Source organism: Pyrgilauda ruficollis, unplaced genomic scaffold (assembly GCF_017590135.1).
Source record: "Pyrgilauda ruficollis isolate IOZ18807 unplaced genomic scaffold, ASM1759013v1 scaffold65, whole genome shotgun sequence".
NCBI lineage: Eukaryota > Metazoa > Chordata > Aves > Passeriformes > Passeridae > Pyrgilauda > Pyrgilauda ruficollis.
The window spans coordinates 3,213,641-3,315,013 of NW_024528266.1; the positions used below are offsets into that span (position 1 = coordinate 3,213,641).

Consider the following 101,373-nt stretch of genomic DNA (forward strand, 5'->3'; position numbering starts at 1 on the left):
GAAAAGTAAAGGGCATTAAGGAAGGAGAAACTGATACCAACATTTTGAGATATAAAGGCCTCTGTTGAAGCAAATCCTAAGAAATCCACAGAATCAAACATCTAGATTTAACTTTTCAAGCAGCAGCAAAGTGAAATGCTTCAACATCTTGAGAGTAGCTCTTGTGGGCATTTGAGTGTCTCAGAACTGGCCTTCTGAAATTCTCAGCCTCAGCAAACAGGCAGGCTTGCTAAGCACTTGCTAAAATATTCAGAGGAGATAATGGCCTCACTGCTAGTGCCTAGGTACAGATTTTCCCTAATTCTAGTTTTGGAAGCCACTGTCTTCCTTTAAGAAATGCTACAGTTTATTCTTAATGCTATCATGGTTTTGGGTTTACTGGTAATATCATTGCTGGTACATAGATTTCAGCATTAAAAACAAATTCAAAATTTGCAATCTGAGGCACTTTCCCCACCCTTCATGGAGACCAGAATCTTCATTGCCTAAAGCAGCACCTTACAGCTATAGCTCCATCATGCACATTTTACACACATGTGCTGATACACATTAATCACTTTCACAGCATAATGTGCTTTCCCACCCCAAGATCTTCAGCTGTATGGTCTAAGGAAATTTAAAAAAAAAACCAAAACTTGAGAACCCAACATCTGTCTGAAAATTCAGTTCTCAGATTTGCCCAACTGCATGATTTCAGCTAGAGATATGACAGATGCTATTGCAGGCTAAATTTCTTGCAGTATCTCAAATACATTATGAATTTTGAGAGCTTTCCCAGGAAAAATGACAACTCAAAAAGTTACTTTGATCACCAGGATGTACCCAGACTTGCCTGTTGGTAAAGGGGGCTCTACCTCCAAGACCCAGAAACAAGATATAACTAATTATTTACATTCTGGAATTCAGTCCAAGAAATGTGATTTGCAGCAGCTTAAGGCAAAGAAAGACAAAAAAAAAAAAAACAAAAAAAAAAAAAAACCAACCCACAAAACCAGAAAAGACTAAGGCATGCAGCTGCAGCAAAATGCTGTCTTCAACAGGAATGTGAAGACTAACTTCTTTGGGAAAATGACTAATTCTGTAGCATGGAAAAATGTAAGCCTAAGGATTTTGTCTGTGGTATTCAAAGTTATTATTTCATGATCCCACAAATGCAAAAAACCACTTTTTTTCCATTCATATGCAATTCATACTTTTAAGATATCCCAGAAATAACTATATATGAACACATTTGTGTGCATGCAGATAGACATGTACATTAAATATTTGTGAAGATAGGTAGATAGATGCATATATTGAAAGTTATTTTATTAAATTCAATTAAATCTATAGCCAGTTTTACAGTTAAGGAACCACTGAATATACAGGGTCCTTCACACATAAACATACTAAACCATTTTGCTACCTTAGGGTACAGCCTGAACTCCTATACCAAGGAACCAAAAACTAAAAGCTACAGAGTTCATATTTTATCTGCCTCAACAAAAGACAGGCTTTAAAAGGACACAGCCCAAGCAGAAGATTGGTAGTGTTAATCTGGAGAAAGGAAGATCCAGATAAACACTACCAATAATGCTGTGGGCAATAACAAGGCAAGTCACTGCCTCAGAGTTGCAAATGCCTCTGAAGAGAGTTATCTGACAAATACGCTATTCATTTCCTAACTTCAATCAGAATTAAATCAGTCGTCACATGTGGCAAAAATTATTTCCTGACAGGGACAAAGCAAATGGAGTCAAAATAAAGAGCACCAAGGAAGCCCAAGCTCACTGAATTGCAGTACTGAGAAATGGCAGAAAGATTTAAGCAAAAAAGGTACTGAAAAATGGCAGAAAGATTTAAACATAAAAGGCCGTAAAAAAATCTCTGGAATTTCTTATTTAAATTCTGAAAGCTTAGTGATGTTGGTAAAGCACTGCAGTATTTTATCTGGCACTGAGGGATAGTAGGATTTTTCTCGGACTTTTAGGGGTTCTGGCTATTTGGTTCTAGCAAAATACAGGCAGTCAACAACAGATCACTCGTTCCCCATCGATTGTTGAATGACAGTATTTTATCTGGCACTGAGGGATAGTAGGATTTTTCTCGGACTTTTAGGGGTTTTGGCTATTTAGTTCTAGCAAAATACAGGCAGTTAAAACAGATCACTCGTTCCCCATCAATTGTTGAATGGGCATGCTCACGACCCCACAATCACAGACCAAAGTAACTTGCCTATACCACCTAAGAAGTATAAACATGATATTTCAAACCAGATTTTGCATAACTACTTTAAAACGTGATTTTCCTTGTATTGCAAGCTTATGGTTTAGGCATCACTCAGGGCTGAACACAGTGGCATTACCTAACAACAGCTTTGCTATTATAATTATTATCGCTCAGGTAGAATTCAAATGATTTCCACTGGTATTATCGTGTCTACAGTAGCTTTCACAAATTAGAAGTTACTTACAGAGCTTACTTTTAATTGCCTTAAATTAGAGAAATCAATGGAACCAGAGAAACAAATAGGGCATAATTATCCTAATGGAGGAGTATTATTTGTGCTATACTAAATAATATTTAAGTATAAAATACCTCATACTACTAAAATAAAACTCAGCATAGCAAACTCTGCTGCAGATGTATTTCCTACACTAGGTTCAGCCTAAAAACATTTATCTGCAAGTGCAGAAGTACTAAAAGTATACAATTAAAAATAAAGAGCACTGTGTAATTGTTTTGTACAGCTAACAACCCCCAAACAAGCCTTTACACAGGAACATGACTGTGTATTAGCACTTACTCATAAAGAGCACTGTGAATCAATAAGGGGGATTTTTACAATGTAGCTCACACACCTCTGATTTAATACGGAAAAACAGTAAAATTAGGAGATGATATCAGCCCACATGGGGAAGAATATACTTACAAGAAAGTTGGAAATATCTGCAGACAAACTTGATTTTTGGTGAATATTTTGACCCCTCTCATTTCACGGTACTTAAATTTGCTCAGGCAAGCTGAGCCCTCAACAGCCTTGAGGGGGAATACAAACTCTCCAGAACTCTCCTTCATCCTTTTCAACTTTTTGTCTCATTGCTGTTGTGAATAACTTCTGTGAGCACAATACCAGCAGAGGCCATCGGGCCAACAATTTAACCTAAATGTTTCATAATTAGTCTGACTTGACTCACCTGAACCCTACTGGGATTTAGTCAGATCCAGCTATGTGCCATCACTGAGGAACAGCAATCACCTACCCAAATTCTCCTACCCAAGACAGCTGCACACCTGAAGGCCAGTTAGGTGAGATTTACAGACAGAAGTCCAGATGGGAAACCACCTCCATAGTGAAGGGAAAGGCAAATATTAGCAAGGCCCCTACCAATTTCACCTGGAAGCAAAGTCCTTCCCAAGGCCAGACCTTATGACTAGGTTCAAAGAGATTCTAACCAGATAAAGTCATCTTAGAACAATTTTCCCCTTCAGTTGCTCTCCTATCTCTTCTTGAGGGTTGTAGAAAAAGCCATAACAAATACAAAACCCTAACAAGAAAACAAAACACAATACAACTGTCCAGTTAAATTTGAGAGCAAGGAGGAAGAAAATCCTTTTTGACTATGCAGGAAATTTCTTTCAGCTCTAAAGTGTGAGTCAAGCCTACACCTACCATAACTTCATGAGTTATGAATGCACCAAACATCATATGCCATCTTTACTGTCCCCAATACACATAGAAATACAGTCATTGAAAAAAGCCCCAGATTTTTAGGCCAGAAAGGGTTACTGTACTCTTGCAGCATAACACACAATGCATACAAACTCACATACAGACTTTTTTTTCTTCAGACAGATTTAAGCATTGTTTTTTGAAAGCTGGCATTAAAAAACAACTCATTTCTCAGCTTCCATTTTCCACGGTCAGCCACTCTTGCATTTAAATTGCACTCCGAAATAGAAAGGGTACCTGTCCCAGCATCTGGTGCAGTTGAGACAGCCACAATACACAGAGTATCACCATACAATTCCAGAAAGCTTCAACCCATAGAGAGTAACATCCCTTCAGATGGCTGCAAGCATCTACTCCTCCTGTTCTTCAGCCCAGCCTTTTATAGTATTCATCTTACATGCACTGCCCCTGTGTGCCCTCCGCTCCCTTTGGTGGGTGCTCAGTGCACCTGGGCACTCCATGGCTCATTGCTTTCACCTGCTTTTCACAGCTGTAGCCCACTGGGGATGAGGCTTGGCCACAGTCCCACTCCCAATTACCACAAACTGCGTGGTAATTTTTAAATTACCTTTTTCAGGTGCCTTTTTCAAATTTCAACTTACCAGAAAGGCTTAATCATGAATACTTACACAGCAGATATGGGAATATGAATGAGTTAGCATAGCAAAAACTAAGGTGTTCACTTCTCAATCAATAACTGCTTTTATCCCATGGACCATGTGAGGCAGTTTACCTTCAGTGAGAAGGTTGCCAGCCAGTTGCCAGTCATCCCTTGGGAGTACTCTTCCCTCTGCACACTTTTGTCTCCCCATTCACATACCACAGGAAGGTCTCAAGAAGTAGCTTGTCCTATTTTCCATATGCAAGCTCACAGATAGCCCTGCACTATTTTGACCTCTAGTTTTACAAAAACTGACATTTCTCCGGGTGCCAGGATTCAAAATGTTGCCTGTGCCTCTAACAGGGGTAAAGTGCTACCCACACTTTTGCTTTCTTTGCCCTTCATTACTGAACAAGCTGTGACAGCCCATACCCATCAGATGATGGGACTTCCACTAAATTACAGTAGCATATCATATTTCCTTATGTATTTGAGTATCCCAGCATGCTCCTGTTGCTCATGTAGCCTTCTAGCATCCATATAGAGGCAATTTAAAATATATTCCTTACATGTGCCTTTGTGCCAAATTAAATGGTATAATGTATTCGAGAAGATTTTCAAGGAGATGTGCTGAGAATTTGAAATTGGTACAAGATCTGAGAAAGAACATTCATGAAGTGGTAAGCACTGGAAGGTCACTTGGTCAAAGAAAATTTTCCATTTCCTTGCAGGACATCAGACACAGTCAATGTTTGGGAGTGCAGAGAAAGCATTCATTAATAACTTCCTAATTTCTGTAGTGTGCAACTCAATTTTCACAGCTGTGTTAGAAGTGCAGAAAGAAAAGCAGTGATAAGCTGTTCTAAAGGACATTTTTATGAACAAATTTTTCAGTCTTTCCCCCACTGCTGAAATTAAACAACTTCTGAAATCCACAGAAAACACTTGTACAGGCTCCTTCCCAATTTCTACTGCAAACCTCACCAGTAACCCAATACATTGTGTCTAGTTGCCCGTTTTTCTCAAAAACCTGGGTTTTAATTATTTATTTTCCTTCAGGAATACATCAGGAGTATCCTAATTTCATTGTTTTTAATGAGATATTCTAGCAGGTATCACTGGACCACACTTTGCAGGTGCTGATCACATTTTAAAAAGTCAGGACACTGATTTTGTGTATGATCTTCTATACATATGCTATCTAAGGGGCCCAAAACTCTTCTATATAGTCTTTTGGGGATGGACATTCCTCTCATGAGGATTCCTCTCCCTTTTGAACTATTCCATGTGTAACCACACATGCAGGACCTTGCATTCAACTTTAAGAATGGTACGACTTGGAGGATTTTTTTAACAACACCCCTTTTTCCTGTTGTAATCTTGTACCTAATTAAGGGATTGACAAAAATCGAGCCATCAGCGTGTTTAGAGCTTTCACTTTCTGTTCTAGAATTAATAAGTGTTCAGTCAAAAGAACAAAAGGTCTCCCTAGTTTTGCATGGTTCTTTTCGATCCACTGAAACTAATTAAAATCAAAGACATTCTATCGTCTCTTTCTGGAAGTGTTTTTGAAAGCACAATTCTTTAGAAGTTCACTGCCCTCAAAATCCTTTCTTGAAGCAGGCAATGGTCCTACCTTTCTGGGTCTTCCAAAGGTACACATGTGCATTTCAGTTAGGACAGATAAGTAAACTAGAGCAACTTGAGCATTTCACAGTTTCTCCAGTTTATCCTACATGGGATTTATCCCACAAGAAATAATATGTGGAATATATCTTCCATGACCCCTCAAAGACAGATCATTAAGAAGAGAATTTCACTGCTTTTTTTCCCCAGACAAGTGGAGGAGACATTTGGGATACAGTTATAAAGCCAAAGCAAAATTTATTGCTGAGTGAAAGAAATAAGGAGGTAAAAACATAGGACAAAGATGAATTTCAAACAAGATTTGAAAATAGAGGACAGCAGAATAAAAAAAACAGCTTTTCACCACTTTGACTCATTTAAGAATCCTGTGGTTTTTTAAAGTACTGAATTAGATAAACCCTGCAGTTAAAAAACCAACATGTTCTGGTTTGAATTTCCTGCAGTCTCAGTCAACGAAAACAGTAACAAAACTGGTTGTGTTGTCCAGCTTTATAAAACATACTAATTTTCAGCATCGGTAGATCATAAATTTACATATCTTCAGTGTCAAGTTCTGCATACTGGGACAGTGGTTAACCCTGCTGAAGTCAACTACAAAATTCCGCTGCGTCCTAAGGAAAGAGGTGGTGAATCATAGGGCTACAGCAAAGTAAATGGATAAACCCCAACGTGTTCAGTCTGGACTCTGCAGAAAGACTGATGAATTATTCTTTGCTTGTCACATCACACTGCCCTTTTACAGGCATGAAAGCTCCTGGGATGTGTTCCAGAGAGGAAATCCCTGGCAGCTGCTGACTGCTGGTGAGAGGGACTACTGGTGTCACTTGTGAAGCCACTGTGGGGGATGATTCAACTAAAACTTTTTTTTGCATCACTCATCAGAATTGTCCTTGGCCTATCCATTTCTACACCGCAAGCAAACCCCTCTTACCACGCTCTGTGGTCCTACTCTATTTAACCACACTTTAGGATTTACTCAGGTAATACCATGAATACAAAACCATGAGAAGATTTGGCAATGCCACAAAAGCTACTCAGTTCAGCATCTCCTTGCCCCTCAAATGCTTCCCACTGAAAATGCTATGAGAACTGTTACAGCGAACAGTTCCTTACTGTTCCTTACTTTACAGAACCCGAGGGCAGAAAGGAATCGGGACCACTGAACACAGACATTGGTTTTCTTGTTAAAAATGCCTTCTACACAGAACTACCTCGTGCCTTTCAGTTTCGGATGCAAAACCTATCATGTTGATTCAGCAAAATATGCAGCACTTGGACATCACCTGCCGCTTCCTCCGCTGATCCAAAAAAAAAAAAAAAAAAAACCCAAAAACAAAAAAAAAAAAAAAAAAACATTATTCATCCAGCATAATCCCCTCCTTCTTGGAAAACGCTCCTCCTTTGAGTCCGTATCATTAAACATGAACTTTAAAACGGCGAGCGCTGTGTTTAAACCACCCCACGTTCCTAGCGGACCGAGGAACACACAGCGCCGACGGAGCGGGGATGTGCGGGCTGCACCATGCGGCGCCCGCGCACCCTCCGTGCCCGGCGGGGCCGCACCCAGCCCCGGTAACAAAAGAGGCCCGAGGGGCGGCAGCCGCGCTGTGCCGGCCCCGCCCCGCCGCCGCCTCCTCCCCAGCCGGGGGCGCTGCCGCCGGCCCCGCGCCGCCTCCTCTCTCCCTGCGCGGCTCCCGCCCTTCCCCGGCGGCGGCGGCGGCTCGGTGCGGCCGGGCGGGCGGGCTGTCGGGCGGGGTGTCTCCCGGCCGTGCCCGGATGTGCTGCCCTGACTCATAGCCCGCCGCACGCAGGCTCCGCGCCGCGCCGCGCCCCGCTCCGCGCACACGCCTCCCGCGCCTCCCTCCGCGCCGGCGGAGAGGCGGCGGCTGCAGGAGCAGCAGCAGCAGGAGGCGGAGGAGGCCGCGGCGGCGCCATGGGTAAGTCGCCCCAGCCCCGCGCTGTGCAGCCCCTGCCGCCGCCCCTCTGCCCCCGAGGCCGCCGCCCTCTCGTCTCCGGCGGGCGGGAAGAGGTGGCCGGTGCAACTTTCGCATCGGCCTCCTCCCTCGCAGCGCCGGGGAGGAGGCTCGGGGCTCTGCCGAGCCCCCCCGGTTCCCCCGGCGCTGCCGCGGCCGCTGCCCGGCCCCTGCGGCGCAAAGTTTCCGCGGCTGCCGCTGCGCTGCCGCCGCCCGCCGGCTGCGCCCAGCCCGGGGAGCGCCCGCACGGCACTGGCGGAGCCGCGGCTGCGATCGCCCTTAGGGGAAAGATCAACTCCCCGGGTGCCGAGGGGGGCTCAGAGCAAGGAGTTATGTAAGGCACCCCCAGGACGCTTTCCCAGTTACTGTTTGCGTAATGGAGATAAGTTGGGGTAGTACGCTTAGAGTGTTTTATAATCTCTGCTCATTGTTTGAGGAAGACAAGGGTCCTCGTATTTCTCTGTCTTTTGGAACGTTAATCGTGGGTAAAAATGCAGCCATGTTACCTCTCCCTTTTTTGTCTTAAGATTATAAATTAAGTAGTTTCACGCTGATTGACACTTGTATGGAGTGCCCAACAAATGCCACACGAGACCAGGAAGCGTGGTATTTGGGTTTGTGTAACAGAGCTGCCGATGAATTTCTCTTGCTTTCTTCACCTCATCCTCTCGCACAAAGCTACATCACTCCCGGTATGAAACAGCTACTATAAAACAGATTTTCCAGAGATCTGGCTGTAATGTAGATCCTAGGGATGGGTAGGAGGTGCCCACGTTGAGCTGCCAAAGACCCAGCCAGTCTGCCAAACGTGATGGTGGGATCAAGGTTGCAGGTCCAGAGGGCGAGGAACTACGGTTCACAACCAGGCTAAGGAGGTGGCAGCTCCTGAACTCGGCTGGGGGATTTGACATCAGCACTTCCTGTGGCCTTAGGTATATCAGTAGTTTCTTTGCAGATCACATGCATCTTTCACTTTTAACTAGAAGTTTCCATGGAAGGAAGCTGTTGCTGTGCCTCAGTTTTTCTGGTTGCAAAACAAGGTTAAATACTTATTTAACTCCTGCAAAGCAGTAGAAAACCTTTGGAGAATCACTCAAACTAGAAGCTGCCGTGGTCAGACGCAAGGAATAACTGTCAGATTTCATCAGAGTTAGGTTAAACTCTAACTATGTAGTGAAAATTCCTTTTTCATGAGGGTTGAAAATACCAAAATTTAGTTTGCCAATGCTTCCAATCTCCATTCACAAAGTAAGACTACTAGTCTCATCATTCTGGTCCAAGTCTAGCTATTTTTGCTTCCAAAAATAGTAACTTCAGGGCATCAGCTAAAACCTGCTCAGAAAAGCTGGTACAGAATAAGCACATCACTCCTTTTTGGAGGAAACTACACTTCAGTTGCAGGGACGTTTGTAAACAGCTTGAGAATCTGCTACTAAATCTTGCTGCAAAAGTAAGAGTAGTTATAATTATTTTCAGGAAAACTGAAATAACTTGCCTGTAGACTCTGTCAGCACCTGTCCATAACTGCCCAGAGAGATTGCTTGTACATACAGAGGAAGGGTTTTTTGGGGCTTTTTCTATTCTTCACATATCAGGGTCTGATTCCACTGTCTCTAAAATCAAAGCAAACTGTAAGTAGCCTCTGCAGCAGCTCTTGTGAGCAGCAAAGATTGAAATCAGTTTCACCGTGGCTGACAACTGGAGTGACTTTAAATATCTAAGATCTATGTTTAAGCTTACACAGTCAATGCAGTAGATTCACTCCTTCAGGTTATAGCTTTCTTTTTGATAACACGTAGCATAAAAGCTAAAAATCCTTAGAATTACATCAAGGATGAATTTGTTCTTCCAATGGCTTTTATATCTTTCCAGAAATCATGCTCAACAAACAAGTGTTTGTGGCAAAGAGTGCAGTGATATCTTACATTTAAACATATAGTCTTTTCAGTATGTATGCAGGTTGGCATAGTATTAACTGGTTTCTATACTAAAATATCACATGGAAGCCCGAGCAGATATATTCTAAGTCAAATCAAAAGATTTCTGTAGTTAAAAATACTTATTATGCATGCATGGATCTGCCTTTACTGTGTAGAAATAAGTCTTCTGCTACACTGTTTCCACGTGTGTCTTCCTCTGAAGACATTACTATGGCAGATGTTTCCTCCTGGAGGGTTGCTCTTTCCTCTCAGTAACACAGGTTCTTTCCAAAATTGTAACTTCTGTTGCTTGCATTTATAGTTTGTAAAGCTGTGTGTGAGTAGAGTTTGAACACTATTCAACTTCTGACTTTGAGAGGTGGGTGGCCTCAAGTAGAGCTGGCAGTAGAGAACTTACAGTACTTTAGGTGACATGTGCTCCACCACTACTTTATTTCTGTTGTTACAAAAACACTTACAAGGCTTTGACTTTTCAGTTACTAATGTAATGCTGCAGTTTCACCATGAACGGTCCCTTTCCTCAGTCAGTTCTTGTTTTTAACCTCGAAAAACACAACTGGTGAACTTGTACAATCACACTGTATCCAAGAAAATCTGTCCATTTTTGAGCAGTGACCTATGGTGGTTATTGTAAGCAGGCTGCAATTATTCCTAGGATGTAAATTAATGAAATAAAAATTAGGAACTCTTTTACAATTTAACCACTCAGCAGTAATCCATTGAGCCCAAAAGATGGAAAAACACCACGGATGAGAGTTTGTATGCAGAATACAGGTACAGGATACAGTTGTTTTCATGTCACTTATCACTTTGTTTGAAGTGCCAGTTACAGTCTGTAATAGTGAAAGCTCATAAAAATATTCTTCCATTTTGAGGACCCTGGTCTTGTTAGCAGGAAATGGAAGGCAGCCTCTGCTCCGACATAGGTGTTCACTTGGGCAACAAACTGCAAAAGCAGCCTGCTAGGCTCTCTTTACAACAGCTAGCATTAAAAACTCAGTGACAAAATATGTAAGACTCCCAGTCTGTAATGCAGATGGATTTGTTTTAGTACTGTTCACTTAGTTGTCAGAACAAAGATTTATATTACTGCTGTCCTCCCAGATATACTCAATTTTCCCTCCCACTTTCCCTGAAGAATTAGCACGTGCAACCAGCCTTGTGGTCATGAACCACTAAATTGAAACTGAACCACAGAGCCGGGTGTAACAAACCATTGTCTGTCTTCAGGATGATGGTTCATGAAATAGAGGAGGCAGGAGGATGTAAAGCTCCAGCCGTGGCTGTGTCCAGTATTGCTTTTGGGAAGATAGAGTAGACCAACCTGCTTTTGATAAAAAAGTCATCAGTAGCTTCAGATGAGACAAATGAAAATTAATGGGAAAAAGTCTTCCATCTTGGGCTCTTTTGCTAGTTTTCTTTCATGAAATGCAAATCTGACAAGAGTTACGTCAATTGCACAAAAAGATAATTTTTAATTCTCTTAAAAGTTTTTGCTAACAATGAGACTTCTAACACCACCAGCATATTAGTTCTAGCCAGCCAGAATACACCTGTTTAAGCCAGTATAAAGCGTTGTTAGCATTTTTGAAAAAATGAGGCTGCTTTTGGTAAGAGTCTTCTCTTTAAAACATAAACAGAGAAGAAGCTGCCTTTAGACTGCGTCTTTGCTTCAGTTATGCTCCTTGAAGTGTGCTTTTAAAACAGCCAAAAGGTGAGGTTACTTCTGACTGACCTTCCTCAATGAATAACTGTTCCTGTGATCAGGCCAGTATTTGTGATCTTCTGTTACTATGTGAGACTGAAACCAACCAATTTTGTCTTTAGCTTTAGGTTAGAGGCTTCATTCACGAGTATGTTTCCTGAGAACAGAAGATTCAGAGTTAGTTTCAGAAGTCTGTGAGGAACGTCTGGCTTTCTGTAGCATCACACTGAAAGAGGAAAGGGCAGAAGAACAGCTGAAACCTGACAGAAACAAAAGCTGTAATAATGGAAATGAGAAAGCTACCAAGACAAGAATAGAAGAGAACAGAAGTCCCTTAAGGGAAATGCATGAAGGGAGAGAAATACTAGAACTAAAGATGGATGAATAGATCAACAGAGGACAGAAGTAGGAGGAAGAAAGAAGGAGGTCTACTCTATGTCCCTCCCCCCAATATAAAGACAATAGCTAGGATAATGTAAATAAAATCAGATAATTATTACTTTCTTTTTTTTATAGTACCAATTGTATGCTGCTGACAGTGCTTGAGAAGACTCATTGTAGTTTTCCATCTTTCTCAAGTAAAACTGAATTATTTCTGGAAGTTCTCGGAATTTAATTATATATAAATATGTAAAACAAAAAGAAGAGATCAGCATAAACAAGCATTTGTTCAAAAGAAAAGGAAAACAATGTCATTACTGTGTGACAGGAGAGAAGGCTATGGAGATTGTTCTGTGGCATCTGTCAAGGAGGTTGGTTGTTGTCCCTTCTTAACTGTCACAGGATGAAGTTCATATTTTAGGATAACCAAGGGACAGTAGATGGTGACCTAGTTACTTATGTAAGAGAAAGCCCACTTTTCACTGCTGACTGGTCCACCTGGGTCTGTTCGCATGCTGTGCTCGAGAAAATGAGCATTCCTGCTGTCTTGATACTGTTGAAGGCATTAAATTTTAGATGCTAACTTGTTTCCAGATTAAAATAGATTAGGAACTACATTTAAGCTTCTGGAAATTAGGTGTCTTAAAATGTTAATATGTGTTCTCCAGCTAATGGAGAAGTTTTTCTAATGGTGGTGTGAATTTTAATTAGACAAGGAGCTTTTCCTTCTAAAGGATTTTATAAGTAGCAGCTTTCACTGCAAGGACAATCTCCCAGGACCTCTTTTTTGTTAAATATGGTATAGAAATTTTTTTCTATTTACAGATTATATTATAATTGCAACCAAATGAAATTTGTTTTGGTAGAGTAAAATGGTAGTTAAAAGCCATTATTTCTGAATGCTGAAGTTCCTTTTAGTGCAGAAACATAGCTGATGTGTATTAGAATTTATGTGTGCTCCAGATATGCCTAATAGAATTTGTAAACCCTCTGGAACAAGTGGCTGTAGTTCAAGGAGCCTCAAAGCTGTGCACAGAGCCTGGCAACGTTTGTTCAGTCTGAGAACTGCACAGCTCTGCCTTAGGGAGCTTTGAAGTTGTGCAGAAACCCTGGTGATCTCATATGGTTCTTAAGCTATAGTTCAAGTAGATTACAAAGTTGGCAGATGCCCAGAAGAATTTGTCAAATCTATAAACCAGATAACTGCTGTTCATTTTATCTCCAGGTAGAGGACAGAATTTAATGCATGAAGCTTTGGGACTTGCAAATAACTACAGTGTGCCTTAACTGTACAAGTGTAAGTGTGCACAGGCAAGGCATGTATCTTAGAAATATCTCTGACCTGAAGCACTTTCAGATACAGCCCCACAAATTATGATAAGAAAGAAATGTCAGGAAAAAAAAGTGTTTATGTCTGAAGTAGTTAAAGTTAACAGTATGCATAAACTGACAGCATGTATGCATGTATAAATTGTGTTAAACTTTGCAGTTCAAAATAAATTAAATGCTTTAATGATTTCTATTTCCAGGTCAGAAAAATGTATTATAAAAATTACACTTATACATTTAGAAATCGGGAGAAATGAAATTTTTTAAAAATTGCACTCTTGCAAAGGAAATTTTTTTAGTGATCCACTGCAACAGTAGGTCTCATTTCCTTCACATTTAACAGCTTGTGCAAACTTACTGCCTCTTAGCTGTGTATTATAGGAACATCTGAGGCATTTGTCAGTTCTGAGTTTTTATCAAAACACTGAGCTATTCATTGTGTTAGCAATAACTCAGAGAGGTTCATGGAAGTTAATCAATGTTTGAATTCGTCAGTCAGTTCCATCCGCTGATACTTACCAGTCTGACGGACACAATGATTTTGAAGACATATACAAAATTTATGTATAATTTAAATTTCTTGTTGACCCTTCCTATCAGTTGACTTAGGTTTGACAAGTCTTTTCAGTATGTGATTAAATCCAGTTGATCAAGTACTTAAATTCACATGGTTAATAAGAGCATTTCTTTCAGTTTTCCTGTCTGTGCTCTGCAAATGTATTTAGGAGTAAGACTGGACAGAGACATGGAGACTGAGAAGACTGGGATTGAAGGAGGAAAGCAGCTAAGCATTATAAGATGGATGGTGTGATGAGGATGGAACAAAACCCTTTAGAAATTTGTCAGGGCTGCCAGTGAGCCTGTGGGAAACAGACCTGTGCTTGGGAGACCTGGGGAGGTGACAGCTCAGCATCTCGTGGTAGTCTTGAGTTCTTATTTCCACTGTCAGGTGCCTGTACATTTAAGGCCTTCATGATGTACTAGCATGGAGCATCAAGGCACAAAACCTGCAGTTGAAAACCCTGTCCTTATTGACTTCTTTATCTTTCAGTAATTGCCTTTACCTCTAGAAGACATCCATCCAGAAAGAACACCATGTACAGTGGAGTACTCACCTTTCTCTCATCCTGTCTTCTGTACATTAGAGAATTACTCTTGGAAGAGAGCTCTTACTCTCAGCACTGGACAAACTCTGTTCTACCCCTTTTGCCCTTAATTATACCTAGGCTGGGAACTAAAATTGTACCATATGGATTAATTCTGTGAATGGGAACTGAAAATGCTGCCAGCCTAGATCTTTTACATAAATATCAAAATCACGACACGAACATCTGCAAGCCTTTGTAATCTCTAGGGTAAGTGAAGTGTTTGGCCGGGGAGCTCTGCCTATTGCTGAGGGTGCCTTGCTCTCCAGCAGCTGGGAACTCCTCTTGGGAGCATATTTAGAAATGCTTCCTGTCTTTGATGTTGAATACAGCAGTCCAGTGACTTTAATTAGACTATTTTAACTTTCCTAGCCTTAAATGCAACCTTACAAGTACATGCCACTATTTACAGGACCAGTAGCTTACCTTCTCCTTGCTGAGTTCATTCCTGTATCCCTTTCCTGTGGAGAAATTCCATCATGTTCACTGTCAATAGCACCCAGTACCCTGCAGGCAAAGCTTGAGTTCAGTACTGCCAAATAGCTGCTTTTGCTACATGAAGGCTTTGGAATGATTCCTTAAATCAAAATGCTGCTTTATCTTGACAGCAGGAACAAAGCATGGGAAGAGAAAAGGGCTTTTAAACCAAAGCAGGATTGTACACATCTTTCTTATCTAAATCTTCCCTGTCCACAGAATGTTTAACTTACCCCTCCTGGGCCTTTGGAGGAGCTGACTGAAGTCAGTCTTCTGAGTCTGCTCTATTGGTGGTAGCATCTCCTGTATCTGACCACTTCCTTCTGCAGTCCTTCATGTGCACTCTGGGCATCACTGGATCGCTGGGCGTGGTAGAACTCTGTGGTTTAAATTCCTGAGACACCCTGCCTGGACTGCCTGAGCAAGTTAAGAGGAGATGCAGTGAGTGACTGTGACCCTCAAGAGGAGTGGCAGCAGCAGGGTAACAGCTATGAGGCACTTTCATACTTCCTGTTCTCTCTTTTTTTCCTTCTCCCTCAAGTGATTGGGAGCCATGATTTTTCCTCCTTCCTCTTCCTTGCTTGTGTTGAACGATTTTAGGATCAGGGTGTTGTTCTGTGGGAGGAAAAAAAGGATAACCAGAACAGAAAACCAGTCTGTGAACACATTTGTTGTAAAAATGTCTGGTACAATCAAATTAATTTAGAAATCCACTAATACACTTTATACAGATACAAATTTGCTCTCATCCTGCGAAGCTTGTCAGGTTTTCTTATCCGTTTCTCTGCAAAGCTCAGGGAGAACATATAGACATGCTGGCTCCTGCCATATGGAATTACAGGAAAAGCAGGGAAGCATTGGTGATTGAGAGAAAGAGGAAGGATGTGTATGTAAGGAGTTGCTGGCAGGAATCAAGCAGGTTTGGGGCAAGAGGGTTGGCTTTTTTTTTAAGCTTTTGCAATGAAAATCCCGTCACCCATTTACAACAAGATAGTGCCTCAGTTGAACCAAAGATAATAATCAATTTATGTGCAGTAGTGCCCAAAATACAGTGTACACTTTCCAGGCAGAGCCCACGTATCTCTATCTGATGTTACAATGTATTTATTCAATTCTTTCCTAGTTTGCCTAATACTCTTTTTTTCCTCTTTGTACTGTCTTTTCACAGCTTTCCTATTCCTTCAGACTTCTTTATTTTGTTGCCCAGTTTTCTGTATCGTCTGCTTCCAGTTACCTGTTCTTTTCCATCTTCCCTTCCATCTCACATTCTCTCCTCATCAGGTTCTTTCTTTTTTAGTTGAAAACATGACAGCTTCTTTTAACATATACCCTTTTCACCGTCTTTGTTAGGGAAAGAATTGAAAAACTGGTGCTCAGCTTTGTAATTTCAAGAGTTTTGAAGTGTTTTGGATTTTGGTTTTTTTTAATGTTCTTTTCTTTGGTTAAATATCAAGTTATTTACAACCAGCTTAAAATCATGCTTCAGTTCTGCCTAATGTACAATAGGTACATTATATAAAAGAATGTGTCTTGCAGGAAAGAAATTGTACAGAATTGAGCCCTATTTGTGTAAATGCTATTTATACAGCATTCTTGTACCCCCACTAAGCCCACACTGAGCACCACTGAAGTCATTGGGCTCCTGCTTTTTTCACTTGGCTGTGCTACAGCTTCAACTGTCCTGTTTTGGTGAAAGTATGTGAAATGGCATGGGTCACTCCACCCTTTCGTGGCATAGTAACATTGGCTCCCCAGCTGATGCAGCTGGGGGAGGAATGCAGACTTTGGACTTATTTTGACCATCAGAAGAACTTTTTTCTAGGAACTTTCTGTTCCTAGATTTGGTGCTATACTAATACACAGCCTCTAAGGAACTTGCTAAATGAAGAAAGAGCTGTATTTGATGATAGAGAAAACAATTTGGTAAACTTGATTTTTCTTTCAAATTGAGAAAATTATGTAGTTTATATAATTTGTTATATCAAAGAAGAAACCAATTTAATGTGGAGATCATTATGTTAGAACATCCTCCTGTAAAAGGAACAGTAAGCACGGTGCCATAAGCTATTAATTTACATACAGTGACCTTTGTTCTATCTTGTAGCAGCATAGAGAAAATACTGCACTTCCAGAATGAAAGTCACTTTGTAGCCATTAGGTGATGGCTTTTGATGTTTTCTGGTATTCCCAGAAAATGTTAGGAATTTCTCTTTGCAAGACTTCTACACGTTATGCTTCTAACCACACATACCTTAGTCTGGACACTTACTTACTGAAGGCAAGAATGGTGGAAACAAACAAAAAGCAATTCAGTAGATTTCTTTGGAATGCAGCTTTATCCCAGACATCATCTGAAGTGTCTGCTTACCTTTATGAAGGTCATAACTTCTCCCTTTACAAGGTATCACAGTTCTTTTTTCTGCTGTTGAGAACAAGGTAGAATTTGAGACTTGTCATACAGTCTTTGGAAGAAGCAGGTAGAGTTCTCTTGTGAACATAAAATTTGAGTTCAGCGCATGCACCCAGCTCAAAACAGATGGCTGGAGAGAGAAATGCCCTAGATTATGCAGCACTTCAGTTAAGCAAGGGGTGGCTTGTTTCAGGTTCTTGTTTTTTTCTTTAAATTGATATTAAATAGGCTTTTAAAAGCAACAGCTGTGGACTACTGGATTGGTTTTAGCCTACTTTTAGCTCTTCCACTTCTGAACAGTTTTCTGTACTTCAGTGATCACAACAGTGAGATATCTCTTGGAAGTGAGCATACCTAGCAACTACTTAAACTACTTTATTTCTAAAATCAGAAGTTGTTATCAACAAAACAGCATCTTTGGCTGTACACAAAGAACTTGCTGGATTTTTGAAAGCTGGTCAATAGGCACATTTAAAAAATTACTTAGTTTTGGCAGGTTTTTTGAAACACAGGGCTTTTCTGCTTGACCCTTTTTATTTTTAAAAAATATATAGATGAGCCTATTGGTTTTTTCCCATCACCAGAAGTTTGCTTTTTACAATCAAAAATAAGCTGAGGAGCCTGCTTCCAGATTAAGATTAGACTCTCTTTGGGTGGAGATGTAAATCTGAGTTCAAGGAGTAGATATCAAAATTGAAAACTCAGAAATTCTTGCAAGCCCCTGATTTTTTAATTTCTTTTAGCCCTCTGACTTCTGGCAAAAGCAGCTTTATAACATAAGGGCCTCTTCCGAGCTGGGTCACAATTTGGAATGAAAATATTTATGTTTTAACAATATTTTTTTTAACACTCGTTTGTCAGCATCTCCAAGAACAACCAGAATGGGGCCTTGATGTCCACTGTGGTGTTGTGTTTATGTAACAGATTCTGTACCGCTCAGGCTTTGAGCATGTAGCACGTGTTGGTGTTGGACTTTGGTTAAGTTCTAACTTTCCAAGGCTCTGTTCAAGTTCAGAATCCCTTTTCTGCTTGTTTAGGTGAGCATACTGTTCTGCTCTGTATCTGAGGAACTAATTTGTTCCCAGAATTCAGCATATCATCTGAATCTTTTCATTCTAGATGTTTCTGCTACTTCATCTAATGTAATCTAAGGGTGATGTAAAGCCATCAGACAGAAAAGTGTGGTTGCTTTGACAAGAAAGATCTGCATGCTCAACACAGCTTATCAAGAGGCATTGAGGCATTAATTTAATGAAAGTAAAACTTATATTCAGTGCTGAGACACGACTTCTTTAAATTGAAATCAAATGACAGGTTTACATGTGTGTTGTAGGCTTAAGTGACGCTGTATTGCAGTGCCTTAAATGACCTGGTTGCAGAGCATTTAGAAAAGGTAATCTGTTGAAAATAGCTTTGCTGCTGAAACCTCAGTGTAGTCAGATTATAGCCTCAGTTCCCCATTGCCCTGTATTATGCATAGAGACAGCAGATTTGATTTAAGATGGTATTTGGGCCCAAATTGTAGGTTTTGTATTCTGCCTGAGCATATATGACCATAGGATAATGGGTAATTAAGTGCTGCATAATAAAACTGTGTCCATAGTGCCTTCATACTTGAGATGACTTGTCAGTTTCATGTTTAAATACTCATAATGGTTTAGTAGAATTCATGACTTTATGATCTACAGACAGAGGGGTTCGGGGGGTTTTTTTGCAGTGACTCACATCTGTGGAAACCAGAAAAAGTTGGAGATGTTTAGTACGCTGGAGAATTTGTGGCACAGGGGAATTAGTTGTATTCTCAAATGACAAGACAGTTCATTGTATCGTGTCAGATAAAGATGAGAAAATCTGACTTCTTGTGTATTAGAGAGAAAATGTAGATATGCCACCAAAGGGTGACAAACAGTTGCTAAAAAGTTAAGAGAACTCAGCTCTGTCTTAAAAAAAAAAGTCCTCTGAAGAGGTATCTATAAACATTAATTCATCTAAATAACCTTTTAATTGCAAGAGTGTTTAATTGTGTCAAAAGTGAAGCAGGTAAATAAAACCAAGCTTAAATTTAGCCCACTGTCATCTGTTTCTTTAAAAAAGGGGAAACAACAAGACCAAGAGAGTGAATTGTAAAAAGTTGTCTTCCTTTCTACTCCCATTCTCATGCAGGATTTAAAGTTAACATATTGCATAAGGCTGTGATTGACCCAGATGGGGAAATAGAAATTAAGTGAAAATGAGATTTTTACCTTGAACTCTGAAATGTGAAAGTAAACAAGTAGCATAACAAATGAAAGGCAGGCCATGCAAAGAAGTATTGGTTGATACATGTGAAGACATTTGTTCCTAAAATGTGGTTTTCTAGTGGGACATTGCATCATTAATAGAGATTGCAAGGTGCAACATGTATTACAATGACAGCTAGAGGTTAACTCAGCATTTTCAAAGGCTTATGTTCAGACCAAAACTCCTTATTCACTTCAAAATATAATGTTTCTATGTATTATTTCATTACATATGCATCACCTCCTAACAGTTAATAAGCTGTGAGGTTCCTAACAGCTTGTTTTAATAGGAAAGTGCAGAGTTAATATTCTTTTGCAGCTCTACTAGTAAACAGTTCACAAAATAGCCTCTGTGGTACTCGTGTTCCATTTGTGTTGTGTATGCTGTCATGCCACAAATTCTGTGGGAATTTTTTAAAACCCAAATTCACATTTTTAATGCATTCTTTTTCTCTTCAAAGATATAAATAACTTATACTCTTTCCTCAATACTGAAATATTTTAACAGAAGTCAAGCCTCATTCAAACTGCTTTTATTTTGCCTTTACAACTGAAGACCACAGTAAAAGGGAGTCTGTCTTCCCTGTTCTTCAAAGTTGTGCATTCTGGAATAATATGAAGGACTTACCAAGTCAAGCTAATTTTACATCATAGTCACCAAGTTGCTTTTTCCTAGTAGTAAGACTTAGCTTGCATGGTGTTTCACAATCACAGTCTATCTTCATATATATAGGAGTTCAGGCAGTACCAAAACTGCATACGCTGTTGAGTAAATATCATAATAAATGAATCATGATAAAAATCTTATACTAAAAAATAGCGTATTGTTTGCAAGTGAAATGAAATAATTTTAGATGTAAAAGGAGTACTTTTTACTTGTGTTTGAGACCTTTTTTTTCATGAGCCCCAAACTGCTACCTGTTTTCTAGAGCAAAAGAGTACTTAACCTGTTTGGAAAGAAAAGGAAAATATTTGTTAAATTGAAGTTAGATAGCAGGAATAGTCAGATCAGGAATTTTCCCAATTGTGCTCCCCAGAGTGCTATTTTCTGTGCTCTGCTAACTTTTAGAAGGACCAAGCAGTTACATTTGTGACACAACAAGACTTGGGCATACCTGCGTGTCCTACTTGGAGACTCTGCAGTAGAAACAGTGAAAGTGTTTCGAGATGAAATTTGAAACAGGTTCATGGAAACATAGAACAAATACAGAACCATAATTTGGGAGAATTTTGAGGCAGTTGAACGAGGTCAGCTATGACTTTGTGCAGCTATTGCCTGAAACCTCTGTAGTTTCTGTAACATCCCTTCAGGTAGTTCCAGGTTTCCCCCTTAGCCTCCTCTTTGCCAGACTACAGAGGCTCCCAAGCTCTTACACATCATGAGTTGTGGGAACATGACCATTTTGATAGTTCTGCCCAGTCTTGCAGTGTCCTTGATCTGGGACATACGGACCCAGACACAGAATTGTGGGAGACACAAATCCTTGCAGGTGTCAAGCAGAGCCTCAATGTGCTGGTCACATTGCTCCTGATGTAACCAATGTACAGTTTACTTTGGGAACATGCTGCTGCCTCATGTTTTATTTGGCATCCCCTGTAACCCCTGGGTCTTTCCAGCAGTGTGTTCCCAGCCTGCCCTGGTGCTGGGGTTATTCTGTTGTAGAATTCTGCAGAACTTGACACTTACCGCTGCTGAACTTGAGGAGACTTCTGTTGATCCAGGCCCCAGGCTTCTGTACAGTGCCTCTGGACTCCTCTTCGGTGTGCCAGTTGTTTCTCCAAATTTAATGTTGTTTGCAAAGATTACAAATATGTATCTGCCTTTAGGCTATAGTGGTTCCAAGCACAAACTGCATACTCAAAATCTGCTGTTCAGCCAGCCTGAATAGAGCTGGCAGATTTATGTTTGACTTCTTGATAGTATGTAAAGCAATGATGAGCCCTTCATAACTGTGACTCCGGGAAAATTAAAGTTTATTTATTATCTATAAAATACAAATCCTATTTTTTTATTAAGAACAGTTAAAGTGTGTATACTTGAAAAATTGCTGAGGAGTGTTTGTTGTTTACTACAAGTAACTGTGCCTCATACTGACCACAGTTACAAGTAAACACAAGTTAATGCAAGTGGATAGAGGATGGCAAACCTTTGTCTGTACACACCTGACAGACTGAATTCTGCAAAATCACACTGGGGATGAAAGATGGAATATAAGGTGTAGCCTAAATAGGATTTCAGCTCTTTTGCGCTGCATTACTTATTTAGCTGGATGAGAAATGCATTCAGATTGACTTGCAGCAGCAGTTAATGGGAAACCAATGGGTCCAGATCTCCCAGTCATTCTCATGAAAGCTCTACTGAGCTCCCACCCTGTCTACATGTTGTTGATGTAATCTTTTTGGATTTTAATACAGCTTTCAGTGCTGTTTCTATGATTCTATGGCATGACCATGTACCCTTCCAGCTTAGCAGGGGAGAGTGCATACCTTTCATTCTCTGACATGAAAAATGATGATCCAGAACATATAAGCTCTCCTGAGTCCCACACTTCAGTCATAGCCACACTGGCTGTCATGGGCTGTATCTGTATTAATTAGAGAGGTAAAAGCCTCTACACAAATTAAGTTCATTAATCCCAACACATAGTGGTTTTACTTGTGAAATATGACTAATTTACTTTTTTAGCTTTGGTAATAAATTTTTGGCAACCTGGAGGAAAAGGAAGCTTTTCCAAGACAGATAAATCTATCCTTGCAAAGTTACTTGGTAGCATCTTCCAGTTTTTATCCTTCTAGAGCACCTATGGTGGTGATTGGAGAACAATCAGAAGTTCTGCTCAACTAGATCAGAGGATAGTTCCTTTTGACAGAGGCATTTAATACGTCTCTAGTGGGACATAACTGGATTGTTTTGCTAGAGATTATCACAGAAGACAAACTTCAGTCTAAAAGGGTGGTGTTGACCAGATGTGTTTCCTGGAATATTTTATATTTTTCAGCACTAGAAATTTTTAGTTCCCTGTCTCTGGGCTTTCTTGTACCCTTTTCTGTGGATGAGTCTGGCTCTGGTTACGTGTGACAGTGCTGATATAGAGTGGGAGAGTGCTTAGTCTGAGAAGGTCTGATACCTAGATAAGATGTCGAAGGAGCTAAGCGTGTCCTTGTGCTGGATTTGTAGCAGATTTTAAATTATCAACAGTAATCAAACTGCTATTAATTGTGCCCAGCTGCTTGGTTCAAAGGGACCTTAGGAAGGAGAAAGACTTTTTATATCTTGTTCTTATAGCTGAATTATCAACTTTCCTGATAAATGCTGCTTTAAGGATCAATTGCTTACCGTATGAATTAATAACATTCAATAACATTGCACATGATGCTTTTATGTGTTAATAAAATGAAAAGTAAGATTAGCATGTTTCACCTGCTAATGTTCTTTTAAATTTTTATTCTTATATGCAGCTTCTGGGAATAAATAGGATATGGCCAGCAACAAAGCTGCTTTGCTCTGCACCTGCTGATACAGAAAAATCCTTTTCCTTTATTAATTTCATTAAAATATCAGCATATCTACAGTAGTTAAAATTGACAACAGCTTTTGGTTTGTGCATAATCCACACATTATTCCCTAAAATGTCTCTAAGCTTTACCCCGTAAAGTGGACAACTTCTGAACTATTGTTTTCTCTACTTCCCCTTTCTTTCACTTTCAAAGGAATTATGATTGCGAACAAAAAGATGCAGGAGAAAGAAAACAACCACAAAACTTACTAGAAGAGGGATTCTTTTCCTAACTATGGTCCCTTTGTGGCTGGCATCTGTGGGAGTTATAGATGCTGAAGGAGAGGAATTTCCCTGGTGTAAACACTCTAAACAGAGGGTATAGAAAGGACTGTGCTGTTCCTTAATGTTGGTGCAAGATGCAAGTGGAGGATGGCCTAGGGCACATTGGTGAAGTTTTTCAGACTACTGACAGACCATTGCAAAGATTTTTAGTGCCTCTTGACTATTTACCAGTCCATAAATAAGTGCACTCAGTTATGCCAAAGGCTGCAACATCCTTGTTACATGCAGGAGCTGGTCAGGAATTGCCTCAAAAATCATGCTGGGTTTTGACTTCTGTTGTTTGTGTCTTCCTTCTGAAGTATCACTGCTTCTTTACTTCCTGTTGGCAAAAGGACTGGCAGCTGATCAGTAGCTCAGTCCTCCTAAGACTCTGTATGAAATAAATACCATGAATATCCTGGAATACTGCAGTGGCAGTTTCTCTATAGATGCCTGGTTAGGGGCAGACTGCATTTTGCATATGCTCTGAATTTTAGGTGCTGGTTTCCAATGTGGCATTCAGAAACCTGAGCCAAGAGTTCTGGCTGTGTAAATAAAAAGTGCTTGGAGAGTCCAGAATAGGATGAACTTCCAAGCTCAGCAGGAAATCACCCTTAATTAATATGCATGCCATTTTCTGATCAGCATGATTTCTGCCTTAAGCCCAGGGCTTGAAATTATTTCTTAGAGCTGGATGCCTGCATGTTTTCTAAGGAAGTTTGAAACCTTTTTCTTTTCAAATGCGAATGGAGAAAGAGGCACAAGTGGGTTACCAACTTTACCTTCCTTGGAACAGGCATATCTTTATGCAGGAAAGAGCTTTCTGCCTGAAACTGAAACTGTACCCTCAAACTGACCAGGATATAAGACCCAATCGTGATATGTGTTCATAGTGTGTTAGATGAGGCATATTTTTTTAAAGGTAAAGGGTTTTAGTTCCATCACTTTTTCCTGTGACTACTCATTTGTTTTATGCAATAGCTGTTTAATATAGAATCATAGAATTTGTGGGGTTGGAAGGGACATCAAAAGTCATAGTCCCAAGCCCTCTGCCATGGGCAGGGACACTTTTCACTAGAACAGGTTGATCAAGCCCCATCCAATATAAAATATGTCTCAACAGAAGAAGTGAGAAGTATTCAGTCCTCATGTGAAAAACAGAAAAATCTGATTTGAGTATATTTTGGAGAAATTTTTATTAAATCCCTTCAGGTAGAGGATAGCATTTGGTTTGTTTTCATGTTCACATTAATGTGCAAAAGGCACTTCCACATTGTTGCCACGTGCTTTGTGTTGGATTCTTTCTCCCAAGAATTCTTCTGTTGCCTGTGTTTACAGGATACATTAAAAGCAGGGCCTAGAAGAGCCATACCTTCAGAGATACCAATAAGAGTAATATATGAATTTGGTTAATAAGCTGCCTGAGAGTACTAAGAGAGTTCTGGATTTGGGCTTAAGCTATATGCATGTGGAACTTAAAAGGAAAAAAGGTAATATTTCTCCAGAATCTGGTGTCTGGTAAAAGAGTCCATGGGAGGTAGGCTTGCTACAGTCATCTCTGCATAGAAACTTGATTTTTTTTCCTCCCCTGTGATTCAAGGATCAGTCAAGATTTTCGTGGTTATCAAAGGGATAAACATCTCTGAGAGTACAGTGAGCATTCTTGATTTGGGGACATAGCGTGTCCAACTGTATTGAGTTGACACAGATGCTTGCATCCCTTGTGAAATACATCCCAAGGACTTGTTTGTACTTCCCATCTGCCCTTCATCCTTGAGACCTGCAGATTGTGTGCAGAACCTGACCCCTTTCAGTTTCTGTCAATGTGACTCTTTACCTAGTCTGAGAGATGGTTATTAAGCAGAGAAAGCAAAGCACTCCTCCACTTTGCACACAGTCAGATCCTGCTTGTGGGGGAAGCAAATGACTTGCAATTTAATCTAGTGAGTGGCATTTTGCAGAATTTTTTTGTCTTTAAAGATACATTTCTTTTTGAAAAGAAAAGAAATTTTGCTTGCCTTTTTTATTGAGCTTCCTGTAAATATGTATCTCTTGGGAGCATTTCACTTGTTTTTGGGATGTTGCCCAAACACACTTGATTGAATGGGGGATTAATAGTTTAATTAAGAGTCCTGAGATTTAAGACATAGGCAGTAGCCCTCTCTTTCGGAGATTTTTCCCCCTGATTTGTGCTGCCAGATTTTCTCTCTCCAAAACCATATTTTCAGTGCATACCTATTGCATCATCTCACTCATTCAAATATTCATCACAGTTTTTTGAAGCAATACTTGAGGACCGTAACAACTGGATTGTGATTTATCCAGCTGTGCCCATGTACCATAATGTGCTGCATCAGAACATCAGTGTCATGTTTACTGCCTTGTCACTCTTGTATGAATTGTACTAAATAAAGCTCTTAAAGGCTGGGCAGAGGTTAATGATCACTTCTAACTGCAGCAGTCATGCAGAATACTAGTGGGTTTTGTGAAAATTTTTGTTTAAAGCAGGGTTATATTGAGCAGTTTATGCACCATTTTAATTTTGCCGTCTGATTCTGCAGTTTTGTGTCAGCCTTACATGAAGACTCAGTTGAATCCTTTTCCTTTAGAGAGGATCTGAGCTGATCCCATCACTGCAGTGTTTTTATTGATGCTCTGTATCCTGTGCATTCCTAGGTGAAAATAAGTACCTGCATTAATAGTCAGTTATTTATCACTAGAGGGATTAACCACAGATGTCTGCTAATCTTAATAATACCAGGTTTAAAGCCATACATTACATATATAAAAGCAAACTAAAAACTCCAGAGTACATTTTGGCCCTAAAAGCTTATAGACGAATGATGCTGACAATGTAGCCTTCAATTTGTGATATGTGGGCACCACAATCTGCCTACAAAGTGCATATTGTTGATTTCAGGCCATTTTAGTAATTTTTACTAAATTGCTAAATTGGACGATTAGTGGCATTTCACCAGCCAAGAAGCAGGGATTTCCAAAACTGACTTAATTTCCTCTGTATCCTTCACTGACATTAGAGAATACTAAAAGCCTTTTTGTCCAAGGCATGAGAAGTCTGTCACACATCTGTTGGCCCTTATGTGGTCAAAGGGAATTTTTTAATTTCAGGCCTTAACAGTTGTGTGTTTAGGTGGAAAGACTAGCATTTTTATTTGCTAGTCTTTCTCTCAGATTTTCTCCTTGGGACAAAAATGCTTTGATGAAAGTAACTTTTGGTAGGATAATAAACAGGCAAACAAGTACTTGCAACCATAAGAGTGTTTGATTGTAAGACATTTGTAAATAAAAGGGTTTAGAGGCACTTATTAGATTTGTAACTAATCTGTTTCTAAGAAGCTTTCACTGAAAACCTAACAATAACACAAATGGCAGGTCACTTCCATTAGGAACTTACTTGTACACACTCATCAAATTTAAACAGTGTATTTTCAGAGTTAAAAGCTTTCATGCATGGTTTGTGATTATCATGCAGCTTGTAATTAAAAGTAGGGACTTTTTGGGTAATTTTGGGGAAAAAAAATTAAAACCAAATTAAACGCAAATTTTGAAGTCCTCTTGAGTATACCATAAATAACCATTAAGACTTTGTATCTAAGGAATATGTACCCTTCGGAACATCATTGTGAAGTCCCCCAGTCTGACAAGATGCAGAGGCTGCAATTCAGCCTTCTGCTGGGATAGAGAACTGGAGGAAAACTGTATGTTTCCATAAAAAGATAGCTGCGGGGATGAGTGTAGTAGATCAGCTGGTTTAGGATATGTATCTTGTCAAGAAGGAAAATGGAACTTGCATGTGTGTTGTTGCATAACAGAATGCCTTATGTCTTTTTAATTAGGAACTGCTAAGCTAATTTAATTGCTACCTTTTTAAATTTGTTTTATTTTATATTTCTATGTTGAATGTAAAAGAATAGATTACAAAATGACCTTTATAATTATATCAGGGTAAATATTTACTTACTTTCCTTGCTGAAATTTCATTGAAGTGTTGTGTGAGCCCCCAGGCTTTTCAATATCTGGTGTCTGTTCTGTGTCGGACGTCAGAGATGTTTCTCACAGAGCTGACCTGCAAAGGGGACTCTTTCAGCACCAGACACTGTGGTAGCAGCTGCCACAGAGAAACTCAAGTTGATAGCTGGACCAGGAGAAAATGCGTTGCTAGAGTGTTCTAATCAACCTTGAATTTAAAATGAGCTGCTTGAAGACCCAACAAACAAGACAGTTTCTTTGCCTGGAAAAGGACTGGGAAATTAAGTTATTAATTTATAAAAATGTAAGATCTCAGACCAAGAATACAAAAGCAGATTCCATAAATTATTTATTTCAATTACATCTTCATTTAAGGAGCCAAGATACCTTTAAAATATAGCACACGGAATATGTGTAGAAAGATCGTTATGTTCTGTTATTGGATCTATAATGGTCTTTCCTTAAATCTTCACAGCTTTTCCTAGGTTAGTCTCTATTTTCCACTGCTCAGATACATTTTATTTTCTCTCTTTGTTTTAGTCAAATGTTACAGCTTTGAATATTGGAGTTGCTAGTTTTAATTAAGTCCAAAGTAAAGAATTAAAAGAGAACGTCAAAGCCAAGATCTTTCTACTAAGATCCTTTCCAAAACTTCATTTGGTTGAATTGCCCACAATTTAATTAAAACAACAGTAAAAATACTCTATGTTTTTACAGGTTTATTCCCTTTATTACCTCACTGTATGTCAGGACCTTAGAGTGTATGCAGAAGTGTAAGACTACTCAGTTATCCATCTATAAATAGTGAGAGAATCAGACCCTTACCTGTATAATGAGTGCTTATCCTACAGAAATTTAAGATACAAATTGATTCCCTTAACTAACAGATTTTATACTTGATTCGGTTAAAAGAAGTGGAGGGATATGAATGAGGAGAAAGCATTACTAAACCACTTCAAGTGACAGAAATAGAATTCTTGTCTGACTGGATTTCTTGAATCCCAGACAACTGATCCTCAAGCTGAGAGCCTGGTGGACCATTCAGTGTTGTTTCACCTGTCCCTTTTGGCTCAGTATCACGCAGAAGTGGATGACCAGCATTACCCCTGCAAGACTTGTAACATATTGAATCCTCCCTGATAATTTGGCTATTATAATGATTGTTGGAGGCAATAGACCAGGCCCAGCAATTTCACTGTTACGTGTTAATGGTTTACACAGCCTCATCCCATGGACTAACAGATTCACACAAAAAATGAAGTCATTGATGGCATCACCTAATACAGCCTCCTGTGCCAAGCTGGCTAACTTTAAAGCTGGATCAGATCACTCAGAAATTTTATGTTTTTTTTTAATGGGGGGTGGGGTATTTTGGCAAACCAATTTTGATTTTCCAGTACAAATTTGAATATAAATTACAGTGTGAAATTATTTTTCTGTATTAAATACATAACTTTTATCATAGTGTCGAGAGAATAAATCTAGAACTGATTTTGGCACTAAAAGATACAAGAATAATATACACTGAGAATAGTCTCCATCTGCTGCTGAAATCTCTCTCATTGCCCAGAGTGGTTCTTGGGATTTCTTTCCCTTTGAAGATTTTTGTCAGTGAACATTTCTTTAACTTGCTGTCTACTGAGACTTCAGCTCCCTTTCCCCTACTCCCATTCTGTTGGCTCTGAGGAGGTTGAGCAGATTCTTACTATGTTTGCAGTTTTAGAAAAACCAGGCACCAAGTTTTCACTTTCACTTTGTATTTGCCTAATAAGGAACTTGGAGCAGCAGTAGACTGAACAATCCTAAATGTTAGAAAAAAACGTGTAACCCAAGCAACACCCCAAAGCAAAACCTCAGCAGTTTACTTTCAAGGTTAGTTTCAAGATTGCATACAAGTAAACTTGTTAGAACCTAGCCATCTGTATAGTATTAGGTGCATATTTGACAAAAAAAAAAAAAAAAGGTAAATAAAAAAGCTGTCAAATGACTCTTGAACATTCAAACAGCTTAAAAGCTCTTTGTGTGGTAATGTTGGCACAGTTCCTAAGTGACCAGATGGAATTTTATTAACAGCCAACAGGACAAGGGCTGAGATTTTGTTTCTTAACTTACTATTTTTGAAATGCTTGTAGAGGATGTGTCAGAAAGCTTGATGTACTTTCATACTGCGCAAAATTACACATACACCTTCCCTTAATGCAAAGATGAAGACTGCTTCAGAGGTTGTCATTCCTGTAAGGTAGATAAGAAGATAGTTATGAGAGGTATGGTAATTTAGGTATCACTACTTTTTAGTGAATTTCAGAAAGGTGTTTTTATATACACAGTTTGTGGTCATATTAAAAGCAGAGCTTAGAAACAAGCTTTCTAATAAATAAACTTAAAGGATGTATTTTATAAAAAAAGAACAAAAAATACCTAAATATTAAAGAGACTTGATTTCTGATATCAGTAACCACTGGTAATAGTGATGTCAGATTTCCATTTGAGGATTCTGGTAAACATTAAGACCACCATGCAAATTTATGTGACTTCTCCTTTTCTGGCATCATCATGGATTTATTTATTATCAGTAAGAAATACCTGCAAACTGAGAATCTCCGTTGTCTCCAGTAAATGACAGGATGACGATTAGCCCTACAGGGAGCAGCTGAGGGACCTGAGGTTGTTCAGTCTGGAGAAAAGAATGGTAAGAGGTGACCAGATCACTCTCTACAACTCCCCAAAAGAAGGTTGTAGCAAGATGGGCATTGGCCCTTTCCCCCAGATAACTGGGACAAGAGGAAATGACCTCAAGTTGTGCTGAAGAGGCTCAGGTCAGATATTAGGAAAAAATTCTTCACTGAAAGCAGGAAAAGGCTCCCCAGAGAAGTGATAAAGTCACCATCCCTGGAAGTGTTCAAGAAATGGGTGGATGTGGCACTTCTCAATATGTTTTAGGGAGCATAGTGGTGTTCAGTCAAAGGGTTTTAGAGCCAATGATCTTGGAGGTCTTCTCCAGCCTTAAAGAGCCCATGATTCTATGACCTTCAAACCAGACAGCCTAAAAGAAAAGAAACACAAAATCTGTAACACTCTGTGGACTCATGGTTCACCCTATTCCTTTCAGGTGCTTCCTTTCCATATTTAAGGTTTTCAGGGGACTCATGATAGCTAGAAAATAGCTGTCTAGTCAGAGATTAGTATTTCATAACATCTGACAGAGCACTGATGTGACATACAATTAGAGCTAGCAGTACCAATTTTGAACCTAGGTATCTTACCCAGACAAAAATTCTCACTGTTGCTGTTGAAAGATGTGCCTGAGGGCTTTATACAGAATGAAATCCTGTATTTGTTCAGTAACTCAAGCTGGTATAAGTATAATTATGACAGATATTGCACCATGTACTTGTACAGTCGATGTGGATTTGCAGAGGGTAGGTGAAAGACCAGAACAAGAGCTTGTTGAAGTCAAAGGGAATTTTACTTAGTTCTGGAACTTTGTATCCATTGCCTGGTTTTTATTTATTTATTTGGTTGATTGGTTCGGTTTTAGGCTCAGTAAGAGGAAAATGTAATTTTAACTTGTTTATCTAAAAAACTAACAGTAGAGTAAGCTGGTCAAATTGATTAGGAATGTATACTTCAAGTCTAAATTGTTGTCCTGCATTACAACATCCTACAGAAGTCCCCTCAGACTAACTTGTAGAATTCCATATGTGTTATTTTGTTGGTTAATAAGCCATATTTTGTATAGAACTTGCAAAATGTACAAGAGGATTGGCAGCCTCATTAAATTATGCCACAAACGAAATCAGTGTTCTAATATAGTAAGGGAAATAATTTAACAAAAAAATTAAAAAGCTCTTTAGGAAAGTGTTTTCCTCTTATTTGTTTGTGTAATGTCTAGGCTGGCATTTGTAATCAGCTAACTTGAGTCACATTAGGATCAAGACTTTTAGAGCAGGTACAGTCAGAAAAAGTTGGACACAGTAGTGTAGGCAAAGATCATCTCAAAGAAAAGATAAAGCTGAAAAAGCTTGATACGCTTAGTTTTAAATGTGCTGTTTCTAGATTGTACTGTTTCAGTAGTTTCATTTTCTTCTGTTTGTTTTCTAGCACCTGTTCTTGCTGTCGTGACTTGACAAAGTGACTCTTGCTTGCTAGATTAAAAGTGCTTCAGGCAGAAATCATCTGGAGGAGCAGAAAAGGAAGAGAAAGAAAACAAAATAACAGAATAAACCACCTAAAATAAATCAAAAAAGAGCCAATATAGAGATGCAAACCCTGCTCGCTGCATGTGCGTGTGCACAGACACATGCAGACATGCAGCTTGTCTCTTCTAGACTGCTCCATATGATTATATGTAGTACAGCATTGTAGGGAACGATAGATTTGATTGGCATTAAGGTTACTTCTTTTTTCCCACAATCCTGTTTCAGTCATTCACTGGCTGTTCAGGAAGAGCTATATTCTGTCCCAACTGTCTGCTTTAGGCTGCTCATTATAATTTGTTTCATGAGTTCTTGCATGAGCAAGAAACAGGTTTGGACTACTGTCTGAAGTAACAGTAGTCATTTAAGGTACTATTTTGGTCCTATTGTTTTTCTCCCACTAAATTTTTTTCATTCTGTGCATAGGGTGGGAAGCAATCTGGAATCATCTGGTGGAGACCTTCCCCTGCCTTTTATGTTGCAGTACTTTGAAGCTATGTCATAAACTAAGGAGGGGTGGGTATGTAGAGAGAAGCATTTACAGTTGGATGTTCCCACAAAGAGCAGGATTCCCTTTTGCCCCATGTGATTCCTGACGCTCTCTTGATACCTGCCCATGATGTGTTGTGTTCTGCTTTATAGAAGTGCTGGGTGTCATCTGTACCTGCATCTGAAGACTCCTGCAGAATCCAGAGTGTGCAGGAATTCTGGAACCTGAAAGTCTCATATTGAAAACCCCACTTCCCACACAGATACTTTTAACCCTAAATTTCCAGTCCTCCCATTGCTTCCCTCGTACTTTATAAATACCTTCTGAAAGCAAGCACATTCCTATCTTTGAAGCATGATGACATAATGTAATGATAGTAACTTTGTAATTGCCAGTGAGAAAGGAAATGATCCTTCATCTTTTAGTAGTACCTGGTAAATAAAAGGAGAACCACTTGCCAAGAAGGAGGATATGAAAAGACATTCAGCTGTTCTTTGACAGAACATTTGTCCTGAAAGAGAGAGGTGTCCCTTGGATAAAACAGTATTCTTCATGTGTACATCTTGGCATGCACTGTATTGCATGGTAAATATTTTACATGGTGAAATATATGTGGGTTGGTTTAATTTTGGAGCTTTCTGTGTTTAAAACTATTTTGATAATATGACTCAGTGGAGATCAGGCACGTGGAGAAAAAAAAAAGCTATATGAAAATAAAATATGCAAATACAAATGCAGTTTTGTCAATTAAATTGTAATTCTTTACAAATTGGTAGCCATCTTGATAGTTTTTTCAACTACTGCTAGTAATAAAGTATCAGAAAGGATCTTTCCATAAAGTGAGAACCAAATTATTTAGAATAATTTCTTTTTCTATCATTAGCTGATTTTTAAATAAAATTTATCCACTATAGCCTCCCTTTATCAAGCAGTTTTCTATTAAATGAAAAAAAATCTATTTCATTCTTCTTCTAGGACTAGTTTTAAGCAAAACCTTTTAAGGCTTTTTGTATAGCAGTAGAGTTATGTTGATTTCACTGAATTTTGATCAGTTTCTTTAGACTTTAAGATAATTCCAGATATGCAGTGTTTAATTATGGATAAAGATACCTAAATCTATACCATATTTTCCTAGGAAAGAGAACAAAAGTTTTCCAAGGTTCTGCAAAATCTTTTGAAATGTCATTCTTATAGCCTTTGCAAGTCATGATTTAAGTAATAGATGATCATTAACATGCACAACCCAATTACAGATCCATGTACCTTGGCATAGTGTAAATGTTTTTATGTTAGAATCTATTGTTTATCTGTGGCTACAGTAAAAATAATACATGAAATTATTTTCAAAGATTTCAAATGTCCTCCAAGGGGCAGAGGGGAAGCAAACAGAAAATTTGCATTGGCAAGAAATTCCAAGTGTACTGACTGCTGGTTGGTGCCACTTGTTTTAGGTTTCTCTCCTAATTTTGAATACAGATTGACTAAGTAGCTGGTTAGTGTGTATAAGCTGACCTGATAATTACAAAACCTAATTAGGTAGCTTAGTGCTCAGGTGGCAGTGAGTCATGGCGTGTCAGTATTTTCAGGTGATAAAAATGAAGCCCCATGTCAGAAGAAGAGATGCAGAAGCAAGAGGATAAATGAAGGAGTAACAAGTCTCCAAGACCAGATGGCATATATCTAAGATTCGAAAGTGTTTAAGAATGAAGCAGCTGAACTGCTGTCAAAAATAGACACTCTCATTAAAATTAGTTACTATGCTAGAAAAGTAGAGCAAATGTACCTAAGTAAAAAGCAGGTTGCAGAAGAAGCCCTGCAGTTAATGATCCATCATTATATCCCTGGAACTAGAAAATTTGTTGGGAAAAAAGCATTAACCCACCTCAATGAGCATGGTAGGACAGAAACAAACAGGGCTTCTGTTTCTAAAAAAAAGTTCTTTCCTGATTAATATCTTGGTCTTGTATGTCTGTACAGGAGCTCTGGCATTACTAATAAAAAACTAATTCTTCACTGCTGCCCTCTGACAGCATATAAGTACCTCCTGATTAGATTCTAGGTTTAAAAATTTTGTGGATGGGCTAGGAGCAAAGAGTTTTCTCTAATGATGGGTTTGGGTGATTTGGCAGAAAATATTGTACGCTTGGGAGTGCTTGAGGGCAGCTGCTACAAAGAAAGAAGGGGGTAGAGTATTTTTTGGCAATGGACTGAATGTGAGAAAAAGATTCTTCTGTCCTCAATAAACTCTGTATTTGAAGTGTTTTTTATGCCAATGTGAACATTTGAATGGGACTAGGTATCTTCTGAAAAGTTACTGCGAGGATGTGTCTCAGTTTATATAGGTTCAAAAAGGACCCATGCTGTACATTTCTGCCAGCTTATTCCATGTCCTGGGAGCTAATAGGCTCCCATGATTTTGCACCAGTCTTCCATTCTCTTTGGGGAAGTGGCATCTGGGGTCATCAAAGACCGAAGTTGTGCTACAGATCTCACCAGCTGCTGGGATTTCTGCTGCAAGAAGTCATTCAGGCCAAATATATAAATCTCACCCAAATGGATTATGTGTCCGATCTCTGTGTCAGGTTCTCAAATAATATCACATCAGAATACACTTTTCATCAAAAACTGTGGTGAGCCTGGGTGGGATTTCCCTTATGGGTTAGTTTGGACTGAAAGTCTAGTAAGTTCAAGTCTGTACAAGAAAATGAAGTCATTTCTGCAGTCTAGCCCATGTGCATTTATGTTCTTACATTTTAAGAGATTTATGCTGTTATAACACAAGGAGACCCATAAAGTGGCACCATTCCTTCTGCTCAATTTTGATGTCTCATTGTTTCCTGAGAGGCAGTGAAACAGACTCAAAAGGCTCTGATGTTAATACAGGCACCATCCCTGTAATAGCAGAACTGCTGGAACTTGGTTTTTTTTTATCTGATCAGCATGTTTCAGTATGTCCCATTTCAATATCTATTAATTTTGAATGCCTTATCTGTTAAGTTGCATGTATAATGCAATAGTCTGTTTAATAACAACACGTCTATATCTATGAAATGTCAATCAAAAGATACAGTCAATATTAATGATATATTCAAAATCCTTATTTTATAGAGAAAATATCTATACTGGATAAAATGTCATAAGATATATGGAAAATAAAACAGTCCAGAGAAAAACTGACCATCTAAGTACTCGGCTAAGACATTCTACATACTTTATTGACATCAGTGTTGGAATAGGGTTTTTCATGTGATTTGGGTGAAGATGCTGTGGACTCAGCAAAATTGGCAAGTTGGTTCTTACCCTCAGAAGCTGCATTATCAGAAAGACTATTGGGTACCTTTTCAAACTTTTTGCAGTCTAACCAGCCCTCCTGTGGCCCTGACCCTGAACAAAGTTGATGAACGATCAAATTTTTACTAGATGAAAGAACAGTTCTTTTGTATAAAACAAGTCAGTGACTGCAAATAGGAGTGAGTCACAGAAAAGCTCTTAGAAAAAAGAGTACAGTGAAGTGAAATGGAATATTAAAACATTCACTAATGTTAGTTTCTTACTAATTTTCTCTGTAAAAATGCCTGCACAAGAGATAGCAAAAGGTTGCAAGAGACATTAGTAATACAGTGCTACCAAAAAGCAATGTGGGTAATCAAAGAATTTAAACCACTTCCTTTTTTATGACTGTTTGTGCAGGGGTAGCTATTGGGGAAAACAAAATGTAACCGTAGGTGGAATGGGCCAGACAGGTCTGACAGCTCTTGGCAGACTCCACTTGCTAACTTATCAGTTTGTAACATTAGGATATACAGGATTAAGGTGTGTGGGATTCAGAGCTTCCTGTCCAGATAAGATAACTTACTTTCTGAAAGCAATACAGTAAGCCAGATATGAGAGACTCCCTGTGATTAGGGTCATTAACAAAATAGTTGATACTTGTATTGAATTTCAGACTTCATGCCACACATATTCATAACTTGATACCACATTACTGACCAACTGTACCACAGGGAACATTACTAGCCAATGTTTACCTCAGCCATCCTAATCTTGCGGCCTTAGATCTTCCTAATGTGAGCTTCACACGACTTGCATGTTGACACAATGTACCAACTCATGTTTCTGATACTCAGCCAAAAAGATTCCTTATATTGCTTTTATTTCATGGGGTTTTATTGCTGACAATCTGATCAGCCTGTGCAGCAACGATCTATTGGCAAACAGCTTCTATAGAAGGAGAGGAGGAGACACAAAAGTAAGCAGGAGATGATCACAAGAAAACATCAGGTGTTTTGTACTTGGAAAAGAAGCATTTGCAGCTTCTTCCCTAAACAGTGGGTTTGGGGCAATGGTGAACAGCAGGAGTCGGAAAGCCTTGTGTGATTATATGGTGAGAGCCCTCTGGAACACTACAGCACTTCTCTGAATATCCCTGTCAGTGTCATCTCAGACTGTAAGGGTTTGTTCTTTTCAGGACAACAAAAGAAAAAAAAATATAACAAAACCTCTGAATCTGTTGAAGATCTGTTTCCACATGTCCAAGATTCTTGGATTTCAAAAGTAACTGTCTCTTTCGAAGTATCAGCTCAGTTTAGAAAGGAGATGGACAGAAAGAACCAAAGTAAACAAGTTCATTCTTTCTTGAAGGATGGTTTCTTCCCTTTGTGCTCTTGGCCTTGTGGCATTGAGTCAAGAGATCTGTTGTTTCTACAGTATTCTTATTATATTTTCTTCTTTAGTACAGAGTGATGAAGTGTCAAGCTGCAAGAAGTTTAGAGTTGTAGGCTTATTAGGAGATCAAGGATTATTGCAATTTATTTAGAAGTACACTTTATGCGTATGGTTTCTAAATTAATCTCTCCTGTTATTTTATTTTAAAAATACTCACAGCACCCAGGTATACCTAGTGGAAGGCAATTTGGCACACAGTGCAACATTGTTTCTTAAGATATTTTAAAAGTAGTGTGGTCACAAGTACCATTGTCACAAGTGCCCCTCGATACTTGAAGTTTGTCTAAAGTTGCAGTTAAATGTCCGTGTATGTCAGTGGGATGTGCACATGCTTGGTACCATGAAAAATTGAGTTCTCTGTCCTAGGGAATGAAATATTTAGATTGTCACATTTGACTGCAAAAATGTGTAATTTTGCATATCATCTGTAATTGTGTAGTATTAAAATAGTAGACTTTCCCCAGAAAAACTTTACATGGCACTGTGCAGAAAGGAGTGGTAGGAAAATAGACTGGGGAGACTTCTAACTATTGCAGGTTCTGATGTGGAATGGAGTGAAAGAAACAACAAGTATTTTATATAAAGCTCTCATCTCTGCACAGAAAAATGAAATAATAAGTGGGATCTTGTGATTTATTGAGCACAAGTGAAGTAGAACAGGCTGTAAGAGAGAAATAAAATCTGGGTGTGATCTCTTGACAGTAGGCTGCAAAATCTGGTGTGACAGTGAATTTCTTATCTTTGAATTTTCTTCTTCCCCAGATTATAGGAACCCTTGCTTTCCATATATATAGTAGATTGAGTCTTCTTATTGTAAATGTTGCTTAGCTTCAAATTTAAGTGTGTGAATATACAAGGAGACGAGATGCATGTAAGGAAGGAAGAGAATTAGTGCTATGTTAGCAGAAAACTGAAGAGAAGAATTTGAAAAGGAGGCAGGTGAAGAAGGTGTGAGAGGAGGTGGGGTGCACAATGTAAAATTGTAGTACTGGGGCTGGTCATTGACAAGTTGTGTCTTTTGACAAATTCTAGTGGTACATTCTGAATATATTTAAGCAATGAAACTTTGCAGTGCATGTTCAACTTTACTGTTGGCTGAAGGTGATTCAAGAAAAGTGCTGTGGTAAGCCTGCTGGAGAGTAATGTGAGTATGAGGGGAAATCAAATTTAGGGTTTTTTTCCCAGCTAACGTGTTCCAGAAGGTGGCAGTTCAGTGTAGTGAGGAGGTGAGAGGGAGGAAGGTTTTTAAAATCTGGAGGAGCCACAACCAAGTGTGGTTGCATTGAGTACTGACACTCCTGGCTGTAGTGTTGCTAAGAACGTGTTTATTACTGAATAGACAAAATAACTGCCTGATCATAGACACATGTAAGCAATTTCATATATAAATACTGAGCACTTTAGAAAGTTAAGTATCTCACCTTTTTCTGTATGGAATAATGAACTACAAAAGCATATGCTAATAAAAATTGGAGGTGGAACAAAAGCCACAGCTTTGGCTGAGAAGCAAAGCAGCTCCAGGAGTGAGATTCCACCCTTTTCATGGAATGCCTGCTGTGTCTTCACTCTTTTCCTTTGCACCATCCCATACATAGGCAAGTGAAGAGGAGGCAGAGCACAGCAGGTGCCAGCTCACCTGTCAAGGAGGCTTCCTACGCTGGTGGGAAGCTCTAAGCAGCACTGGCAGCTAGTCAGGCTCAGAAGATACCAGTGATGCACTGAAAAGAAACTGCACCTATGGCTGTGTCGGGCTTGGGTTAAGGCTCTTGATCAGCCACTGGGAACAAGAGACAGTGAGACACTATTTAACATTATTTGTTTTGAGTAACACTTTCTGCTTGCTGTCAGAGTTGGCATGGAAACTGAATCAGCACTCCTTTTGAAAAGAATGGTCCATTCAGAGTGAGGTTAGTCATCAGTGGGCTTACCAGAGGCTCAGGCTGCAGCTGCAGCCTTAAACCTTGCTCACAAAAGGATAGAATCCTCAAAATGGTAACAGTCATACTACCCCAACCATTACTGAGCAAATAGGTGTCTTTTGAGAATGATGTAATCTCATTTGCATTTGGGTGGTGGTGGGTTTTTTAAAGAGGGAAGAGTTAATTATCTGAAATCCACAAGAGAACTTTCTTATTTCAAGAAGATGCCATCTGTTTCTATAGATCAGTTGAATTTAAATAGTTAACACAATTCCTATAAACAATGATGCTTGTAATATTGTGGTGGAAAGTGGCATAATTCTTAAAAGGCTCTAAGCTTAGCACTAGGCATCTGTGAATAGTCAAGATGAAAGCCTACACAGCGTGCAGAAATTGGCATTTTCAATTACTTTGCCTCTATTGATGAAGATCAAGATATGCTTATTTCTATTCTATTTTATTCCCACACACAAGGGGAGAAGCAAAGAAACAGCTGCTGGTTTTCTGTACCAGCGAGGCTGAGAAAACACTGAGAGCTAAATTGCTGTTCTGTGGCATTTCATAAAGCCATGTCACCTGCTGTGACATTCTGTTCTCAGATGCAAAATGATAAATGTATATATAAATTTGAAAAGTTTCATTTCATCTATAACCTTTGCCTCCTGGCTTTTTTGTATCCTCAGAATACAGACCATGCATGTCTTCTTCATTGATACAGGAACTGCTTACACTAACTATTTACATTCAAGACTATAGTGCTATTACCAAATTGATGAGGACACTTATTTCTTTTTCCTTTGTGTTTCTCAAGCAGATAATTTAAGTGAAGCCCTGAAAAAGCTGAAGATAACATCCACTGACAGCACATCAGATAGCTTGGAAGGATGCTTGGACTGTCTGCTTCAAGCTCTGGCACAAAACAGTAAGTTGTATGGACCTTTCACATTTTAAATCATATGAAATCAGTGAATTAAAATGTGGCAGAAAGACTGACTCAAGCAGTAGGCTGCTAGATTGGCTCTAGTGAGTTTTGAGGGTTTTTAACCCATATGTCTGTAATATTCTGGTAGCAACGAAGACAGTGACAGGTAAATACCTGAATATTTGGAACAGCTGTAGTCCACTCCTTTCTCCACAATGAAGTAGAACACTTTTTTAATTGATCATTCAAGAAAAAAAAGAAGAGGTGGAGAAATAAGCCTCATAATATGGGGAAAAGGATAAGGGAGCTGCTTGCTAATTCTGGTTGAAAGACCATAGTTTCCCCTTTGTACTGTATTTCTCCTCACATTTCTGATCACAGATTTCTTAATTCCAGGAGTTTCAATTAGAACTAGGCTGGATATCCAAAAACAGTCCAAGTTTGATATGTAGTATGTAACAAAAATAACGTCAGAATGGAACAAGATGTTATTTTCACCAAAAACTTTAGAATGGTTGTCCCCATTCCCAATAGACAGAAAGGTAAGGTTAATGAAGATGACAATTTATAAGACTTTTCAGTATTTAACTTTCTTAGTGCTTCAGATTGTGGCAGAAGAAGAATATGTGTACAATTTCAGGTTGAAAAACTTCTCGGGATAGGTACAAGCCATGATTAAAACTTTTTTTTTAAAAAAGAGCCCTCTGGAAGTATCAATACACTCAAAAGTACAAAGTATTAATAAGTCTTGGCTTTTTTCACATGATAGTATTGTACAAATCAAAGCCTTTTGGATTAGTTGGTGTAAAATACTTGATGAGGATTTTCACAACTGAATACAAGCACCATCCAGATCAAGTCAAAAATTGATTATAACAATGTTTGCATTTACTAGTATTCTGTTTTTAATTATCACTATTTTAGAAGGAGATTATCAGCCAGAAAGTAATAAAATCTATAAGGTTTAGATCAATCATTTTTTTGAAGGTTCTGGATTTATTTACAAGGTATATCCAATACTTTAATCCAACCTCCAACTGGATTTACTTCCACTACTTTCAAGCCTAATACTTAAACAATAAGTTCTAAAAAGATCATATGAAAAGTGACAGCTTACTCATGTAAATAACAGAGTTTGCTATTTTGCCTATGAAGGTCACATAGCTGTGTCAGAGAACAAGTCTGGCAGATGCAAAGTAATTTTACTAATGTACAGCAAATTTACTGATGCTTCCTTGCAACCAGACTCTTCTGTCTCAGTCTAGGGCTTTGCTCTTCCTTCCAAAATTTGTTCTCTTCTAGATTTGTAGTTGCCAGGTCAGATAAACAGATCATTAGGATTTTGACCTCTCTCTTTGGGGTAGTTCTAGGAAATATATTCTCTCCATAATTTCCCATGCTCTTTGTGTGTAAGTCAGTGCCATGGATATAGCCCTGCTGAGCTGCCCTATGGTACACATCTCCATATATTTGCATTTGCCCAAGATTGAGGGCAAGTGAAATAATGCACTGAAAATTAAATGGGTCAGATAGGACAGGTTTTTTAAACAGCTTGCTGGTAATTTAGGATCCAGTATATCAATTCTGTTTCAGGGGAACTGGACATTTCCATACCTAAGTTTTGCTAAGTCTCTTTGGACAATGGGCTTTAGTTGTCAAGGTTGTCTGATGATTTGGGGAGCAGACTTCTGGCTTGAGATAATTTCATGAGAACAGCAGTCCATTTAAAAGACTTCAGAGACTGATTCAACAAATAAGATACATAATCAGCTTTCTAAATGCTTTCTCACAGCTCTCATCCATCCAGTTAACATCTTAATATGGATTTAGCTGATTGATTTTTAATGATTGTCTATATTATCATATATACAATACCTAGTTATGAGAGACACACTGTACCTTTGTGTCTGCGTATAAATTACTATACAATAATAATGAGAAATCAAATTGTTTATATAAAAGTACATGTTAATTGTAATGCAGAAATCATTTAAATAATATTTTGCAAACAGTTATTCTGCTCTCTTTTAGTATATTTCCATGTGTATGATTAAGTTAATGAAGTATACATTTATATTATAGTTCAGTAAATCATCATATTAATGTGAAAGAAACAAGCCATTCAAGGAAGAGTTCATTTTAAGATAATTTTATAGAACTGTGATTTTGCTGGGAGTTCATGGTAGTATTGGTAATCACAGAAGTTAAAGTTTTATTCACTGCTTTAAGACTTAGAGATAAAAATATTATTTTATCTTATATAAAATTTAGTACATTACTAATATGCTAATGCAACCCACTCCCATCTACTGCCAGCCAAAATCAGTAGTTAAACCCAATGATACTACAACAAATTGAGATTTTCAGTAAAGGACAACTTCAGTTTTACATAGTGCATGTGCACATGAATGTTTTAGTGACCATTACACCATTGTCTGTTGGTATCTGCATGCAGCATAGGTTTGTGCCTGCTGCAGAATGTTAAATTCCCTAGTCTCTAAGTGTACAGTGAAAATTGTAGTTCCATTTATTTTGCATACAATATTTATGTTTTCATTATGCTAAAACATTACTTTCTTCTCAGTTTTTCTACTGTATAGAAAGAGAAGACAAAGTTGTGATGACTATCGTAACTTTTCATTTCATTCTATGTAATCTGCTGTGTTTTCTTTTGTTTTTCACTCTCCTTGTCAAAACTGATCTGTTGATAATCCTAGACAAGTGTAATGCTGTGGAACATGATACCTCCTGCCTGACTTTAGGAGCTATTCTGCCATTTGTTCCAGCAGTCAAATTAGGGTGCATGCACACACACATATGCTATACTACAGAAGGGCGAGTCAAATACTCAGCTGAATGTGATAACTGCTGGTAAATATTTGGCAAGCCAAATTCAAATTGTTTTAACTACGGTTTGTCTAGGAGAAACTTGCATAGCTCTTCACATCTGAGACCTGGGTCTGAAAATCCTGCACAGATGGTTTCCTTAGGAGACATTGTTTTGAAATATATATATTCCTATTTATGCAGATATTTTAGTTCTTGTCTGTCACCAGCACTTCTGTCTGAGGCCATTCATGTATGGTCTAGCTTGTGGCACTAGAGAAAACTGAGGGGTTTTTTTTGAAGATGAAAGAGGCAACAATGACAGAAGAATGAGACATAAATATGCATTCGAAACCCTTTAGAATAATGACATACCTCATTTTGTGTGGAGTTCCTTCAGCATTCCCAGTGAAGTTAACTAGCATTTCTGGGGACTTGGCAGCCATAAAGCTGCAGTAACCTAAGTTAAGATTCACAGGTAATGTAAGAGCTCCTTTCACATCCATGGATCTACCTCATTCACAGAAGCTGAGATTCTGTCCACCTTCCTTCTGAAAGAAAAACACAAATATTTGATCTCTGTCCACCTGCAAGCACTCACCATCTGCTAAACTTCCTATAATTCAGATTTTTAAGGAAAGGCTGAGGTACGTGATTCATAAACATTGTTAGCAGCAAAAAACCAGAGCCAGCCATGCACTAAATGAGTTACTGGCTTATATTCAATCAAGAGGTGAAAGGTGTGTATTACGTGTGTTTTCTTTTAACAACTATACATTAAAACAAGTTATTTCACTGTCTGCTCCATATAATCTGGATTAGATCTATACAGACATGAATTGATTGTGTTATTTTCAAAGAATTTTGGTGATCTGGAAGCAGACCGTTTACAGTGATATGGAGTGTAGAATGATCATAACAATCAGAAAAGGCACAAACCTCCTCAAAAGTATGAGTAAGACATGTACTGAAGAAAATTAATTTGAAAGATCATATGGTTACATTTCTGGAAAAAAGTAAGTGAAGTATAATTGCTTTATTCTGTATCTTGCACCCAAGGAAAATATGGGTATGTACTACTATTGGATATTTGGAACAATTGGTTAATTTTCTTGTATAAGGAATTACAGGAGAAAACAATACTGGCCATTCTATTCATTCAGCATATACAAATTTATACTTGTTAAGAGCCATTTCATAAATACTATGCCTGTCAAGAAAGTGCTTTTATCCTAACATCTCTAAATAAATGTCCTGCCTGAGAGAAAGAAAGCAAAAAGGAAATAGAGGTTTTCTTTTAAACAGCAGGTTCTCTGGAACACAATTATTGCAGTAACAACAACAAAAAAGTTACTGCTAGTTCAGACATGCTGTGTTTCAGATACAGGAAGTTTATAGCAGACATAAATAACCCAGTTTGGATAAATGAGAAATCTGAAAAATCTGCTGAGAATGTTATTTTTGGCTCTGCTGTACTCAGCATAAGAGGCTGAAAATGCCCAGTAATCCCAGCTTTCAGCACCTGGCTCTGAAAATGTCTTGACATGTAGATGAAGTGGAAAGGCTGGCGCGTGCATTTGAAATATTTTTTTACACGCACTTTTTAGAAGATTAAGAATATGAGTTTACATGTGTGTGTGAAAAAATGGTTTTGCAAAATCGCAGCAATAAAGGTAAGCTTACGTGAGAGGTCGAGGCCCCAGTTTTGAAAAGGATTTCGAAACATTGGAAATATTTGAAATAATGGGCTTTACCTTAAAGATGTGGCTGACTAAGATGCCTTATTTTCTACTTGTTGAGCTTTGCTGATACCTGGTAACTCAAGGAACCATCACATGGCACATGAAAATTTTTAATTCATGCATGAAACTGGAAATCTCAGCATTATTCAAAGGCTACTTTAGAGTGCCATTTTTCTTCCCATAATGCACACAGTTTCATAATAGTATTTTGCTTTGCCCCAGAATGTATATGCTGGAGCCATGCTTTGTTTAGAATATACTGGCTGTGTTGTATCAGGGAAAATAACATTGTTACAAATTACCTGAGCAATTTCTAGTAAGTTTTTGCCATCACTTCCTGCTGTTCCAGTGTTTAGGGACCTCGGGCTTATCCCATCTACCTAAAGCTTCTTGTTCAGGTTTTCTCTTGGGAGTCACCAGTGAGTTTTCTGAAATGAGTTTGTTCCTATTTGATGGCATCCCAGAGGAGGATCTAGAGTGCTTAAGAAAATCTTGGATATCTGGAGACACAGCAGATTTCTCACATTCCTTTGTCAGTGGTGAAACTTCTCATCGAATGCCCTAAAACTTTGGTAGGCACCTGCTCTAACAGACATCTAGTTTTCTCTTTTTAATTATTTTGGTGGATTTCCAGTTCTCACAACCATATGTTTACACAGAGGTTATATTTCAGTTGGAAATTCATTTTATTCTGTTCTTCTTAGCCGTGGCTTCCATATGTTGTTGAATTTAGTTAGTGCTTGTTCTTCCTATACTTTTTCTGATCTTCAGTGGCCATAGAAAATTGAACAATTCCTCTACTGGAGCAGAAAAATCATAAAGAGTTGAAAATTTTATAATTCTGTAATTCAGGGCTCAACTAAAAAAAACCCTGAAAATTTAAAATATATTATTCTTGCTATTAATACCTTTGATCTGTGAAAGAAAAAAAGCAAGATGTACCTATTTTTATCTATTTACCTCTTTTTTTTGGACATTTTTGATAGTTCTGTGTAGACACTTATTTATTCATTGCAGTCAAGTAGGCAGCTGTCTGCTTAACTAGTAACACTAAGTGCCATCTGATTTCAGTGAAGCCTTGTACCTCTTTAGTACACAGAGGATTAAGAAGCAGTCATTTCATCTTTTGTTTCCACAGTCCTCTCACATTAGCATGAAAATATCTATCCTCCTACCCCAAACATAGAAAAAATTAAGTTGTAGAACCTTTTGTCATAGCAGAGTTATTCTAAGGCACAAACAACTAAAATCACTTTCCTTTTTTCCTATTGGCTAAACATCTTAAGCTTTCTCCATTCCCTTTTGTGGAACAGAGCATGGAGAAAAAGCTCCACATTTCAGAGCATGCTCAAACAAACATATTCTTAAACATCAGCACACTAATCTTTCTCTGTTTTAAAGAAATTGTATGAACAGAATAAGGGTAAAATGATGCAACTGTTGTTTCATGCAAATTGTGGCCAACGAACAATGCTTTCCTGATTGTGAATGCTTGCACAGTATTAAAGCTTAAAACAATAACTGTCTATAGGCCCTATTCTGACCACAGTTGTTTTGTATAAATATAAAAAGAGCTTTCAGCATCTCTGCGGATTTAGCAAACTTTACATGTAAGCTTTGACAAGGCAGTGCATAAGCACATCAAGAGAGCTTAGCACAACCAAGGGGGTAGACAGTGGTACTAATTGGATTAGTGGCCTTAAAACAACTGATAACTAGTAGAATTAAGTTCACTGACAAATAGCATTTCCCTGCTTTCTTATTCCTCTTTGATCTTTAGCATATCTCTTCTGAGTAGCAGTCTCCCTTCCAGGAGGATTTTTGATCCTCCTTGGGTGTGCCCTGCAGTGATCCCTGGTATGTCTCCCAGCTGTGGTGTTGGAAGGAGAAGGAGGCCATCTGGTGCCTTAAGTTTTAGCTTCCATATTTTTCAGATTCTGTGCTGCCTTGGGTGTACTACAGTAACTCTGAACTTCATGTTAAGTGTTGGTAAGTTGTCTTCACAGGGTAGGTAGACAAAACAATCCTTTTCCAGCCTGAGAACCGAGGACAGCTGTTGCAAGCCTCAAGCACAAAAAGCATAAACAACAACGAATTGAAGAGAGTGAGGAGGGAGGATGGGACTTCATGACCAGAAGCTGTAATTGGACAATTAACCCAAATATATAAATGGACCAAAACTTATAGAAGTGTGGGATCTCGTCATCAGTCATCCATTTTGTGACCATTTTGGGTCCATCTTGGGTGTAGCCCTTGCCAGGCTCTTGTGCTGCCCAAGGTGTATCCTTTAATAAACACCTGCTTTGTTCTTTAACTCTGTCTAGCCTCTGTTCTGTGTCAGCCTCTCTAGGCATCACACCCATGGATGTACACTCAGACCCAGCAGGCATGGACCTGCATGTTAGTCCTGACATGTAAATGTCTCCTCTTGAACATTCAGACAAGCAACAGACATTTATTGTGTTATCCATGAAGAGTAAATACTCAGATGAAAGTTACAACATCCTCCTCCAATAAGATAAAAACTAAACAGTATCTTTGCTAACTGTCTCCTGAAATGTATAATTCTCTGCTGAGATTAAAGTATTCTTTAGGTAGATGGTATCCTTAGCCTATGAAAAAGATTTTAGGACATTATCATTATTCCTGGTTTGTCTTGGAAACTGCAAAAATATTAAGAGTAGCACTAAGGCATCATAGTACCTTGTAGGACTTGTTTTCTTTGCATATTGAAGACATGAACTAATGTCTGTTTAGCTACTACTAAACCTTGATTCAGCATCTTTGGAATTCAGTGGAGTGGTCATAATGCATTTAACATCTATTCAAACCAAGGGAGGGAAAGGGAGTAGAAATGAAAAAGGAAGAAATGAAAGTAAAGTGGATGAGTAACAAGGAATACAGTGGAACATAATATTTTTATTTTAGAGGAAGAAGAGAAATGACAGAAGGGGGAAACAGATATAAAGATAAAATTTTTGAAGGAAAAAACCCCAAAAAAACAAGATAAATGCATGTACCTGAGTGGCTGGTAGGAAGCAGTCAAACCAAAACCCCTCACCTCAGACCAGCAAGAATTTCTAGTCTGCTTCTGACACAGATAATCTCTTGTAACAGAGGCAGGGGTTCAAATTTGATTGGGCCAGCTCAGCCAATCAAGCCATTAATCTTACCTGCAAAGATTTCTAGTCAAATGCCCTGCTAAAAGTTGGGAATCCTGATTAATATTTTTAATAGGGAGTTTTGGCTCAAATACTGTGTTATAAAGTGTTCCTTCTTTTTGCAGAAGAAGGATGTTTGTTGCATTTTAGCTCATGGACTGTTGCCTTGTCATGATATTGTACACACATAATCCAGAAATGTTTCCTCATTAAGAGCTGTATATAATATATTTTTACAGTATAACTCTACTAAATCAAGGTGACTGCTTTTTATTGGACTGTCTCCCAGTAAACTGGCTTACCCTAATGATACTGAATGGTAATCACTGCTGCTTAGTGGGATTATATTTTACATAAAGTCCCCTTAATAGTGATGTATTTAGTTAGTGACAGACAGTTAAATGTTTATCCAAGTGTTAAATTCCAAGTGCTATTCATTGAATACACAATGTGCCAAATAAAGATTAACTATTATATTATTTTTCTTTGCAGAAGGCATCAGTAAACAGCGGTTCCAGATAATAGAATTGACATATCTTTTTTTTTAGATTGCCTCTGTATTGCATTTTCAGTGAAAGAAAATGAAGAAAAAGCAGACCTTTTCTTTTGCTTCTATATTACATTTCAAAAATGCAAAGAAAAACGCCTACATTTTACAAAAAAATTATATTTAGAGATCATGTAATTCGCAGTTTCAGGTCTGCAGTTTCATTCTTAGCTTTGCTCCAGTCCCTTATAACTTAAAAATGTGATCTTTTTAAGACTAGGTTTTTCTTAAGCTACTCTGATGGCACAGCTCACTAAAAACACCAGCAGGTTAAAAAATTCCTGTATGTGTAGATGTACTCTTTCAATAAGCAAAGGGTGGAATTTCACAGCAAGCATTTCAGCTCACTTAAGAGCACTCTTAAGAGAACATTAAACATTTCCTGCATATAAAATGATCAGATTTCAAATTTGATTTGATGTTAATAAACTAAATCAAATTTGGAGAAAGGATTTTACTCCATAGGACTAGAATTTGTTATAAATTTGAAGAACTAAAGCATGAGAATACCTTTTACCCTGGGACCTGTCCTGGGTTCAGTCAGTACAAGTAAGAGAAGAGGCAGGGGAAAATGTCCACGGAAGCATAATACAAAACATGAAGATGTGAGTGTATGACATTTGTACTAGGATGCCAGACAACAAACTTGGCAGCTGAGGCACTGACCTCAAACTCTTTCAGCAGCCTTGCTACTGAAGTGGTTACATCCTGGAGAGGGTGAGTCAGAAAGGGGGAACAGCTCAGATAAATCTACCAGCTACATGCCAGGGCTCGATACTGGATGCTGTTCAGGAACTCAGGGGTGCCAAGCTGCCTAACTTTAATATTCTGCCTTGTGCTGTGACCTATTCTTGAAAGTATATGTGCATTTCTCTTCATTGAAGGCAAAGATGTCACATATTTTTTACTTCATTGGTGCTTGTAACAGGCTATTCAACCGGTAGAATCTCATCCTGAAATTCACTTTTATCCTTTGGATGTAGCTTTTGGAGAATTTAATCATCGGGACTCATGCAGCTAGTTGATTGATAAATCTGTCTCTCCATCTGTCCTTCCTTCCTTGTTAAAGCTGAGATTTTAATTACAAACATCTGTGTACTGTCTCTTTCTTCGTTAAAAATAGGAAGTGAAGTTGCCCTGTAGCTGCTGACAGAGACAAAACAGAGCGAACATCATGATGGAAACATTTTTATAGCTGAGGGAGAATCCTCCCTCCTTGCCTGATAGGTGTCTAATTTCAAGGATAAGTGAACAGGCAGATTTTGGGGATTTCCCCATGTGAGGAGGAGCATGCCAAAAATAAATCAAATGTCTACAGTTATTTTTATACATAAATTATTAGTAGGAAAGGACTTTTTTTTCCCCCGTTTAAGTAACTCTTGATAATTGGAAAAGATTCTTCGGTTTAGGTTTGTTAAGCAAAACCACCTTATCAGTGGTGCATTCTTTGTTTCATGAGAGCATATAATTTGTTTTTCTGAGCTTCTTAACAACTCACTTTTTGTGCTTTTTTAGGCAGACTAAAATCTTCATTTAATGATTTGAAAAATATAGTGGCAGGCTGAGGAGAGAGGGACAATGTTTCTTGACTTAGGCTGTATATGGAGAGAGCATCACTGCTTGTGCTTGGTCACATGAAGCTTCTTGCTGTGGTGGCTAGGAGCATGTGCCAGTTCAAAAGATATCCCTTGTTCCCTTCATTCTCTTCCCTTCTGCCTTCTGAAAGAGCAGATGGAAGGTTCCTTTCGTGATATATGTGGTTCATCATTATTTATTCATGTGTTCATCTTTCTGATGAGAGTACATGTAGGAGGAACATTATCAAGCCAAGGTAAATTTCTGCAGTAGTTCCAGTAGGTTTATAAAATATCTTTGCAGTTAGAAAGACATGCATTTTTCGAAAGACTGCACAGCAAACACAGTTTGCTTAATAAAGAGGACGCTCGTGAAGCTGTTTATTTATAATTCTGTGGTGTGAAGCTCCAAAACATGGGAATTATTGCAGTGCTAGCCACCACAACTGTAGGGTTACTAATAATAGTATAACTTAGACTCATTGTTCATAGGGGATAATGGTGAGTCTCCAGCTTTCTTCTGCTAGCAAGGCATTGTTGAGAGATATGCCTTGCCTTTCCCTTCCTCCTTTCTGGCTTTGATTTCACTTTTAGTTGTACAAAATAATACACCTTCTCTCCGAGAAGAGAGAAGAGTGAATAGAGGGAAGTAAAATCTCAGAGGAAAGAGAGCTGAGAGGGAAGAGAGTGTAGAATTTTAATTTGAAACACATTAGATTTTTTCCTATGATTTCTACTACTTAATTAACCAGTCTGATAGCCACAGTGCTCAGCTCTCCAGCTCTGATCTGAGGCATTAAAGATTTTCCTGCCCACACCCTTAACTATTGTGACTTTAGGCACTGCAAAAACCACAAAATGCAAGCATATTGACATTTTAATCACTCAGCTGTGACATCAATAAGATTTTGACACTACGTGATCTAACATACTCTTTGTTTTGATATGGAGTGATACAAGGAGGCATCTAAAGCAGCACGCTTAACCTTACAGGGTTTCCCCCTCCAATTATGCTGTGTTAGACTGTGTGCAAAAGGGCTGCTTTTAATGCAGCATTATTACAGTCCTACAGTTTCTTTGCTTTAAGATGGGACAGCTCTAGGTGTGGGCTGGTGTAAGCAGACTGAAAATCAGCCTTTAAAAAAAGCATTTGAAATCACAGATACAGGTAGCAAAAGGATTATGAGGTGTGGCACCCTAATGTCATTGCTAGGTTTCTTTCAGACACAAATATAATGGATTTTAAAGGGGATGCAGTTCTACTAAAAGATTGTTGGCTGTGATTTCCTTTTTGGCCAGTATAGAAACACAGGAGGAGAATATGTGGTAGAGATTTGCCTAGGTCTTTCTTGCTCCTGGAGAATTTTTTTTGGTTTACATGCTCCAACTACAATTGAAATAGCAATTTAAAAGATGACAGCTGAAATAAGTTTTCAAAATAGTTTACCCTCTAATAATTTACTAGGAAGCCCAGAATGAAACTGGCATGCAGAAGATTGATATCCTTAATAAATAATACCTCTTTAGTGCATACAAGAGAGACAGGCGGGCTTTCTCCAGCCTCTGAAGAGAACAAATAAAGGCAAGAGTTGAGGGTTGCCTATGCTAAAGCCACTAGCAGTTTCTAATTCTCAGCAAAGCCTACCTTATTTCTCCTAGAATCAGGCAGTGGTAGGGGTACCAGCCCTGTGGCAGCATTGGTGTGTGGTCTCCCAGTCTCAGGTTCTGCAGAATCAAAAACAACTGATGGTTTTTACAATCATAGTGAAAATACTGCTGCATAAACATAAATCTATTGTCCACTCCAAAGAATAACACCACACACACTTCCCATCATTTTTGTTCCTATGTCCCTGTATGTTTTATGTATTTATACAGGACAGGTGTTATGTGAAGTTGAGCTCAAAGGAGAGTCACACACAGGACTGTTCTCTCATGTTTTGTAAGTGAAGCAATTGTCCCATTTGGGCACTATAAGAAATGCTTGTCTACCTACAGCTGTGCTGAAATCATCTTCAAGACCTCCAGCTTGGTATTCCCTTCTGCAGACATGCATTTTAACACTTAGTACCTGAACTGAGTGTACAGTTGACTCTGCAGACAAGCAAAGGGTGGTTGAAGATCTTAGTTTAGACTTCACAGGGCAGCCCTGTGAATTATTTGCCTGTGAAGTCTTCCTCCTTTAAAAGAATATAAAAAATACTGAGCAAAAATGCTATACTTAACAAGGCAATTTTAGGTTTATAAATAAGACATCTTGTTCCAATTAAAATACCCTTCCTTGTTTAAGCATTTCAAAACTCCAGAAAGATTGGTTTCCTGTAACAAAAATATCTGCTAATAACACGTGACTTGCGAAATTAATTTGTATATTACAGCACATTCTTTTTCCCACCTTCTTTATTAGAACTTCAATATGATGAACACAGAATCCCTGGGAAAAATGGATATTTTTTGCAGATACTAAACAGAGTAATGTACATGAGGATGGAAGAGTAATTTTCCTGGCACATTCTCTTAGGATGCCTTATATGGAGGGTCTACTATAAACTACTTGCAAAGATTTAGTGTCATACTGTCATCTCTCTATTTTGAAACTGAATTAATTTGTATATTACACCAAGTGTAAGTTGTATGTGTTCTGCAGAGGAAGAGCAGTGCTTACTTAGACTTGGAGTAGACAAGCTGAAGCACCCTGTGGCATTTTTTACACCTAAGGCAATTCCTGGCAAAAATGCCTCAGAGAGCACTGTGGGCTGAGAGTAGTAATTCTTCTGCCTGATGCCAGAGTAATGTGCTTTTCCTCGAAATAATGATGCTTGAGCACTCACCCAGGGTACAGTAGAGGTGGGGTGTTCTGCACTCACTGCTGGTCTAATTAATCCATCTTCCCTCTTTTATGACTAGCAAAAGTTTGACATTGATACCCAATTGACTAACAAGAAACATTAGGATTTTGGTTTGAAGGGATGAGTGAGGTATGGCATATGCAGGTGAAGGGATATGTGAGGTGAAGGGATATGCAGGTGTGCCTCCTCTACTGCTTCAGAGTAGGAATAAGTCACTGGTCAGTTTTCATCTGTTTGATCCCAGGTAACTTATTTCCCAGTTTCTGAGAGGTCTGTTAGGGCTGTCCTTTTATGCTGCTCACTTGCTTTTCTTAATAAAATAAATCAGGGTGTATCTGCTGCACACAACTTGCCTGGAGAAGCACTTAATTTTATTTTCCCACTTCTTGCAGGATATATTTAGTTCTACTTATGTAATTTATGCTTTGCACAGTAATGAGTCCATCAAACTACAGACCAAAAAAATAGGACTGGATACTGTATATCTCAGCAGCGTGACAGGAGAAAATGCATTAATGTCTACTGCCTACTAATACATGTTCACACATATCCATATTTTGCATTTTGAATTCTGTGCTTCGAGTTTTGAACTTAAGGGAGAGAGAAGCTCTTCCTTAACAGACATCTAAGACTAGTCTTTAGTCCTGATATGATTTTCTCTAAATTCAGACTTTCATTTTGCGTGCCTATATCCATTGGAAAATATTGCTACTAAGTATATGCTGTATGTCAGAGTTTTTAAAAGCTTTCAAATAAGCCATAAGCTTCTTTACATTATATCTTCCAAGAGGTTTTTTTCAGTGTATTTCAAAAATTGCTGTTAACTAGATTGTAAGCAGGTTAATAATAGTTAGCACTTACATTATGCATGAGATGCTGAGATTGCTCTTTACTGATGCCTGATCTGTTTGTAATCAGATGTCATCACTGACATACTGTAGCTGAGTGGTCCTAGCCAAACACCAACATCCCAAATTGGAATTATATACAGAAATGGGAGGCATAACTGCAGTCCAGACTTGAAGTTTTCTGTTTTCAGTCTGTTTTCTGTCATGTAGACATAACCAGCTCTCAGACACTGAAGCATGTATATACTCTGTGTGAGCCACAAAACCCATGGGAGTCACCTCTGCCAGGCTTGTGCTGGCTTCTGTTCAGGGGCAGCTTGAGTGGATCTCTCCCATTCTCAGAGGCAGCAGAGTGTTCCTGGGGCTGCCACAAATCAAATTCACTTGCAGCCCTGAGAGTGGGGAAAGGAAGGAGGAAAAGAAGAGAGAGGGTGGTATGTTATTATCAATTTACAGGTGAAGCATAGCAAAAGAGAGGTTGCAAACTGCATTCAGATGGATTTGTTTTGCTTTGCAAAAGTCATCAATTGGAGCATCTCACAGTAAACTCTGTAGAATGCAAATAATTTCCCTTATAAATGGCTTAAGAAGTCACGCTGCTTTCTAAAATTATAGCTGCCATCTACTTGTACTGTCACACTAATATTCATCTCAAGTAGGCCATTTTTAAAAGCATTATCAAAATATGTCATATCATCTAGTAGCTTGTCTTTAACTGCAGTTGAATCAAAGTTGTTTTTCAGTTTGTTACAGAGCATTGCTGTTGGCCAGCAATGTTAGGTGAGGCCCTGTTAGGGAGCAGCTACACAATTTCTCTTACTACATACAGAAAGGAGAAAGCTTTTGTCACAAGTCTTTGATATCTACTACAGGAAATCAGTGTTTTTCCCTTTCTCATCTACTGAGTCTATACTGGAGCCACTCAGTAACAGAGTAACATAGAAGATATTTTAGTGAGTGTAAGAGGAGTCTACAACCAGGATCATACTAGCTCTCCCTCTTCTCCAGTTTCTGATTCCTACACTGCATTAAGCTGTACCCTAAACTGTAAGAACTTTCGCCATCATTCCTTGAACATTTCCAATAATTCATCTCTTCAAAGAGTCATTCCTTGACTTTCACATAATACTTTTACCTGCTGCATATCACTTTATGACCTTTACCCTTACAGTCTCTCCAGTGTTTTTCCCATGTAAGCACGAGTACGTGTCTGTATATACTTACATAGCAGTCACCTTAAAAAGGTCAATTGATTAGAAATAGCAAAGTGTTAAGTTCTATGAGTACATCAGATAAAATAAGTATGGTTACTGAACTTACAGTTGGCTTCTTATATGGGAAATAATGACTGTCATAATTACTTTTGAGAAGACTTCCCTTCTGCTTTTCTTTCTGTTCTTCCCCAAAGCAATTTGATGTATAAGTCATTTTTGTGTGATGTGTTTTTCAGATATGGAGACAAGTGAAAAAATCCAGAAAAGTGGAGTTCTTCAGGTGTTCGCGAGTCTGTTGACGCCACAATCTTCCTGCACAGCAAAAGTAGCTAACATCATAGCAGAAGTAGCCAGAAATGGTGAGGTTTTCTACAAGAACTTTTCTGCTGGAACATCTTCAGTTTTTCACCTCACTTGTCAGTATGTTTTACTTCATTTATGTTTTCATTTTATAGATTAGACACCTTTCATGTCCCTCCCTTTCACTCTTTTTGTTTTGTCTAATTTTTTTTCCGTGCTTTTTAATACAATCACAACAGCAGTTGGCTGCTGGAATTTATCTTACTTTCATTCTATTTAGTTTTTAAAACAGTAATGTAATTTACTGGACAGAAATAGCTGATGAAATGCATTTCTATATGAAAAGCGTGTAGAAAAAGAGACATGCACAACGTGTGCAGCCAGTTATGCACAGAGCCCATAGTTATAGCAGTAGCAGCTATACAGGTGGTTAAGGGATAGTAGATAATTTCTTTGGTCTGAGATTTGTCCTGAGATTGTAACTATTATTAGTCTTTGATACCACACTGAAACCAATTAGTCCCACGTAAAGAGCATTATACGTGTTAGAGAAAGAGCCCAAAGTCCCAAATAAGAATCAGGTCCATTTTTTTACATATTATATACATACAATATATAATACAACATTGGAGGTAATAAAAAAACTATTTAAATTTTTAGACAGGACTATCTTAAAGCTCACCCAATACCTGCATATCTTGAGCCCAAAAGAATGACCTCATACCTGCAAGCAGACACTATGGGCAGACCCTGTGATGAGGGTGGAGGACATTTGTGGCTGAATTTCTCACTCCTGGACTTGCTGCTGTCGCAGCTGAAGAGGCGCAGATTCCATTTTGACTTTCCTTCCCTGCAGGCTAGAGAGAGAACAGTAGAATGTTACTTAACTGCTGTCCTGGCAGCCTCATCCCTCGCTCTTTGTAAACTCTCATGCTGATGCCTCTTCAGGGAAAGGGCTGCATTTTTGCTGACTCCTTTTACATTCCATTTCCACCTTTTCTGAGGAATCACAAACTACAGCTTCTTACTGATACCCCATGGTGATCTCCACCCATTTTACTGATTTTAAGAGAGACCTATAGATGATTATTCAGAAACAACACAAATGAGAAAAGAGATATGTTCAGTTTTTAAGTGTTAAAATTATTTAGATAAAGAGGCAATAAAATATGTATACATAAAAATTTAAATTTAGAAATATTTCAGAATGATAGAGATTTAGGCAAATATATCACAGGTTTTTTTCTGTACTTAGTGAATTCATAATAAGCATTTTTAGAACAGCACTGTCAACTGTGTGTCCTCACAGTTGGTCCTTTTAGCCCCTACCCAAGGAGGGAAAAGTTAAGAATAAGATCAATGTTCACAATAGCTAAACTGATTACTATGTATTGTTTCTGCAAAGATTCCCTTACAGAGCATTTTAGCCAGTATCTGAAACCACACATGAAATGTCTGAATAGTTTCTAATGTGTCCTTTTCCCTGACAGCTTTTAAACTGATACATTATATACACTCTCAGAAAAGCTGGCATTTTACCTGGTTCATCATACAAAATAGCTTTTGTCTTTTCCTTGGAGTCATTAGCAGGTGTAACTGGGACCTCTGTCAGTCAAGGTAAAAGTGAAGGTATTCAAAAATTACTTAAGGTCCCAGTGCTTTCAAGACTGACATCATCTGGGATTTCTCATTGGATTCTAACTCTGTTGAAATCGTTTCTTGAGCAGGATAGGAGAGAACACCTCATTTGAATTCTGTTGCTTTCTTTGCTTTATTGCATAAAAATACAAGAGTTTAATGCTTATATTGTACCCGTTTTCAACAAACTTCAGGGCACTTTGAGAAATTTGTGTCATCAACATTCAATGGGTAGTAGGCATTAAACCCATTCCCTGAGTGGTCATGCCATGCAGTACTGCCAGAACTGGGAGCAGAGACTGTGATTTTGGGTCTTACTGATACAAGAGCATCTTTTCCTTCCCACTTGTTTTCCTCTTACATTCCCCTCATCTGATCATAGGCACACGCATCTAATCACATCAAATCTCTCTACTTGCCTTGGCACCTTTGTTGTTTTTCATCTTTTCACCTCTTCATGCTCTTGCTATTTCACCTCTTCTGCTCACATGACTCTTCCTCCTCCCAGCTTGAGCTCATATTTGTTTCTCCTATTTTAAACACCCAAACATACAAAACTCCCTTTAGTCACTCATGTCTCTCCAACTACAGCCATTTGCCTTTCAACTGTGAGCATCATGAAGGCTAAGATGGACTTGTTACATGGAGTTTCTCTCTCCACTGTGGACCTTTTAAACCCTTTTCCAAGGTTTTTAGTTTTGTCTTCTTTGCCAGGTGCAGGAATGAGAGAACATCATCTTCACAGTCTGTAATACTACAACACAATTGCATTTCACTTTCAAAATCTTGTCCTTTTGGTTTATGTTACTCTGCCCTCAGTGGTTGTTCTCCTAACTTGTTAAGCGATTCTTTGCTGTTTTCTTCAAAGGATCTGCTTCATTTCTCTCCCAGTTTAGTGGAAACCTTTCAAAGACTCTGTTCTCAACTACTTTCTCATCCTTCTATTAGTTCTGCATAGTATCTGTTGCAAAAGTAGTTGCAGTTACCACATCTTTGTTCTTGTTTCACCGATTATTTTGATACATATGGCACCATTTATTTTACTTCTTGCTCTTACATGACCTTGATAAATACAAGTTTGCTCAGTGATTGACCAATTATTTTGTTGCTGAAAAAGCTTCCGCTCACTCCAAATGGAGGGAGGGTGGAGGAAGGGTTTCTTACTCCTTTTCACCACGTGAGGAAGAACCTAAACGAAGAGCAGAACAGACTGAGACCTCTCAGTCTTTTAGGAGAGAACAAGTTTCATTTCCTGATACAGACTAGGAGAAAAAAATCCGGCTGACTTTGATGATGTAAAGACTATGGTAAGTTGGTGTAAAAGAAAATTGTGTGGGGATAGCTGAGGAACAGGGAAGAGTTTTTATAGGCAATTGAGAGGAAGAGGCTGAGGGGACAGAGAAGACAGAGGAAGAAACTAAATACATCTAATAAATAAACATTGCAATGAAGGTGAAAGTGGATGATAAAGAAATATACTGAACGTTACAAGGACATGGCAAGACCAGTTTTAAAGACCAGATGTATCTGATATTTGTTATGTTCATTACAATGGATATTATCACCATCTATCACACTATAGCATCTAGTCACAGTTCTAAAATGTTACAGTACCTTGGGAAGGTGGGTTAATTGTGTTCACATCTATCTTTTCTTGGACCTTGCAAGTGTAGAGATATTGCTGATTCTTCTTAATCTGTGTGTTGATGTATCAGAGTTATATCATCACATGATAATTGCTTACCTCCGACAATTCTTTAGCTAAAGTAACACTGCAGGATTAAAAACAAAAGAGATTAGATTTTGTAGCTATCAAAACATCAAAGAATGTTGTAATAGATCCAACAAACTGAGTATTTGAGAAGATCTATTCGTACTTCAAGCATTGTATGAAATGTTTGAGTTATTGGCATGAGGAATTCTGTTGATCCAGAATCAGAAAAATTTTCTCATCTGTTTTTAGGTTCATTCTGCCTCATGTATGATTAAGTAACACAAAGGTAAACTGACTGTGAAAGATCCAATATTATTTAGGATCAGGAAGAGACATAATTTGCCCCTCTACTCAGCCCTGGTGAGGCTGCATCCTGCTTAGTGTCCAGTTTTGGGCTCTTCTGTATGAGAGAGACATGGAGTTCCTGGAGCAGGTCCAGCAGAGGTCACAAGGATGAGTGGGAACTGGAGCATCTGTTACAAGGAGAGGCTGAGGGAGCTGGGTCTGTTCAGCCATGAGAAGGGATGACAGAGAGGGGACCTTACCAATGTATGCGGAAGAACTTCTGTATTGTATGGGTGACCAAGCACTGCAACAGATTGCCCAGACAGGTTGTGGAGTCCCTTTCACTGCAGATATCCAAGAACCATGTGGATGCAATCCTATGCCCTATGCTCTAGGATGACCCTGCTTAAGCAGGAAAGTTGGACCAGATGAGCCATTGCAGTCCCTTCCAATCTTACCCACTCTGATTCTGTGATAATTTGCAGTTCAGAACTAATCAAAAACATATTGACCATTTGCCTTACAATACTACATCTCTAAAGGGTGCTCTGTAGTAAACTGTGAAATGACACTGGTGTTATCAGGTGGTTCCTTCTATAAACCACCTTTTTAAAATGTGCAGCACGGTGCCTGCCTAGCTGTATCTCCTTCTCTAGAACTGCTTTTTATGTCTCTGACACCAGGATAGTTCTTTATGACTTGCACAGATGTAAAATAATTCTTTGGTTCTTTGTAGTGTTGCAGGAAAGAAGGGCAGAGAGCTTCCCAGTGGATGGGTCCTCTATCTTTCCTCCCATGGTGGGCATCAGTTAGATTGTGGAAAGCTACAGGCCTTTGGGCTCACATAAACTCTTGTATTTCTCATTCTCTTTTTCTGTTCTTTTCTTCACCTTCCAAATAAAAGCCTGTTACTGAGCTTTTTGGGTTTTGCTTCTTTTTTTTTTTTTTTTTTTTTTAATTCTCTTAAAGCAAAAGCTTTTCTGGAATTCTAATTAAGGCAATAGAGAGTAAAAAATGCTGCTCTAGAATACTAGTTTTAAGTCATCTTTTGTGTTTTTAGAAATTCAAGTTTATGTTGAATTTGTTATGAATTCACTGTTCTTTGCAGCACTTCTTTGTGATGCTAAAAATATGCTTAGACTGATCTATGTTAAATTAGTTTCCATGGAAGTCAATTAAACGCCCTTAATTCCTTCTAAATTAGTAAATAATGGAAAGAATTAAGCCCAAATCCTCACTTGGGCTTATTCTCTAGAAACTTGCATGAGAATTTCCACTGTCTGTGCACGTGTTTAGGGCACAGAAAAGGCCCAGTTGCCAGGCCAGTGTAACTGGAATTGATGAAGTCGGGAATAGCTGGCCTGGCATTAAGAGGCTTTGCTTTATTTGCAGAATTCATGCGGAACCCCTGTGTGGATGCTGGGTTGATCCCTCCCTTGGTGCAGCTGTTAAACTGCAAAGACCAGGAAGTATTGCTTCAAACGGGACGTGCCCTGGGCAATATATGCTACGATAGCCGTGAGTGTTGAAATCTGCTGTATTTTGTACTTGCTCTTGTGGAAGGGAGGGGTGTGTTTTGGTGCTCTGTATATTGTGTGCTGTGGGGTCGTTTCCTCTTTTCTTGGTTTTTATTTATCCCACGATTCTTCTGATTGGATGAGAAAATTGAGTATCACACTTGCGTAATGCTTATGTGATAGAAAGATTAAAATGCGTTTTCAATATTGTAATATAACTGGATATAAAATAGAAAGGTTTTCTGATCCTTGGTTTGGCTTTTTGGTTTGGTTTTTTTTTTTTTTTTCAAACATAATAAACTAGGTTTTTAAGGAACAGATGCTACATATGCAGAGGCACTGAACAGTTAATTTTTTCTCAGACAGAATGTGTTGGAATGGAACAGAGTCAGAATGGAACACTCATATTCTAACCAGTCTCAAATCTGTGCAGAGCTGCATATGTGGCTGAAATGATGCCTGAGTTATGTTGCTGATTCTCAAAATTCTTATGTGGCTAATCAGTTGCTCCAGGATTATATATTTGTGGTTTTGGTAGTCAAGGGGTGGGGGGGATGTTGGTGAGGCTTTTTAGCTTTTTATGGGCACAATAAATTTTTACAATGAGAAGCAATTGAGTTTTGAAATGCAATTGTTGACTGCATGTGCTGATTACATGCATGGGTGTGTCATCTGCAAAAACCAAACTAGTGGTTGCAGTGTTTTGAAAATGCAGCCTCATTATCCCTTACTTCAAATTTTTTTTTAAAAAGTCAGTCCACAATAAATATGGTGCAGAAGCAGAGACAGCAGGAACATGTTGCGCATGAAGGAATTGTGGATGTCTGCAGATGGGAAGTGAGATGAAATTGTAAAATCATTTTGTTATCCTGAGAGTTAGTGACTTACTTTATATGGTGAGAATTTTTCTGCATATTATGTTGCATTTACCAAAAGTTCTGCTGTATGAATACTGACTGTAACCTTTCTCCTTGCTACGTTTTTTCATCTGAGTTCAAAAATATACATTTTATGTTGTTTTAAATTACCTTGCCTTTGACCTCACGGAAGTTAATCATATATTGGCATTTCCAGTTACAGACAACTACTGCTTGAGGATGTTAATGTATAATTCTTTCATTTAGGGTTTTCTTTAAGGTGACCAATCAACTGAACAGCTTCTTCCCAATGGAAACTTCACAAAGAAGCTGTTAAGCTTCCTATAACATAATTTATTTGCTATATTCTGTTTCAGGATTATGTATGAGATCAAGGTCACTCTCAGGTGCACTGGTTTATTTCATATAAGTAAAATCTATGTAACTGTTCATGTCATTATTGTTCATCCCACATTTTTTTCATTAAATACAATAAGGGCACATAGAAATGGTTTTGTAGTGTGAGGTTTTGTGGACTGCTGCTGGCTTTTACATTGCAGAATTTATCCTGTAAAGAAAACTGTATTACTCACCTTGTGTTGTCCTTCTGTGGAGCAAAGCTAGCACTGATAAAATCTACAGTAGGCAGTGATGTGTTCTGTGTGCCATGTGTTGTCGTGCTCCTGTGGGAGGACAGTCACTACCTTCCCTGTGTATGTGAATAAAATTAATGAGTAAAGTGTAATAAAATGCGACAAAAATCAAGGTTAGCATTTGGATTGGAGTGGAAGAGACTATTTACAGTGTGTAGTTGTCACATCCATCCTATCTGACATTTTCTGTTAACTTAATGTGTAATTATTAAATAGTTATGCACTCTATCCTAAATTCTTCTTTAGGACAAATACTTTCACTATGCTTATTACTAGAAAATTTAATATATTTCAGGTTTTTACTATTGTTTTTTTCTAACAAGGAAATATAAAGTATAACAAAGATAAGATGTGGAAGCCAGTTGTCATATTTTAAAATGTTACATATCAATAGTATTTTTTTTTCCAATTGAGACAAAAGCATCTGTTACCCTTCTGGTAATTGTGATTTGTACAAGAACTTGGAACTATATTTTTCCAATTGCATGAGCTTTTTTTTGGACTTCTACTGGCTATGTAACTATAACATACGGCAATGAGGAATGTCTCCAAGTCCTAAATCAGTGTTATGCTGAGTCTATGCAATAAAGCCCATATTGGATGGCTCATAGCAATATCTCTTTACAGTGAAAGCCCACTTATCCTGTATTTCATCCCAGCAAGCATGCATCATTTGTTTAGTGGCAGCTTGTGCCAAAGTGAGTTAATCAGGTGTCTGTTTCTGAGAGAAGTTGGCGTGGTGCAGGATGAAACAGCTGGAACAAACAGCTGCTTCTGCAGGGAAAGCCCCTTAAAACTGGCCTTGAAGAAGAGAAGGATTGCCTGAATTGTTTTTCCAAAGAAAAATGGCAATGGTTCCTCAGTGTTCACAGATCCCTGAATAGCTGCAGGAAGGCAAGACCATTTCTCTGTAAGTTCAGGAGTGGCTACTCCTGGCTACAGCTACTATGGAAAGGTAATTCATGACTAAGTCTCAGTGCTGAAAGAAATCTAGTACCTTCCATGAGTTAAAGGGGAATTGCACCTGGCCAAAGACCTCCCTGAATAGATTCATTTCCACCGAAAACATGACATGAAAACCCGTTGACTTACTGATAGATTTTCTTGTCTGTTATGTTTGAGGTAGACCTCTTATTGTCTGGGTGCTCATATGTGTTAGCCCTCGAAAATACTACTCAAATAGTTACCTATTTGAACATGGAACAAAATACAAAGAATTAAATGCATTACATAAAAGTTAAAGGGGGAAAAAATAGGTCAGACTTATACCAAGCAGCCTTGAGAGCATTCTTTTTAAAGTATTTGTTTTGAAGAAATCTGTGTTATGTGAATCTCTGAACATCAAGACTACAGGCAAATATAATTGCAAAGCAGGGTAGGAGGAAACTTTGTTAGTACTGATAGGGTTCTGGTCTCCCAGCCTTCCTCTTGTATGCAAAGATGCAAGAAACAATTGAGGCAGATAAAAGATTTTAAGTCAGAAGTAACGAATTGCAGACTGTCAGAAGCAACTGTATGCAGATTGTTCAGTGCAGCCCTGCAGTTTAAGAACAGATACATTACTGCATGTTCCTGTACAGCCTGTAATTTTTCTACATACTTTATCTAGTAAATGCCACATACACCTCAGCCCCCAAATTTTCATCAAAGCAGAAAGTGCAAAGTAAAGAAATGGAGGCATAATCTGTCCTGCCTCCTGCTTTCTCCCCCTCTGTATCTACAACCTGTACCAAATGCAGCTGCTTGTACTTCCAAATTCCCAGACAACAGAATCCTTGGCCTCATTCATGGGCAGAATTTTATCAGACCTATACTATTAGTAGCAAAACTCCTAGCCCATTCTTTCCTTTTAACCACCAGTTATGTGATTTTGCTTATAGTCAATGCTCAGTTCTTAGGAATTGTCCAGTCAGAGCATAACAGCTATCCTAGCTGCTTCACCACTCTTTATCCATGAGTCAAACTATAGGTACCTTTCTAGTGTCTGTCTGTTCATCCCCTCCTGTCATTCTTCCTGGTGCTGTTTCTTTAGGAAGTTTTCTCTTTAAGGGGTATTGCAGAGGTACAGATATTACAAATACCTCCCAAACTCTTCTACGATGTCCCTGCACCTTGGCTCCACATGCAACGTAAAGATCTCATCTCCATTTTTTGGAAAAGGTTGTGTTTAATATGGTTCTTGCTGCAAAAAGCAATGTCTTAAGTCAGTGCAGAATGGCTAATTCTGCTATAGATAAAGCCTAAGAATTATTTGCTACCATCAGCTCTGGCCGTTGGGGTATTAAGTTAAAGCAAAGCATTATCCAAATTGCACCTCGTGATGGTGTAATGAACACCCTGGCAATTAGTACACCCTTTGGCTCTCTCTGGTGGCTTTTTCACAGTAGGCTGGCAAGAGTCTGGTGACTGGTCTCATGTGATGATCAAGTGCATGGGGGACAGGGAAACTCAGACTACAGTTTTCAACTTAGGCCTACTTTCTTGCAAGACCAACAAGACAGTGTGGGAGAAAGCAAAACCTGTCTGTAGCCAGGTCTCTCTCCTACTCTGACACCCCCCACACCAGTGCAGTTTGTCTGGGTGAAAGATCAGGCCAATCAAATAAAATTTATCAAGAATTTTAGTGGACGATGACACTATATTAAACTAGTACTATTTTCTTAGGAAATAACAGCCTCACTATATTTTTATCATGAAGTTTGCAATGCACATGCTATCCTAATCTCAGTGATCTTTGCACAGGTAACTTGTTAAATACTTCAGTTCTGAAGTGATTGACAAGCTACTTTCCTGTGTTTTTATATAGCACTGTGCACATGATAGAGGCTGCCATACTTGTGCTGTTAAAGCAATAATCTAAGAGGAAGTGAAAGGCTGGGATATTTAGAGCCTGAATTGGAAGCCATACAAACTAGAGGGAGGCATTCTGATTGACTTCAGTTGAGATTAGATTAGGCTCTTAGAAAATATTAGAAAACATTTCCTTTTCCTATTAGAAAATATTTCCTTCTTGTTGTTTAGAGCATTCACATATTCTGAAAGCTAGCACAGGGAATTAAGCTCTCCATATATCTTGTAGTGGAAGTGAAAAATTTCCCATTCTGCCCTTCCATAATATACATATTAATGGTAGTGTTTAGAGACCTTGTGTAACCTAGAAGTTACTTCTTTTTGTACCACAGCCTTGTTTCTTCATGAAACTGCCAGCTTGGCTACATGTTCTTAGCAATCATATTGGTATGTAAGGATCTTATAGAGCTGGAAAGAAGCTAAAAATGCCAGCTCATTCTGTATCTCCTCTGACAGCTGCTTATCTACCTTTCTCAGCAGGAGATTTATTGGGTCCCTTTCTCATTTCCCATGCTATATATTTCTTTGTTATCTATGCAGTCTTACTTGTATTGATTGCAAGCCTCCTAGCTGAATTTCAGCTATGTGGCCTTTCACATAAAACCAGATCCCTGTTCGTCTCAGCCTCAACTCCAGAACATGAACATTTTATCACTTCTTGTTAAAAAGGTCCTATACATGCTATAAATTCCGTAACCTCAGCTGCCCATCTTATAAGAATGTACAGATCTCTTGCAGGGACCTGATACGAAGGGCTAAGTATAAAAATAAGAAACAGCTCAATTGTACAGTTGTGTTCTCTCAGGAGATACGATTAATTTCAGATCTACAGGAGAAAATCAGACAGTTTAAAATAAAACATACTGGAAAGAAGTCAAATTCAGTTTTCTTCAAAAAATGGCATAACCTTTTTCATTACCATATGGAAAACCAGCAGAATCCTAGAACACAACTGATGTAGATAATGGTACACTACTGGCTAATCATTTTTATGAAGGTCACCCTGATTCATGCAGCTAGGCAGCATCTTAGCACGATTTTTCACTTATCATTGTACTAGATCCTACCAAATGCATATGCCACCCACTAAGATGTTTCCCAAGAAATACCAAGAAATTAAGATCAGTCCTTAAATTGTTGCTTGAAAACTGAGTGTTTTGCTTGCAGAGAATTCAAATTCAAGGTTTTGACTGTACAGTAATAGTGCTTTACCTTTAGAAGCCACAGTCTTAGAAAACCATAGTATTTTTACTTTGGAGGTCCTTGATAGTGCAGGTTTTTCTCCAAGACTCTGCACACAAGTATTGCATCAGCTAGAAACTGGAGTGTATGTATGCCAGCATATACTTCCTCAGTAATATTGAGTTCTTACTAGCAATTAATCATGAATGTTCTTAGAAAGCCATTAAACAATATTATTCTAACTTCTTATTTTACAGATGGCCTAAATGGTATCACAATGATGAGGAAATCTTTCTAGATCATCAGAAAAAAGACATTTGAGAGGTGATGCAAAACCCATGAGTTTTCAGGCTAGGGTCCTCCTAGGCTTCATGATTTTGGACAAATAGCACTGACCCCAAACCCAGGACCTGCCTCAGCTGTTTGTAGATCTCAGGTCCACTTATTACTTTTTCAATTCTTGGAATAATTGTCTTTCTTTTTCTAGCAGGGAAAGAAAAGTACCCTGGTAGAATCCACAAATATGCTTTATGGTGGAGTCTTTTAATCCTTCTTGGGCTTTTCCCAACCTATTCCAAATTCCCATGGGTTTCACACTTTCTGGGACTGCTCCTCTGGCTGCTTTGGTGGAGACTCACAGCTCATTGGGCTGCTTTCAGTAACAGCCAGCAGCAGACTGTGACCATACCATGCTCACTTCACACCCTTCCTCTTGGAGAGTTTGAAGCTGAGAGACAACATTGCGCTGCAGGCCTGGGAGTAGGAATTCTAAATTAATTGTGGTGTGTGGGTCTATTCTGTTAATATAGCAAGAGATTCTATAAATGCCTATTTTCCAGTGTAGAAAAACTGCCTGCTGTTTTGCTATGTAATTGTGTTCCATGATTTATTTTGTGCTGTATGAAATACTAAGCTGACTTCAGCTCTGACTTACACTCTCATAAACCTAGAGTAATTTGTTTGACTGCAATGGAATTACTGAGGAGTTTCATAGAGTTATAAAATCAACTGAAGAGTCTGCTGTAAGCATATTGTATATGAAAAGGAAAGCAAAGCTACATTCAGCTTTGAGGACCTTTACCTGACTTCAGTATATCTACGTAGAACATTCTCTTCTCTAAGTTGGCTTCTTTAATTTCAAACAGAATTCAGTAGCAGTAATTACTACATTTTAATTACACACTGAAGTATCCTTGGAATCCAGAACAAATTACTTGCCAGTACTGAGTCTAGTAGTGTTGTATGTCTTGTTGTTGATAAAAACATTTCTGCTGCTATATTAGAATATCAGATCCACTAGTAGCATTTGACTGGAAGTAAAGTATTGAAGTCTTGAGCAGTAAATTCATCACTGTTCTTTTGTCTGAAATCAGAAACACCATTATTTTTCTTGTATTAATATGACATAAGAGGAATATGGCTAATAAGCAAATGTTATTGAAGTTAAATTGTGGTCTTGAATCCAGCTTGAATTTGACTGCTACCTCAGCCTAGCATTTGGGAGATTTCAATACCTGCATAATTACCTTTCCCTTCAAATATTCTGCCAGGCTCCTTACTCTGTAGACAAAAGAAATAATGAAAGAGATTAGGGCTTGATAGCATTGATACCCTGTGGTCCACATATTTAACATATTATGAAGAGTCTAGCAAAAATATCCCCAGATCTCTGTTTGGATACATTTAAAAATTGTATTTGTTTGTTAGTATAAACTAGTTGCATAAGAGGGCCAATACACTGCTGCATCAGTTGTCATCAGCCAAAAAAATTGCTGGCAACAGTTTTATCCAAAAAGATCAATTCTGCCTATTTTCAGTCCTTGAAGGGACTGTATTAAAATATAATGTTCTCCTAGTTTACTGTTTACATATTTATTATTTTAGCAATTATTCTAATAAAATAACTTATCAAAGAGTACCCTCAATGTTTACTCTTAGGGCTAAGGATAGCTGCCAGCATTTTAAGATGAACTGACTACAGGACAATTCTGTTATCTGAAACAAGCATAACTAATTCAAGATTGTTTTTTTCTTTATAAAGCAAAACTTTTAAGATTATGCTGGTTGATTTTAACCAGCAAGCAAATAAAACAAAACTGTACTTCTGGTAATCAGCATTATAATTCCTAAAGGAATTAATAAAGGAAAGGGAAGTTTCAGTACAAGACAGAGCAACCCCAAAAATTATATTTCAAATTATAAAGACATGAATCTCAAAATACAGTATTGCTGTGCAATGTCCCTCTAAGACAATTGCACAGAAGACATGGGAAAATCAGCAAACAATGGTAGTGCAGTATAACCACATGAAGCTTTCTTTCTTGAAAAATAAAATTAATGAAATGCTACTATGTGTTGTGTAAGAGGGTTATGGTCTGTAGTCATGCAGTCAGAGACCTGACAGGGGCAGTGACCAACAAGCATACACAAACCAGACTGAGGATAAAAAGTAGAGTCAAGTGTTAAAACTGAATGACAGCATTGCGTGGAAAGTTTTTATCTGACAGTGTTCAGACAGTGAAAGAAAAGATAAAGTCCCAGTTTATATAAGTGGCAGTATTTTTTCTAGTGTCTACATAGATAATGTCATTTACAGTAGCTCAGGTTTACCATTGTTTTTTTAATATTTTCTTTCTTTTTTTTCCACATGTGTCCAGGATTTTTTTTCCTTTGGAGCTCTACTCCTGCAGTTTTATCCTTACACATGTTTGTAATATTCTGTCACATCATAATTTCCTTGCAGCAGCCAGCTTGCTATCACATACCATTATGGTTTCAGGTGAAAGAATAAGCAGCAGGAGCAAATGAGTGCCTCACCACAAAAGTCTTGCAGGAAGGACCTAATTAGAAAACAGGGGAAAGTAGTAACAGAACACATAGAAAGAACAGTCCCTCCCACCCCCCAACTTGGGCTAATGTAGATTAGTTCACCTTTTTAATTAAGAAAAGAAAGAAAGAGTTATCTGTAAAGCACTGTCCAATCTAAGCATTTTTGGTCAAAAAATGCAGGATTGTAGCCAAAAGCAATAAAGATGAAGTAACTAAAGTTAAATGGCAGTATGTCACTTAAATTATTTGATCATTACACAAGTAAAAAGAATTTTAAAAGAAATACTGTATTTTTCCCATGTCACCCAAATTTGCTTTCTTGGCAATTTGGTTTATGCAAGTCAGGGACCTTGATCATGCAGATGATCCTTTCCCTCCCTGACTTGCATCATTTATACCAATGCAACTATTTAAACCAATAAAGTTGTGCAGAACATGAATGGGAGAAAGGATAATTCAGGTATCCAGTTGCAAGACAAAACTAGAACCAAAAGTATAAATCTGATACTGCTGATCATAAAGCTGATACTAGCTGATTATCTGAGAAATGGGTGTATTTTTTAAGCCTAAATATTTTCTGATATATCTTTCTATTATGGCACAGCCTTTTCTCCTGACTTAGATTCTTGTTAACATTTTGTGACTTAATGATTTGTTTTAGGGCTTGGTGGATTAGGGAAAAAAACTTGAGGGAAAGGGATGCAAATGGCTTGGGAAAAGCAAATTGGAACCACTCTAAGTGCTACATTGTAAAGATTTAACAATCCCATACGTTTAAAAGTTTGGTTGTTGACTTTGGGCATAGTTGAGCAACAGAAAGATTTGACAAGACTGTTTGTAGAGGGAATGTCAACAGTTACAGTAATTTGATAATCCACTTAAAACCCTTTTTTTGCATAAAACTCCTTTGAGCAACTCAGGATAGAAAAATGGACTGTACTAATTCTTAGAGACAGTTGTGTTGAATTGGGCTAGAGAAAATTGTGAAGTAATAACTCATTCTGTAATAAATCTTACTGTACATTTTACAGGGAAAAAATCTGTCTGGTTTCTTAGATTCTCATTCTGGCATCTTTAGATTGTATTACATGTACTTTAAAAAAGCTATACAGCAGCATTGCCCTTTGTGAGCTGCAGAGAAGCATTTTTAAGCAGAAATGTGAATGCTGTCATTAAACTGTTCAATCACTGTTCTCTTAGGAATAGCAAATGTTTATTTAAAAAGGTCACAGAAAAAAATTCAACACAGCTTCTGGGAGGCTTGGAAGCACATTAAGTGTGGGAGTTCATAGAGCTGCTGAACTGCAAGGTAATAGTTGGATTGAGAACAAGATGCAGCAACGTGCTGTGGGCTTGTTTTGACTGTAAATGATTTGGAGTTTGATGAGTATTCTTGTGTGCAAAATCTGTTCCTTAGCGACAGAGGACTAGTGAGAAGCGAGTTGGTGAAATGCACACGAAGCATTCTGAGTCAGGACTACATTTCCTGCTTGGGGATGCAGCAAAGTGTCACAGCAGTGCTGCCAGTGGGTAGGCAGCACCTTCCTCCTACATCTGGCACAGGATTCTTTGTGGCCCTGCACTAATGAGCTGAGTTAATCCTCTTGGGCAAAGAAGGCAGCACCAGGAGGTCCTAATTATAGCACTCACCCAGGTCTGTTCTTCACTCAGCTGCCTGGGGCAGAGAAGCAGCCATGCAGGGTGAGCTCCAGCATGGGAGAGAGGGAGAGCAACAAACTCAGTTATGGCATCTCCTTTACAAGTCTGCCAGCACATGTAGTCCTGTCAAAGGCTGGCTCTTACAGCCTGCCACCTTCTGAGGTTCATTTGTACCTAACTTTTTGAGTATACCATAAGGCCAGACTTACCTTGGAGTGAGATTTGTTTCTGAATCTTCCTGCTTTTCTTTTGCTGTCTGTACAGCAGAAGCTGGTGATGTGTTTACTTAACAAAAACATTGTGTGGATAAGAGTTTTGTCATGTATTTGAAGTGAGAGACTGTGCAGCAGTTTTTAATAAGCCAGAGATATTTGAATTTAAAGGATACATGACTTAGATTTTTTTGTAAAATATTATCACACCATAATTTTCAGTAGAATTCTGCCAAATTCTGTCCAGGTAAGAAACTTGGCTTGTAACTATTTTTTTTGTGTTTTAACACTTTTTTCCAAACACTCACCAATCTCTACCTTTCTATTGTACTTTGCTTACATATTTTACATGTAGTCCATCAACATCAAGACACAGAGTTGAGCTTGACATGTGATTCTTACCTAAATTTATCATCTTTGTTTGTTGATTTAAGTTGCATGATAGTAATTTGAGGACCACATTCAGTGCATCTGATCGAGAATCAGTGAATCAATTTCATTTTGCATACCTGTTTTGATTCACAGAACAGATGAGTTAAATACAAAATCATGTACTTACATAAATTTTCTAGTAGAAAATACCAGAAGAGGATAAATAAAGCAGAATGCTTGAATTTCCAACCCAAATTACTTTTTATTCTCTGCTGATTTGGTACATGTAAGCACTGAGTCTAAATACCTGTCTATATTGTTTCACTGTATTTTGATGTAGGACTTCCTTTTGTTGCAGCATTAGAGCTATGTTTGTTATGGCATCAAGGATCTTAGAAATTTCTTTTCTGTTTGTCATTTTTTTAATAGTTGTACCTTGACACACAGTCCTACAATGAGTTTAACTGTTTAGTAGATTATAATTTCTCCCTTTTCAAAATGAAATCGACATGCCAGCAGCAAAACAGTTTTTTGACATCCTGATCCTGTCCAAGGTGGAAGCAATCACGGCAGTGAATTTATTCTGCAAAATACTTACTACTTTGGTAATAATTTAAGACCTGCCAAGAATTACCATTCCTTCAGCTCCATTCAGCAAACTTTCTGAAGTCCCTATATGCAACACTTAGAATCCTGGTTTTTATATATAGTATAAGGGGTATATAAAGTTCATGAATAGTATTAACAAGAATTGGAAGATTTAGAAGCTTCTTTTTGCAGAGCTGTGGAACATTTTACAGTGGAAGATCATATTATAAATGTGTACAGCTTTGAGTTTCATGCTGAATATGTTGCAAAATGATGAAAATTTGGTACCTTGACCTGCACATATGATGGAGAGAGAGAGGAGGGATAGTGGAGTGGTGGAATAACAAGGAAAAGAGAAGATTTGCTTTGGGGCTGTGAAGAAATTGAGGAGAGGGCATTTTGTTTTTCTTATATTGCAAAACTTAGATAGTCCCTCCTCCTTCCCCTCCAAGGTTTTGTTTCCATCCAGATTTTCCAGCTGATTCCAGTGGTAGCTCACATGGAAATCTCTCCTTTTGGAAGCTATGGAATTTAGTTTATTGACTGTTGTCTATTGCTTATTGCTTACTGCTGGGGAAGGAAGCAGTATTGATGATTACTGTAATAGAAGGCCTATTTTTCCTTTATTCCTACACTGTTGTGTCAAATCTGATTTGTTCTATAGGAAGAGTTCCATACAAAGATTATGATGTGTTATTTACAACCCTTCAGAACATTGCAGTATTTTATAGATGCAGAGTAAATTTTTCTTTAGCCATACAAAAAGTATCTGATAGTGGTATTAAAGTTCAGCTATAGAAGTGCTGAGAACATGCTGTGTGGCAGACTGAGTGCAAGAACAGTTGCCACTGGGAACTAGCACCTCTCTTTGATTTGTCCATTTTATTCCCCTTTTTGTTTTTAAGTAATCCAAGCAATTTATTTTCTGTATTTCAATTTCTTGATCCGCGTGACAGCAAGAGTAATTTACCTGTGTATGGACTAAGCTGTGTCAAGTGCTCAGAACCTCCCTCTGGCAAAACTCAGTGCATCTTCAAAATATTATTTATCAGCTCTAGCAGCTCTGCCTCAAACACTGAACTTCTTTACAAAGGTATTAGTGCCAGGTGGTTAATCCTTTTTGTTATAGGTGTTTTCACTTTCCTAGCTCTGTTGCACTAAAAATTGGCCCTCAGGCATCTCTCTAGATGAATTTGACAACACTGGAGAAATGGCTTCACTCTGTTTTAAAGCTTCATTTTGTATGATTACTGTTACGTTCGGGATTCGACGGTGGGGTTTGGTTTCATTTTTTTTTAATGTAACTCTTTGTTTTACAGATGAGGGCAGGAACGCAGTTGACCATGCAGGTGGTGCACATATTGTAGTAGACCATTTAAGGTCACTGTGCAGTAAAACAGATCCAGCCAGTGAGAAGCTCTTGACTGTCTTTTGTGGCATGCTGATGAACTATAGCAATGAGAATGGTAAACAACACCGAAAATTTGCTTTATGTCTACCAGGAGAAAAATCCCAGCAAAAAAAGATAAAAAGTTAAAATCATCTGTAGGTTTACATTGTGGATGCTTAACATTAAGTTATTCTGAAGAGATCAGGGAGCTAATTCACATATACAATTTTCTGTTTCAGTAAAATTATGTTCCCAAAAATACTAGATATATTCCTGACACAATTCCATATAACATAAATTGTGTGAAGTTTTAAGATCAGCGTCTGGAATTTAGTTCTTTATCTAAAAGCAAAACATAAAAATGTATCACACAGATTTACAAATGCTAATTAGAAGGCTACACTAAGTCCTCTCTCAAATAGCATCAACATCATAAAACTAATTTGTTGCAGATGTCAGTGTTGTTAATTATTTTAGGATACATATGCCAAACAGTTAATAATTTTTCTCCTTGTGAAATGTATATAAAACCATATGTTACATTGTTTTAAGATAAATAGGGAATCATTTATAGGTATGTTCAACACTGTTCTGTGTCTACAAATTATAAGTTTATGTTCATTATCCCATTAATTGGAGATGTTTAGGGACTGGGACAAAAACATGAGAGTATATTAAATGAGAAACCCTTGACCACTGACAGTAACACAACAGCATTCTACATTAGTAGTACAAACTAGTGCCTAGCTTGCTTCTGCACACAAGTGTTTTAATGTGCCAAAATATATTTACAGCATTCACACATTTTCACGTTTTCAAAATGTGAAGAAAATTGGATACATTAGGAAGGCTACAGAGAAGCTGTTTTCCTGACTTGCAATGGCACAGATTACAAATACAGTTAGTAATTATATCGTTTTCAATCCTGCCCATTTCCTGAATTGCAGTGTTTCATTTTAGGAATAAATATCTTCTTTATTAGTTACTCACCATTTCCTGAGAGATAGCACTTGCTGTAACTCACTTTCCAATCCTATGTCCCCAAAACTTTTCTTCTTTTCAGGATGGTCCACAGGCTTTATTGTATACATTTTTAATCTGCTTTATCATCTCTTCTAGCATAGTTTCCATGTGTGTTTTCTGTGCCATATCTCTGGAGATCTCAGCTCTTTGTGTTACTCATCCAGCTCCAAATATAACTGTTGTATGTGTCTCATCTCTTTCGCTTGTTCTTACATTGAGTTTTTTCCTCCTCTTTTCTTTATATTATCTAAGAATTCTTGTTTACAATACTTCTTCCATTCTTTTCTAGTTCCTTCATTTCATATAGTTTCCAGGAACTGTTTTGCTTGACCACTTTGCATGAGTATCACATTTACTGTATTTCATAGTGTTAACTCACTACTTTTCTTTGTTACAATATTTGGAGCGAATTGATATTCTCACTTCTAAGCTACCAGAATGCTCTGTATTAATTAAGACTAATGAGCATACAGAAGAGTTGGTAGCTCAAGACAGACAAATCCAAAAGCAATGTGTAGAGATATTGTTATCAGTTTTGCTTCAGTGACCAAGCTCCCAGCAGATCTTCTCTAGGAAAACTAATTATGAGATAAATCTCCCAAACAAGCAGCTTCTGAACAGCTTAACTGTTAGGAACATTGAACAAATGACTCATTCCATCTAGTAAGAGAGCTTATTCTGATGCAATCAATAAAGCAGTTTGTGTGGTTCAGTGACAGCTAGGAGGATTCACTAGCTGCTCTCCTCTCTGCTAAAGGACATCTTTCATCTCACACTATTCACAGGAGCCACTGAAGCAGTGTCAGAAGTGAGAAATGCAGGAGTATTCCTTTTGGATCAGGGTGCTCACCAGCCCCGTATTCTACCATCACATCAGGGAGGAGTGCTGGAAGTTGACCAAACCTCCACCTTACCCCACACACTTGGTTGTCTCCTTGAGGAAGGGTTCCTTTTGCAGGAACCCAGCTCATGTTTGGCCCAGCATTCATGGGTAGACTGTGTAAGATTTGTGTCCTCTAGTTTCATTGTGAATTTGCTCACTGACTGGGGCAACCATTGAATTAAACCCCAAATGATATGACAAATCAATATTAAAAGAAAAAAGAAAAGTGATTTAGAGAACTAAATTTTTAGAAGAAAATTTATTGACCATACCTGTAGCATGTGAATGGAGAAATGGGTACTTGACCTGTCTTGCTAGTTTTAAGAGTCATGAGTACAATTGGACCGTAATTGTGAGCTGGTCTAAAAATATCACCTGTGGGCCATTGTGAATTTTCAGGACAGCAGTCAGTGTCAACTAGGAGCCTGAGTCAACCACTTACTTCCATGCATTGCAGCAGCAGGTGAATAATAGTCTGACTAAATCCTTTGCTGACCTGTTAAACATCAAAACTGAGATTGCCCTGACAGTTAATTGTGCTCACAACTTAGTGAATACCATTTTTGGGATTTACTTGCAAAGGTTTGATCCCAGCTACTTACAAAGAAGATAAAAAACTGCATTGGTTTTGTTGAAGGACAAGCAGTAAGAGATTGCAGCCTAGAGTTACAGATTTCTTTGTCCGTAGTTATGGAAACCAAGTGGACAAAAATAAAAGAAAAAATATTAAGTAAGGAGGAAGTGTTTCAGTCTTTGAAACAGCACTTCTGCATTCTCTTTTCATGTTTCTATAATATTTTCCAGCTTGGCATGCTGTGTTAAAAAGTTACAGGTGGGGACTTGGAAGATTTCTTTAACTGCTCTTAATGACTTGCACTCTTTTAATTTGTACTAGCTATCCAGATAAGGACCATTACAGCACAGTTGGTTCTTAGTTGCATCTAATTATCTGTGAACACCCTAGTATTTTCTAATCATCAGCATTTTATGAGCAAAAGAGTATATAAATTGTCTTAGTTGATTCCAAACAGTTTGTCATTCCCCGTCAGCTAATTGCCCTCTTTTTCCAATAGCTACTATTTCATTATTAGTAACTATTAACTGCCTTATTTTTTTAAACATGAGAGACTCAGTCTTGAGTACTTTAAGGGATTTATCACACATGAGTTTTACAAAAGAGGCAACTAAGGAGCAGCTACAAGTAAGACTTCCTTTTCCTAAACAGAGCAAATTAATGGAGCATCTTGTATCTCATCCTGATTCTGGACACTCAGCTTGCAATTGTAACTCCAGTCATAACATTGTTGTCTAAGCTTTAAAAATAAGATTCCTTTTACAACATTCTTGTGTCATCTGCTTGTGTTCAGGAATTATTTTTGCTTACTGTCTCTCAATTCTTTCTTTCCTTCCTTGGTATCTTATCATTTCAGTAGTAGCTACAATTGTTAAGACAACAAACTCAAACTTTGGCATTCCTTGCAGTTCTTTTAAGCTTAAAAAAAAAGTGTTGATATTTAATTGCACTGCTAGAAATTAGAGGGTTTTTTCTGATGGAAAACATCCCTTTGCCTTCAGCCCAGGTTATCTCAACCATCTTGTCATAATTGTATTTTACTACCCAAATTAAATCAGACACAAATAGCTCATCCCTGCTTTCAGTTATTAGCTTCTGTGTAGCCATTTATCTGCTTGAGAGCAAGAAGCAAAGCAGGCTTGGATAAAGAGGGGAAAACTAATAACTAATCTAATAAAACTAACAATCATATGCAAACACTCACGTAAGAGTTAGAAATATGAATGGTTATTCTGAAGATCCCATAATCCTGTGAGGCAAGACTATTTGCAAGTAAATGGGATCAATCCATAAGGTAACAAATTGTCTCTTGAGACCTCTAAAACAAACCAAGAAGGCTTTTTAAAGAAATGCAGAAATTATGGAAGAACTAGGCCAATTGGTTTATTAGATAGTCAAATTGGAGATCAGGAGTTAACTGGATACAGTATGCATGTGTGAAAATATACGTACATTTATATATGTGAGCGTATATATGTAGATAAAAATAATCACCTTTATAGACTGCTGCCTCATTTCATTTCATGGCAAACTTCAGTCTGTCAAGATTGTCTTTCCTTCAGCACCTTCGTAAAATGTGTCATCCTGATGTTAAATCATACAACTGCTGAGCCTTTCTTATTCCCACAAAACTCTTAGCAACTGGAATGAATGTTGGGGTCTGATGTGCACTGCTGACCATCTGCAGAAGTTATGTAAATATACAAGAAATGAAGGGGAGATTTATGGCACCATTATTATGGTCTGACAGCAGTATTTCAGTAATGCTTCCTCCTAAGACTTACCTTTGCTAATTTTCATGCTTGTCATTTTGTTTCATTTACATCACAGCTAGAGATGCCTAGCATGCTCAAGACCTAAATATACCAAATTGCAAAGTAACCTAAAGTACGCAAAAGCAGATAAAAAGTATGTTCCTTACCACAGTGAAATACTCAATACAATCACTTTTATGTTCTGTCATGATTTAACATAGCTGCGGGGATTGCAAGCAGGTTTCTCTAGGGTATGAAATTAAGCCATCAATTTGTGCAAAACTACTTTTCCTTCAGTATTATCATCACAGTTATTGATGGGACACAAATGATGAGTTGTTTTCTGAAATTATTTTCAAAATCATGAATTAGCCTAAATCAGCATTTTTAACTAAAATGCCCCCAATAAAGTTCTCAATTTGGGATATTCTCCTCAGATCTTACTATTTGGAGTTTCCATGTGTGTCACCGAAGGACATGGAGCCATTGAAATTCAAGTTTTAGGTAGGTAATTCTTTGTGCTGGCGCATGTATTGATTGCCTTTTATCTACCTGTATATGCATCTGTACAGCATCACTGTCAGTGCTTTTCACCCCAAAAGAACACACAGACATAGTGCAACACGTGATAGCAGTGTAAATTGTGGTTTTAAGTCATAAATTCAGGAGAGGCATTCAGTTTTTCGTGCTTCCCGCTCTCTGTGCATAAAGTTCTGCTTAGGAAGTGGACAGAAGTGCTGTTTCATCCTGAAACACAACGTTGCCTGGCATCACAGCTTGCTTTAGTCCTGTGTCAGGCAACTGATTGTAGGATGGATGCATGTTTCCCCAAAATGGTCTCCTGATCAAGTAGGGCATTTACACTTCCTGCAGTGAAAGGCCAAGATACACAGTTAGTCCAAGTTACCCAGTCTGAGGTTTTCCTAGGGCAGAGAGAGAACTGCTGGCAGTTCCTCCAGCTGAGACTGAACCACTTAGGTATTTTTAATTTATCTGAACTAAAAAGTGCTGTAGGTCTCCATACCAGTGAGATGCCTCATACTTTTCTCTTAAAATGCTTAATAGACTTTGCTAGAGAAAGAGCCTCCTGCTGGTGATAATGACAGATGTAAATGTCAGGTCCAGAATTTGTAAGGCAAGCCCAGGCTTAAGTATAAACATAGCAAATAGCTGCTGTTTATTAGCAGCCTTTTATTTTCAAAGGTCTTGCTTCCTGTGCAGCTTTGTGACTCACAGGGTTGCCCTTTGTCAAAGGAGAAAATTTATAAGTTTTAAATGAACGCTTACTGCTGTTAAGGCAATGTTTACCTTACTGTCAGTTCTTGTAATGCCATTCTTATCACTGTAGATATTGCCTGTACTCAGGTGCCATCTTTCTACTCTGGGAAAATCAGACTGGTATAGAGTCTGGTATAATACCTGACTTTTGACCCAATACAATTGTTCTTTCTTAGCATATGGGTTTTTTTCATTTTTTTAGTTTAGAAATTCTAGAGGTCCTTTAGTCAGTGCACTCCATGCTCTCTTGAACAATGATATATCTTTCTATCTGACTCTTAAGATTCCTATTTCCTTTCAAAGGTTATGTGGTTTCCCTCCATGATTTTTATATATTTTGTATTAAGAAAGAGACAGAAGAACTAAAAACCTGCTCAAAATGGAGAGTTTGTGCTTCTGATGTTGGAATGAATTCCATAGAGATTGTCTCTTTATCACTTACAGTTGGATAAAGAGATTTTTAGAGTGACTAAAGATATAGTCTAGTAACAAAACAATTTCTTTCCAAATAATTTTCTATGGCATTTGTGGTTTGTGTCTTTGTTCTCCCACTCTCCATGACGACCAGTTTTCCTTCAGAATTCCTACGTGTTTACAGGGGACAATCACAAACCAAGGACAAAAACAGATTATTTACCAGTAACTTGAGTTCTCCTACACAACAATTTTCTCTGTAGAACCATTCCATCTCCCTCTCTCCCCAGGTTTCCTATTGAAAGACAGATTTTTCCAGTCAGTTTGGAATGAAGTAGGAGGGTGTAGTAGTGACTCACACATCTGCCAGAGGTAAAATGGCATTCAATGCATGCGCTAGTACAATTTGTACTTACCTGAAATTTGACAACTTCAACAGCTCTTTGGTGTCTGACATGGCGTTCTCATAAATTTCACTAAAGACCATGAATCTGTGGAAGAGGTAATCCCTCCCCCCAAAAAGGGAAATTCAGTTACTGGTAAGTAATAAAGTTTTATTAAGGATGTCAAGCCATAAGGATTCCTGCTCATCCCCAATAACCTATAATAACCATGCCATTTACTTACTTGGTATACCAAATTCATAATTATTATCAAAGTATTTTATACTGAATACAAATGAGCTAAACATTCTGAAATCTTTCATAATTTTCATTATAGGAAAGTTTCAAAGAGATTTTTGAGAGCATGAGATGATTCTAAATTTACTAAACTTCAGATGTCATATGTTTTTATCTCCCTGTAAAATCTGCAATTTTTTATGGCTCTGAAGCCACAGATATAAGAACTCCAACTGATTTCAGTTGCCTAGAATGAATTCCTTAACAAGAAAACCACACTAAAAAAACTCCAACAATCAAACAAATGAAAAAACAACCAACCAACCAAAAAAAAAAAAAACCAAAAAAAAAAAAAAAAAACCACCCCAGAATTCCCCAGTAGGACTTCACCAAAAGCTAAATTAAGTAATACAATTCTCTTGACATCACTGGGCTTTGGAACCTTTTCTTTTGAGTCTGTAACATGTAAACATAGTTGAAGTGCTTTAGAAACAAAGGAAAAAAAGATGCTTAGGAAAATTACTAAACAACATCTGGTGTGTTTATGTCTGCTTCATTCTATTCAACTGTGAAACAATGTTTTTCTTCTTTGCTATGTTATAGGTAAAATGTGTAAGAGGAAATACTGTTATAAATAATCTTTTAAACCAATCATGTTTCTGCCTAACCATCAAAGCATCTTTCTATTTGCAGACACCTAGGAGCAATACTTTTCTTACTTGTAAATACTATAAACTTTCATCCTATGCAAGAAATTATCAGAATGGCTTCTAAGGACTTTTCTTAAACCTTCCATTTTTTGTCTTTATTAAACTTTCTTTTTTTCTCAAGCTCTTCATAATCTACATTGTGACTTCCTGTGTTTATAAAACTTTTCATGTTTATTTCAGTGCCAGTTTATATTCATTCTAATTTTAATTTTCCAGTTTTGGTCTTTAATTTTAGAAAGAGTATATAGAAAAAGCTCTCAGATAAATCACTGTTTCATTGACCTAGGTCAGGTCAATTTCAGTCAGCTAGTCTCAGTGAACCCAGAATCAAACCTGACATTTATTAGGAACCTGATAACCACAAAATTGTCAGTAGCTGCATAATTCACTATACCCTATGAACAGATCAGGAAGGAATATTTCTGGAAGTACATTCCATTGCCAGGGACAAGAATTATGAGTTTGTATCTCAAATCTGAACCAAATCCTAGTCTGAAGAGTAGAGGAGTCAGGCAATTTAATGCTGCTTAGCCTAGAAGTTGCTTTGTGTGAAAAATGCTTTTTTGGTTAAACGAACAGTACTATGAAGAGAAATGCTAACTCACTGTTGTACTCTCTTTTTATGTAGATACCTTGCAGTCACAGCTTATCAATATGGGTGTTATTCCTACATTAGTGAAATTGTTGGGCATTCACTGCCAAAATGCAGCTCTGACAGAAATGTGCCTTGTTGCATTTGGCAATTTAGCAGAACTCGGTAAGTCCACAATACTAATCTCAAATTTACATCCAGTTTTCTTAATGTTATGTCTTAGTTAAAGACTAACAAAAGCTCGTTCAAGTCCTTTTGAATCCTTTTCAAGTACATTCAACAATAATAGACATGTAATTTTTGCTTATTTTCTCTAGAATATGTAGTTGTCTCTTTTTTTCCCCCTTCAGTAACTGAAATTTATTTCGGTACTTAATTCAACCTTATGTTTTATGTTACTGTGCTTCAGTGCAACTAAGCACATTTTAAATCATCTAAACAGTATTTCCATAGCACTGCTACCAAATGTGAATTATTTATTAATAATATAAATATTGTATTCTGGTGTAGCTCCACAAAGTTTTATCGAGACTACATTTGGGTCATGAAAATCTCTGAATGAAACTGAGACAGGCACAGTTCATTAATCTGCATATACATTATTATTTTAGGTGCAGGATTTTAATATATTCTAGTCTAAATACCTCCTGTAAATCATGGATAGATGTTAATTTTAGTTATAACTTCATTTAAATTGAAGTTTGTGGCCCTGCTTTGATCTGATGTCTTTGCAAGCACATCAGTTTTCATTGGAATTCAACCATGTGTAAATAAATGGGTTGTTAAGGCCTGTGTTTTATTAACATTTGTGGTCTATATTTTTCTTTTGCTAACATATTTGGGGAAATTCTAGTTTTATGAGTTGAGGTTTTTTTACACTGGAGTAAATAATACGTAGCACTTGCAATGTCATCTAAGAACATTCAGCAGTTCAAAATATGAAAAATGTATCTCTGAGTTTGTAGTACTTGGTGGTCTGAGTTCACAGATTTCAAGGCCAGAGAAAGTATTGTGTTAGCTAGTTTAGTTTGATCATACACATAATAAATTTATTTACAGCAGGCAATTCTTTATAACAAATCAACAGCAGAAAAAGCCATCAAGGTAGCACTAAAGAAATTAACAAATCAGAGGTCTGCAGGATGGACACTGTACTCTGTCTGCACAGCAGAAAGTGTAAGAGTCATACACTGAAAGTTCTAGTGCTTAAATGCAACCAAATCCATAATGATATTAAATATAATAAATGATAGACTCACTGAGAATTTTCTTTCCCTCTTTGGAAAGATGCAGCTCTGTCTTGTTGAGTAATGAGAACCATGGGAAAGAAACTTTATAGCAGCTGCTTCCCTTCCAGTTCTACACATTGAAAAGGTGTTTGTTTCCTAAGACTGACACAAAATAAATTTACTTTGTAATACTTTATTCTCCCTTAAGAAATAGTCAATCACATTGTGACTGTATTATTTTATTTTTGCCTTATAACTTCAGGGAATTTTTTAGGTGAGGTTATAATTTTTCATCACTTACGAGACAACAGCCTTGCACAAATCCCTTGAAAAGCATTATATGACTCTAATTCTGTGTCAAAGCAGGGCACAAACCAGTGATGGATCTGCTAAAATGCTGGAAAGATCAAAAATCCACATAGAATATACTATGCAACCATGCACAGCGAGAGAAAATTATGAGATGTGCACAAAAGTGTCTAGGATTGCAGTTCATGCTTTTCCCAAGTCCTTGGGGTCAGTTCTACAGTAAAGTAATCCCTAAGCATTCATCAGAGCAATAGCAAAGGTGCTGGAAGGTTTGCTGGCTACAGATGGCCCTCAGGAGGTGGCAACTGGAGAATGCAGAACACCAGCCCTACCACCTGCATCCCTTGTAATACTGCCAGTGAGGAGGAATATGATACAGGCAATGGAATAAGAGGTGCTTTTGTTGAATGTACATTTGAAGATCTGCTGGCTAATCTGTTAGGAGCCTCGCCCATCTGTAAAGCTGCTTTATGCTGTATCTGTGCGGTATGAGATGGTCCAGCAACAGCCACACACAGGTTTCAAAAGAAATGTCACCATCATGAGACCATGTAAATATTAAACCATTTGGTGCAAATCTTCATCTCTCCCATAGAAGATGCAGCATATAACCTGCTCTTCTTTCTATTAAGGTGAGGGAAATCAAAGACTTCTTTTTGTACTGTTACTGTTTCTATAGCTAGCTTATATTTTGGTGCACAAAACCAGACCAAACAGCCTTGAATCATGTATTTATATATTTTTAACAGCCTTAACCATAATTAATTTAAAGTGTTAAAAATTTATCCTTTCATTTTGTGACAAGCACGAGTCTATTGCTCTTGTCTGCGTAGAGCTGTTAGTCATCTTACTGAATAAACCTGGTAACAAAGAGAAAAAGGAGTTCTCCTTTCATATGTGCTTTGTTTACTTTATACTGTTTTACTTTATCTCCTTTTGCTTCACAGAGTCAAGTAAGGAGCAGTTTGCCTACACAAACATTGCTGAAGAGCTTGTGAAACTGTTCAAGAAGCAAATAGAGCATGATAAAAAAGAGATGATTTTTGAAGTTTTGGCCCCCCTGGCAGAAAATGGTGAGAATTTTTTTTTCTTACTCTATCTTTTACTCATTCCCTTATGTGTATTTTTTATTTCAATATATCAATATGTTCTTCAGGCACTAAATGCAGAGTAATGAGCTGTCTCCTTCCAAAGCCACCACAGCTGATTCTTGTGACTGTAGTGTCATGAAAAGTGAATGGGTCTTAATTGTTGAGCATATGACAGGAGCCAGCACATTGTTGATGCTAATTCCATCACTGATTCACTTTGTATACAATTGTGTTATATTTTATTGCCCTGTGCCCACAGTGGGAATATCAAAAGCTGCTTTTTAAAGAGCTTCACAACATTTGTCTGCAAACATTGGCTCAAGTGTTCATAGACCATTGGAGCACCAGGACATAATTTCGCGGAATTGCAGAGCCACTGGCAGTTCCATTTCCTATAACCTTTTTTTTTCCAGGGGCATGTCAATTGCAGAGCTAAGGGCTGGACACTCTGCCCTTACTGTTCATTGAGAGATCATATGAATTTAATTTGGGTGTTTGGTGGCGTATCTTACATAGCCCCAGGCAGCCCCTGGGAGTTTGACTCACTGCTCAAGCCAGAGCAGGAATTGATGTGCACCCCTGATCATCCCTGCAGGATGTTCCTCCAGAGGAACAAAGGATCAGACAAAGGTTGCTTGTACAATGTATCATCTGCCCTTAATGGAAATAAAGAAATGAGTTAACAGGTGGAGCTGGACCGATGTGGGAAGCAGTTCTGTGTAGGGAAGACATCACAGTATTTGATGGCTCTCTAACCGTGTTTTACCCACTTCAGCATTAAAGCTTTTTTTAATTGAATAGATTGTTAGATAGAACTGCAAACTCAGATTTATGTTTCATCCTATTCTATTGTGCATGCACACTCTGCGTGTGTCTGTTTTACAATATGTAAGTCAGGATAAACTTTCGCTTCAATTTAAAAAGGTATTTTGACTTTTATTTTAAGTGGCATGGAAAAGCAATTCCTTTTTTCAGCTCTAAAAAGGCACATCTTTTCCAAAATATATAATTTATTATATAATAATTTAAAATCTGCTGTAAGATAGCTCCATCCTCAGAATGACATAAAACAGGGTTGAACTTTTTGTGTGTTTGATATATGTCAGTTCAAATGCTTAATTTTTCTTAAGAGTATGGTTTTTAGTTGCTATAAGATTTGAGAAATTCATTGCTGCTGACCCTAACTCAGATGCTCAGATGTTGAGAGGCAGTCAGAAAAACATTTCCACTGTGGATTCAAGGCATACTTTAATGAGTTCACTTTGCTGGTACTGTTTAGGTGCTTTTGATTGTAGATAATTAGCAATAGGTCAGAAGGGAAAAACATCTCAATGAAGTATTTGCAGAGTCTGGATTTTGGTGGTTGGGGTGTTTTAAGGCTTTTTTTTCTAATTTACTTGTTGATTAAGCATGCTGGTGTAGCAATTTTAATTTCAAATCACAGAACATCTGCAACCCTCTATTCTATAGCTAAGGGAATTCTCTGTTTTTAAAAGCACCTCAGTGCAAAAGAGCCTATTTAAAAAAAATCCCAACTGGAGATTTTGCATTTCCTTACGAAGTTCATGAGAAGGTCAGCCGCTCTTAAAGGAACAATGAATTTCACTGAGGCAAAAAGCCTAGTGACACCAGGAAACTGAGAGTCAGACACATCCTTTACCAGAGGTAGAACACACTTCCTCTCCCAAGTGTGGCTTGTAAACTGTATGAAAAAAATATTTCCAAATCCCTGGCCTAAAAATATTTTAACTTGGGTTGAACACCTTTTTGTAAAAATACCATTTCATGTAGAAAACCAAGAGAAATCTATTTCTTTGGCACACTTCTGCAGAGTTTTGTGACTGTTTTTCAAAATCAGCCTGCAAAAACTACCAGAATCACTTCCATATATGAAGAGACCTAGCATAGCATAAGACAGTCTGCCATTCCCTCTTAACAGAAAGGGAGTTTAGGCATGTAGGTTCCAAGGGAAATATCTGTTAAATATTTTGTTATTTTAGAAACAAGGGAAAAAATATTATTCCCAGATTCTATGTCACCTGAAATAAAAAATGTATTACCTTCTCAAGCCTTGTTTTGAATGACAACTAAGAAATAGTTTGCCTCATCAGTTTCCAGAAGAAACTTCTCTGCCAACCGAACCTTTTGGATTTGGCCTTTCTGCACTCTTCCTGGAGCCCTTTCATCAAATGGCAGACATACTGTCTGTCTTTGGAAAGCATGAGCACAGCACAGTCCTTAGGAGTCTGCTGTGCCATGACTGAGATGCCAGAAGTTTGCTGTAGAGAAATATCCTCATTTTTAGAAGTGAAGAGCTCCATACACCTTCAGCTTATGACTGTGCTCTAAAGGCAGTCCAGAGCCAGGGAGAGCCTGTTAGATGAATAATAACAGAAGCTGGCCATAAGAATTTCAAATAAAGAACTTGTGGTTTTATGTACACAAGTTGTCAGTGAAAACACCGACATCACTGTTTCTTACAGCCTGTCTTGCATATGTGTGTAGGATAGATGCATTTAAAATCCTGATTCCGACTCCTATTATCCATGCTATTTTCCAGATGTCATTAAACTGCAGCTGGTTGAAGCAGGTTTGGTGGAGTGCTTACTTGAGATCGTCCAGAAGACTGTGGACAGTGATAAAGAGGATGATATTGCAGAGCTTAAAACAGCTTCTGATCTTATGGTTCTGTTATTGCTTGGAGGTAAGGATGGGCTGTCACTATGTTCTGCAAAGCAACAGCAGATACTTGTAATGCTGTTTGGCTGCTGAATTTCACTGTTTATTAATTTTCTAAATAACCTAGATGACCTGCTACTCACGAGGCAAACTTTTAACAGGTCAGATTTTGTCCCTCATTGCAGGACTGGACTAATTGTAGTGGAACCAGCAGAGCTTCACAGATATAAAGAGAAGTTTCCCTAACAAACACTTTGGCTTGCTGACTCTCTGTGCTTTTTACCCCAGATGAATCCATGCAAAAGTTATTTGAAGGAGGAAAAGGCAGTGTGTTCCAAAGAGTACTTTCATGGATTCCTTCCAATAGTCATCAGCTACAGCTTGCAGGAGCTCTGGCTATTGCAAATTTTGCCAGAAATGGTAAGAACATGCCATAATAGCTTATGTAAATTTATGTGTTCCCCTTTATCATGGTGTCTGTACAGCTGCAAATAAGAACTGTGTTGCAGTAAAGCTGCCGTTGAGTTACACAGTAACATGACTAGTTTTAACCTTTACAATCCTCAAAAGCATTAAACCTACTTTAAAATATTATTTTGCATTTGTAGAGGGGTATAGGGGATTTCTGCCTTCTTCAGTATTTCTTCTATCACTTTTGTAAGTTTGTCATGAGCACTGCAATTCTCACAGATGATGGTGGTCAAATTCTCAACAATGAAATCGAAAAAGGACCAAGGAAACAACCCTTCTATTCATAAGAAGCTATTGTAGTAATCTTAGTAATAATCTTCCCTTCACAAATGACTTGTTACATCTCGCACAGACGGAAACTGCATCCATATGGTGGATAATGGCATAGTTCAAAAGCTGATGGATCTGCTAGACAGACATGTGGAGGATGGAAATGTAACTGTGCAGCACGCTGCACTGAGTGCTCTCAGAAACCTGGCTATTCCTGGTAAGCCTCTCTTTGCATTGCTAACCACCCAAAGGTGAAATTCTGTTCTCCCACTGTACCCCCCAGGGAATGTGGGTGGGAGCACTGACTGACAGTCTTAGAGGCAGGTCAAACTGCTGCTTTTCATTCTGACCCATCACTGCTTTTGCGTCTGTTGCACAGCAGTTCAGACAAGCAGTTCTGAATACATGACAGGCATGGTGACTGTCCCTTGCCATTTTGATCACACAGTATCCCCCACCAAAGAAAGGGCAGCCTTGTAATTGGCGAGGAGCTGAGGAGGCCTTGAATATGATTCCTCAACACTTTTTGTCCAGAGCACTGCATATTTATTTTTCTTTCTGCTTGCTTCATTTGCAATCTGTCTCACAGCTGAGGCTCCCCACCAGAGAACAGTACCCACTTTGTTAAAACACTGCATCTTACTTAAGACACTGAAAATTGCTAAATTATATATAGAGCTGGAGGTAGACTGACAGAATAGCCAGCCTATTGCAGTTAGTTACTGTGTGTTGGCAGTAAGCTGAATGCTAATTTTGTCGTTTACAGTAACTTAATTTGTGTGAGTTTTGATTACCCAAGCATAAAGGTAGAGCACGCACACAACACAACAAAGCAAATCCGTAACACTTGCATATGGTTTCTTGTGCCAAGCCAAAAATAAGTCTTTCATCCATATAACCTTATTTTACTATTTTTGGTTTTTACAAATCATAACTTTTAGAAATGATCACGCATACATAACTAAACCCACTGAGATTTAGCAGTATTCCATTTGCTTACCTTTCTCAGGTGAGTCATTCTTTTCACTTCCATCAGTCAGCTTTCCTGTAGCCTATGCTGAAGGATGTCTGCCAGAGACCTACATAACCATCCCTGTACATTGTTAGAAAGAAACGAACAAGTAATAACTGACCTCAGTGATGAGCTCTGTGTCAAAACACTATTTCAAATACCTAATAAGTATTTTTTTCCAAGTACACTATGGGGCAAGGTTTGCACCTTAAATGCATTTCAGAGAGTTATGTGAAAGTGGAGAACATAGACTAGTGGAGGGGATGAAAGAGAGGTTGGAGAGGGGAAGAAGGCAACAAAAGACAACTGATTCCAGCATGTCAGGCCAGCATGTTATTTGTATGAAGCATTGGAACTGGGTGAGAGGTTATTCTGCTAATTGGATGGTTTAGTTCCTTTGCCTATGAGAAACAGAAGAGTGTGGTTGGGACTCAGAGAAGTTTCCTCATATTTGGGGGGGCAAGTATTAGCGCCTGGGCTTCTACCTGATGGATTTTGTGGAAGATGCCTTTCCTACACCAAAGGGAGGAGTCTACTCCTTCAGTGGTGCTCAAGCTGAATACAGAAATCTAGATGTGCATGCTAGGAAAAAGCACTTAATTTCACAGGAACCATGACATTTCTCCACAACACAGTATCACCAGTGCACACTGTTCCTGAAGTCTGTGCTCACAACCTCTTTTTCAAACCACATCTGAAAATGTGCTTCAAGACCAGCTCTGAAATAAACTGCATCTTCCAGAAATGTTTTTGAGATCAATCCCTGTTCTTTATTCATGCAGTCGTAAATAAGGCTAAGATGCTATCAGCTGGCGTTGCAGAAGCTGTATTGAAATTTCTCAGATCGGAGATGCCCCCCGTTCAGTTCAAGCTGCTGGGAACATTAAGAATGTTAATAGATGCACAAGGTAAAAATAAACTGTTCTCTATGTTAAGTGATTCTCTTTGGTTCAGTCTGTGATACGCTGCCAAGATTCTTAGAGAAGCAGAGTTTTTCTAAATTTCATTCCTGAAGTCATGGAATAAATCTAATACATATGCAAAAGGAGAGGAATATGGGTTGATTTTTTTTTCAGAACTGCTAAACTGACTACCAGGGACCCTCCAAATAGGTGTCAAACGCTTATTTATTTTTGAACTTCTTTACACTGTCACATTACAAGTGTGTATTGAGGTGTGAGTGTTTTGAGCTACCACTCCTGTTTTGCTGTTCACTTACTGTATTCCCTGGCTGTACCTCGGTCCTTGGAACAGGATAATACTCTATTAATTGATAGACTGCAATTCCAAAATGAAAAAGCACCTTTTAGTTACCAGCTTGTTCCAGGATGAGGATTTATAAAATCAGAAGTCTGCTAAAACCCAGAAATAGTTCATGTGGTAAATAAGCTGTGTATTTATTTTTGACTCAGTCCTACAGATTTTTTCAAAAGATCCATTCTAGTTCTGGCAAAGCTATTGGATGTGAAATAGACATTTTTTGACGAAACTTACGTGACTTACAGTCTATCAAACCTGATCTAACTGACCACAGTGCTCCCTTCTGGCAGCAGTCCCTCCTGGTTTTTAATTCTTGAGCTGGCTCACAGCTCAGCTGCGGGTGTGATATCACCTGTATTTTCCCTGCTCTTCATCAGTGCACAAGCTTCATTAACCGGGCTGATAAATTGTTTCAAAAACTGGATTATGAATGTTTTACTGGATTTTTTTTTTATTTCTTTTAATTTTGACTGGCTTTACTTGCTTCAATGCAACCTAGACTTTTCCCACTGGTAGTACAGGCTAGTGCAGTTCTTCTAACACCTCCAAGTTAGTAACTTTCAGCTTGTTTTTCTAGCACTTGCTTAAAAAAGTGACAACCTTTTTGTTGTGTTGTTGGCTCCGGCATCATGTAGCAGAAGCAGCTGAACAGCTGGGCAAAAACGTAAAACTGGTGGAACGATTGGTGGAGTGGTGTGAAGCCAAGGATCACGCAGGTGTGATGGGAGAGTCCAACAGACTACTTTCTGCACTTATACGACACAGCAAATCAAAAGTAAGTTAGTGGAGAAAAAGGTCAGCTTGTCAGAACCAAGTTACCTGTGCACTTGCTGTTGGTAACCAACCCTCCACCTTGCAATCCTTCCAGCGAGCCAGCTTGGGTATTAATATGTTACATCTCCTCTGCCCAAGGCTTGACTCTTGCTTATTTTAAATGTATCCTGCAGAAGTTCAGCATGCTGTATTCTCTATGTTTTAATGGTGCTCTATATGAGGAATCAGTGAACTCAGTTGTTAGGATCTTGCTATGTATTTATATAAAACTGAGATCCAGAAATAGTCTGTCTCCCTACTCCTCATACAGCATATTTCAGAGTTTTAAGATTCTGATGGATCATTAGAAATGATAATTTATTCCAAATTCTAACAAAAGCTTGCTTGTATATGGCAAAAAGTATAACATTAGGAAAAATTCATCTGTCCCTCCCATCACCTTCACATCAATCAAATATCTTTACCTAAGCAGTCCCAAGTCCCTCATTCTTGCTCAGCTGATTATTAGACAAAGCAGCCTTATAAAGGACAAACACATCTCTGGAGACAGGCTATTTCAGGCTCAGACTTCCTTTAGCATGTTCACTGATATGAACACAGGCTGCATTACTGAACTTAAATAGCAAGTGTGATTTGGAGAGCTCGGACTGTAACAGTGACCTCTTCATTCATCCATGGCATTTATGAAGTGAAAAATATAGAAGGGGCCTGTTGTGTACTGAGTGTCTCCAAGAACAAATCAGCAGGCCTCACAGGGATTTAAATCTTTGCTGATTACTAATATCACTGTCTCTGTCTAATACCCTTTCTCCATTTTATGTTCAGCCTCTAAAACTGATCAGGGTTCATTTTTCTGGTTCTCACTTCTTTTGCCTCCCTCCCCAAAGTCCCCAACATGTATGCGTGGATGGCAAACACCACCACAGATGTGAAACATAAAAAATATTCTCTATAGGACAACAGAATTCAATTCTAAATATGGAGACACTACTGATGACATCAAATAGATATTAAGTCAGAAATTAACAGCATTATCACAGCTGAATTAATTTTTGTGGGGTGCATGTACTCACAGAGGAAATTTGACATTAAGAGGATAACAGCTGAGAGGGCGGGGTTTTTTAAGCTTTTGCTGCCCTCTAGGTTTGAATATGAGTACAGCTGTATGGTTCTTAACAACATCAGATTCGAATTGGACTTTTAATTTTAAATGCTTTGGGGTAATATTTACAAAGGCAACAGCCAGTTTTAGTCATTCTACAAAGCTGGAGTAGGTACCTGTGATTTCAGCCACACTAGCACCAAACCTGATGGCAGTCATCTATTCGGTACTGCCTTTTAAAGGGTGAGGTTCAGCTACAATATAAAAAATTTTGGTGTCGAAGATGCTGATTGGTTCTTAAGACTTATATACCCAAAATTCCACACCAATTCAAGTAGAACTTAGCAGTCCCAGATTGTCTCAGTCTGAAAACTACTTTGAAGTGCTGGTTTTTGGTTTTTTGGGTTTTTTTTTTTTTTTTTTTTTTTGAGGTTGGGATTAAAGGTATTTAAGATGGTATTTTGTGTTTAGGTTTAGATGTTTGGGGTTTTTTATTTATGTTAAGGTCGCACAGTAGGGGGACTATACATCTCACTATTTTGGCTTGTGGCTGGTATAAGAAAGGGGATGTGTTTTAAATGGAAATTTAAGATACAGATGAAAAATTTAAATCGTATTCTTGTTTCAAGAAATAAATGCTACTTCAAACCTTTGTGCTCTCACAGAATAAAAATAATAAAAAACAATCCATATTTCCTTGAACAGTTTCCTTTCAGTGTGCCAAGTAACCTGACTTTTCAGGCAAACAATTTGCAAGTATTTTTGGGATATAAGATGGTGAAAATATGAGGTGCACAACCACTTGTGAAATTATAACTAACACCTGTATAGTATTAGTCTACTATAATCTTTATCTCTTGTCACGTAAGTTGGACTTGAAAAAATTTTGGACTTGAAAACAGAATCCCAGCTGTGTATTTTTATCTATTTTAGACACATTTAACCCAGTTAAGTAACATTTTAAGTTCCTAGATATTGGGCAGCAGTACTGCACAACAGTTCATTTGAACAGCTGGCTTTAGAATAGAAACCAACACATTGGTGTCCCATACATACCTTTTCCTTACCTCCTTTGTATTTGAAGAAAAATTCCATATTAAGATACCACTGCTCCTTTTCCTGTCTTATGTCTAAACAGCTTTTGAAGTACACCATTTCTGTTACATAGTAAGGTGTCATATTTGTAATCTCACCTCTCTGAACATTTTGAAGAAACTGAAAATTCGTGGAGAGAGATGAAGCATTTAATAACTATTATGACTAGGTTTGTGTGTTTCCTTACCCCAAGTATATAGTTTGTTGGATACTTCGAACCCCTAATTATTTGATGATTGATGGCACAGCGTGAGAACTTGAGTTACACCATAGAACCTGGAAAAGAGTTCATTATGTGTGTCTTAACATAGTTATGGGGTCACCTGCCTTGATTAACACCCTGTACCTTACAATTGCAGAGCAGTAACAGATAATACATAGGCCTGCATATTGATGTATAAAGTGATTCTATGTGCACAAAGCCAAGAGTACCCTTACCCAAAGATAACACAGCCTCCCTGACAGTTCCCTTATTTAATACAGTTTGCATGCAATGCAGAATTTTGTCATCTTTGCATTATTTATTTTAGGATGTAATTAGGACCATTGTACAGAGTGGTGGAATCAAGCATTTAGTAACCATGGCGACCAGCGAACACGTAATAATGCAAAACGAAGCTCTCGTTGCACTGGCATTGATAGCGGCTCTAGAGTTAGGTGAGTATTCCAGGAGTTCATTCCATCTGTTTCCTTTCCAGTCTGTGCCCAAGAGAAGCCATGGAGGGAGAATGCAATGTAGAATAACCTCCTCCTTCCACCTGCCTTTCAGTATTTCTGTGGTGATTCATGCAGACACAGGCAAGCCATCATGTTATGCAGGAAACTGGAGAGTGCTGGTTAGACGGGATCTGCTCCATCATTCTGGTAGATGGTGGAGTGATCTAGAAAGGCCCTCCAGCTTAACTTTCAGATTTGGGGTAAAACTCAGAAAACAAACATACCTTAGACTAGAAACTATATGACCTGACCACATTCCTACACTGGAATGTTAATCTGCTTTTGAGAGAGCTTTTCAAAGTGAAGAGTCCACTTACCTAATAAGTAAGAACTAGAGAATACAAAGAGGTGGTTAATGCCCCCAACATATCTTCATTAAATTACCCAGGATTAAGTGCAAGAATTGCCATAAGAAGGCAAACATGATTCCATGTCTTGACCTGCATTTGTAGTACCTCAGCTTTTGAAACAGGAAAGTAAATGTTCAGCAGAAGTTTTGGTTATCCTGTTTACTTACTTATTAAATAAGGAACTAAGCAAACAACTTACATATTTTTGTTCTTGATTTCATCTCTTGCCATTGTGTACTAAAGGAATGCTCTGTTCAACTTTCAAATCACTGCCAATACATCAAGGGATTGTTTTAAATAAAAGGAAAGATGTTCCTATTCACATGAATCATCTCTTTGTCTTGTCTTCAGGCATTTAAAGGTCGAGCCCAAATTCAATACATGTATCTTAGAAAGCTACAGAGGCAGTAACTCAGATGGAAATCTTGAAAAGTTTTCCACAGGCTTTATAATGGACCCGGAGCTCCCTCTACCACAGAATCAAGAATTACGCAATCTTTATTTACTCAGACAGAATTTCCAAAAGCAAATTCAGGCAATGGAAGTGTTGAAAGCTGAAATATTCCAGGTGTTGGCTTAAATGGCTAGAAAGCCTCATGGCTTTTCCATCAGCTTACTGAACATTAAGACTACATTTCATCATTAAACTCTGACCGTCCTTTCAAGCAGTTAGACAAATTCACATTTTTATAGCGAGAGCTGTGATTCTTGTCATCATACCATCAAATATGTGCTTGAGTTTTATACCACTGAGTTATGTACCACAGCCTTTCACTCTGGTGAGACATCATGTTTCAATAAAGGGATAACACATGGAAGCGTCAAAGCAAGTGGCACTTCCAGACTTACGAATTTTCACTTGTATTTCAGTCACTGCTGAAAAGGATCTTGAAAATGCTCAGCTTGTTCAGATTCTACACAGACTGCTCTCAGATGACAGGAGTGCTCCAGAAATAAAATATAACTCCATGGTGCTGATCTGTGCTCTTATAGGATCTGGTGAGTATTCAGGAGAGACTACTTCCCAAGATTTATGTATGCAATATAGTTCTCCCCTACAGCTGAACACAGAGTATGTGGAAACACTGTGACTGGTTCTCTGTTCACAATGGATATAAACACAAAGGTTCAGTTTACTATGACTCTGTAATGTCTATCTATAGTATCAAGGATGAAGCTGTTAACTCATTTTTGGATATTAACTGCAGAAACTTGACTCTGGCTTCTGTAGGATGCAGCTAGCTCAAACTTTGACAGGAAAGAAATGAAAGCATTTAAAACTGTACAATATCAAGTTGTCTTTGCAAATATGCAGATCGCAAGAATTTCATTTTCATTTTTAGCTGCAAGTTCCCTGTAATTTCTGTGTGATGGTGCTTTAAGGACCCTTACATTTATGTCACTAGGAAGGACTCCTTCCCTCAACAGCCTTCGCATGCTCAGCCGACCGAGGCACAACGTGCATGAACACACATCAGTGCTGGACACTGTAAACTCTCATTTCTCTGAGCTTACCCTCTGCTAAAGGTCAGGCTGTTTACAGGCTCTTCGAGCAGGCTGTGGTTTGATATTCCAACTTCCCACCTGTGTTTGGGCAAACAAACAAAAACCACAAAACAAAAAAGAGCAAGGTGTAATGGGGAAAATTTCATTCAAGGTTTCAAGAAGTTGCTATGTTTCTTTCATTCAGTTCTTTAAGAAAGATTGAATCTGTGGAGAGAGAAAAATTTCATTCCATAAAGGTCTAGGCATGTACAGTCAACTAAGATGACAAAGAACTGGAATAATTACAGAAAGGTGAAAAGTCAGAGCCTGTCTGCATAACTTGCCAAGTGTGAAACATATGAAGGTTCTCTAGAGGATAGTTTACACCAATTCAATTAATAGATTAAAAGTTACCACAGCTAAATGTGTGCTGTCTCTGTAAACAAAGGTGCTTTTTCATTTAAACAGAGTTCACCATGTCTACTGCAAGTGTAATTTTGGAGACCTGTACATCCATGCAAGTGAATATTGTATTCCTGCCATCTTATAGGAGCAAATACCCAGTTCTAAAGAGTATACACATCTCAGTGTGCAAAGATTGTGCTCAAAATTTGCTAACAAGCCTCAGCCCTCAGTAGGCACTCACTTTAATGCTAAGACCTGTAACTTAATTGTTACTCACAACCTTCTTGAGCCATTTCATGCCTGGGACTATACATGCATTTTAGAGCACAAGCCTTTTGCCAAAGGTTCACAGTCAGCCTCACTGTCTTGATCTTTATTTCCACTGCTTCCAACTAAAATAATCATCTTCAGAAAATCTGCCTGACAGCTGCATTTTCCCTTCCTGAATCTGTCACCTGCAAGACTGACAGAGTTATTTAAAGTCAAATACCTGTCTCTCTTGTCTAACAGAGTACAGAGCAGTCTTATCTCAGGGGGCGTATTTTAGGGTTATCTGAGTGGCAGAGTTCAGTCTGCCACCGCACTGTAAGCTTTGCCTAGACATAAGGCTCTTTACCCTACTCCCAGAGAACAGAATGTCACTGCATTATGCAGCTGTGAAGTTAAGGCCCAGTGTTTGACTGACCCAGTGTTCTGTCCTGCTTCCTGATGAACAGATCTGTGTAAAAACAGTGAGGACACAGAATAACAACTGAGCAACCCTGGTATTAATTTCTAAGTTGGGCGGGGGGGGTTACTATTTTAACCAAGGAGAGGAGAATCAAGGAGCTGATTGCTCTTTACAAGGGAAAATACTAATGTGCACCTCTTACAGCTCTGTTGCCTCTAAACTGTTCTCATAACCATCTCCACATCACAAGCCACATTTCCTTATTTTACTGTGAACAGACCTGTGTAGTTATTTTTAAAGTAACTGACCCCAGTATAGTTCAATAAAGACTAGAAGCAGCTCCACTGGCTTAATTATTGGTTTCATTTAGTTCTCCAGTGACTGCTGTTGTTACTATGCTTTGTTATGGGGTATCACATTTAACCACACTGATGGTGTTGCCAACATCTGTGTGTTCACAGACTGGGTCAAGTTGAAAGGGACCACAGTGGTCCAGCCTCCCTGCTCAAGCAGAGCCTTCCAAGAGTACATGGCACAGGATTGCATCCACAAAGTTCCAGTGAGGGAGACTCCAGAACCTCTCTGGGCAATCTGTTCAGTGTTCAATCACCTGCACAGTGAAACAGTTCTTCCTCATGTTCAGGTGAAACTTCCTCTGCATCAAGTTTCTGCCTGTTGCCTCTTGTCCTGTTACTTGGCATCACTGAGCAGAGCCTGGTTCTGTATTCTTCACACCCTCCCTTCAGATAGTCATAGCCATTGATGAGTTTCCTTCTTTATCATCTCTTCTTGAGGCTGAACAGACCCAGCTCCCTTAGCCTTTCCTTCTGAGAGATGCTCCAGTCCCTTCATCATCTTTGTCGCCCTCCACTGGACCCACTCCAGGAGCTCCATGTCTCTCTTGTACTCAGGCGCCCAGAACTGGACAAAAGCACTGCAGATGGTGCTTTATCAGGACTGAGCAGAGGGCCCCTTGACCTACTGTCCATGTTCTTCCTAATGCACCCCAGGATACTAATGGCCTTCATGGCTACAGGGACACTGCTGGCTCATGGACAGCTGTTTGTCTACCAGGACACACTTCTCCAGAGAGATGCTTTCCCCAGATCAGCCCCCAGCCTGTGCTGGGGCCTGGGGTTATTCTTCCCCAGGTGAAGAACTCTGCATTTGCCTTTGCTGAACTTCAGATGGTGTTAAGCAGTTAACAGATACCTATTTTTATGTGATTCTTTCAATCTAGAAGTTCCTCTTGCAACTGAGTAAATGGGAAAGAAAAATGAGGACAATGGAAAATGGATCATCCAAAGCACTGCATTCTTAGCTAGCACAGTCTTTTATGGGCAAGAGTCTCCATGAAACTGGATGTTACCAGCCATGGTAAAGCACAGTGAAATACCTGCTTAAACATGTTGATATCTCAGCAGAAAGCAGGAAGTGCAAACATAGCATGAACACTCCAACAGCTTCACTGACATCAGTCTGTACATACACGTTCCCAGGTGCACAGCAGCAGGAGAGGTGCCAGCTCTTACATGGTAGGGATTAAGCTGCATGAGAACTAAAAACATGTGAACAAGAAAGTAGGTAGGGATGGGAACAAATGCCAAAGCCTGCTTTAAAAAAAAAAAAAGTAAATAACGCAGCATAAAGCATAGCTATCTGAAACAGGTGGTTGGGTTTTCTCCTGGGAAATTCAGAGATTAGGCCCCCAGCAACATGTGGAAAACAAAATAATATGCATTTGTTGCTGAGTGGGATTTCACTAGAGAGGCATGTAACAAAACCAACTATTTTAGATCAAAACATTTTAGATGTTCAGAATACAAGGCTTAGAGAAAACCTGTCAAATTTCTTACAATTTCTGCTCAATTTTATGAGTTGCTGCCAACCTCTCTTAAATAATACAAAAAGTAAGTAGCATGCAATCCAGGATCAGAATCATCAGACAGTGTCTCCTAGTTTTGAGTAGAACATACACACTGCATCCATGTGCACAGCACTGGGCAATGCTCTGCTGTTGTCATTTGCATTAACTTCAGAGCTGAGCTGTAAAGGGACAGCAAACAGTGACCAGGTGGTGACACATCCATTAAGGACCCATCTCACACCCCCACACAACCACTAAGAGTTGACACACACAAATGATGCAGTGAGCCTGTCACAGCCAGCTCACTTAGGCTAGTTTAAAGAATAAACCGAGAAAATGTTTCACTAAAAATACTTCCTAAGCATCTGTTTTGGAAGGTAATCCAGGTGGATATTCTTAACTGCTATGCAGCAGCTTCATCATTCATCATGACCTGAAATCCATGGATTTCCATGTTTGTGTGTGCTGGAGGCCCTGAAAAGTTCTCTCCATCATCAAAAAAGTAAACAACAACCAGATTATCTGTACTCACAGGTGTGTGCTTGTGTGTACAGGATTTAGTAGAAAAGTTTCTCACAGTTTTCTTCTGCCTATCTCATACAAAGCACTGTTTCTTTTATATTTCCTTTTCCAGAACCTCTTCAAAAGGAAGTGCAGAGCATGGCATTTCTAGAAGTCGTATCAAAACTCCGCAGCCATGAGAACAAAACTGTTGCCCAGCAGGCCTCGCTAACAGAGCAGAGACTTGCTGTAGAAAGCTGAGGAAGGTCTCTTGTTTCCAGTGCATCCCATCACAGATTTCACCTTTGTCCTCCGTCCTGCTGCCGCTCCTGCTATGTTTTCCACTGTATCACTTGTGCATGCGTGTAACGTTCCCACACAAATTGATGAACTGCTGTAGGTACCTGTCCAAAAAGGTTTCTACAAACTCATAGGTGGTGTTAACATGAACTTGTCTCCACCCGTAACTGTTCTACTTGTATTCTTGTTGCTTGGGCCACATAGTAGAATGTGCATGTTGTAGTCCTATGATGATGTAGAAGTGGTACTACACAACTGACTCTTTCCTCATGCCCCCTAACTGCATAAAAATGTACTACTAAATTAGGGACAACACAAGATGCAGCAGCTCCAGACTAGTGTGCTGACTATAGGATTAAGAAAGTAAATCTAGCTCAATTTTTGGTGCTTTGGAGAATCAGGTTTGAATGCAATGTACTGCTGCTCATTCACTGGTCTTGCCTATTAATGTCAAACTCGTGGTACCTAGAGGTAACAAATAAAAATTTCAGTGCTCTCACTTTACCCTGTGGTTTGTCCTTTTTTCTAATTGCACACAGAAGCCGCGACTGCACTACCATGCACTGGTGATGTGGGATCTCAGCACATCACTGTGGATGTGCAGAGACACCAGGGGAGCCCCTGGGGCAGCGGACCCCGACAGGTGAGTTCTTTTTGTTCCTGGCTCTGGCCTGACCACGATCACTGCCTTTCAGCTGAGCAGATAGAAAGGAAGCTATTCCAAGCACTTTCACTGTGTGTGCTCACACAGAGGCACTGTGTGGCATAACAATCATGCATTTTAGCAGCAATGCATGATACAATCCTTACCTTACAAAGCCATGTGCATATGAATGCTCCTGGGCTTGCTTGGGATTGCTTCTTTGTTTACTGGGCGAGTTTTATAGATGGATTTTTAAAAGAATATCTTGCAGCAGCTGTTCATCAGAAGCCCATCAAGTGAGAAATGGAAGATGCAAGAGACTTCCTTTTTCTCCTTTCCTAGGTAAGGGAGATGGAAAACTGCCAGTCTGAGCATCTTATCTCACAGCTGCTCTTTTGTAGGTCTATAACATGCCAGCGATCAAACCAGCAGACAACACTTTGGCAAAACAAGGAGCCAGTTGGGACAGTGGTTTCCAACAAGCCGGCAGATGTTATTTTGGACTGTGTGATGCCATTACCTAGCTTGATCAAGCCCACCATGCATGAAGGTCACAAGATCTATAGCATTTTTAAGTGAATTCAGCATTCCCAGTGCTGAAGTGTCAACATCAGAAGTTTCAAGTTCCTTTTCTTACCAGCAGAGGCAGCAAACTCAAAGTTCAAGCACCTATGAGATGCCATGCCAGGTAATTGCAAACCACTGCTTTTGACCTTCACAAATTCACTCCCCAGCTCCATGAAACCACTGCTTATCCCTCAGATACTGTGATGGGAGGATGCCAATCATGAGGGTAAAGAGATTTTTTACACAAGCTGGGTATGAAAAGAAACTTGCTTTCAATAGCCAGCTTAAGGTCCCAGGTTACACCAAAACACAGCAGATGCTACAGAAGTTTTTACACTGCAGAGACTCCACATCCATTTAATCTAGTGCCAGAAACATGCAGAAAAAGCCTCCAATACCAAACTTCACAACAGCAAAAAAACAAAACAACAAAATACATCCAAAAAGACATTTGCTAGTACTAGTGCAATAAAGCCACTGACAGAGTGCAAAACTGTCAGCACAGACCAGGAGCTCGTGACATCAGGCTCCAAATAACACAGAACCTCTGCACTGCTGCCGAACATAACCAGCATGTTTACAATCACAACTCACAGGCCCTCACAAGCCCAAGTTCTCTAAGGCACAGAAACTTTACTGACATAAAACAGAAGCCAAAATAACATTTGAAAGGCCAGTTATCAACAACCTGCCTGGTTCTCAAAAGAGACTATTCCTTTTGACGTTGGTATAAACTTCAAGTGCTCATACAAACTGGTTGTGACGTTGACAGAATTCCCATTTGGTTGTCTAACTGGAACTGTGGTTAAGCATTAGTTCCATTCTCATCAACAGATGTTTATCAGGAATACCACTGTCACAGGAAGCATATATGACCACAGGCCAACGGTGATACCCTACTTTCAGATGGTCTCCCTGGATGGAATATCAAATGACTTGCATTCCTAGATAAAATCTGTGCTGAGCCCCAACAAGGGCAAACGTGTGTTTGTCACAGTAGAAGGAGGTAATTGAAGAGACTATCTAGCCACACAAATGCTGTGCTGTCCTGAGGCATGCTGCAGTCTGCAGATTACTCTGAGCACCCTTAAAAAACAAATGAGATCTAAGGACATTACTATCACAGGCATTTCACTGGACTGAAGTCAAGGGAAGTGAAAAGCCTGACAGTAATTCCAATTAGATGCTTACTAGCTAGATTGCATCTAAGCAAACCTTGACATCTGCTGCTCAGACTGTTTCTATGACAGCAATGCCAGACATGAGGCTTGTCTTTGTCTTAATGCCACCACAGCCAAGCCAGAACAATCCCTATGGCCATACCACAGGGCAGGCAGCACCTTCCTCGAGTGTCACGCTCATTGGCATCTGTACAAACTTTGGCCCAGCATCTCACTGTCAGGAGGGTGAACGCATCCACGTGTTTTTACATTTCAGTGTCCTTAATACAAGGAGAAGCTTCACTCTGGGTAAGGCACAAACCCCAACAATACTGGCCTTGCATCCAGAGCACCCATTGGAAAAGGTCATTTGTTTTAAAATGGTAACCAACCTCAACTTCAAGACTCAGTGTACAAGTCTGTTAAGAATTTGACAGATGGCAGGTAGCCACTCCTAGTATCCCTATCATGAAAATGCTTATTCAAGTTTGTCACATCTATTAGGCAATGCCCTTGGCTTTTCTTCTTTTTTTCTTAACTTTTGGTCATTCCTGTGTTTGTGTGTCAGTCTGTCCCAAACTGAGATGTTTATTTTGCCAAATAATTTCCATACATTCAGATAAATGTCATATGCCTGAAATACACAAAAGGCATTAGACTTCAGTCTCAATACAGACATGCTTTTAAATTGATCACAGTGCCATTTTGTGTACAAAACCTAGAGATTTTGAAATACTTTTTTTTAAAAAGTCTGCTTCCTCCTCTATCCCAAGTAGCACAAGACATCATTACCCATTTTTACCTGCACAATAATGTAAGCCAGTTCTCACTACTTCTGTTTAAGGACATGTTGCACTTATTTAAACTTTTGAGAAAGGAGGTGGGAACTTCATTTGTCTAAGTCTTGCAAAGCATCAACTTCTGAACACACCAGGGTGACCAGAATAATTCTGGGGAGAGCACAGCCATTGCAGCCTGAGGAACATCAGCAACCTGTTGGAAAGAAGCAGAGCATGTTCATTAGGCAGAGACTTCAACAACAGCAAATAAGGGATCTCTTCATGTGGGGACATGTTCTTCATGTCTTGGCTTATTATTC

At 38.5% G+C, this 101,373-nt stretch overlaps 1 protein-coding gene across 6 annotated transcripts; it reads left to right on the forward strand.

The window, feature by feature from the left end:
• The first annotated feature begins 7,652 nt into the window (after positions 1 to 7,652).
• RAP1GDS1 (Rap1 GTPase-GDP dissociation stimulator 1) lies at positions 7,653 to 98,403 on the forward strand. Of its 6 annotated transcripts, none has more exons than XM_041484294.1 (15): positions 7,653 to 7,897; positions 39,552 to 39,662; positions 54,660 to 54,782; positions 59,753 to 59,878; positions 72,399 to 72,545; positions 80,354 to 80,482; positions 82,803 to 82,928; positions 85,507 to 85,650; positions 85,914 to 86,045; positions 86,449 to 86,583; positions 88,161 to 88,286; positions 89,274 to 89,413; positions 92,140 to 92,266; positions 93,547 to 93,675; positions 97,738 to 98,403. In XM_041484294.1, exons 1-15 carry the CDS (start codon positions 7,894 to 7,896, stop codon positions 97,863 to 97,865), a joined length of 1,827 nt encoding a protein of 608 aa, XP_041340228.1. In that variant the 5' UTR covers positions 7,653 to 7,893; the 3' UTR covers positions 97,866 to 98,403. The 6 variants fall into 6 exon arrangements, with proteins under 6 accessions (XP_041340228.1, XP_041340229.1, XP_041340231.1 ...); XM_041484295.1 differs by having other exon boundaries at positions 39,555 to 39,662; XM_041484297.1 differs by lacking the exon at positions 72,399 to 72,545.
• Positions 98,404 to 101,373: the final 2,970 nt, after the last annotated feature.

Coding starts and splice junctions, on each gene's coding strand:
- RAP1GDS1 (XM_041484294.1), top strand. Junction 59,879..72,398: donor CAATATATGCTACGATAGCC/GTGAGTGTTGAA, acceptor TTTGTTTTACAG/ATGAGGGCAGGAACGCAGTT. Junction 72,546..80,353: donor GAACTATAGCAATGAGAATG/GTAAACAACACC, acceptor CTTTTTATGTAG/ATACCTTGCAGTCACAGCTT.